We start from the raw sequence: 130,000 nt of genomic DNA, 5'->3' as shown, positions 1-130,000 counted from the left end.
ACTAAAAAGGTCTAATGGTTCTATTGCAATGTTCATGAATGTGTTCTTTTATCTATACCAGCTGTATGCTGAGAGACATTTAGTCCATAAGGTGAAACCTCAGACAGTGAGATTGTAGGACAGAGAGCTCCAGGGTTGTCTATTGATATGCTTCAATAAGTACAGTGCTTTTTCTGCCGTGGAAACATGAAAACTGAACTCAGCCAATGAGTAAGATTGGGCTTCCTTTGTGCTGAATCAGTGTTTCCCTCTGATGAAACCTAATATCGTCTAACACACACACACATGCATGTCTGTACACTCACACATACACTCAGATACACACACCTATACACGCACACACATACTGTACACACACACACTCAGAACCAACCCCAATAGAATGCAGTTTCTCCTGATCTATCCAACAGATCTCTGATCTCATACAGTAGACAGTAGAGTTGGAATAGGGACAACACAACATCACATTCAGTATCTGAGAGATGCAATGACACTGTCAAGTCTTATTCCATATGGAGTGAACTGACGCTCACTTTATTGACATTGAGATGTGGAGAATGACCTCACTTTTCAATGCAATCATTTTGTTTTTAATTATAAATGTTGTTTCTCTCTCTATTTCTGTCTTGTAGCCCTGTTCTTCTTTCATCCTCTTTTTCCTCCCTCCTCCTTTTCCTCCTCCTCTCATTCTGCCTTTTTACATCTCTCTTTTTCTTCTCTCCCTCCTGTCTTCCCCTCTCCCCCTCATCTTCTACTCCTCCTCCTCTGTCTGTCTCTCCATCTGTATATTGTACGCCCCTCTCCCTCCTCTTTACCCTCATCCTTCTTCCTCTCCTCTATCTCCATCTCTGTTCCAACAAGCGCTCACAGACTCACTGAATTTGCAATAAACCTTTCTGGGAAGGGGGTTCCGCTAGCGGAACACCTGGCATACAGCCAGTGAAATTGCAGGGCGCCAAATTCAAACAACAGAAATCTAATAATTAAAATTCCTCAAACATACAAGTATTATACACCATTTTAAAGATAAACTTCTTGTTAATCCAACCACAGTGCCTGATTTCAAAAAGGATTTACGGCTAAAGCACACCATGCGATTGGCCTAGCCACAAAAAACCATACAGCCATTTTCCAAAGAAGGAGAGGTGTCACAAAAGTCAGAAATAGCGTTAAAACTAATCACTAACCTTTGATGATCTTCATCTGGTGGCACTCCCAGGACTCCATGTTAGACAATAAATGTTTGTTTTGTTCAATAAAGTTAATCTTTATGTCCAAAAACCTCATTTGAAATTGGCGTGTTATGCTCAGAAATGCATTGTCTCAAACAAACATCCGGTGAAAATGCAGAGCCACATCAAATTACAGAAATACTCATCATAAAAATTGATATAAGATACAAGTGTTATACATAAAATTAAAGATACACTTCTTGTTAATCCAGCCGCTGTGTCCGCTTTCAAAAAGGCTTTACAGCTAAAGCACACCATGCGATTATGTTAGGTCAGCGCCTAGCCACAAAAACCATACAGCCATTTTCCAACCAAGGAGAGGTGTCACAAAAGTCAGAAATAGCATTAAAATGAATCACTTACCTTTGATGATCTTCATCTGATGGCACTCCCAGGTCTCCATGTTGGACAATAAATGTTTGTTTTGTTCGATAAAGTTCATCTTTATGTGGAAATACCTCCTTTTTGTTCACGCGTTTAGTCTAGTAATCCAAATGCACAAAGCGTGGGCACAAAGTCTAGACGAAAAGTCAAAAAAGTTCCATTTGAGTTCGTAGAAACATGTCAAACGATATTTCTAATCAATCCTTAGGGTGTTTTTATCATAAATATTAATAATGTTTCAACCGGACAAAACTGTTTTCATTAGAAAGGAAAGGGAACGGAGCTCGCGCTCATACGCGTGACTAAACTAAAGACTTTCAGCTAAGCCATCTGCTTAGAGTGGTCTTATTCGCTCCCCTTTCACAATAGAAGCCTGAAACAACTTCTAAAGACTGTTGACATCTAGTGGAAGCGTTAGGAAGTGCAATCTGACCCCACAGACACTGGATATTTGATAGGCATTCACTTGAAAACTACAAACCTCAGAATTCCCACTTCCTGGTTGGATCTTTCTCAGGTTTTTGCCTGCCATATGAGTTCTGTTATACTCACAGACATTATTTTAACAGTTTTGGAAACGTTAGTGTTTCCTATCCAAATCTACTAATTATATGCATATTCTAGCTTCTGGGCCTGAGTAACAGGCAGTTTACTCTGGGCATGCTTTTCATCCAAACTTCCCAATGCTGCCCCCTATCCCTAAAGAGTTTTAATTGCAATTCATCTGATCACTCTTCATAACATTCTGGAGTATATGCAAAATGCCATCATTCAAACTGAGGCAGCAGACATTGTGAAAATTAATATTTGTGTCATTCTCAAAACTTTTGGCCACGACTGTATATTGTGTGTTTTGGATCATTGTCTTGCTGCATGACCCAGCTGCACTTCAGCTTCAGCTCACAGACAGATGGCCTGACATTCTCCTGTAGAATTCTCTGATACAGAGCAGAATTCATGGTTCCTTACTGTGGAATGCAGTGTTTGGTTTTCGCCAGGCATAATGGGACCCAAGTCGTCCAAACAGTTACACATCTGTCCATAGAACATTCTGCCAAGAGTCTTGATGATCATCCAGGTGCTTACAGATGCTTTTTGGCAAACTTGAGTCAACTGTTTGGTCAACATTGGTCCCATTATGTCTGGTCAAAACCAAACACTGCATTCCACAGTAAGAACCTTATAGCAACGGACAAGCATGGTGGTGGTAGTGTGATGGTTTGGGGATGCTTTGCTGCCTCAGGACCTGGATGACTTGCCTTAATAGAAGGAACCATGAATTCTGCTCTGTATCAGATAATTCTACAGGAGAATGTCAGGGCATCCATCTGTGAGCTGAAGCTGAAGCAAAGCTGGGTCATGTAGCAAGATAATGATCCAAAACACACAATCAAGTCTACATGAAAATGCTTAAAAAGCAACACATTTGAAGTTTTAGAATGGCCTAGTCAAAGTCTAGACCTAATCCAAATTGAGATGTTGTGGCAGGACTTGAAATGGCAGTTCATGCTTGTTAAAGCAGTTCTTCATGCAAGTGTGGGCCAAAATTCCTCTGCAGGTATGTGAGGCTGATCAACAACTACAGGAAGCGTTTGGTTGCAGTCGTTGCAGCTAAAGGTGGCAAAACCAGTTATTGAGTGTAAGGGGGAAAAAACAGTTATTGAGTGTAAGGGGGAAAAAACAGTTATTGAGTGTAAGGGGGAAAAAACAGTTATTGAGTGTAAGGGGGAAAAAACAGTTATTGAGTGTAAGGGGGAAAAACCAGTTATTGAGTGTAAGGGGGAAAAACCAGTTATTGAGTGTAAGGGGGAAAAAACAGTTATTGAGTGTAAGGGGAAAAAAACTGTTATTGAGTGTAAGGGGGAAAACCAGTTATTGAGTGTAAGGGGGCAATTATTTTTTCACATGTCGGAATTGGGTGTTGCTTTGTTAAATGAAATAAATGAAATAAGTATATAATTGTTGTGTTATTTGTAAACTCAGGTCCCCTTTATATAATATCAGGTTTTGGTTGAAGATCTGATAACATTCAGTATCAAAAATAGGCAAAAAATAGAGAATATCAGAAAGGAGGCAAATACTTTTACACAGCAGTGTGTGTCTCTCTCCCTCTCTCTCCCCTCTCCCTCCTGTAATCCTCCTCCTCCTCTCTCCCTGATGTTGATAGGAGAGGACAATGTTCTGTACTGGGGTGACAGACCATTCACAGAGAGGTGACAATTAACGTCACAAACACACACACACAAACGTATAAGAACACGAACATACACACACGCATGCCAAGAAGTGACAGTCACATCATGTAGACAAATATAATCACATAGACAAAGACAACAAACCTCACTGTGGTCTCCAGGTGACAAAGACAACAAACCTCACTGTGGTCTCCAGGTGACAAAGACAACAAACCTCACTGTGGTCTCCAGGTGACAAAGACAACAAACCTCACTGTGGTCTCCAGGTGACAAAGACAACAAACCTCACTGTGGTCTCCAGGTGACAAAGACAACAAACCTTACTGTGGTTTACAGGTGACAAAGACAACAAAAACCTAACTGTGGTTTCCAGGTGACAAAGACAACAAAAACCTAACTGTGGTTTCCAGGTGACAAAGTCAACAAACCTCACTGTGGTCTCCAGGTGACAAAGACAACAAACCTCACTGTGGTCTCCAGGTGACAAAGACAACAAACCTCACTGTGGTCTCCAGGTGACAAAGACAACAAACCTCACTGTGGTCTCCAGGTGACAAAGACAACAAACCTCACTGTGGTCTCCAGGTGACAAAGACAACAAACCTCACTGTGGTCTCCAGGTGACAAAGACAACAAACCTCACTGTGGTTTACAGGTGACAAAGACAACAAAAACCTAACTGTGGTTTCCAGGTGACAGACAACAAACCTCACTGTGGTCTCCATGTGACAGACAGCAAACCTCACTGTGGTCTCCAGGTGACAGACAACAAACCTCACTGTGGTCTCCAGGTGACAAAGACAACAAACCTCACTGTGGTCTCCAGGTGACAGACAGCAAACCTCACTGTGGTTTCCAGGTGACAGACAACAAACCTAACTGTGGTCTCCAGGTGACAGACAGCAAACCTCACTGTGGTCTCCAGGTGACAGACAGCAAACCTCACTGTGGTCTCCAGGTGACAAAGACAACAAACCTCACTGTGGTCTCCAGGTGACAAAGACAACAAACCTCACTGTGGTCTCCAGGTGACAAAGACAACAAACCTCACTGTGGTCTCCAGGTGACAAAGACAACAAACCTCACTGTGGTCTCCAGGTGACAAAGGTGAAGAAGTGGAAATCAAAAGCAAAACATGTTAAACTGAAGTGATGTATTTAAACAGAAAATACACAGATTAATTTGCTGACATTTTCATACATCAAAACGTTCCCTTTGTGTGTATCATAAGAAGCCCCACTCGTGACTGGTCGGCAGGTCAGTGATGTCAGCCAATGCTGTCAGGATTTGGAAGTGTTTATCTGATGGAGCTCAGCTGTTCTGAGAGTCGTTACTATGGAGACGTGCTTGGAGGAACAGACTATGACGCTATCTAACAGAAAATGGCCTTTTAAATAAGCTAACCCCAAGACTCTCAATTCATTTTTACTTGATTCCTCACATCCTCTCTGCTCACCTCCTTCTCAAAACACATTGGACAATAATATCTCAGGGGAGGGACCATGGACCTTCTCCTCCAATAAGGTTGAATTAGGAGTCCAACTCTTACCTTTTTATCCTAACCCCTTACCCCTGGACTATAAAGCTAACGCTTCACAAAGAACAACTAGCTGAAGTACATCAACAAGTCTGATGTCACTTCTGTTCTTCCTGCATGGCCAGACCATCTAGTGACAACTAGTGACTACTAGTGACTAAAACTATGTAACAGAAGAGCAGCTGTTCTGTGTTACAGAAGAGAAAATACACAAGAACAAACAGCCCATCCTTAGACACCACATACTTCTGTAATCACACACTGTGACGTGGAATGATGAACGACTGGAGAGTTTATATTAGTTGATGAGAGAATATCGAGCAGTTGAGTTTCTTTCAGTTTGATTAGCGTCATTATCTCTTAATCTAAGCTTCTTTCCCATGTCTCTCTACATTTGTGTTAACAGTGACTTTCTCATGTCTCTCTACAGTTGTGTTAACAACAGTGACTTTCTCATGTCTCTCTACAGTTGTGTTAACAACAGTGACTTTCTCATGTCTCTCTACAGTTGTGTTAACAACAGTGACTTTCTCATGTCTCACTACAGTTGTGTTAACAACAGTGACTTTCCCATGTCTCTCTACAGTTGTGTTAACAACAGTGACTTTCTCATGTATCTCTACAGTTGTGTTAACAACAGTGACTTTCTCATGTATCTCTACAGTTGTGTTAACAACAGTGACTTTCTCATGTCTCTACAGTTGTTAACAACAGCAATTTTCCCATAGAGGGCACTGAGTCTGAGTCATCACTAGGCTAAACAGACACCCACTCTATCAGCGACAGTGCCTTTAGAGAGAGGAGGGAGGGAAGAGAGGGGATAGGCTGAGAGAAGGAAGGTATAGAGTGAGGGGAAGTAGAGAGGGAGGAGAGAGGGAGCGGGAGAGAGGAGGGAGAGAGAAGGAAGGAGAGGGCAGGTAGAGATAGATAGAAGGACTATCCTCTGAGTTGAGAGTCAATTAAATTCAAAACAACTTTATTAGGAAAGGCATATTCAGTTTACAAGTGTAAATATCAACATCAAAACCAGACCTCTCTCCAATATAATACATCCTCCTTTAGACAGCACACTATGAATGGGGTGGTTGAGTAGGTAACCCTCCCCTCAGATTCCATCCACCTCTACCCAGCAGTTCCTCAGTCACATTAATAACAGTGTCTATCTGAGTGAAGTCTGATCTCTCTCGGGAGGCTGGAGATCGATGCGCTGTGATGATTCTAAGATAAGAAAACTCTAGGTGGCTAATCAATGATGCTAACAGCCCAGCCTGCTAAGCCCAGCATGAAACCAACTGGTTCTAGGTGTGTGTGTGTGTGTGTGTGCAGAAACCAAATGGCAATCTCTTAAATCTTGTTTGAAAAACACTCTTCCAATAAGGGTTTTAATTGAAGGTTGACTTTAGGATGTGATATGTTATCCTCATCTGTATTCTCAAAGCTATATAACAACATTACTGCAATGTTGCTCCGGTGAGCATTAAGAACATTATTGCACTTAATGGACTGTTGGGAAACATCACCATCTTGTGGCTGAACATTGACATAGAAAACCTGCCTTCACTACTGCTGATGGTCGATTGTCTGAAAACTACAGGTAATTAACTGCTGCTCGACTTGGACTGAAATAGGTGCCGGTACTCATTTTTGGTGCCGGTACTGTTTATATTTAGGTGCAGGAACTCCACAATACTTTGGAGCTAATATTCTATAAGAGGTACAGGAGCTCAAGTAGAACATTTGAGGTGCCGGTACTCAGCTCAGGTGAACTCCTGCCCAAGTCAAGCACTGCAGGTAACTGCCAAAATAATGGAAACACTTGAGTACACGTGGGATACAAAGTATATTGAAAGCAGGTACTGTACGTCCACACAGGTGAGGTTCCTGAGTTAATTAAGCAATTAACAGCCCATCATGCTTAGGGTCATGTGTAAAAATGCTGAGCAAAACATTATTTTGGCTACCATGGCTATGTCCCCATAGGATGACAATGCCCCCATCCACAGAGCACGAGTTGTCACTGAATGGTTTGGTCACTGAAAGGTTTGGTCACTGAATGGTTTGGTCACTGAATGGTTTGGTCACTGAATGGTTTGACCAGCTTGAAAACGATATAAACCATATGCCATGGCCGTCTCAGTCTCCAGATCTCAACCCAATTGAACACTTATGAGAGATTCTGGAGCGGCGCCTGAGACAGCATTTTCCACCACCATCAATAAAACACTAAATAATGGAATTTCTTGTGGAAGAATGATGTCGCATCCCTCCAATAGAGTTCCAGACACTTGTGGAATCTATGCCAAGATGCATTGAAGCTGTTCTGGCTCGTGGTGGCACAAGGCCCTATTAAAACACTTTATGTTGGTGTTTCTTTCATTTTGGCAGTTACCTGTACATTACTGATGCTGAACTGATTGCTCAATTCAAATCAAAGTTCACTGTCATATTCACAGGATACAGCGTAGTACACAACACAATGAAATGATTTATTGCAAGCTCTCCTTGCAGTTCAACAGCAAAAAAAAGTATTTAACAAAAATATAGTAAGAACCATTAACATGCAGGACAAAAAGTCACTGTTGTAGTAAATCATGTAATAATCTAATTTCAGAGGTTTACTGAACATATGACAGTGCATACAGACCTGGGCTTCCTGTTGTATTTATTGGACTGTTTTCATTCTTCCCAATGTCATGTTATATCAGGAAGAAGAATATGGATCTCGTCCACTAAGATGATATGGTCCACAGAGATAGATGGACAGGTAGGTCTTATTGGATTACATTATGAAGAAGATGACCAGCACTGGCAAACTGTGATTTACTATGTTAACACATGAAATGATAACCTTATCCACAAAATAAATTGGTGCTGATTACAATACTTATTTATGACATTTGTTACTGCATTAATAACTGGAATTGAATAATTACATTATCAATGTAAAATGTTAGTACATGATCTGCTGATTTATGTAATATGTATTACATTATAAATAATTATTACATTATTTGGTCACTATTACATTATCAGTTATTTTAACAGTATTTCAATGTTTGGTATAAACCAGTCAGTCAGTGACATCTACAGGAGTGATGACCAGTGGGGATGAGTTTCTACCAGTGTAATTATTACCAGGGCTGAAGAATGGATAGAGTTTCTCAGTGAAGGTACAGCCAGTGAAAGAGTAGATATGAGACCTGGCCTCTATATTGTAGAAGGAGACCTGACCCTTCTCATAATCCACAAACACCCCCACCTTCTGGGGCTTCTCTTTCAGGTAGAGGGGGACAGGGGGGACAGCACCAGCCCAGTAGTCTCCATTCCTCAGCATCACAGTCCAGTATCCATCCTCAGGGTTCAGGTAAATCGTCCCTTTTCTGTTGATGGACTCTCTGGCCACTCCTAAAGACCAGCCAGTCTTCTCCTTCACCTGCACCTCATGGTAGAATCTCCCTGAGGAGAAGCCCTCCTTTCCCAGGACACAGACAGAGATATCAAACCTCTCTGGGTTGTCAGGGAGATGCTGCCATATGTCTCCACATCTAACTTGTTTCCTGTCTTCAGACAGGATGAGTTTAGGATGTGCTGTATCAGGATCTAGAGTTACATCCACTGTGGAGAGAAACACACACTTTATTAGAATTACAAAATATCACTGGATATATAACATAAGTCTGGGGAACTACATTTTACTGTATAATACATTATTCTCTGACATATGGCTATTTTGCAAAAGGTATGACATCTAATGTAATGTATTCATGTAAGCACTCTAGATAGAGTTGTTGTATAAACCGTGTGCATAAACCTTCTGCTGTCTATCATACACAACAGAAGTAAACATGCAGGACTGTTGAGTCTAACTGCAGAGTAACATACAGGACTGTAGAGTCTAACTGCAGAGTAACATACAGGACTGTTGAGTCTAACTGCAGAGTAACATACAGGACTGTTGAGTCTAACTGCAGAGTAACATACAGGACTGTTGAGTCTAACTGCAGAGTAACATACAGGACTGTTGAGTCTAACTGCAGAGTAACTTACAGGACTGTTGAGTCTAACTGCAGAGTAACATACAGGACTGTTGAGTCTAACTGCAGAGTAACATACAGGACTGTTGAGTCTATCTGCAGAGTAACATACAGGACTGTTGAGTCTAACTGCAGAGTAACATACAGGACTGTTGAGTCTAACATACATGACTGTTGAGTCTAACTGCAGAGTAACATACAGGACTGTTGAGTCTAACTGCAGAGTAACATACAGGACTGTAGAGTCTAACTGCAGAGTAACATACAGGACTGTTGAGTCTAACTGCAGAGTAACATACAGGACTGTTGAGTCTATCTGCAGAGTAACATACAGGACTGTTGAGTCTAACTGCAGAGTAACATACAGGACTGTTGAGTCTAACATACAGGACTGTTGAGTCTAACTGCAGAGTAACATACAGGACTGTTGAGTCTAACTGCAGAGTAACATACAGGACTGTTGAGTCTAACTGCAGAGTAACATACAGGACTGTTGAGTCTAACTGCAGAGTAACATACAGGACTGTTGAGTCTAACTGCAGAGTAACATACAGGACTGTTGAGTCTAACTGCAGAGTAACATACAGGACTGTTGAGTCTAACCGCAGAGTAACATACAGGACTGTTGAGTCTAACTGCAGAGTAACATACAGGACTGTTGAGTCTAACCGCAGAGTAACTTACAGGACTGTTGAGTCTAACTGCAGAGTAACATACAGGACTGTTGAGTCTAACTGCAGAGTAACATACAGGACTGTTGAGTCTAACTGCAGAGTAACATACAGGACTGTTGAGTCTAACTGCAGAGTAACATACAGGACTGTTGTGTCTAACTGCAGAGTAACATACAGGACTGTTGAGTCTAACTGCAGAGTAACATACAGGACTGTTGAGTCTAACTGCAGAGTAACATACAGGACTGTTGAGTCTAACTGCAGAGTAACATACAGGACTGTTGAGTCTAACTGCAGAGTAACATACAGGACTGTTGAGTCTAACTGCAGAGTAACATACAGGACTGTTGAGTCTAACTGCAGAGTAACTTACAGGACTGTTGAGTCTAACTGCAGAGTAACATACAGGACTGTTGAGTCTAACTGCAGAGTAACATACAGGACTGTTGAGTCTAACTGCAGAGTAACATACAGGACTGTTGAGTCTAACTGCAGAGTAACATACAGGACTGTTGAGTCTAACTGCAGAGTAACATACAGGACTGTTGAGTCTAACTGCAGAGTAACATACAGGACTGTTGAGTCTAACTGCAGAGTAACATACAGGACTGTTGAGTCTAACTGCAGAGTAACATACAGGACTGTAGAGTCTAACTGCAGAGTAACATACAGGACTGTTGAGTCTAACTGCAGAGTAACATACAGGACTGTTGAGTCTAACTGCAGAGTAACATACAGGACTGTTGAGTCTAACTGCAGAGTAACATACAGGACTGTTGAGTCTAACTGCAGAGTAACATACAGGACTGTTGAGTCTAACTGCAGAGTAACATACAGGACTGTTGAGTCTAACTGCAGAGTAACATACAGGACTGTTGAGTCTAACTGCAGAGTAACATACAGGACTGTTGAGTCTAACTGCAGAGTAACATACAGGACTGTTGAGTCTAACTGCAGAGTAACATACAGGACTTAGACAATAATTTTCTGATTGTTTCAAGATCAAAAAAATGAAAGGTAACACATTACTTGAAGGGGGTATACATAAGGCATTTATAACATCTTTATGAAACCAGTCATAACACCTCCATGAGTGTTGAACTATCATTCATAAGAACCTGTTAACAATACTATCTAATAACCTAGTACTACCTTAAAGAATCTAAACTGTCACTTTAAGGAGTCATTATTGTCATACTAACCATAGTCCATGGTCATATTCTTCAGGTTTCTTCTCACATACTCAGCCTCTCTCTGTTGCTGTGGGTCTGAGGTGAGAGTAGCTATGATCTTATTCATGTCAGCACTTCTGATGTTCATCAGTTCTTTCTCAAATGTTACCTCTTGTTTTAACACAGCATTCTTCTTATTGAGTTCACGAACATCATGTTTAAGATTAGAGTTCTCCTGCTCCAAGTATAACTTAGAGATGTTCTTCCGATCAGAAATCTCCTCATCAGAATCTTTTTCCTCCTCTTTAACTTCTATTATCTTCCTCTTTTTAGAGACACTCTCTCTCTCCTCCTCCTTAAGAGAAAACATGAAACACACAGTTCAGGTAATATAATACATTCACAGTTCAGTTCATCTCATTCTAATAGTGTTAGAAGTGCTTGTAGATAAGTGTTTGTAGTCATTTCACATAGTGTATTGTTAATGACAGCACCTCTATGACGCTCTCTGTCTGTCCAGCGTTGCCATTGTGGTCTTTGTGTCCCCCGTCTCCAGTGACCTCAGACAGGGTGTGTCGCTGCAGTGCTGGGACAGTGTAGTGGTGCCTGACGTGGCTCTCACAGTAGGAGACAGTGCAGGTCAGACAGGACTTCACCGCTCTGAGCTTCTGTCCAGAGCAGATATCACAGGCCACATCCCCAGGCCCAGCGTAGCCCAGAGCAGGGAGGGCAGGACTGAAGCCTGCCTGCTGGAGCCCCTGGAGCAACCTGGCCAAGGCTGTGTTAGTGTAGAGCACAGGCCGGACTCTGGATCTCTTACTGCACTGGAGACACACATAGTCTCCTGCAGGGTCGGGCTGGGCCCAGTATGTGCTGATGCACTGCTTGCAGTAACTGTGTCCACAGGGAATGGAGACCGGCTCCCTCAGCACCTCTGAACACACAGAGCATCTGAACAGATCCTCAGTCAGCAGACTGACACTGAGAAAGAGATGGGGGGGTGTTAGTACATGGCCTTCCTCCTAAACTCTACCAGACTGCAGTCTTCTAAAGCAGCTGATTTACTCTCTCTGGCCTTAGATCAGACTCCACTCTCTCCTGCTTAGTCCAGAAATTCATACAGAAATATATATCTAGCTGCAGTCACTCTGGACAGGCCTTTATACCACCCCCTCTCACCTTAGATCTGGAAGACAGACTTCTGCTCTGAAGTTGATGTCTTGGCCCATTGACCTGTCACTCTTCATAGACAGACAGCTGGGAGCAGGAGACTCCACTCTCTCCTGCTTGACACTATGTATCAGACAAAATCATACCTTAGATTTAATATAGTGTTCGCGAAGCACAGCGAGCTAGTTTTCCCTTTCTGAATGTCACAACTGTCTTCAAGAATGGACCAAGGCGCAGCAGGTAGATACTCATGTTTTTTAATTTTAAAAAAAGGAGTAAAGTATCCACTGGACAAAAAACAATAAAGACGACAGCAACAGTCTTGCAGGCACATACAACGCAGTGCAAGGACAACTACCCACAACCCCAAAGAAAAACACACACTCCTATATAGGACTCCCAATCAAAGGCAACTCAACACACCTGCCTTCAATTGGGAGTCCAATCACCCACACAACATTTAACAAACACAAACCCTCTGCCACATCCTGACCAAGACTAACACAATTACGCCCTCTGCTGGTCAGGACGTGACAACAGTTCAGGAAGCTGAGCCAAGAGCAGAACATAGCTGGTCCCACAACTGTCAGACATTGGTATATAATGGGTTAAGATAAACAAACATGCATCTTTTATATGTTGCATATATTAGTTAAAGCTGGAACAATGTTCTCACCTTGAGTGAGGGAGATTTACAATTTTGAAGTTGATGTCTTGGCCCATTGACCTGTCACTCTTCATCGTCAGACAGCTGGGAGCAGGAGACTCCACTCTCTCCTGTTCTATACTATGCATCAAATAATGAAGCATCACATTATGACAATTTCAAGGAATATACTCCTTCCTGTTTGACCCTACACATCAAATTGAATATAAAATAAGGCCTAATTCTGTTTCATGTTTTCTTATTATGAAGGCAATATCTGAGACAGTAAGGTGGTTTGTAAATATGATTGTGTATGTAGTTTGTGCTGTAGAGTATTTATCAGAATGAAACTGAGCATTGGTTAGTGTTTATCCCTCAAACATCCCCTCTCTCTGACTCACCTCCTGCTCATGACTCCAGGATCTCCCTCAGGCTCCATACAGTCTGATGTCTCTTTAAGACTCTGGACTGCTCAGACAGATCTCACTCAGAAAACCTAGCCAGTAAACATAAACAGTTATGTCTATATATACAGTACAATATAAGGCTCTATCTATACGTAATTTCACACAGCATTGTATCTTAGTAATCCTGCATTATGTCTCCTTTTATAAAGCACAGTTTTTTATCAACCAAATTTTATGTCACGTTTGGTAATGAACCCTATAGTGGGCTGTAATGTCACGTTTGGTAATGAACCCTATAGTGGGCTGTTATGTCACGTTTGGTAATGAACCCTATAGTGGGCTGTTATGTCACGTTTGGTAATGAACCCTATAGTGGGCTGTAATGTCACGTTTGGTAATGAACCCTATAGTGGGCTGTTATGTCACGTTTGGTAATGAACCCTATAGTGGGCTGTTATGTCACGTTTGGTAATGAACCCTATAGTGGGCTGTAATGTCACGTTTGGTAATGAACCCTATAGTGGGCTGTTATGTCACGTTTGGTAATGAACCCTATAGTGGGCTGTTATGTCACGTTTGGTAATGAACCCTATAGTGGGCTGTTATGTCACGTTTGGTAATGAACCCTATAGTGGGCTGTTATGTCACGTTTGGTAATGAACCCTATAGTGGGCTGTTATGTCACCCTTTATAGAGTATGACATAAGCTCATAGATGACTTGTGAATCATCTATATAGAGCTTAAAGACTTGATGTATGCAATATAAAGCCTTTATAAGTTGTAGTTAGTTTAAAGAGGAACTCTGCCTTCTTACCTGATCTCATAAATCATCTGTTGTAGGGTTATTCAGTAGGCTTCCTGTTCATGTTTTCAATCTCTGCAAAAGAGAAACCATTGTCAAACAGGAATAGGCTGTATGCAGAAGCTGGCTGGCTGCTCAAAGCCAAAGTAAAGTAAATATTTCCAATAATAAATATATATATATAAATATTCCTTTACTTATACAGATACAGTGCCTTCGGAAAGTATTCAGACCCCTTGACTATTTCCACATTACGTTACAGGCTGTAACCTAAAGGCTGTAACCAAAATGTGAAAAAAGTCGAGGAGTCTGAATACTTTCCGAAGGCACTGTAGACCCAGAAATCCATTTTTGTCCTCTCTAGTGGACATCAGTTCTTGGTCTGTATCTCTGAGGCCATACAAGCCACTGTATTAAGTCCTGTTGTCCCTTTGACAGGACATTCTGGGCTTTCAACGATAACACGTGTGGGGGTGTGTGACCTTTATATTCCTGGTTAAAAAAAAAATTATGCATCAAAATTATACATTTCATGGAAATTTGAAAAGAAGTGTGTGTAATTATTAATGATAATTTTTGTGATTTTGATATTTACATTTTTTCTAGTAAGTAAATATCTCAGGAATAGTTCAGTGAGCTGTCAGGACTGTGTAATATTTGTTTCTAAATAAGAGTTTATCAAGAAATTACACCAGGATGCCGCAACTATGTTATTCACCTACTGTCATTTTTTCATATTTGTGCCCTAATAACCACTAAAGAGGACAATTTTGCCCTTACAATAAAATATATATAGCAACATATTTGCCCCCCAAAAATAGGTAATGTTTTCACCTAAATACACATATGTTATGTAAAAAATGTATAAACTGTTGAGAGGCGGTCTTAGGAGATATGGCAAATGTGCCCACTCTGGTTTTGGCACGTGCGCTCTAGCCAACAGCTCGCAGAAAGGGGCCTACAGTGTGGGTAGGCTACCAACGTTATGAAATTATTATAAACACAACATGAGCTGAAATAATAAATCCCAGAAATGTTCCATACACACAAAAGGCGCCTTTCTCTCAAATGCTGTGCACAAATGTGTTTACAGCCTTGTCAGTGAGCATTTCTCCTTTGACAAGATAATCCATCCAACTGACAGGTGTTTTATATCAAGAAGCTGATTAAACAGCATGATCATTACACATGTGCACCTTGTTCTGGGGACAATAGAAGGCCACTTTAAAATGTGCAGCTGTGTCACACAACACTGAGGAGTATTTATGCCTGTAATAAAGCCTTTTTGTGGGGGAAAACTCATTCTGATTGGCTGGGCCTGGCTCCTCAGAAGCCATGGCTTCACCCCTGCGCAGTCATGTGAAATCTATAGATTAGGGCCTAATGAATTTCAATTGACTGATTTCCTTATATGATCTGTTACTCAGTAAAATCTTTGAAATTGTTGCCTGTTACGTTTATATTTTTGTTCAGTATATATCAATATTTGCGCATAAAGGCGTTTCCACCGCAATTTCTCACATTATACATTTTACCTAACGTTACACAAAAAGGTCTCACCATGTCAAATTTGTCTGTCTGAATCTATAAAATTGTATCGGCATTTCATGTTTCTATATATATGAGCCCTCTCGTGACCTTTTTCATGCGTCAGGTGGTTGGATGGAAACCTGGTTATTTAGATCCAAGTTGTAGCGCCTTTAGAAAAATGTCTTTCCCTAGTGAGTATACTGAAACTCCTGAAAACTACAGAATGGAGCCCAAAATGTACTCCACTATGACTGTCATTCATAGCCATTTTACACATATCGGATACAAAAATGATCATTTCAGTAGTACCAGAACTTTATCAGAACAATCAAATACTTGCGTTAGCGGGTTACATAACGTAGGCCTACACTCTATACCTTAACACATGGTGGTTACGGCACATGCATTTCATGAAAGACAATAATAATAAAACAAATTGTTTCTATAAAACTTTAAAACATGAAATAAAACATGAAATTAGATTATTGCATCTTATTTACCAATCTCTGCAAACAATTAGAACAGGAGTATCGAACTGCGTGTCCTCTAAAATGGTGTGTTTAACTTTACTTTTACTTTCAGTTTGACAGTTAAAGAGATGCAATTCTGCGTCCTGCTCTACTCCACACAGTTGACTGGACTGGTAAAGACTGCAGTGTCTTCTACTGACCAGCAGGTAGCACTAATATACAGAGTGTTGTGCACTTTAACTCAGTAAGCCTTTTCTCTCTCTCTCTCTCACACACACACACACACACACACACACACACACACACACACACACACACACACACACACACACACACACACACACACACACACACACACACACACACACACACACACACACACATGAGTGGATTGGTTGGGGATGCATTTTATTGGTCTGATCCCAAACCAATCTCACACTACCTATCATTAGGCCCTTGATGCCAAATGTAGCACTGAAGAGAATAAAGTCACAGCTGTGCTTGATCCAGTGACTCTGCTGTTAAGCACACTATCTCCTGTGCCATAAAGGTCAGGATCTCTTGTCTGCGGACATTACTTCTCCTTCTGGTTTTGAGTGGATAGCTACTCTAGTCTCCAGGCTCCATTTTAAGCTCTGTTGGGGTGTGTTGACTTTCCACCATATTGGAACTGGGCCTCGGAGTGTGTCCTAGTGTGTTGTGGTGCAGGTGATCTCAGAGGGAAAGAGAGAGAGAGGGAAAGAGAGAGAGAGGGGGAGAGAGAGAGAGATTTCTACTTGAGACCAGGAATGAGCAAACATTATAGGATTTGGGGGATTTTTTTTTTACTGATTTGTTCGTAAAACACACACACCTTCCATCTCAGAGAGTAGCTTTGTCTTTCTCTCCAGCCCCGGTATCTCTCAGAGAATAGCCCTGTCTGTCTCTCCAGCCCCGGTATCTCTCAGAGAGTAGCTTTGTCTGTCTTCCCAGCCATGGAATCTCTCAGAGAATAGCCCAGTCTGTCTGTCCAGCCCCGGTATCTCTCAGAGAACAGCCCTGTCTGTCTCTCCAGCCCCGGTATCTCTCAGAGAATAGCCCTGTCTGTCTGTCCAGCCCTGGTATCTCTCAGAGAGTAGCCCTGTCTGTCTCTCCAGCCCCGGTATCTCTCAGAGAATAGCCCTGTCTGTCTGTCCAGCCCTGGTATCTCTCAGAGAGTAGCCCTGTCTGTCTCTCCAGCCCCGGTATCTCTCAGAGAGTAGCTTTGTCTTTCTCTCCAGCTCCGGTATCTCTCAGAGAATAGCCCTGTCTGTCTCTCCAGCCCCGGTATCTCTCAGAGAGTAGCTTTGTCTTTCTCTCCAGCCCCGGTATCTCTCAGAGAATAGCCCTGTCTGTCTGTCTGTCCAGCCCTGGTATCTCTCAGAGAGTAGCCCTGTCTGTCTCTCCAGCCCCGGTATCTCTCAGAGAATAGCCCTGTCTGTCTGTCCAGCCCTGGTATCTCTCAGAGAATAGCCCTGTCTGTCTGTCCAGCCCCGGTATCTCTCAGAGAGTAGCCCTGTCTGTCTCCTCAGCCCCGGTATCTCTCAGAGAATAGCCCTGTCTGTCTGTCTGTCTGTCTGTCCGCCCTGGTATCTCTCAGAGAGTAGCCCTGTCTGTCTCTCCAGCCCCGGTATCTCTCAGAGAATAGCCCTGTCTGTCTGTCCAGCCCTGGTATCTCTCAGAGAATAGCCCTGTCTGTCTCTCCAGCCCCGGTATCTCTCAGAGAATAGCCCTGTCTGTCTGTCCAGCCCTGGTATCTCTCAGAGAATAGCCCTGTCTGTCTCTCCAGCCCCGGTATCTCTCAGAGAATAGCCCTGTCTGTCTGTCCAGCCCTGGTATCTCTCAGAGAATAGCTCTGTCTGTCTCTCCAGCCCCGGTATCTCTCAGAGAATAGCCCTGTCTGTCTCCCCAGCCATGGTATCTCTCAGAGAACAGCCTATAGGAAGCAGCAATGCCATCACTTTTGGCCAGATGTACTCTCGGTCTGTGATGAAGCCAAGGACAGTGTCTCAGTAATCTGAAGCAGTTTCCTCGTCGTCTCCTCTCCTTTATCTACACCAATCTGAAAACACAGGCTAGATGAAAGCAAGGAGGTGCAGATGCAAGGATTTGACATTAGACTATTGAGACACACCCCTTGGAGAGGTTGGTGTGTGTGTGTGTGTGTGTGTGTGTGTGTGTGTGTGTGTGTGTGTCTGGCTCATGCTGTATCCAAGATGCCATCTGCAAACAGATATTCTTAGAGCCTGAGGGTATCATAACAGGATATGATATGGAGAATAATCACGACCAAGTAAGGAATCTTGTAGGGTTTGACCCTGTCTGTGTCACATTGTGTTAGTGTGCGCTCCACTATGTTGGCAAGACAACAAACCACAGGAAAGACGGTTGTTTAATGTTAAGCCATGTTAGGATTTTGAAAGTCATGTACAGCTGACATTAGGATGGTAATTCAAAATATAGGGATAACTTCTAGACAGTAAGGAGTCCTACACTTTACAATAGTAACACATCAGTCTGGTCCTATGGAAGATTCACTGCACATGATGCGTACAGTAAGTAATGCCATCGATTTTGGTAGTGTTTACGTCTGTGTGTGTGGGTGTGTGTGAACATGTTTGTGTGTGTGTGTGTCATGCTCTCTCAGGACAAAAGCAATACTGTGTCATCAGCCATCAGCAGCGCACACACACACACACACACACACACACACACACACACACACACACACACACACACACACACACACACACACACACACACACACACACACACACACACACACACACACACACACACACACACACACTGCCCTGTTTGTTGTCAAGTGTGTCCCTGCTGCTAGCTGGCCCTGTGTGTTAGCGGCTTCCTGTCTTCGTCTCCTCTCTTCGATCTTATCCACAAATCTGAAGAAGAAGAAAAACAGGCGGAAGGAAAGCACCACAACGGATTCATTAGCTTTCACCTACAGATGAAGGATCTTCATTTTGCATTGCAGGAAAGTTTTCCTGCAACAGGGTGATCAAATAAACATCCCACATTTGTATTCAGCTCTGAGTTCTGTGTCACAGTGCAGATGAAGTTCATTTATATTTGAGGAGAGAAGCTGCATCAGAGTATTGAGATGCAGCCCTAAGCCCTCTGACTGCAGGCCTGGCTGTCTGACTCACTAAGCCTCCTCTGCCTGATCTGAAGGAACAATATCCTTTATGTATCACATAGCTACAGTAATACCACCATAGAAACAGAATCGCATTCTTGTTCTGTGAATACTGCTAGTGTATTAGCTATACATCTGTAACAGCACAGAAGAAATGTCTCAACATCGATCAAGTTCAATGCAGATCCATAGATTATATAGATATACAGCTCTTGTTCTATGATGTAGGCCTATTTGTCTACTCTAGGCTATTTGTGCATGATGAAATCATTGTCATCACATATTCTAAGTATTTACATCTAGATAAAGAAATGGGAGCTCTGCACACGGAATATAGTTGCTTCCCAGTGCTTCATTACCACACCCAAAAAGACAATATAGAAAGACAATCTAGTGAAGGTATTTCATTTTTAAAAAGCATCTTACTATACTGAACAAAAAATAGAAACGCAACATGTAAAGTGCTGGTCTTATGTTCCATGAACTGAAATAAAAGATCCCAGAAATGTTGTATATGCACAAAAAGCTTATTTCTCTCAAATTTTGTGAACATATTTGTTTACATACCTGTTAGTGAGCATTTCTCCTTTACCAAGATAATCCATCCACCTGACAGGTGTGGCATATCAAGAAGCTGATTAAAAAGCATGCTTATTACATAGGTGCACCTTGTGCTGGGGACAATAAAAGGCCACTCTAAAATGTGCAGTTGTGTCACACAACACAATAGATGTAATAAGTTGAGGGAGCGTGCAATTGGCATGCTGAATGCAGAAATGTTCACCAGAGCTGTGGTCAGAGAATGTAATGCTAATTTCTCTACCATAAACTGCCTCCAACATTGTATTTGGAAATCTTGCAGTACATCTAACCAGCCTCACAACCGCAGACCACATGTAACCACACCAGCCCAGGACCTCCACATCCGACATCTTCACCTGCGGGATTGTCTGAGACCAGCCACCTGGACAGCTGATGAAACTGTGGGTTTGCACAACCGAATAATTTCTGCACAAACTGTCAGACAATGTCTCAGGGAAGCTCATCTGCGTGCTCGTCGTCCTCACCAGAGTCTTGACATGACTGCAGTTCGGCATCGTAACCGACTTCAGTCGGCAAATGCTCCCCTTTGATGGCCACTGGCACGCTGGAGAAGTGTGCTCTTAATGGATGAATCCCGGTTTCAACTGTATCAGGCAGATGGCAGTATGGAGTCGTGTTGGCAGGCAGTTTGCTGATGTCAACATTGTGAACAGAGTGCCCCATGGCGGTGGGATTATAGTATGTATGGGCAGGCATAAACTACAGACAACAAACACAATTGCATTTTATTGATAGCAATTTGAATGCACAGAGATACCGTGACGAGATCCTGAGGCCCATTTTCGTGCCATTCATCACCTCATGTTTCCACATGATAATGTACGGCCCCATATCGCAAGGATCTGTACACAATTCCTGGAAGCTGAAAATGTCCCAGTTCTTCCATGGCCCACATACTCATCAGACGTCACCCATTGAGCAAGTATGGGATGCTCTGGATCGATGTGTATGACAGTGTGTTCCAGTTCCTGCCAATATTCAGCAACTTTGCACAGCTAATGATGAGGAGTGGGACAACATTCCACAGGTCACAATCAACAGCCTGATCAACTCTATGCGAAGGAGATGTCTTGCTGCATGAGGCAAATGGGGGTCATACCATTTAATGCTTTCCGATCCACATCCCAACCCTTTTGGTATCTGTGACCAACAGATGATTATCTGTATTCCCAGTCATGTGAAATCCATAATTAGGGCCTAATTTATTTATTTCAATTGACTGATGTCCTTATATGAACTGTAAAATCTTTGAAATTGTTGAATGTTGCGTTTATATTTTTGTTCAGTGTACTTGCAATAGACCTTTGCAGGCACTAATGTGCAGTCATGTCATATTCTCCAGAATGCACCAAAAGCCTTCTCTTGTAGGGGGTTGGGATTCCCTAACCACCCGCTGTTATGACAGAAACACAAAGCAAGACATGACAGCGGCTGTTGGAATTGTTTTAACACTGTTAATAATTGACTCTGTTTCGACCAACCGTTTCGACCAGCTCTTATACTGATTGACAGCACATCATCGATATCGAAGCATTTTCCCCAAACCCCACATATCTCTGGAAGATCAATGAACGCCTGCGTATTCGTCACACTGGTGCGTGATCCCCAAACATGGAGCGTCATCAACATAGAAATGATAAACTAGAGCGGGTATATTGTCTCTGACCGAATGGGGACATTTGCCATTAAATATTTTTCTGACATTTTAACATATTTACAGATAAGGTAATTTAATAAGATTAAATATTGCGGCAATTAGAAAATATAACTACATACGCTAGTGTCGTTCACAATCTAGACATTATGTGTCTATGGTCATGCAGTCGTGCTTTCGGATCGCCGTGAACGCGCATGTCAGGTTCGCTGCAGATATTCTTCCTTCAGCGAAGCGCTGCCTGTAAGAATCCCGACGCTGTGTGTTTTGACACTAACAGCGAAGGCAGCCTATTTCACATACATGTACACAACAGGACAACCTGCTATTTGATTCAAACCGACTTCAGTCCACCTCTTCCGCGGCGTTTTAGCGGAAATTCGGAGAAACAAAAAACAAGCCGCTGGCAGACCGACTACAGACGGATGCAATTCCCAGCAGCAGTGGCGAGTTAGATGGAGAAACAGAGGGTGGACGAGTCGCTGTCGTAAATAATTAAATATCCAGACATCTGTTGAAGCTAAAAGAAGGGGAAAATGCATCTCCACCAGGTGCTAACGGGAGCTGTGAACCCCGGTGACTGCTGCTATTCTGTGGGGAGCGTCAACGACATTCCTTTCACCGTAGGTTTTATTTTGATATTGAATTGATCTGACGCTATTTGGGAGACGATGATTAGCTACCTAGCTGTCAGCGATAGCATCCTTGCTAACAAACCAGCGCTAGATAGCATCTTGGCTAGACAGAGCGCTAACAAGATTCACAGAGTCGTCTGCATGAAGTGCACGGATATATTCACGGGTAACGTTGAGTCAGGTCTGTGAGGCTGCCAATCCACCACATCATTCATTCGCCCTGACATTAACGGTCGGCATTAGCCAGCTAACAGTGGGTGTTCAAGGTTATCCTACGGTGTTCGCAGAGGATATAGAGCCAGAGCTAACGTTCTGTTTATTTGCTTTGGTCCTAAGACGGAAAGCCTGTAAAATGACCTTTATGATGCTGCGTGTTAAAAGGGTCGACAGGGGAATTCCTTTGATGTTTTTACGCAATCTCATATATAACATCGCACATCGATAATAATTCAGTTTTCTTTCCAGCATCCAAACAATACATTGAATGATATGATTGAAACGCCACACCTATCCCGGGGCTAGGGCTTGGTGTGGGGGTGTGTGTGTGTGTTGTGAACGAGACTAGCTAACATTGGCGTCAGTGTGTTTCATGTATCATTAGCTCGAGCGGCTGTCAAGCTAGCATCAGCTGTGCAGGCGGTGACGTAGACAGCTAGCTGGCATCCTTTCAGAGCAAAGAGGTTGCGTGTTATTCTGCATGCATCATATCGCATTTACTATCCATCTGAATAATATGATAGTCGTTTGGAAATATAGTAGTTAGTCAGTGTGCATTTTCTCATTTGATGTTGGTCACCATCAACCCCCCCCCCCATGTTCATAGGACCCCCTTACAAACAGGCCCTCCAAATGAAATCAATAGTTCCTTATTTTGTTCATTAAACAGACAAGACACACCAACCCGATCAGTCAACACACACATTTTATAGTAAGAATATAGTGGAATAAAATACAAAAAAAGTGATATTTTGAAACAGAACCCAAGCCCATGCTTTTTTCATCTGCGTTTCATATTTTTCCTACCATCGCTCCTTTGTTCGGGAGCAGGCGTAGGGTCTTAACTTAGTCATAATGTTGATAGAAAATAATAGCAATCCTATTTTGATGTGAGTCCGTGTTCATATTTGACAACCTCTGCAGGCTTTTGGAGTTGCCTATACCGGATCGATCAAAATACTAGCCCTACTGTTGATTTAGGCTACATTATAAAGCGGGTGCTTCGAGCCCTGAATGCTGATTGGCTGACAGCCGTATACCACGGGTATGACAAAACATATTTTTTTTTTACTGCTCTGATTAAGTTGGGGGTTTGTGGAATATGGCCAATATACCACGGCTAAGGGCTGTAGAATAAGCTTAGTGCCTCAGCATTATGCATATACAGTACTAAGCCGTAGGCAGAACTTTACCTCAATCATGACTAGGTCAGTTGGCGGAAATAAAACCATAGGCTTTGTTGCCTGCAGTACCTTTCATATTAAGAAAAGTAGACAAAAAGTTGTCTGGATGCTAAAGTTAGTGTAAAAACGTCTTGGTTTGAAAGGTGTATTAGTGTCCTGTCTGACTATCCTGGTTTGCTGCCAGCCTGACAGAGTGGAAGTTACTTTGGTCTATTGATTAATACATGAGTGATGTTTGCATTCTTTGTCTTGAAATTCCTTTTTTTAGCCTGTGTCTGTTTGTGTAATAGATTGCCTATCCCTCTGTGAGTGAGTGAGTGAGTATATGGAATTATCCTCTGTATGACTGTGTAACAGAGTAGCAGGCTATCTGAAGTAATAATGATATGATCATAGAAATCCCATTAGAAGTGGGCCTATTATATGGATATGATGATCTGTAAGAATTTACCATCTGCTGACAGTAGCCTGAATGGCTTTTGGCCTTAGCTCTCACACACAGCTAGCTTAACAGTAAAGTATATCTGATACTAGCCCACACACAGCTAGCTTAACAGTGAAGTCTATCTGATACTAGCCCACACACAGCTAGCTTAACAGTGAAGTATATCTGATACTAGCCTACACACAGCTAGCTTAACAGTGAAGTCTATCTGATACTAGCCTACACACAGCTAGCCTAACAGTGAAGTCTATCTGATTGTAGTCTACACACAGCTAGTCTAACAGTGAAGTCTATCTGATACTAGCCTACATACAGCTAGCCTAACAGTGAAGTCTATCTGATACTAGCCTACACACAGCTAGCTTAACATTGAAGTCTAGCTATCTGACTCTATCCCACACACAGCTAGCCGAACAGTGAAGTCTAGCTATCTGACTCTATCCCACACACAGCTAGCCTAACAGTGAAGTCTAGCTATCTGACTCTAGCCCACACATAGTTAGCTTAACTTTGAAGTCTATTTGCTACTAGCCTACACACAGCTAGTCTAACAGTGAAGTCTATCTCATACTAACCTACATACAGCTAGCCTAACAGTGAAGTCTAGCTATCTGACTCTAGCCCACACATAGTTAGCTTAACTTTGAAGTCTATTTGCTACTAGCCTACACACAGCTAGTCTAACAGTGAAGTCTATCTCATACTAGCCTACATACAGCTAGCTTAACAGTGAAGTCTATCTGATACTAGCCTACACACAGCTAGCTTAACAGTGACGTCTATCTGATACTAGCCTACACACAGCTAGCCTAACAGTGAAGTCTATCTGATACTGGCCTACACACAGCTAGCCTAACAGTGAAGTCTATCTGATACTAGCCTACATACAGCTAGCTTAACAGTGAAGTCTATCTGATACTAGCCTACACACAGCTAGCCTAACAGTGAAGTCTATCTGATACTAGCCTACACACAGCTAGCCTAACAGTGAAGTCTATCTGATACTAGCCTACATACAGCTAGCTTAACAGTGAAGTCTATCTGATACTAGCCTACACACAGCTAGCCTAACAGTGAAGTCTATCTGATACTAGCCTACACACAGCTAGCTTAACAGTGAAGTCTATCTGATACTAGCCTACATACAGCTAGCTTAACAGTAAAGTCTATCTGATACTAGCCTACACACACTGAGCTGCAGCATCTCAGAGCTGACGAGAGGGAACAGCCTAAGCAGGATTTGAACCAGTAACCCCTGCCAGGGTAAGCTGTTCACAAGCTGCTGCGCCACAAAGCGCCAGACCCCCTGTCAGTACGGTAGTACACTCACATACTGTAGTTATATGGGGAGGCTACAGTACGTGTAGTGGTACAGTCTCAGGGTGTGTTATTAGGTCGGCTTTCACTGTCTCCTATGGGTGATATCTTGGCCCTCCAGGAAATTAGCTTTAAAACTGCTATATTTTCTGTAAGCCTCATGACAAAATGTGTAGAATAGCATTATAAAACTGCAATTGTTTCTCTCTGCACCATGGCAAGAATGTGTTGAAATGCAGGAAGGGGAGCGGAGGTTAGTGCCCCGGAGGTCAGTGCTATATGCGGTACACGAGTTTCAAGTTTGGGGAAGCAAATTTTAACCTAAAAATTCTCCTTTAATAATAAAGCATTCCATGCATCACATTTGCAGACTTATGTAAAGAAGCCTATTATTCCTAATGTGATGAGTAGATTGGATAGTCATGATTTAGGCTAATAATATAACTCTTTTCACAAAATAGACCGTTCAGTGGGCTTTAGGCTATATCAGATACATCTGTTCTCCTTTCTTTGCACAGGAAAAATGTGGCCTTTTATAAACACATTTTGTGCAGTTCTACTAAACTTTATATGACTGGAGACATTAGGATCATCTTTTTTAATACGACAAAAAGTACAGGGTAGCATACTCTGCTGACCGACAAATCAGATCAATAAAAACAAGGTCGTCTCATCCATATAATAGGCCTACGAGAAGGTGGAGACCCAAATAGCCTACAATATGACATCCATCTAACCTGGAGGAGGAAATGATTGTCCAAAAACTCACTTTGATGTGGCACTGACTGACCCAACAATGATAAAGAGTGAATATTCCCACTCACCGGGGATCTGGCCGATGCTCTCCGCTGGTGTCAATAAGATAGGCTATACTGTTCGCTCAATCAAGTTGAGAATTTTCATAACTGTAAAAGATTTGTCTTTTCTGTCTTCTCTTGACAGCAATAGCCATTTTCTTTCCAAACTGTTTCCCCCTGATTGTATTTTGAGAGAGATGAGAACCTCATCACAGCAGCTGCTTGTGGTATGTAATGTTGGCCTCTGTGTGAAACTTGCTCTAGAGGGAAAATACTAAACACTTTCATGTCACTCTCACACACATGGTTGGCGCTCAGGGCGTTCTCTATATTCAGACTTCTAAATGTTATTAATAATAGCGTACAGTGTAGTGATTTTTGAACCAGCTGCTTCTAGTATGTGGTGAAACAACCATGGGAATGGAACCTAAGCTAGAGGCTACTTGCTTTGGGACATAGGCTAGCATAACATGGAAAACATGGTAACAGTTTATTGTAGGCACATTCATAAAGCCTTTAGAACAGCCACATGAGACATTTGCTTTACGAATGCATTGGCCTAACAAAATGGTGCATTTTGATGCCATGTGGTGGAGAGATACAGGCGCTGGAAATGGGGGTGTGAGCATGTGGGTCTGAGCAGGTGTGATGCAGTTGATCTTTGTGTGATGTTGTCGTTTGTACGTGTATGTTTTGTTTAAAATAATACAATTCCATCTTACACAAAATCATGAATGCATTGGCCTATACTACTACAGCTGAAAGCATAGGCCTAACGACTACTATTGTGTTCCATTGGGTTCCATCCCTGAGGGCTGGTGGCTCAGTGTCTGTCCGCGTCCACAATGGCACCCTATTCCCTATATAGTGCACTACTTTTGACCAGAGCTCCATGGGATCTGGTCATGCACTAAAAGTAGTGTACTATATAGGGAAAAAGTAGTGCACAATAGGCCGTTTATGCATCCCTCAGAGATGTCAGGGTCCATTTCAGGGGAAAGAAACCTCCAGAACCACACTAGGTCTTTACACTACACCGCTTTACACCACTCCAGCCAACGCTTGGCAATGCGCATGGTGATCTTAGGCTTGTGTGCGGCTGCTCAGCCAACGAAACCCATTTCATGCAGCTCCAGACTAACAGTTATTGTGCTGACGTTGCTTCCAGAGGCAGTTTGGAACTCGGTAGTGAAGTGATTTTTACAACCTAGGACAGACGATTTGTACACGCTACGTACTTCAGCACTTGGCCGTCCTGTTCTGTGAGTTTGTGTAGCCTAACACTTTGCGGCTGAGCCATTGCTCCTAGATGTTTCCACTTCACAATAACAACACTTACAGTGGACTGGGGCAGCTCTAGCAGGGCAGAAATTTGACGAACTGACTTGTTGGAAAGGTGGTATCCTATGACGGTGCCACATTGAAGGTCACTGAGCTCTTCAGGTGCGGACCATTCTACTGTCAATGTTTGTCTATGGAGATTGCATGGCTGTGTGCTCGACGGGTGTGGCTGAAATATCCAAATCCACTAATTTGAAGGGTTGTCCAAATATACTAAAAGTATCTTATTTATCCAATACAACAATACAATCCTCAGCTGGTTGTTGCTGGAGTAAAACAAGTGCTTTTACAAGCCCATTCATTGCGCAACAATTGCAATCACGTGTTAAAAATACTTTTGGTGCATGATTTAAAGAGCTACCATTTTTATTTCTCAACTAGTAATTGAAGTGTGCCTCCCATTCACCATTCAAGTTCAGGAAACAGGCTGTCAGCACGTCACCCACCACTTTACAATGTCAGCTGGGGGCAGTATGCATTTTTACAACATACTTCATTGTTTGAAACAAGAATGATTTATTTCATATTATGAAGCACGTCTTACCTTGCTTCAAAGTAGCCTATAGGCAAAATCCCACCATGGAAACATGGAGGCAATTATTTCATGAAGACTTCATAGGCGGCTTGGGAATTTGAAGTTCAGGCAAACTACAATTTATCCTACCATTTCTACTGTTCTGCGTGTCAGTTATGATTTTCATATGCGCATTTTCATGGAACAGTTTCATTTCGATAATAACTTTTCCTTTCTCAATGATTGGCGTGTGGTTAATCGTAACTTTTAGATGTTTATCATTTTTATTAAGTCAACTAAGGAGAGATCACCAGCCTCAGCAGGCCAGGTACTTCTATGCGTGCCCAGGCGCGCCCGCTCCCCCTCAACATTATCAGGACAGAGAAACTAGACACATGCTCGTTGCTCAAACGGAGCACTCCAAACCAATAACAATGAAAACATGTATGATGGTTATGAAATAAACTAAAACTTGTTACTGACAAGTATAGCAGGTTGTGAATTCTGGAACAACCTTTTCACTGTGAGAATGGTGAATTATTGTAGTTAATACATACATTAACATAAATGTAATGTAATCAAATGACAGGGATTAAAGGGACATTTACTACTGGTGACAAATGTAATGGGGAATTGATAAAAAAATATCTAAGGGCAAACAATTCACCCAATGAAACAATGAATGCGCAGGAATTTGCGGGTGTCGGCTGAGCCATTCTGGAGAGACTGGCCTGTATCTTCACCACACACCCCTCCCTTCTTCCTGTCTCAACATAAAACATTACACTCAAGACCCATTATCTTATTTTAGATGTGTGTTACTGACAGCCGCGACTCAATAATCAGCTAGGCCTATTGCCGAGCGCGCTACCCAAATTGCGTGCGTAGGCCTACTAGCTTGTGATGTGAAACAATCCACAGCAATTTTTTTAAAGACGCTAATGATCCTTGATTCCTCTGTGGCTAAGTCAGGCTTTCTGGGGAAGTATTGTGAATGATTTGATTTATTTCTGTATAGACAGGAGTAATTATATAATGTTTGCACATTTCCATTTACTTCCCTATTGGACCCACCATTATGCCATTTCTCTCCTGGAACAATTTTAATCATAATATGATTACAATTGTAATCATATTAGCAACCCATCCTAGTTGTTGCATGTTTAGAGTCTGTTCTGTGTAGAATAGTGTTTCCCCAGGTGCTCTGTTTAGAATGGTGTTTCCCCAGGTGCTCTGTTTAGAATGGTTTTTCCCCAGGTGCTCTGTTTAGAATGGTGTTTCCCCAGGTGCTCTGTTTAGAATGGTGTTTCCCCAGGTGCTCTGTTTAGAATGGTGTTTCCCCAGGTGCTCTGTTTAGAATGGTGTTTCCCCAGGTGCTCTGTTTAGAATGGTGTTTCCCCAGGTGCTCTGTTTAGAATGGTGTTTCCCCAGGTGCTCTGTTTAGAATGGTGTTTCCCCAGGTGCTCTGTTTAGAATGGTGTTTTCCCAGGTGCTCTGTTTAGAATGGTGTTTCCCCAGGTGCTCTGTTTAGAATGGTGTTTCCCCAGGTGCTCTGTTTAGAATGGTGTTTCCCCAGGTGCTCTGTTTAGAATGGTGTTTCCCCAGGTGCTCTGTTTAGAATGGTTTTTCCCCAGGTGCTCTGTTTAGAATGGTGTTTCCCCAGGTGCTCTGTTTAGAATGGTGTTTTCCCAGATGCTCTGTTTAGAATGGTGTTTCCCCAGGTGCTCTGTTTAGAATGGTGTTTCCCCAGGTGCTCTGTTTAGAATGGTTTTTCCCCAGGTGCTCTGTTTAGAATGGTGTTTTCCCAGGTGCTCTGTTTAGAATGGTGTTTCCCCAGGTGCTCTGTTTAGAATGGTGTTTTACCAGGTGCTCTGTTTAGAATGGTGTTTTACCAGGTGCTCTGTTTAGAATGGTGTTTCCCCAGGTGCTCTGTTTAGAATGGTGTTTCCCCAGGTGCTCTGTTTAGAATGGTGTTTTACCAGGTGCTCTGTTTAGAATGGTGTTTTACCAGGTGCTCTGTTTAGAATGGTGTTTCCCCAGGTGCTCTGTTTAGAATGGTGTTTTACCAGGTGCTCTGTTTAGAATGGTGTTTTACCAGGTGCTCTGTTTAGAATGGTGTTTTCCCAGGTGCTCTGTTTAGAATGGTGTTTTCCCAGGTGCTCTGTTTAGAATGGTGTTTCCCCAGGTGCTCTGTTTAGAATGGTGTTTTACCAGGTGCTCTGTTTAGAATGGTGTTTTCACGCAAATTGCATTTAGGCAAATGTTTGAAAATGACATTTTATTGGCTGCCTCATTACATGAGTTGCATGTTCTGTTAAGATGCATAAATTACCATAATCTGTGACTCCTGTCATTGTGATCACCGTGGGTGAACGCCCAGTGGGTTATGCACACAATGCATATGGGTCCAGTAAATCAAACTATTCCTTGTCACGTTGTCCGTTGCCACATTTTACACACACACACACACACACACACACACACACACACACACACACACACACACACACACACACACACACACACACACACACACACGCCTGCCTGCCTGCCTTTTGACAAGAGCCTTCAAAGGCCATTTGGTATGCAGCCTATTTTCCCTCACAAAGCCAGTGTTTAGGTGGTCTAACATAAACCTGCCTCACACATAGCTGACTGCACTGCCAGACCAGTCAGAGTTGGCAACACGACATGACCCAGGCATCAGGGACAATGCAGGGAGTATGAATTAGGTCTATTATATGTAACATGAGAAGAGATGTTGGCTGAAGACTGAACTCTTTTCATCAGGTTAATATTCATATAATAGAGAGGGAGACTGAGTTCACAATACCAGCCCCCCCACACACACACACACACCACGCAAACACAGACACAAACACACCACGCAAACACAGACACAAACACACCACGCAAACACAGACACAAACACACCACGCAGACACAAACACACCACGCAGACACAAACACACCACGCAGACACAAACACACCACGCAAACACAGACACAAACACACCACGCAAACACAGACACAAACACACCACGCAGACACAAACACACCACGCAAACACAGACACAAACACACCACGCAGACACAAACACACCACGCAGACACAAACACACCACGCAGACACAAACACACCACGCAGACACAAACACACCACGCAGACACAAACACACCACGCAGACACAAACACACCACGCAGACAAACACACCACGCAGACACAAACACACCACGCAGACACAAACACACCACGCAGACACAAACACACCACGCAGACACAAACACACCACGCAGACACAAACACACCACGCAGACACAAACACACCACGCAGACACAAACACACCACGCAGACACAGACACAAACACACCACGCAGACACAGACACAAACACACCACGCAGACACAGACACAAACACACCACGCAGACACAGACACAAACACACCACGCAGACACAAACACACCACGCAAACACAGACACAAACACACCACGCAAACACAGACACAAACACACAACGCAGACACAGACACAAACACACCACGCAAACACAGACACACCACGCAAACACAGACACACCAGCAGACACAAACACACCACGCAGACACAAACACACCACGCAGACACAAACACACCACGCAGACACAAACACACCACGCAGACACAAACACACCACGCAGACACAGACACACCACGCAGACACAGACACACCACGCAAACACAGACACACCACGCAAACACAGACACACCACGCAAACACAGACACACCACGCAAACACAGACACACCACGCAAACACAGACACACCACGCAAACACAGACACACCACGCAAACACAGACACAAACACACCACGCAAACACAGACACACCACGCAAACACAGACACAAACACACCACGCAGACACAAACACACCACGCAGACACAAACACACCACGCAGACACAAACACACCACGCAGACACAAACACACCACGCAGACACAAACACACCACGCAGACACAAACACACCACGCAGACACAAACACACCACGCAGACACAAACACACCACGCAGACACAGACACAAACACACCACGCAGACACAGACACAAACACACCACGCAAACACAGACACACCACGCAAACACAGACACAAACACACCACGCAAACACAGACACAAACACACCACGCCAACACAGACACAAACACACCACGCAAACACAGACACAAACACACCACGCAAACACAGACACAAACACACCACGCAAACACAGACACAAACACACCACGCAGACACAAACACACCACGCAGACACAAACACACCACGCAGACACAAACACACCACGCAGACACAAACACACCACGCAGACACAAACACACCACGCAGACACAAACACACCACGCAGACACAAACACACCACGCAGACACAAACACACCACGCAGACACAAACACACCACGCAGACACAGACACACCACGCAGACACAAACACACCACGCAAACACAGACACAAACACACCACGCAAACACAGACACAAACACACCACGCAAACACAGACACAAACACACCACGCAAACACAGACACAAACACACCACACAGACACAGACACACCACGCAAACACAGACACAAACACACCACGCAAACACAGACACAAACACACCACGCAAACACAGACACAAACACACCACGCAGACGCAAACACACCACGCAAACACAGACACAAACACACCACGCCAACACAGACACAAACACACCACGCCAACACAGACACAAACACACCACGCAAACACAGACACAAACACACCACGCAAACACAGACACAAACACACCACGCAAACACAGACACAAACACACCACGCAAACACAGACACAAACACACCACGCAAACAGACACAAACACACCACGCAAACACAGACACAAACACACCACGCAGACACAAACACACCACGCAAACGCAGACACAAACACACCACGCAAACACAGACACAAACACACCACGCAGACACAGACACAAACACACCACGCAAACACAGACACAAACACACCACGCAAACACAGACACAAACACACCACGCAAACACACACCACGCAAACACACACCACGCAAACACACACCACGCAAACACACACCACGCAAACACACACCACGCAAACACACACCACGCAAACACACACCACGCAAACACACACGACACAAACACACCACGCAAACACAGACACAAACACACCACGCAAACACACACCACGCAAACACACACCACGCAAACACACACCACGCAAACACACACCACGCAAACACACACCACGCAAACACACACCACACACCACGCAAACACAGACACAAACACACCCACACCACGCAAATACACACACACACAAAGAAAACACTATACGCAGACACACACACACTTACACAAGATACACACAGACCATACACAGCTGTCACCTACAGAACAACCCAGTAAGGTAGGGCCCCTGACGTTTATAACCCGAGGCCCTTTAACATATTATTGATGTAGGAATGTACCATTGGCAGCAGTTGGATTGACCCTCTGTTGGATGTGAAGATGTTAAATGGTGGTTGAATAATGGAGGACGTCTGGCTCCATCTTGGAGAGTAACATAGTTCACCCTGACCAGGGCTCTAGGCTGCCCTTCTTCACAAGCAGCACGTGAGCTGCTTGTGAAGAATGTAGGCGCACACAAAGAAATGTAGGAGCACAATGTAAAATATTTGAGACATTAAAGCTAGAATCTTACGTTTTCTAGGTGCACTGGTGCTCTTAAATATATATTTCAGGTTGCACAGTAAAATAAATAGGCGCATATGTGAGTAAAATGCTTGTACTGTAGAGCCCTGCTGTGTGTGGGGGTGGGTGGGCGTGTTCACAGGCCCACGGTCGGGCGGGCGGGCGGGCGGGCGGGCGGGCAGGCAGGCAGGCAGGCAGAGGCGAGGTGAGAGGTGCTTGGACAGACGTGATGAGCTGAGCGGTTGTTTCTGCTGTATCAGGTTCATGTAGATCGATGACACACACACACACACACACACACACACACACACACACACACACACACACACACACACACACACACACACACCTTACTGTGTACAGGTACAGAACAGTGGTCTCTCAGTCATGCACACCTCATCTCTCCCTCATTTTTTCTCCCTCTCTCTCTTACACATGCATTATCTCTTCTCCTTTACTTCCTCTTTCTCCTCAACCTCTCTCTCTCTCTCTTCGGTCTTTATCTTTCTCCCTCTACTCTCCTCTTTTTTCTCTCACATACATTCTCCCTCTCTCTTCAGCCTCTCTCTCCTCCCTCTCTCTACAACCTCTCTCCTTCCTCTCTACAACCTCTCTCTCCTCCCTCTCTCTACAACATCTCTCTCCCTCTCTCTCCTCCCTCTCTCTACATCCTCTCTCTCCTCCCTCTCTCTACAACCTCTCTCTCCCTCCTCTCTCCTTCCTCTCTACAACCTCTCTCCTCCCTCTCTCTACAACCTCTCTCTCCCTCCTCTCTCCTTCCTCTCTACAACCTCTCTCTCCTCCCTCTCTCTACAACCTTGTTCTCTCCCTCCTCTCTCCTCCTTCTCTCCTCCCTCCTCTCTCCTCCCTCTCTACAACCTCTCTCTCCCTCTTCTCTCCTCCCTCTCTACAACCTTTCTCTCTCCCTCCTCTCTCCTCCCTCTCTCTACAGCCTCTCTCTCCCTTCCCTCTCCTCCCTCTCGCTTCAGCCTCTCTCTCTCCCTGCTCTCTCCTCCCTCTACAACCTCTCTCTCTCCTCCCTCCCTCTCTCTCTCCCTCCTCTCTCCTCCCTCTCTCTACAACCTCTCTCCCTCTTCTCTTCTCCCTCTCCCTTCAGCCTCTCTACAGCCTCTTTCTCTCCTCCCTCCTCCCTCTCTCTACAGCCTCTTTCTCCTCCTCTCTTCCATTTCTCTACAACCTCTATCCTCTCTCTCTCTGCAACCTCTCTCTCCCTCCTCTCTCCTCTCACTCTCTTCAGTCTCTCTCCCTCCTCCCTCTCTCTACAACCTCTCTCCCTCCTCTCTCTCTTCAGTCTCTCTCCCTCCTCCCTCTCTACAACCTCTCTCTCCTCCTCTCTTCCATTTCTCTACAACCTCTCTCCTCTCTCTACAACCTCTCTCTCTCTCCTCTCTCTCTTCAGTCTCTCTCTCCCTCCTCCCTCTGTCTACAACCTCTCTCTCCCTCCTCTCTCCTCCCTCTCTCTTCAGCCTCTTCGTTCCAGAGTCACAGTGTTGTAAACACCTCTCAGGTCTCACATCCTCTGAAATGTTTCTCAACACACCTCTCTTTTCACGTGAACAACGCTGCATCTTTCCATGGAACCAGAACACCAGCAGCTGACTAGACTGTGTAGACCTGGAAACATGGGACCTGTTCTAAGAGAACTCATCATTACCTAACCACTAGCCTGAATAAAACATGGAGACTTAGGATGCGTCTCAAATGGCACCCTATTCCCTTGCATCCCTATAGACCCTGGTCAAAAGTAGTGCACTATATAGGGAATAGGGTGCCATTTGGGGAGACACACTTTTCTAAGCATGGTGTAGAGAGTGATGTGATGGAGGTACAGCTGCTGTACTGTAGCCTCTCTGTCTCTCTCTCTGTTGGACTACAGTGCAGTTCACCAGACAGTCTCAGTAGGTATATTTACCTATCAGGAGGAGTGGACTGTATATGTAGCCTGGTCCCAGATCTGTTTGACTACAGTGCAGTTCACCAGACAGTCTCAGTAGGTATATTTACCTATCAGGAGGAGTGGACTGTATATGTAGCCTGGTCCCAGATCTGTTTGACTACAGTGCAGTTCACCAGACAGTCTCAGTAGGTATATTTACCTATCAGGAGGAGTGGACTGTATATGTAGCCTGGTCCCAGATCTGTTTGACTACAGTGCAGTTCACCAGACAGTCTCAGTAGGTATATTTACCTATCAGGAGGAGTGGGCTGTATATGTAGCCTGGTCCCAGATCTGTTTGTGCTGTCCTTTCAGCTCTACTGGTCATTGCTCCCAAGTGGTGCAGCGGTCTAAGGCACTGTATCTCAGTGGTAGAGGCATCACTGCAGACCCTGGTTTGATGTTGGATTGACTGAATTGTCTCTGTGTGTGTGTCTCCCCTCTCCCAGGCCTATGGTTCAGGCTGTGATATAGTGATCTTGGCCAGTGATTTTGAGTGTGTTCAGATCATCCCTGGAGCTCAAAATGGCAACATCCAGGTGGGCTGTGTCGAGTGCTCCCACCAGCTGGGCAGGGTAAGACCACACACACACACACACACACACACACACACACACACACACACACACACACACACACACTAGTAGTTACAGTAATGTTGTGATGACAAATGCAGTTCTGTTCTTCTCCTTGCTCTCTTCTGTCTCCTCCTCCTCTCCTCCCTCCTCCCTCCTCCTCTCCTCCCTCCCTCCTCTCCTCCCCCCTCTCTCCTCCTCTCCTCCCTCTCCCCTCCTCCCTCTCCCCTCCCCCTCCCTCTCCCCCTCCATCTCCCCTCCTCCCTCTCCCCCCTCCTCTCCCCCCTCCTCTCCCTCCTCCTCTCCCCCTCCTCTTCTCCCTCCTCTCCCCCCTCATCCCTCCTCTCCTCCTCTCCTCCCTCCTCCCTCCTCCTCCTCCCCCTCCTCTCCTCTCCCCCTCCTCTCCTCTCCTCTCTCCCTCCTCCCTCCTCTCCTCCCTCCTCTCCCCCTCCTCCCCTCCTCCCTCTTCCTCTCCCTCTCCTCTCCCCCTCCCCTCATCCCTCCTCCTCTCCCCCTCCCCTCATCCCTCCTCCTCTCCTCTCCCCCTCCTCTCCCTCCTCCTCTCCCCCTCCTCTCCCTCCTCCTCTCCTCCCTCCTCTCCTCCCTCCTCCCTCCTCCTCCTCTCCCCCTCCTCTCCCCTCCTCTCCTCTCCCCTCCTCTCCTCTCCCCTCCTCTCCCTCCTCTCCTCTCCTCCCCCTCCTCTCCTCCCTCCTCTCCTCCTCTCCTCCCTCCTCCCCTCCCTCTTCCTCTCCCCTCCCTCTTCCTCTCCCCCTCCTCTCCTCTCCCCTCCTCTCCTCTCCCCCTCCCCTCATCCCTCCTCCTCTCCCCTCCTCTCCCCCTCCCCTCATCCTTCCTCCTCTCCTCCCTCCTCTCCTCCCTCCTCTCCCCCTCCTCCCTCCCTCCTCCCCTCCCTCCTCCTCTCCTCCCTCCTCTCCCCCTCCTCCCCTCCCTCCTCTCCTCCTCTCCTCTCCTCTCCTCCTCCCTCCTCTCCTCCTCCTCTCCTTTGGGAATGACTGCACCATAACCCCTGGTGTGTAAAACTACTGATTCATGTTGGGATATTGAACGTTAATCTGTTTGTTTAGATTGCAGCGTCCTATGGGAACACAGTGTGTATCTTTGAACCATTCGCTACCAACCCAAACAAACGCCACAAGGTAAGCAGAGAGGCATTGACATTTTATGCTGAATAAACTGCCTTGTGTATGTGAGAGAGAGAGCATGCCTAGTGTGTGTGTGTGTGTGTGTGTGTGTGTGTGTGTGAGAGAGAGCATGCCTATGTGTGTGTGTGTGTGTGTGTGTGTGTGTGTAATGCTGCATTGAGAGTTCCACTGTGTTTTAACTGCTTCATTACTGTTCTGCTGTGTGATTTTATCAGCCCTGAATATTCTGTTCAAGTTGTGAGTTGTGTGTGGCTGTAAATGACTGTATTAACAGAGGCTGGAGCCTGAGCATGTAGCTTATTATAGCTGCATGTCTGTGCATGTGTTGAATAACTATCTCTCTCCCTCTCTCTCTCTCGCCCCTCTCTCTCTCCCCTCTCTCTCTCTCCCCTCTCTCTCTCTCTCCTCTCTCTCTCTCACCCCTCTCTCTCTCTCTCTCCCCTCGCTCTCTCACACCTCTCTCTCTCTCGCCTCCCCCCCTCTCTCTCTCTCTCTCGCCCCTCTCTCTCGCCCCTCTCTCTCGCCCCTCTCTCTCGTCCCTCTCTCTCTCGCCCCTCATTCTCTCTTTCCACTCTATATTGTCTCCTCCTGTGTCCCTCTCCCTACACCTCTTTCTGTCTCTGCCATTAACAGCAGCTTAACTACCAGTGGCAAAAGACAGGACAGTTCTTCCTTAATGCTATCACCTATAACCTGGGCTGGGACCCACAAGGTAACGCCTCCTAACTAACTGTTGTGTGAGTGTCTGCGTGTACAGTTAGTATCTGTTTGTAACTGTGACATATATCCTCAAATTTTATTTGTCACATGCGCCGAATACAACAGGTGTAGACCTTACAGTGAAATTCTTACTTGCAAGTCCTTAACCAACAATGCAGTTTACAGAAAAATAAGAGTAAAGAAAATATTTACAAAATAAAGTCAAAATAAATAATAATGAGAAGGCCATATACAGGGGTTACCGGTACCAAGTGAATGTGCAGGGAACAGGTAACCATGTAGCCATTTAACCATGTGTATGTGTCCTGTAGGGAAGCGTATTCTGGCAGCTACAGAGCGCCTGCAGCTGTGGGCCCCTCCGTCAGCACACACACTGATAGAGGAGGAGGATGGACCCATGACCGATGACAAACCTGCCCTCAACGACTGGAAGTGTGTCTGGCAGTGCATGTGAGTGACAGGAGCTGAGTGTGGTGCTTTTCAAGTGTTTAGTAGACATCAGGCCTGTAGACCGTTACAGCTCTTTAAAGGTAGTCAGCAATATGACGTAGTTGACACATCAGGCCTGTAGACCGTTACAGCTCTTTAAAGGTAGTCAGCAATATGACGTAGTTGACACATCAGGCCTGTAGACCGTTACAGCTCTTTAAAGGTAGTCAGCAATATGACGTAGTTGACACATCAGGCCTGTAGACCGTTACAGCTCTTTAAAGGTAGTCAGCAATATGACGTAGTTGACACATCAGGCCTGTAGACCGTTACAGCTCTTTAAAGGTAGTCAGCAATATGACGTAGTTGACACATCAGGCCTGTAGACCGTTACAGCTCTTTAAAGGTAGTCAGCAATATGACGTAGTTGACACATCAGGTCTGTAGACCGTTACAGCTCTTTAAAGGTAGTCAGCAATATGACTTAGATGCAGAACGTAAACGGCATAGTGGGTAAATACAGAAATCACTCCGCCATTTCCTGGTCGCTAAAATTCGAATAGTTTGCCTAAATTCAGTTTGTGACAAAAAAAGCAAGTATAGTGTAGAGTCATTGTACCATCTAAACAGCTGTGAAATATATTTTCCATAACCAAAGATATTCTATTTTCAGCTGTTTGAAGCTGGTGTACAGAACCGAAACTAAAATACGCAAAAACAAAAGTTAAGGACAGGAAGCATATAGCGCATATAGAACAGATCTACCATTTCTTAGACTTGCTTTCAATGAGAATTACATATCTATAACTCATATTTCTATGTTAATTTAGTGGACTTATCCAAAAAGTTACATATTGCAGCTTTAAAGGTAGACTCAGCGAAATGATGTAGATGCAGAAAGTAAACGGCATAATGGGTACATTTCTGCAGTGACTGCGCGTGGCAATGTCGTTTTACTGAGTCTACCTTTAAAACAGGGAGATGTTTGACACAAACAGCGATAAGCAGCTGATACTGACTCAGCATGTTGGTGTGTGACTGTCCTGGAATGGGGAAGTGAGAGTGTGAAAGCGTTTCCCAACACGTAATGTTAGTCAGTCAGTCAGTCAGTCAGTCTACTGAAAGCACGCAGTCAGAGTTCCTAGTCTGTGATTGGTATTTGTGTTCTCTGTACTCCTCTCCAAGGGATCTACAACTGTCTCACTGTCTTTATCCTTTTAACTCGGTCTCATTGTCATTCAAATGTCCAGGTAACTGTCAAAATAAAACAAACACCTGAGTAAATGAGGGATACAAAGTCAATTGAAAGCAGGTGCTTCCACACAGGTGTGGTTCCTGAGTTAATTAAGCAATTAACAGCCCATCATGCTTAGGGTCATGTGTAAAAATGCTGAGCAGGACATTATTATGGCTACCATGGCTATGTCCCCATAGGATGACAATGCCCCCATCCACAGAGCACGAGTTGTCACTGAATGGTTTGGTCACTGAAAGGTTTGGTCACTGAATGGTTTGGTCACTGAATGGTTTGGTCACTGAATGGTTTGGTCACTGAATGGTTTGGTCACTGAATGGTTTGGTCACTGAAAGGTTTGGTCACTGAATGGTTTGGTCACTGAATGGTTTGGTCACTGAATGGTTTGGTCACTGAATGGTTTGGTCACTGAATGGTTTGGTCACTGAATGGTTTGGTCACTGAATGGTTTGGTCACTGAATGGTTTGGTCACTGAATGGTTTGGTCACTGAATGGTTTGGTCACTGAATGGTTTGGTCACTGAATGGTTTGGTCACTGAATGGTTTGGTCACTGAATGGTTTGGTCACTGAATGGTTTGGTCACTGAATGGTTTGACCAGCTTGACAACGATATAAACCATATGCCATGGCCGTCTCAGTCTCCAGATCTCAACCCAATTGAACACTTATGGGAGATTCTGGAGCGGCGCCTGAGACAGCATTTTCCACCACCATCAATAAAACACAAAACTATGGAATTGTACATAAACAAACTTTCAGTATTAAAATCAAGTCATGTATTGAAAAAGTGTAAAATGGGGAAGCACCTTTTTGAAGTAAAGACTGTAAACATGATGTTCCTCGAAGAAGTGAGTGGTGTTTGCTGTTTTACTGAGTTTCCCATAGAGAAGTGAAAGCAGCTGAACTGTCGCTCTCTATCTCTCTGTCTATCTCTCTGTCTATCTCTATTTCTCTCTCTATCTCTATTTCTCTGTCTATCTCTCTGTCTATCTCTCTGTCTATCTCTATTTCTCTCTCTATCGCTATTTCTCTCTCTATCTCTATTTCTCTCTCTATCTCTATCTCTCTGTCTATCTCTATTTCTCTCTCTATCTCTATTTCTCTCTCTATCTCTATTTCTCTCTCTATCTCTATTTCTCTCTGTCTATCTCTCTGTCTATCTCTCTGTCTATCTCTCTGTCTATCTCTCTGTCTATCTCTCTGTCTATCTCTCTGTCTATCTCTCTGTCTCTATTTCTCTCTCTCTGTCTATCTCTCTCTCTATCTCTATTTCTCTCTCTGTCTCTATTTCTCTCTCTATCTCTATTTCTCTCTCTCTCTGTCTATTTCTCTCTGTCTATTTCTCTCTGTCTCTCTCTCCAGGACTGCAATGTCTGTTCACATCACCAAGTGGTCTCCTGATGGGGAATACTTTGCAACAGCCGGCAAGGTACACTCACTCGAAAGCTGACATTTTACAGGCCATATCTTGTTTCCATATACTGTCAATATCCCAATCATGTCATAAATGTTTTCTACTTCCTCATGTTGATTCTCCTGTAACACCTGTAGAGTAATAAACACATAGTAATGTGGCATCTAGACTTTGTGATAGCTTATTCAGGATCAAGTGTAGCCATTGTGCTTGGTACTGCACTAACCATTGTGTGTGTGTGTGTCTGTCTCACCTGTGTGTTTCTCTGTCCAGGATGACTGTCTGTTGAAGGTGTGGTACCCCACCACTGGGTGGCGCTCTGCTGTGGTGCTCCCAGACCTCCCAGATAAGAAAGGCCCTCAGGTCCACTTCTCCTTCATATACCTGGCCCACCCCCGCTCTGTCACCGGCCTGTCCTGGAGGAAGACCAGCAAATACATGCCCAAGTCAGAACACACACACACACACACACACAAAGGACCAAACACACAAATGCACGCGGACACACATTTTAAATGGGGGGGAAAAAAATAAGTCAAGCTGATTGTATATTCTAACCTGTTGTATAGATTCCATACTAATGGAAAGATTTGGGCTGTACTAAACTGTCAATCACCAATATAAAATGATGTTTTGTGTCTCTCTCTCTCTTCCACCCACCCCTCCCTCTTGCTCCCCCCTCCCTCTTTGCTCTCCAGGGGTAGTGTGTGTAATGTGTTGTTGACGTCATGTGAGGACGGTGTGTGTAGGTTGTGGTCTGAGACGGTCCTGCCAGAGGACAGTATCCTGGGTGGTCAGATCACTGACAACACATACAGTTCCAGCCTGCCAGGCCTGGGGGGCAAGGACAAGATTCAACACGCCCTGGAGGTAGAGACAACACAGTACAGGCACACACACACACACACACACACACGCGCAAACTCACACGCAAACTCACACGCAAACTCACACGCAAACACACACGCAAACTCACGCACACACACACACACACACACACACACACACGCAAACTCACACACACACACACACACACACACACACACACACACACACACACACACACAAAATGTATTCTTCATACAAACGTTGTAGTTGTCATTTTGAATGTACACTTTATTAGTTAGTCATTTTGAATGTACACTTTATTAGTTAGTCATTTTGAATGTACACTTTATTAGTTAGTCATTTTGAATGTACACTTTATTAGTTAGTCATTTTGAATGTACACTTTATTAGTTAGTCATTTTGAATGTACACTTTATTAGTCAGTCATTTTGAATGTACACTTTATTAGTTAGTCATTTTGAATGTACACTTTATTAGTCAGTCATTTTGAATGTACACTTTATTAGTTAGTCATTTTAAAAAGGCACAGAGATGTAGAACAGATTGATATTGTTGGATTCTAGCTTGAAATATACTTATTCATGTTAGCATACGAGAACTTACTTTATGTGTATAGTGAATGTATATGTATAATGAATGTATATGTTGGGGTCAGTGGAAGGTGGATAAGAACTAGGTGTATGGAAAGTTACTGAGTGAGACAAGAGGGGGAGGCAGGAAATGTAAATTCTGTCTAACATGTTATTGTTAAATCTCATGGATCCTATGGAGGGAGGCAAAGGGTAACAGTCTGGTTTCAGTCACTGATAAGGTAGGACAGCCGTGGAGGAGTGAGGAATTTGACCCGAGGTCAGATGATGTGACAAGGAACAGTCCTATTACACACAATGACTACAACAATAAGAGGAACCAATTAAGTTCCTGACTTGCAACAGATATGGATTGGCTGTCTAGATGTCAAGGAGTTGACTCCTCCTAGTAGGAGGGTATAAATATATGGGCTTGGTAAACATGTCTTTGTCTTTGCAGCTGTTTGACCCAGTGGCAGAATAAACTTCTTTTGAGATTTTCCTAGTGATTCGTTTGAGTTTGTACTCTGTTTAGAACCTAACAGTATGAAGGGCTTCAATAACATGATGCTTCTCTTCTCTCTTCCTGTCCCACCCCCTGCCCTGTCATTGGTCCTCCCCGTGCCTGTCCTGTCCTCTCATTGGTCAGTCGATGAGCCACCTGAAGCACCTACGTCGTGGTCGTCGGAGGTCGTCTGCCCTGGTGTCTCACACTGAGCTGCTGCCGTCTCAGATGGGGACCCACGAGACACACACACACCGCCACATCTCTCACCACGCTAACGCTCTCTGTCACTTCCACATCTCTGCCAGCATCAACCCTGCCACGGGTACGTAGCACACACACACATCACACACACATCACACACTGCATCAGACATACATATACAGTTGAAGTGGGAAGTTTACATACACTTAGGTTGGAGTCATTAAAACTCGTTTTTCAACCATTCCACAAATTTCTTGTTAACAAATTATAGTTTTGGCAAGTCGGTCAGGACATCTACTTTGTGCATGACACAAATAATTTTTCCAACAATTGTTTACAGACAGATTATTTCACTTAGAATTCACTGTATGACAATTCCAGTAGGTCAGACGTTTACATACACTAAGTTGACTGTGCCTTTAAACGGCTTGGAAAATTCCAGAAAATGATGTCATGGCTTTAGAAGCTTCTGATAGGCTAATTGACATCATTTGAGTCAATTGGAGGTCTACCTGTGGATGTATTTCAAGGTCTACCTTCAATCTCAGTGCCTCTTTGCTTGACATCATGGGAAAATCAAAAGAAATCAGCCAAGACCTCAGAAAAAAATTGTAGACCTCCACAAGTCTGGTTCATCATTGGGAGCAATTTCCAAACACCTGAAGGTACCACGTTCATCTGTATAAACAATAGTACGTAAATATAAACACCATGGGACTACGCAGTCGTCATAGCGGTCAGGAAGGAGACGCGTTCTGTCTCCTAGAGATGAACGTACTTTGGTGCAAAAAGTGCAAATCAATCCCAGAACAACAGCAAAGGACCTTGTGACGATGAGGAAAAAGCCACTGCTCCAAAACCGCCATAAAAAAGCCAGACTACGGTTTGCAGCTGCCCATGGGGACAAAGGTTGTACTTTTTGGAGAAATGTCCTCTGGTCTGATGAAACAAAAATAGAACTGTTTGGCCATAATGACCATCGTTATGTTAGGAGGAAAAAGGGGGAGGCTTGCAAGCCGAAGAACACCATCCCAACCGTGAAGCATGGGGGTGGCAGCATCATGTTGTGGGGGTGCTTTGCTGCAGGAAGGACTGGTGCACTTCACAAACTAGATGGCATCATGAGGAAGGAAAATGATGTGGATATATTGAAGCAACATCTCAAGACATCAGTCAGGAAGTTAAAGCTTGGTCGCAAATGGGTCTTCCAAATGGACAACGACCCCAAGCATACTTCCAAAGTTGTGGCAAAATGGCTTAAGGACAACAAAGTCAAGGTATTGGAGTGGCCATCACAAAGCCCTGACCTCAATCCTATTGAACATTTGTGGGCAGAACTGAAAACGTGTTTGGGAGCAAGGAGGCCTACAAACCTGACTCAGTTACACCAGCTCTGTCAGGAGGAATGGGCCAAATTTCATCCAACTTATTGTGGGAAGCTTGTGGAAGGCTACCCAAAACGTTTGACCCAAGTTAACCAATTTAAAGGCAATGCTACCAAATACTAATTGAGTGTATGTGAACTTCTGACCCACTGGGAATGTGATGAAAGAAATAAAAGCTGAAATAATTAATTCTCTCTACTGTTATTCTGACATTTCACATTCTTAAAATAAAGTTGTGATCCTAACTGACCTAAGACAGGGAATGTTTACTAGGGTTAAATGTCAGGAATTGTGAAAAACTGAGTTTAAATGTATTTGGCTAAGGTGTATGTAAACTTCCGACTTCAACAGTACATACAGCTGAACATACACACAGCATCAGACATACATATACATACAGCCACACACACACACACACACACACACAGCATCAGACATACATATACATACAGCCACACACACACACACACAGCATCAGACATACATATACATACAGCCACACACACACACACACACACAGCATCAGACATACATATACATACAGCCACACACACACACAGCATCAGACATACATATACATACAGCCACACACACACACACACACACACACACACACACACACACACACACACACACACACTGCCTCAGACATACATATACATACAGCTACACACACACACACACACTGCATCAGACATACAGCTGCACACACATCACACACACACACACACACACACACACACACACACACACACACACACACACACACACACACACACACACACACACACTGCCTCAGACATACACACACTGCCTCAGACATACATATACATACAGCTGCACACACACACTGCCTCAGACATACATATACATACAGCTGCACACACACACACACACACACACACTGCCTCAGACATACATATACATACAGCTGCCCACACACACACACACACACACACACACACACACACACACACACACACACACACACACACACTGCCTCAGACATACATATACATACAGCTGCACACACAATCTCTCCGCCTCAGACACACACACTGAACTAGCAACATCAGCCTTAGCTTGTGCCGATGTTCCTCCCACATGCAGTAATATCCTGTACCCGCCCCTTTTCTCTCTCTATCCCCCAGACATCCCAGCGGTGCTAGCGGAGTCTGCCGTGTTTACCCCGGAGGACGGGAGTGGAGGAGGAGGGTTTGTGGTCCACTGGCTCAACAACAAGGACCTGTCCTTCACCACCTCCATGGACCTGTTTATGCTGCAGCTCCGCAAGCTCTCAGAACAGCAGCTGGACCAAGCCACCGACGACGCCCTCGACCAGAACGGCTCCCCCATTAAGTTTGACTTTGGTACGCTCTGTTTCAGAAACCCTCAGATCTACATGCTGTTGTTGTGAGATATATATATATATATATATATAAACTAGTTCTGAGTAGCTGACCCAGTACAAAACCGTTGTAGAGTTGTGAAATACATCTGGGTAATATCAGTCTGTTCCAAGGTATTCTATACACACTGACATATCATACTCTGTCCGTGTCTAACTCCCACCCTCCTTCTCTCTCTCCAGACCTAGATGAGATGTCAGAGAAGGGTTCATCAGAGCATGGTGAGGAGGGTGAGGGTGGTGAGGGCAGTACCAAGGCGTCGTCCCCAGGCTCCAGTAGCTCGGTGCCCCTGCCCTCCATGTTGCTGGAGAGGAAGATGGAGGCGTTAACTCTGGAGTGGAATAAGAGTCCTGACATGCTGTTTACCATCCACCCCACCGACGGGTCCTTCCTGGTCTGGCACGTCAAATACCTGGACGAGTACATCCAGGGGATCTTCAGACAGGTGCAGGTAAGAGGAGACTGCACATGAATCAACACACGCACGGACATGAAGAGAAACACATATTGTACATGGACACACACCTACCAGCATTATCCCCACACAAGAGGAAGCAGAATTCTGCTCCAATTGGACTATTCTCTCTCTCCCCTCCCTCTCTCCATCCCTTTTTCTCCAGGTGTCGTTCTCGTCCCGTATCCCGGTGGCGTTCCCTACAGGCGACGCCAACTCCCTGAGTAAGAACATTCTGATGTACGCCTGCTCCTTCTCCAACGTGGATATCTCCAACGCCGGGGAGGAGCAGGGGAGAAGGGCCCGCCGTTTGCCCCGTTCTGCCTCTGCTGGGCTGGGTTCCTCAGCCCTCAGCCTCTCTCTGGGCCAAGCTCCAGGCATCGGCCCCGCTGTCATGATGGTGTCCAAACATGTGGACGGGTCTCTCAATCAGGTGAGAGGGAGTGGCAGACTGTGACTGTGTCCCAAACCCACCTATTCCCTATGTAGTGCACTAATTTTGACCAGGGCTCATAAGAGTATTGAGGTCCTTACATTCATGCTTAAAAGACAAACTACAACCATATAAAGTAAGACTTGTGTGTAGACATTTTGTGACTCAAAGTTTTCCTTTCAATCCGTTTCCCTCTCTAGTGGGCGGTGACGTTCGCCGAGCGCTCGGCGTTCTCCAACGTTCTAACCGTGTCTCATACGTTCCGTTACTGCGGTCACCGGTTCCACCTCAACGACCAGGCGTGTCACACCGTCCTCCCCCTACTGCTGACCTCCTCCCACCACAACGCTCTCCTCACCCCCCCCTCCGCCCCCGGCAGCATCGACCTCGACCAGCCACCCACACACACACCTCCCCCCAGAGGACGGCGCAGGTAGGGAGGGAGGGAGGGAGGGAGGGAGGGAGGGAGGGTGTGTGTGTGTGTGTGTGTGTGTGTGTGTGTCTGTGTGTCATATGCGGAAGCCATGAGGACCCTCTAGGACCCTCAATGTCTAGAAAATGTGTGTGTGTGTGTGTGTGTTTACAAAATGTTCACTCGAGTGTGTATCAGAAATACGTGTGTGTGTATATGTGCGTGTGTGTGTGCATGCCTGCAAGCGTGTGTGTGTAATATAATCTCGTGTGTGTGACAAACACATTTTTTATACAAACTCATTATCCAGAGAGACTTATAGTAGTGAATGCATACTTTTTCGTACTGGTCGCCCGTGGGAATTGAACCCACAACCCTAGTGTTGTAAGCGCCATGCGCTGCCAACTGAGCCACACACTGTGACAAACTCTGTGTGTGTGATCCCCCAGGAAGCAGCTGCGTAACGCGGCCACCAGGACCTTCCATGACCCGAACGCCATCTACAGTGAGCTGATTCTGTGGAGGGTGGACCACATAGGACCCCTGTCCTGCACTGGAGGGGTGTCAGAGCTGGCCCGCATCAACTCCCTACACACATCAGCCTTCTCCAATGTAGCATGGCTGCCTACCCTGGTACCCAGCTCTGTGCTAGGTTAGACACACACACACACACACACACACACACACACACACACACACACACACACACACACACACACACACACATACTCTGCAATACAGAAGCCATTTCTAGTGTGCTCTGAAGTGTATTGTTGAAGGATGTATATAATGTATAACAGTTGTCCATGTGTGTATCACATGTTCAGACAAGGTACTGGTGAAGTACTCCATGATTGTCAAGGGGTGGTTTGGCGACACCTGTAGGGCTTCAAGTTGAAGTTGCAATTTTATTGGGCGTATATAGTAACTACATGCAGAACCTTAGTCAGAGCGCTCACATTTAAAACAGCATCTCTCCCCTCTATCTCCAGGTACGTACTGTAACAGTTCCAGTGCGTGCTTCGTAGCGTCAGACGGTAACAACTTGCGTCTCTACCAGGCTGTGGTGGACGCCAGGAAACTACTGGACGAACTGTCAGACCCTGAGACCTCAGTAAGTAAACACAGAGACAGACTCACAGACACGTACAGATGCCCTCAGTCAGATTAACAGTGAAATCCTGAGACCTCAGTAAGTAAACACAGAGACAGACACACAGACACGTACAGATGTCCTCAGTCAGATTAACAGTGAAATCCTGAGACCTCAGTAAGTAAACACAGAGACAGACTCACAGACACGTACAGATGTCCTCAGTCAGATTAACAGTGAAATCCTGAGACCTCAGTAAGTAAACACAGAGACAGACAGACAGACACACAGACACGTACAGATGCCCTCAGTCAGATTAACAGTGAAATCCTGAGACCTCCGTAAGTAAACACAGAGACAGACTCACAGACACGTACAGATGTCCTCAGTCAGATTAACAGTGAAATCCTGAGACCTCAGTAAGTAAACACAGAGACAGACTCACAGACACGTACAGATGTCCTCAGTCAGATTAACAGTGAAATCCTGAGACCTCAGTAAGTAAACACAGAGACAGACTCACAGACACGTACAGATGTCCTCAGTCAGATTAACAGTGAAATCCTGAGACTGAAGGGACTGGAACTTTAAAGCTTCAAGGTAGCTGGTTAAAGACTCTGTTAACCTCCCTCCCTCCCTCCCTCCCTCCCTCCCTCCCTCCCTCCCTCCCTCCCTCCCTCCCTCCCTCCCTCCCTCCCTCCCTCCCTCCCTCCCTCCCCCCTCTCTCTATGTCTCTCTCCATAGAAACTAGTAGGAGAGGTATTTAACATAGTGAGCCAGCAGTCGACGGCCAGACCAGGCTGCATCATAGAACTAGATGTCATCACTAACCAGGTAAGAAATACCTATCTGACTGTCTCTTGTGCCGAATACAACAGGTGTTGACCTTACCGTGAAATGCTTACTTACAGGCCCTTAACCACACCTGTCTTTCTATCTAAGCAGTAAGTCAAGAGACCATGCTATATCATTAATCTAGTCACAGGTAAATGGTGGTGCTCTGTGCACAGAGGAAGTATTTTACCTTACATATATATGGTAGCTTATCAAAATGTAATTTGTTTTTCAATTGTTTGTGGGTCTTTGTAATCTGAGGGAAATACGTCCATCTCTCTCCTTCTCCCTCCCTCTGACCCTCTATCTCTCTCAATTCAATTCAAATCAAATGGCTTTATTGGCATGGGAAACACATGTTAACATTGAAAAAGCAAGTGAAGTAGATAATATACAAAAGTGAAATAAACAATAAAAATGAACAGTAAACATTACACTCACAGAAGTTCTCTCTTTCTCTCTATAGTGTGGATCGACCACCCAGCTCCTTCATGTCTTCCAGGAGGACTTTATTTTGGGGTATACACCTCAGGAGGACCCAGAGCTCTACACTACATCCTACCCTTCTACCGAGGGTACGGGAGGTTGGAGGGAGGGAGGGAGAGAGAGAGAAAGGCAGGGAGGGATGAAGAATTGAGGGTGCGAAAGGATGGACAGAAGAATGGATGGATGGATGAATTATGAATTGTTTAATGTATGAATGACATGATTAGCCTCAGGAGGACCCAGAGCTCTACACACTGACCTTCCTTCAACTCAGGATGGGATGGACAGGCGGATGGATGGATGGATGGATGGATTGATGAATGAGTGGATGACTGAACTGAAGAACTTGTAAAAAAGTTGTTGTGTTTCTCTCTCCTCTCCAGAGTACCACCCTACTCCGTTCTCTGAGAAGTTCTTCCTGGTTGTCATAGAGAAGGACCTGAACATGAACTCTGTGCTGCAGATGTGGCACCTGCACCTACAGTCCGTGCAGGCCTGTGTGGGTGAGTACCTAACCTAACCACAACCTAACCTAGGCCTGTGTGGGTGAGTACCTAACCTAGGCCTGTGTGGGTGAGTACCTAACCTAACCACAACCTAACCTAGGCCTGTGTGGGTGAGTACCTAACCTAACCACAACCTAACCTAGGCCTGTGTGGGTGAGTACCTAACCACAACCCAACCTAACCTAGGCCTGTGTGGGTGGGTGAGTACCTAACCACAACCCAACCTAACCTAGGCCTGTGTGGGTGAGTACCTAACCTAACCACAACCTAACCTAGGCCTGTGTGGGTGAGTACCTAACCACAACCCAACCTAACCTAGGCCTGTGTGGGTGAGTACCTAACCTAACCACAACCCTGACCCAACCTAACCACAACCTAACCGAACCTAGGCCTGTGTGGGTGAGTACCTAACCACAACCCAACCTAACCTAGACCTGTGTGGGTGAGTACCTAACCACAACCCAACCTAACCTAGACCTGTGTGGGTGAGTACCTAACCACAACCCCGACCCAACCTAACCACAACCTAACCTAGGCCTGTGTGGGTGATATAATACAGTACAGTATAATAGAGTACAGTAGGCCCCAGTATAATAGAGTACAGAAGGCCCCAGTATAATAGAGTACAGAAGGCCCCAGTATAGTAGAGTACAGTAGACCCCAGTATAATAGAGTACAGTAGACCCCAGTATAATAGAGTACAGTAGACCCCAGTATAATAGAGTACAGTAGACCCCAGTATAATAGAGTACAGTAGACCCCAGTATAATAGAGTACAGAAGGTCCCAGTATAGTAGAGTACAGAAGGCCCCAGTATAGTAGAGTACAGTAGACCCCAGCATAGTAGAGTACAGTAGACCCCAGCATAGTAGAGTACAGTAGACCCCAGCATAGTAGAGTACAGTAGACCCCAGCATAGTAGAGTACAGTAGACCCCAGCATAGTAGAGTACAGTAGACCCCAGCATAGTAGAGTACAGTAGACCCCAGCATAGTAGAGTACAGTAGACCCCAGCATAGTAGAGTACAGTAGACCCCAGCATAGTAGAGTACAGTAGACCCCAGCATAGTAGAGTACAGTAGACCCCAGCATAGTAGAGTACAGTAGACCCCAGCATAGTAGAGTACAGTAGACCCCAGCATAGTAGAGTACAGTAGACCCCAGCATAGTAGAGTACAGTAGACCCCAGCATAGTAGAGTACAGTAGACCCCAGCATAGTAGAGTACAGTAGACCCCAGCATAGTAGAGTACAGTAGACCCCAGCATAGTAGAGTACAGTAGACCCCAGCATAGTACAGTGCGGCGGTCCCCGGCATAGCGGAGTAGTACGGCGGTCCCCGGCATAGCGGAGTAGTACGGCGGTCTCCGGCATAGCGGAGTAGTACGGCGGTCTCCGGCATAACGGTGTAGTACGGCGGACTGCGGCATAGCGGAGTAGTACTGCGGCATAGCGGAGTAGTGCTGCGGCATAGCGGAGTAGTACTGCGGCATAGCGGAGTAGTACGGCGGATTGCGGCATAGCGGAGTAGTACGGCGGACTGCGGCATAGCGGAGTAGTACGGCGGATTGCGGCATAGCGGAGTAGTACAGCGGATTGCGGCATAGCGGAGTAGTACGGCGGATTGCGGCATAGCGGAGTAGTACAGTGGATTAGTATACACATTGAGGCCTGTGTAGTTTGTATATGGATTTTGTTGAAGATAACGTTTTTTCTCGGTTTGTTTAGATGACTATATGAACAATAAAGTTTTCTCTCTGTCTCTCTCTGTGTTCAGATGATCCGGTCCCAGAGAGGTCGTACCAGTCTCAGCTGACGATCCCATTCCAACAGAGTACAGCTGACACATCCTCCTCCCCTCTCTCCCGCTCAGCCTCCACAGCTAACCTGCAGTCAGCCAGCAAACTGATCCTCAGCTCCAAGCTGGTCTGTAGCCACCGCCTGGACCTGCCTGTTGGGGTGGAGGTGACCAGGGCTACGCCCTCCGCAGGTACGGATGGATATGCACGCGCGCACACACACACACACACACACACCCTCCACAGGTAGACTAATAACTTTACTTTTACATATTTGTAAAAACAGTCAAAATGTAATATATTCCAAAGTAAAAGTTTTAAAACCAACAGCACATCATAGAAAATTGAAACGCCTCCCAAGTCAGGGACTGGATCCTAACAATTTAATATGGCATTGTCCTCCATGTCTCTGTCTTCAAGTCATCTGAGTTAGTCTGATTCTTTTGTAACAGTTATTCTATACTCTCTCTCTCTCCGTCTCTCTCCCTCTCTCTCCAGGTCACCTGAGTTCGTCGTCCATCTACCCTGTGTGTCTGGCCCCCTACCTGATCGTCACCGCCTGCTCTGACTCCCGCGTCCGGTTCTGGCGCTGCTCTGTGGAGGGGGAGAGCAGGGTCTATCACTGGGAGCCCTGGGCTCTACTCAACGAGGAGGAGGATAACAACAGTGCTGTTTGTGTCCCGGGACGTCCTGTAGCCGTGTCCTGTTCCTACACTGGACGACTGGCTGTGTCCTTCAAACAGCCCCGGCCTGGACACATCCCGGGACAGGTAGGAGAGGACTTTTACTGTACGCTCCACTCAAGTTAATGGCTCATTGGATTAGTGCATATTCTGTTTAAGTGCAGTGTAGTTCACCTGTCTGAATTCAAGCACATTGCTTTTAATTTCTGGCCCTGAGGAATGTAAAAAAATACAGTTTAATCTTTATCAGTCATTTTGTTGAAGGTTTTACCTGAAGTGGTTGTGGTTCTGTGTCTAGATATGGTTTTGGATGAGAACATCTGATGACTAAAATGTACAATACTTCATTGTTCATTTTCCCTCAGACATTTAGTATTTTTGCATTTAACCTGACTGTTTAATGAAATGTGTACCTTCCTCCTTCCCTCCCTCTCTCCAGAGCCATGGTCCAGCAGGGGACTTCTCCATGCACGTGTCCATCTTTGAGTGTGAGTCTACGGGGGGGTCTGAGTGGGTGTTGGAGCAGACCCTCCACCTGGATGACTTCACTAGGCCCTCCTCTACCCTGGACCCTGGAGTCAGTGTAGACTCCAACCTCTTTGTCTACAGCAGGTACTGGTGGGGTGTGTGTGAGTGTGTGTGTGTGTGTGTGTCTGTAAGTGTGTGCATGTGTCTAAAATGACTAACCCCCTCTCTCTCTGTAGGTCTGACCTGTACATGAGTCGCGACCACCACTCTCCCAACATCAAACACTACGTCCACCTGGACTGGCTGTCCAAAGAGGACGGGTCTCATATCCTCACGGTGGGGGTGGGATCCAATATCCTCATGTACGGTCGCATCTCGGGCGTGGTCAACGAACAGACCGCAAGCAAGGACGGGGTGGCGATCATCACCCTACCTCTAGGGGGCAGCATCAAACAGGTACATGCTCACACACACACACCCAACCCAAAGTCAGGATCAAACTGGTATACGCTCACACACACACACCCAACCCATAGTCAGGATCAAACTGGTACACGCTCACACACACACCCAACCCATAGTCAGGATCAAACTGGTACACGCTCACACACACACCCAACCCATAGTCAGGATCAAACTGGTACACGCTCACACACACACCCAACCCAAAGTCAGCATCAAACAGGTACACGCTCACACACACACCCAACCCATAGTCAGGATCAAACTGGTACACGCTCACACACACACCCAACCCATAGTCAGGATCAAACTGGTACACGCTCACACACACACACACACCCAACCCATAGTCAGGATCAAACTGGTACACGCTCACACACACACCCAACCCATAGTCAGGATCAAACAGGTACATGCTCACACACACACCCAACCCAAAGTCAGCATCAAACAGGTACACGCTCACACACACACACACCCCCCAAAGTCAGGATCAAACTGGTACACGCTCACACACACACACCACAAAGTCAGCATCAAACAGGTACACGCTCACACACACACCCAACCCAAAGTCGGCATCAAACAGGTACACGCTCACACACACACACCACAAAGTCAGCATCAAACAGGTACACGCTCACACACACACCCAACCCAAAGTCGGCATCAAACAGGTACACGCTCACACACACACCCAACCCAAAGTCAGCATCAAACAGGTACACGCTCACACACACACCCAACCCAAAGTCGGCATCAAACAGGTACACGCTCACACACACACCCAACCCAAAGTCGGCATCAAACAGGTACACGCTCACACACACACCCAACCCAAAGTCAGCATCAAACTGGTACTTTCGTAACCTACACTACCTTGTATTCTTCACACATTTAGTCTACTGTGTATTGCTGGTACATCTGCTGTTTGTTAGCATGTGGTTCTGTCTGTATGTGTTGTCTATGCTGCTAAATGACTTGCCTCTTTGAGGACATTCAAGTTTTCAAGTGTGCGTCCCAAATGGTTGCCTGGCTAGTCAGACTCCTTGCTTCAGGCCAAACGCCACGCCCACGGATGTTAGTTTCTTCTCCACAATGAGTCTGGATCTGAGTCCCTGCCTGACCCGTCACCGAATGGGGCAGTGATTGGTCCAGAAACCCATTGGTATTCCATCAGAGTGTGTAAAGCACTGGTTTGAAAATGTGTCATTGGCTTTGATACTCTGATTGGTTAGCCACTCGTGCCCATCCTCACAACAAACAACTTCAATGTTGTCAGTCTCAGACTAAAGTACTGCATGTAGTGAACGAGAATTTAGGGTGAGACTACTCTCTGGCTACCCAAATGGCACCCTATTCCCTAATTGGTGCACTACTTTTGACCAGAGCCTAATGACTGCACTATAAAGCGTCTGGATAATAAACATTATTATTATTATTATTATTATTATAATCATCATTATTATTACCCCCCCTGCATCCCTAACCTAACCTAATCTAATGTGAAACAGGGTATCCGTTCACGCTGGATCCTGCTGCGCACTGTGGACCTGCTCTCCTCTGTAGACGGCACCCCCTCCCTGCCCGTGTCCCTGTCCTGGGTGAGGGACGGCATCCTGGTGGTGGGGATGGACTGTGAGATGCACGTGTACGCCCAGTGGCGCCAGGACCGCAAGCCCGTCGAGGCCGATGGGGACAGCCTCTCCTCTGAAGATAACATCGCCGGGGGGATTGGAGGGGGCGGGGGGCAGACGGACACCGCTGCAACCACGGGGGGATCCTCGTCGGCGTTCAAGGGGCGCGCCCGGTCCAAGAGTGTGTTTGAGGGCAACGTGGCAATCGACGAGGCTCTCCAGGCGCCGGCGGGACTGCAGGAGGGGGGTCTATTCGAGGCAGCCCACTCCCTGTCCCCCACCCTGCCTCAGTACCATCCAACACAGCTGCTGGAGCTCATGGACCTGGGGAAGGTCCGCCGCGCCAAGGTGGGTCTGACTGACTGACTGGTCTGGGTGGATGGGTGTCTGGCTGGGTTTGGCTGGGTGTGTTGGTGGATGGATGAATAGATGGCTGGTTGGCTATCTGTCTGGGTGGATGGGTGGGGTGGATGAATGTCTGGTTGGCTGTCGGTCTGTCTGGTGGGTCTGGGTGGATGGGTGGGGTGGATGAATGTCTGGTTGGCTGTCTGTCTGGGTGGATGGGTGGGGTGGATGAATGTCTGGTTGGCTGTCTGTCTGATTGGTGGGTGGGCTTGCATGGCTGGCTGGCTGGCTGTTCGTCCAACTGCCTGTCCACTTTATAAATGTTTGCAACTCAAGATACATTTATTGAAGTGACCAGACAGCTTCTTGAGAAGTCATAGAATGTCATGATGATGATGACAACAACATGACTACTGTGATTATGATGATGATGGCAATGATGCCGTCGATGACTATATTAATGTCTCTGCCACGGATGAGGAAGATGAGGAAGATGGTTATTCTTCTTCTTCAGGCCATCCTGTCCCACCTGGTGAAGTGTATCGCTGGGGAGGTGGCTGTGGTGAGGGACGTGGAGGCAGGTGAGGGTGGAACCAGACGCCACCTGTCCCGGACAATCAGTGTGAGCGGCAGTACGGCTAAAGACACCATCGTGGCCGGTCGCGACGGGGGACGAGATTACACAGAAATCAACTCCATTCCCCCTCTACCCCTCTACGCTCTGCTCTCTGCTGACCTGGACACCTCCTATAAGGGAGGAGAGGAGGGGGCGAAGGGAGGGAAGGTGGCCGAGGTAGAGGGGGCGAGGAAGACAGGAGGAGATCAGTACACAGACCTGTTCCAGGTAAGAGGATTCAGGTTTGAGCTGGATGTTTCAGTGACACATAGAATCGTAGTTCCTAAGTGTGTAGATGCTCAACAGATTCTTCAAAAACGTGTTGGTTTATTTTCTGTTGTATAATGTTGATATTCTGTTACCTAAAGACAAGCTATGCAGTAAATGTTTGTTGGAACCATATGACCCCTCCATGTGTTAACCTCTGGGTCCAGATGTAATCTTGTTCTCTGTTATACCCAAATCAATAATCAATCAACCAGTCAATCATCTAGTCGTTGTATGGCTCCCTCCCTCAGTTGCAGGCGGTGACGACAGATGACTTTGTGAGCTTCGCTACAGAGAAAGTAGAGAAGAAGTCTAGATTCATCAACCTGTCTCAGTACGGACCCACCTACTTCGGACCAGAACACGCACAGGTAACAACAACAACATTTATTTACTTACCAGCTTGTGGATGGTTTAGATGTTATTGTCTGGTTTAATTGTTTGTCAAGTAAATATATCGCCTCTGTGATTAATACAGTCATTTGTCTCTGCTAATCTGTCTCCCTCTCTCCATCCTTCCCTCGCTCTCTCCCTCCTCCCTCCCTCTCTCCATCCTTCCCTCGCTCTCTCCCTCCTCCCTCCCTCTCTCCATCCTTCCCTCGCTCTCTCCCTCCTCCCTCCCTCTCTCCCTCCCTCCTCCCTCCCTCTCTCCCTCCTCCCTCCCTCCAGGTGTTATCTAGTCAGCTGATGCATTCCAGTCTTCCAGGTCTGACCAGGTTGGAACAGATGTTTCTGGTGGCTCTAGCTGATACTGTAGCTACCACCAGTTCAGAGGTCAGCAGCTCCACTGACAAACAGTACACAGGTCAGTCTCAGAGAGAGGGAGGGTGTCTTTACCTGACCATGGTCTATTAGGCAAAACAAATAGAAATATAATGTCATTAGTCTAGTCAGAGTTGTTCCCTGATTACGTGTTCTTAATGGTTGATATAAACACACACACTGACAGTTATCTTTGTCTTTTCACCTCCTGTATCAGTCTGGTATAGATGTTATTTAGTCTTTAAGGGGGAAGTGAGAAAGAGACCTTAGCAGGTTGTTCCTCTGTTAAGTAAGCAGAGGGAGAGGAAGAAGGAGAGGGAGAGATTGAGAGGGGGTAGGGAGAGAGATTGAGAAGGAGAGGGCGAGAAAGAAGGAGAGGGAGAGATTGAGAAGGGAGAGGGAGGGAGAGAAGGTTAAAAGGTTCATGGACTAAGACACAGGACTATGGGGCACATTGAACTACCATGCTACCATGAACAAGTAGTGCACTATATAGGAAATAGGGTAGCATTTAGGGAGGAGGACCAGGCACATAGAGTGGAAGACATTTAAAGGTCTGATTCCTAAATCAGTGTTTTCATCTCTTTGTATGGATGGGTAGAGGGGGGTGGCGAGATCCCTCTCCATCGGGTGTGTTTCATTTGTATTGTTAGGTTCTACATGAACCTAGTAAAACTCACAGACGATTAGTAAAGCTTAAACTAAGTTACCCCATACAGCTGCATAAGACAAAGACATATTTCCACCAGTGGTAGTGTATATACCCCAGTTTGGGTGGAGTCTCCTCCTTCCCTCTAAACATGACAACTTCCTGCCTAGTAATAAAGATAAGTGATACAGGCCACAAACTGTTCCTTCTCCCTTAAGGTGACCTGGCCTTGACCCACTTCCTCACTACTCCACAGCTCCACCATTATTTTACATTTACATTTGAGTCATTTAGCAGACGCTCTTATCCAGAGCGACTTACAGTAGTGAATACATACATTTCATACATGTTTTTTTTTTTTTTTTTTCTGTGCTGGCCCCCCGTGGGAATCGAACCCACAACCCTGGTGTTGCAAACACCATGCTCTACCAACTGAGCTACAGGGAAGGCCAATTATCAGTGACTACAGTCATGTGACTGCCTCTCCTCTACTCAGCACCTCCCAAAACCCCCTGGCTCCTATCCATCCTTCCTTGACCCCACCATATACATTCCTCCTACAGATACCCATTCACTTCTGGTGTAGAAACCAGACTATGGCACTCCTCATGTTTTTAGTATAACTGATGATTAGCAATATTTCAACTTTATAAATCCGAAGCCATCAGTATGGATGGGTAGAAGGGGACAGAGAGATCCCTCAACCCTCTCCATCTGGTGTGGAGTCTTAGGAGGAAGCTGCTCTCTCCCAAATGAATGGGAAAGACCGGCACCATCTGATTCCATCAGATCAGTGTGTGTGAGTTAATGTGCTACACTAACCCATGTGCTAATAATGTGTTTCTGTCTAGGTGGTGAGGCCCTGGATGAGTGTGGGTTGAGGTACCTGTTAGCCATGCGTCTACACACCTGTCTCCTCACCTCTCTACCCCCACTGTACCGCATGCAGTTGCTGCACCAAGGTATGGTACACACAAACACACACACACTCCTGCTTCACAATCTGTCTTTCTGAGCTGTGACGGAGAGGGTTGTAGAGAGTCTTATTGGTACATTATACTGAGACATTGATCTGGTATTGGATATGTAGGAGGACTTGCAGTGGATATGTTGTCTCTCTCTGGGCCCTGTTCCTCCCAGGTCCAGATATGTTGTCTCTCTCTGGGCCCTGTTCCTCCCAGGCCCAGATATGTTGTCTCTCTCTGGGCCCTGTTCCTCCCAGGTCCAGATATGTTGTCTCTCTCTGGGTCCTGTTCCTCCCAGGTCCAGATATGTTGTCTCTCTCTGGGCCCTGTTCTCTCCCAGGTCCAGATATGTTGTCTATCTCTGGGCCCTGTTCCTCCCAGGTCCAGATGTGTTGTCTCTCTCTGGGTCCTGTTCCTCCCAGGTCCAGATATGTTGTCTCTCTCTGGGCCCTGTTCTCTCCCAGGTCCAGATATGTTGTATATCTCTGGGCCCTGTTCTCTCCCAGGTCCAGATGTGTTGTATATCTCTGGGCCCTGTTCCTCCCAGGTCCAGATGTGTTGTCTCTCTCTGGGTCCTGTTCCTCCCAGGTCCAGATATGTTGTCTCTCTCTGGGCCCTGTTCTCTCCCAGGTCCAGATATGTTGTCTCTCTCTGGGCCCTGTTCTCTCCCAGGTCCAGATATGTTGTCTCTCTCTGGGTCCTGTTCTCTCCCAGGTCCAGATATGTTGTCTCTCTCTGGGTCCTGTTCCCTCCCAGGTCCAGATATGTTGTCTCTCTCTGGGCCCTGTTCTCTCCCAGGTCCAGATATGTTGTCTCTCTCTGGGCCCTGTTCCTCCCAGGTCCAGATGTGTTGTCTCTCTCTGGGCCCTGTTCTCTCCCAGGTCCAGATGTGTTGTCTCTCTCTGGGCCCTGTTCTCTCCCAGGTCCAGATATGTTGTCTCTCTCTGGGTCCTGTTCTCTCCCAGGTCCAGATATGTTGTCTCTCTCTGGGTCCTGTTCCCTCCCAGGTCCAGATATGTTGTCTCTCTCTGGGCCCTGTTCTCTCCCAGGTCCAGATATGTTGTCTCTCTCTGGGCCCTGTTCCTCCCAGGTCCAGATGTGTTGTCTCTCTCTGGGCCCTGTTCTCTCCCAGGTCCAGATGTGTTGTCTCTCTCTGGGCCCTGTTCTCTCCCAGGTCCAGATGTGTTGTCTCTCTCTGGGCCCTGTTCCTCCCAGGTCCAGATATGTTGTCTCTCTCTGGGCCCTGTTCCTTCCAGGTCCAGATATGTTGTCTCTCTCTGGGTCCTGTTCCTCCCAGGTCCAGATATGTTGTCTCTCTCTGGGTCCTGTTCCTCCCAGGTCCAGATATGTTGTCTCTCTCTGGGCCCTGTTCCCTCCCAGGTCCAGATATGTTGTCTCTCTCTGGGCCCTGTTCCTCCCAGGTCCAGATATGTTGTCTCTCTCTGGGTCCTGTTCCTCCCAGGTCCAGATGTGTTGTCTCTCTCTGGGCCCTGTTCCCTCCCAGGTCCAGATGTGTTGTCTCTCTCTGGGCCCTGTTCCTCCCAGGTCCAGATATGTTGTCTCTCTCTGGGTCCTGTTCCCTCCCAGGTCCAGATATGTTGTCTCTCTCTGGGTCCTGTTCCTCCCAGGTCCAGATATGTTGTCTCTCTCTGGGTCCTGTTCCTCCCAGGTCCAGATATGTTGTCTCTCTCTGGGTCCTGTTCCTCCCAGGTCCAGATATGTTGTCTCTCTCTAGGTCCTGTTCCCTCCCAGGTCCAGATATGTTGTCTCTCTCTGGGTCCTGTTCCTCCCAGGTCCAGATATGTTGTCTCTCTCTGGGCCCTGTTCCCTCCCAGGTCCAGATATGTTGTCTCTCTCTGGGTCCTGTTCCCTCCCAGGTCCAGATGTGTTGTCTCTCTCTGGGTCCTGTTCCTCCCAGGTCCAGATATGTTGTCTCTCTCTGGGTCCTGTTCCCTCCCAGGTCCAGATATGTTGTCTTTCTCTGGGCCCTGTTCTCTCCCAGGTCCAGATGTGTTGTCTCTCTCTGGGCCCTGTTCTCTCCCAGGTCCAGATATGTTGTCTCTCTCTGGGTCCTGTTCTCTCCCAGGTCCAGATATGTTGTCTCTCTCTGGGTCCTGTTCCCTCCCAGGTCCAGATATGTTGTCTCTCTCTGGGCCCTGTTCTCTCCCAGGTCCAGATATGTTGTCTCTCTCTGGGCCCTGTTCCTCCCAGGTCCAGATGTGTTGTCTCTCTCTGGGCCCTGTTCTCTCCCAGGTCCAGATGTGTTGTCTCTCTCTGGGCCCTGTTCTCTCCCAGGTCCAGATGTGTTGTCTCTCTCTGGGCCCTGTTCCTCCCAGGTCCAGATATGTTGTCTCTCTCTGGGCCCTGTTCCTTCCAGGTCCAGATATGTTGTCTCTCTCTGGGTCCTGTTCCTCCCAGGTCCAGATATGTTGTCTCTCTCTGGGTCCTGTTCCTCCCAGGTCCAGATATGTTGTCTCTCTCTGGGCCCTGTTCCCTCCCAGGTCCAGATATGTTGTCTCTCTCTGGGCCCTGTTCCTCCCAGGTCCAGATATGTTGTCTCTCTCTGGGTCCTGTTCCTCCCAGGTCCAGATGTGTTGTCTCTCTCTGGGCCCTGTTCCCTCCCAGGTCCAGATGTGTTGTCTCTCTCTGGGCCCTGTTCCTCCCAGGTCCAGATATGTTGTCTCTCTCTGGGTCCTGTTCCCTCCCAGGTCCAGATATGTTGTCTCTCTCTGGGTCCTGTTCCTCCCAGGTCCAGATATGTTGTCTCTCTCTGGGTCCTGTTCCTCCCAGGTCCAGATATGTTGTCTCTCTCTGGGTCCTGTTCCTCCCAGGTCCAGATATGTTGTCTCTCTCTAGGTCCTGTTCCCTCCCAGGTCCAGATATGTTGTCTCTCTCTGGGTCCTGTTCCTCCCAGGTCCAGATATGTTGTCTCTCTCTGGGTCCTGTTCCTCCCAGGTCCAGATATGTTGTCTCTCTCTGGGCCCTGTTCCCTCCCAGGTCCAGATATGTTGTCTCTCTCTGGGTCCTGTTCCCTCCCAGGTCCAGATGTGTTGTCTCTCTCTGGGTCCTGTTCCTCCCAGGTCCAGATATGTTGTCTCTCTCTGGGTCCTGTTCCCTCCCAGGTCCAGATATGTTGTCTCTCTCTGGGCCCTGTTCCCTCCCAGGTCCAGATGTGTTGTCTCTCTCTGGGCCCTGTTCCCTCCCAGGTCCAGATATGTTGTCTCTCTCTGGGTCCTGTTCCCTCCCAGGTCCAGATGTGTTGTCTCTCTCTGGGCCCTGTTCCCTCCCAGGTCCAGATATGTTGTCTCTCTCTGGGTCCTGTTCCCTCCCAGGTCCAGATATGTTGTCTCTCTCTGAGTCCTGTTCCCTCCCAGGTCCAGATATGTTGTCTCTCTCTGGGCCCTGTTCCTCCCAGGTCCAGATGTGTTGTCTCTCTCTGGGCCCTGTTCCCTCCCTTTTTGTATGTTTTACTAAAGCACGCAACAGTCAACAATCAAGCACTGAAGCAAAGGAACCTTTTCTCTCCTCTCTGAACACAGTCACCTGTCTCCCTCCAGGTCTGTCTACGTGTCACTTTGCGTGGGCGTTCCACTCGGAGGCTGAGGAGGAGATGTTGAATATGATCCCGGCCATGCAGAGAGGAGACCCTCAGTGGTCTGAGCTACGGGCTGTAGGGGTGGGCTGGTGGATACGCAACATCAATACCCTACGCAGGATGGTGGAGAAGGTAGGGGACGGTGGAGAAGGTAGGGGACGGTGGAGAAGGTAGGGGACGGTGGAGAAGGTAGGGGACGGTGGAGAAGGTAGGGGACGGTGGAGAAGGTAGGGGATGGTGTGGTGTGGCCTGAACTCCTATCATTGATTGATTGGTTGGTCTTCATGGTTTGATTGGTTGATCTGTGTGTAGGTGGGTAAAGCAGCGTTCCAGAAGAACAACGATCCTTTAGATGCAGCTCTGTTCTACCTGGCCATGAAGAAGAAGGCTGTTCTCTGGGGCCTGTTCAGGTAACACACCTGAAACACACCTGGACCTCTAGCCTGATCCCAAATCAGTTTGTGTTGTCTCACCTTTTTGTTTAGTTATTCACCTTTCCTGGACTTTTCTTTAAAATCCACATTTTATGTTTATCCATGTGTCAGAACGCAATTACATGAGTCATGTACGTAGGTAAATAATGTATATTATATTCTCCTCCTCTCCTCTTCCTCCTCTCCTCTAGGTCTCAGCGTGATGAGAAGATGACGGTATTCTTTAAGAATAACTTCAGTGAGGACCGCTGGCGTAAAGCAGCTCTGAAGAACGCTTTCTCTCTGCTGGGGAAACAGCGCTTTGAACAGGCTGCTGCCTTCTTCCTGCTGGCTGGCTCCCTGAAAGATGCCGTCGAGGTCCGGAAGACACACACACACACACACACACACACACACACACACACACACACACACACACACACAGTCTGTTCCTAGTTTAGACCTACTTCAGCTGCACCTGTATTGTGTCTGTTGTTGTGACATCATCCTCGCCATGGAAACCTGGCACAGACCAATGTTTATGGAAGTTAACTAGGAGGTGTGTCAATGACGTGAGACTCTACAGCTGTGTGTGTGAATGCTCTAGTCTAAACCTGAAAGATAAGGTTGTGGGGCTGGTTAGCTGCGTAAATGTTGGGGTTACTTTACCTTGGGCTGAGGGTGCAACAGCACAGTCTCAACATGCTGATAGCAGGACACTGCCTAGAGGGGGAATGGGTTCCTACTGTAAGTGTTTGGGGATAGTTTACCAGACAGTTGGTTCAAAAGGGCATCATTGAGGAGAACACTAGATCACACGTGCATCATTTTAGTCTGTCTTAGCCATGAGTCTTACTGTTTAGTCAGTTTTAGCAAACAGTCTAAACCTTGAACCTTGATTTGCCGTTGAACAGCGTTTTTAGTCCAGCAGGAGACAGACCCTGAATACATCTATGGTTGTCAGGTTTCTTAGTAAGTCTATGTTATAAACCCTGCACATGCAGAACCTGCTTGACGTGTGGACAGTGCCTGGTGTGGCTTCTCAGAACTCCATCTACCCTACTCTAACTGTCCTCTCCTCTACTAGGACTTTATATTCCTTATGGAACACAGGCCAACTCTAACTGTCCTCTACTCTAACTGTCACTTACTTGCTAGGCCTTTACAGTGGCTTGCGAAAGTATTCACCCCCCTTGGCATTTTTCCTATTTTGTTGCCTTACAACCTGTAATTAAAATAGATTTGGGGGGGGGGTGTTATCATTTGATTTACACAACATGCCTACCATTGTGAAACAAACAAGAAATAAGACAAACATTTTTTTAACTTGAGCGTGCATAACTATTCACCCCCGCAAAGTCAATACTTTGTAAAGCCACCTTTTGCAGCAATTACAGCTGCAAGTCTCTTGGCATATGTCTTTGACTAGGCCATTCCAAGACATTTAAATGTTTCCCCTTAAACCACTCGAGTGTTGCTTTAGCAGTATACTTAGGGCCAATGTCCTGCTGGAAGGTGAACCTCCGTCCCAGTCTCAAATCTCTGGAATACTGAAACAGGTTTCCCTTCAAGAATTTCTATGTATTTAGCGCCATCCAGCATTCCTTCAATTCCGACCAGTTTCCCAGTCCCTGCCTATGAAGAACATCCTAACAGCATGATGCTGCCACCACCATGCTTCACTGTGGGGATGGTGTCTCAGGGTGATGAGAGGTGTTGGGTTTGTGCCAGACATAGCATTTTCCTTGATAGCCAAAAAGCTCAATTGTAGTCTCATCTGACCAGAATACCTTCTTCCATATGTTTGGGGAGTCTCCCACAAGCCTTTGGGCGAACACCAAACATGTTTGCTTATTTTTTTCTTTAAGCATTGGCTTTTTTCTGGCCTGGCCTCTCTTCCGTAAAGCCCAGCTCTGTGGCGTGTACAGCTTAGTGGTCCTATGGACAGATACTCCAATCTCTGCGGTGGAGCTTTGCAGCTCCTTCAGGGTTATCTTTTGTCTCTTTGTTGCCTCTCTGATTAATGCCCTCCTTGCCTGGTCTGTGAGTTTTGGTGGGCGGCCCTCTCTTGGCAGGTTTGTTGTGGTGCCATTTTCTTCAAACATTTGAATAATGGATTTAATGGTGCTCTGTGGGATGCTCAAAGTTTCTGATATTTTTTTATAACCCAACCCCGATCTGTACTTCTCCACAACTTTGTCCCTGACCTGTTTGGAGAGCTCTTTGGTCTTCATGGTGCTGCTTGCTTGTTGGTGCCCCTTGCTTAGTTGTATTGCAGACTCTGGGGCCTCTCTGAACAGGTGTGTAAATATATATATATATACTGAGATCATGTGACAGATCATGTGACACTTAGATTGCACACAGGTGGACTTTATTTAACTAATTGTGTGACTTCTGAAGGTAATTGGTTGCACCAGATCGTATTTAGGGCTTCATAGAAAAGGGGGTGAAAACATATGCACACACCACTTTTCAGTTTTTTTTTTTTTTACATTTTGAAACAAGTCATTTTTTTTTCATTTCACTTCACAAATGTCCATTACATGAAATTCGAATAAAAATCAATTTAAATACATTTTGTAATGCAACAAAATAGGAAAAATGTCAAGGGGGGGATGAATACTTTTGCAAGGCACTGTATATTCCTTATGGAACACAGGTCAACTTTAACTGTCCTCTACTCTAATTGTACTGTCCTCTTTCTCCTCTACTCTAACTGTCCTCTACTCTAACTGGACACTCCTCTACTCTAACTGTACTGTCCTCTTTCTCCTCTACTCTAACTGTCCTCTACTCTAACTGGACTGTCCTCTACTCTAACTGTACTGTCTTCTTTCTCCTCTCCTCTAACTGTCCCTCTCCTCTAGGTGTGCTTGGAGAAGATGGAGGATATCCAGTTGGCCATGGTAGTAGCCAGGCTGTACGAGGCTGACTATGAGAGCAGTTCCACCTGCCAAGCCATCCTGTATGAGAAGGTTTTGGGCTGCCAGAGGGATGGGTCGGGGTACCACTGCACCAAACTACACCCGGACCCATTCCTACGCAGCATAGCCTTCTGGATCATGAAGGACTACACCAAGGCCCTGGACACGCTGCTAGAGTGCATCCCCAAAGAGGATGATGAGAACCCAGGTGAGTAGCATGGTGGTAGATCACACCCTCAGAGAGGACAGGGATGTTTCAGCTGAAAGCTGATGCTATATTCTAACTGGATTGATTTGCATTGACCTCTATCTACCTCTTACTTTCTCCCTCCCCTCCTTTCTCCCTCTCCCTCCCTCCCCTCCTTTCTCCCTCTCCCTCCCTCCCCCTTCTCTCCCCCTCCCTCCCCCTTCTCTCCCCCTCCCTCCCCCTTCTCTCCCCCTCCCTCCCCTCCTCTCTCCCCCTCCCTCCCCCTTCTCTCCCCCTCCCTCCCCCTTCTCTCCCCTTCTCTCCCCCTCTCTCCCTCCCCTTCTCTCCCCCCTCCCTCTCTCTCCCTCTCTCCCCCTCCCTCCCCTCCTCTCCCCCTCCCTCCCTCCCCCTCTCTCCCCCTCCCTCCCCCCTCTCTCCCTCCCCCTCTCTCCCCTCCCTCCCCCCCTCTCTCCCACTCTCTCCCCCTCCCTCCCCCTCTCTCCCCCTCCCTCCCCTCTCTCCCCCTCCCTCCCCTCTCTCCCTCCCCTCTTCTCTCCCTCCCCTCCTCTCTCCCCCTCCCTCCCCTCCTCTCTCCCTCTCTCCCTCCCCTCCTCTCTCCCTCTCTCCCTCCCCTCCTCTCCCTCCCCCCTCTTTCCCCCTCCCTCACCTCCCCTCTCCCTCTCTCTCCCCCTCCCTCCCCTCCTCTCTCCCTCCCCTCCTCTCTCCCCCTCCCTCCCCTCCTCTCCCCCTCCCTATCCTCCTCTCTCCCTCCTTTTTCCCCTCTCTAACCCCCCCTAGATGTGATGGTGAAGTCGTGTAACCCAGTGGTATTTAGTTTCTATAACTACCTGAGGACACACCCCCTGATCATCCGCCGCCACTACGCGTCCCCTGAGGGTGCTGTGACATCATCACTGGGCCTCACCTCGGAGAAGAGCAGCGTCGACGAGATCAACCTCATCGAACGCAAACTCTTCTTCACCACCGCCAACGCACACTTCAAGGTCTTTGATTTGCTTTAATCAATCATTTAATAACACAATTCAACCATACGTGGATACAATGCATTTAGAAGCATCGAAGATAACACAAAGTTGACAACTTTAAAAACGATATTGTATTATACCTGTACAGTCGTGGCCAAAAGTTTTGAGAATGACACAAATATTAATTTTCACAAAGTGTGCTGCCTCAGTTTGTATGATGGCAATTTGCATATATTCCAGAATGTTATGAAGAGTGATCAGATAAATTGCAATTAATTGCAAAGTCCCTCTTTGCCATGCAAATGAACTGAATCCCCCAAAAACATTTCCACTGCATTTTAGCCCTGCAACAAAAGGACCAGCTGACATCATGTCAGTGATTCTCTCATTAACACAGGTGTGAGTGTTGACGAGGACAAGGCTGGAGATCACTCTGTCATGCTGACTGAGTTCGAATAACAGACTGGAAGCTTCAAAAGGAGGGTGGTGCTTGGAATCATTGTTCTTCCTCTGTCAACCAAGGTTACCTGCAAGGAAACACGTGCTGTCATCATTGCTTTACACAAAAAGGGCTTCACAGGCAAGGATATTGCTGCCAGTAAGATTGCACCTAAATCAACCATTTATCGGATCATCAAGGAGAGCGGTTCAATTGTTGTGAAGAAGGTTTCAGGGCGCCCAAGAAAGTCCAGCAAGTAGAGGTCGACCGATTAATCAGGGCCGATTTCAAGTTTTCATAACAATCGGTAATCGATATTTTTGGCCAGCGTTTTATTTGTATTTTTTATTTTTTTTACACCTTTATTTAACTAGGCAAGTCATATTAAGAACACATCCTTATTTTCAATGACGGCCTAGGAACGGGGGTTAACTGCCTTGTTCAGGGGGGAATTGGGGATTCGTTTTTGCAACCTTCTGGTTACTAGTCCAACGCTCTAACCACCTGCTTTACATTGCACTCCACGAGGAGCCTGCATGGCAGGCTGACTACCTGTTACGCGAGGGCAGCAAGAAACCAAGGTAAGTTGCTAGCTAGCATTAAACTTATCTTATAAAAAACGATCAATCTTAACATAATCACTAGTTAGCTACACATGGTTGATGATATTACTAGTTTATCTAACGTGTCCTGCGTTACATATAATCGATGCGGTGCCTGTTAATTTCTCATCGAATCACAGCCTACTTCGACAAACGGGTGATGATTTAACAAGCGCATTTCCGAAAAAAAGCAGTGTCGTTGCACCAATGTACCTAACCATAAACATCAATGCCTTTCTTTAAAATCAATACACAAGTATATATTTTTAAACCTGCATATTTAGTTAATATTGCCTGCTAACATGAATTCGTGTCACTTCTCTAGCGTTCCGTGCAAGCAGTCAGGGTATATACAGCCGTTTGGGCCGCCTGGCTCATTGCAAACTGTATGAAGTCCATTTATTCCTAACAAAGGCCGTAATTAATTTGCCAGAATTGTACATAATTATGACATAACATTGAAGGTTGTGCAATGTAACAGGAATATTTAGACTTAGGGTTGCCACCCGTTAGATAAGATACGGAACGGTTCCGTATTTCACTGAAATAATAAACATTTCGTTTTCGAAATTATAGTTTCCGGATTCGACCATATTAATGACCAAAGGCTCGTATTTCTGTGTGTTATTATGTTAATGATTTGATATTTGATAGAGCAGTCTGACTGAGCGATGGTAGGCAGCAGCAGGCTCATAAGCATTCATTCAAACAGCATCTTCGTGCGTTTTGCCAGCAGCTCTTTGCAATTCTTCAAGCATTGCGCTGTTTATAACTTCAAGGCTATCAACTCCCAAGATTAGGCTGGTGTAACCGATGTGAAATGGCTAGCTAGTTAGCGGGTGCGCGCTAATAGCGTTTCAAACGTCACTCGCTCTGAGACTTGGAGTAGTTGTTCCCCTTGCTCTGCATGGGTAACGCTGCTTCGAGGGTGGCTGTTGTCGATGTGTTCCTGGTTTGAGCCCAGGTAGGAGCGAGGAGAGGGACGGAAGCTATACTGTTACACTGGCAATACTGAAGTGCCTATAAGAACATCCAATAGTCAAAGGTATATGAAATACAAATCGTATAGAGAGAAATAGTCCTATAATAACTACAACCTAAAACTTCTTACCTGGGAATATTGAAGACTCATGTTAAAAGGAACCACCAGCTTTCATATGTTCTCATGTTCTGAGCAAGGAACTTAAACGTTAGCTTTTTTACATGGCACATATTGCACTTATACTTTCTTCTCCAACACTTTGTTTTTGCATTATTTAAACCAATTGAACATGTTTCATTATTTATTTGAGGCTAAATTGATAGTATTTATGTATTATATTAAGTTAAAATAAGTGTTCATTCAGTATTGTTGTAATTGTCCTTATTACAAATAAATAAAAATTGTCCGATTTAATCGGTATCGGCTTGTTTTGGTCGTCCAATAATCGGTATCGACGTTGAATTTTTTTTTTTTTTAAATCATGATCGGTCGACCTCTACCAGCAAGCGCCAGGACCATATCCTAAAGTTGATTCAGCTGCGGGATCGGGGCACCACCAGTACAGAGCTTGCTCAGGAATGGCAGCAGGCAGGTGTGAGTGCATCTGCACGCACAGTGAGGCGAAGACTTTTGGAGGATGGCCTGGTGTCAAGAAGGGCAGCAAAGAAGCCACTTCTCTCCAGGAAAAACATCAGGGACAGACTGATATTCTGCAAAAGGTACATGGATTGGACCGCTGAGGACTGGGGTAAAGTCATTTTCTCTGATGAATCCCCTTTCCGATTGTTTGGGGCATCCGGAAAAAAGCTTGTCCGGAGAAGACAAGGTGAGCGCTACCATCAGTCCTGTGTTACGCCAACAGTAAAGCATCCTGAGACCATTCATGTGTGGGGTTGCTTCTCAGCCAAGGGAGTGGGTTCACTCACAATTTTGCCTAAGAACACAGCCATGAATAAAGAATGGTACCAACACATCCTCCGAGAGCAACTTCTCCCAACCATCCAGGAACAGTTTGGTGACGAACAATGCCTTTTCCAGAATGATGGAGCACCTTTCAATAAGGCAAAAGTGATAACTAAGTGGCTCGGGGAACAAAACATCGATATTTTGGGTCCATGGCCAGGAAACTCCCCAGACCTTAATCCCATTGAGAACTTGTGGTCAATTCTCAAGAGGCGGGTGGACAAACAAAAACCCACAAATTCTGACAAACTTCAAGCATTGATTATGCAAGAATGGGCTCCCATCAGTCAGGATGTGGCCCAGAAGTTAATTGACAGGATGCCAGGGTGGATTGCAGAGGTCTTGAAAAAGAAGGGTCAACACTGCAAATATTGACTCTTTGCATCAACTTCATGTAATTGTCAATAAAAGCCTTTGACACTTATGAAATGCTTGTAATTATACTTCACTATTCCATAGTAACATCTGACAAAAATATCTAAAGACACTGAAGCAGCAAACCTTGTGAAATTTTAATTTGTGTCATTCTCAAAACCTTTGGCCATGACTGTAATATAGTACTTATTATAAGGTGTAATGTGGCACGGCATTAAAAACAGTAACATTGTATACTAACAGTATTTTAAGATTAGTATCATTTTTTATCTCACCTTTAATAAATAAAGGATACGTTAATTAATCTAAAAGTAATGTTACTAATAAGGAGATATGTTGGGGTTAAGGTCCTGCTATAGACTAGTGTCCTGTCCAGGGGGTGTACTGTACATCAAGCTGCCTCACCATACAGAAACAGGAGATAGACTAGTGTCCTGTCCAGGGGGTGTACTGTACATCAAGCTGCCTCACCATACAGAAACAGGAGATAGACTAGTGTCCTGTCCAGGGGGTGTACTGTACATCCAGCTGCCTCACCATACAGAAACAGGAGATAGACTAGTGTCCTGTCCAGGGGGTGTACTGTACATCCAGCTGCCTCACCATACAGAAACAGGAGATAGACTAGTGTCCTGTCCAGGGGGTGTACTGTACATCCAGCTGCCTCACCATACAGAAACAGGAGATAGACTAGTGTCCTGTCCAGGGGGTGTACTGTACATCCAGCTGCCTCACCATACAGAAACAGGAGATAGACTAGTGTCCTGTCCAGGGGGTGTACTGTACATCCAGCTGCCTCACCATACAGAAACAGGAGATAGACTAGTGTCCTGTCCAGGGGGTGTACTGTACATCCAGCTGCCTCACCATACAGAAACAGGAGATAGACTAGTGTCCTGTCCAGGGGGTGTACTGTACATCCAGCTGCCTGACCATACAGAAACAGGAGGCTCCTGCCATGTGAGCTGTTTTGGGCCTGCACAAGCCAAGGCTACTTACTAATTTTACTAATAGTGTTATTCTGTTCTCTAATAAAGGTGGGCTGTCCAGTGCTTGCCCTGGAGGTGCTCTCTAAGATCCCCAAGGTGACCAAGAAGTCAGTCTCCTCGTCCCCCCTAAGTAAAGGCTCTTCCATGGCCAATGTCAGCTCTAGCCTGCCCCTGGAGAATGGGAACCAGGGGGCCCTGGACTGGGCCTCTCCTGCCCCAGTTAAGGCCAATCCTGCCTGGGGTACAGAGGAGAGCTCAGCCACACTGGACTGGAGCCAGCCTCTGGTCAAAGTGGAAGACGATGGACTGCAGCTAGACTGGGGAGATGATAAGAACGATGAAGATGATGCTGATGGTGGTCTGACAATGAAGAAGACTGATGTGGAGACCAAAGCTGACGAGGGGTCTGGGGGGGTGAGACCACCTGGGCTGCAGAGAGAGGACTCTCAGGTAGGGCTGGCGACATCATCAATATAACCACTAGTCAGTATAACCACTAGTCAGCATAACCACTAGTCAGTATAACCACTAGTCAGCATAACCACTAGTCAGCATAACCACTAGTCAGCATAACCACTAGTCAGCATAACCACTAGTCAGCATAACCACTAGTCAGCATAACCCCTAGTCAGTATAACCCCTAGTCAGTATAACCACTAGTCAGCATAACCACTAGTCAGCATAACCACTAGTCAGCATAACCACTAGTCAGCATAACCACTAGTCAGTATAACCACTAGTCAGCATAACCACTAGTCAGTATAACCACTAGTCAGCATAACCACTAGTCAGCATAACCACTAGTCAGTATAACCACTAGTCAGTATAACCACTAGTCAGTATAACCACTAGTCAGCATAACCACTAGTCAGTATAACCACTAGTCAGTATAACCACTAGTCAGTATAATTGACTGTTGAGATTACTTTAAAAGAAAACCAAGTTGATACATAAGCTTTGTGATAGTGGAAAAAGTAGTGTTGTGTTTTCCTTGTCTGTTAATAACGTATCATCCAAAAAGATAATTTCATTTTTTTAACAAGATAAAGAATTTTCTTGTTTATTGAAAATATCTAATGTATCAGTCTAATTAAAAATGTGATTTTTTTCTGTAAGAATATTGTATAGGTATGATACTGTTAATATAGAGTTATTAAGCCAGTAGTTAAGTGCTAGACATTTCCAGAACCATCTCTGCTCTCAGGGTGAGTCTGAGGTGGACGTGATCGCAGAGCAGCTGAAGTTCCGAGCGTGTCTGAAGATTCTGATGACAGAGCTCAGGACGCTAGCTACAGGCTATGAGGTGGACGGAGGGAAGCTGCGCTTTCAGCTCTACAGCTGGTTAGAGAAGGAGATAGGAGCCATGCACCGCATCTGTAACTACAAGGTACACACACACACACACACACACACACACACACACACACACACACACACACACACACACACACACACACACACACACACACACACTTCATCTGCCACTACAAGGTGCATACACACTGCATCTGCAACAACAAGGTACACACACACACTTCATCTGCCATTACAAGGTACACACACACTGTATCTGCAACAACAAGGTACACACACACAAAAACATCATCTGCCACTACAAGTAACACACACACACACACACACACACACACACACACACACACACACACACACACTTCATCTGCCACTACAAGGTACACACACACACACACACACTTCATCTGCCACTACAAGGTACACACACTTCATCTGCCACTACAGGGTACACACACACACACACACACACACACACACACACACACACACTTCATCTGCCACTACAAGGTACACACACACACACACACACACACACACACACACACACTTCATCTGCCACTACAAGGTACACACACACACACACACACTTCATCTGCCACTACAAGGTACACACACACACACACACACACACACACACTTCATCTGCCACTACAAGGTACACACACACACTTCATCTGCCACTACAAGGTACACACACACACTTCATCTGCCACTACAAGGTACACACAGCTCCCCTTAAAGGACACTGCGGGTTGCAGATTTACGCTAACTTTCCCAAAATGTCAGGTTACTTCCTGAATTGACTATATTGAAATGTAATTCAAATCAAATCAAATCAGATTTATTTATATAGCCCTTCTTACATCAGCTGATATCACAAAGTGCTGTACAGAAACCCAGCCTAAAACCCCAAACAGCAAGCAATGCAGGTGTAGAAGCACGGTGGCTAGGAAAAACTCCCTAGAAAGGCCAAAACCTAGAGAGGAACCAGGCTATGAGGGGTGGCCAGTCCTCTTCTGGCTGTGCCGGGTGGAGATTATAACAGCACATGGCCTAGATGTTCAAATGTTCATAAATGACCAGCATTGTCAAATAATAATAATCATAGTAGTTGTCGAGGGTGCAACAAGTCAGTAACACAAGAGTAAGTGTCAGTTGGCTTTTTCATAGCCGATCTTTGAGAGTATCTCTACCGCTCCTGCTGTCTCTAGAGAGTTGAAAACAGCAGGTCTGGGACAGGTAGCACGTCCGGTGAATAGGTCAGGGTTCCAGCAGGTCTGGGACAACAGGTCTGGGACAGGTAGCACGTCCGGTGAACAGGTCAGGGTTCCATAGCTGCAGGCAGAACAGTTGGAACTGGAGCAGCAGCACGGCCAGGTGAACTGGGGACAGCAAGGAGTCATCAAGCCAGGTAGTCCTGAGGCATGGTCCTAGGGCACAGGTCCTCCGAGAGAGAGAGAGAAAGAAAGAAAGAAAGAAAGAAAGAAAGAAAGAAAGAAAGAAAGAAAGAAAGAAAGAAAGAAAGAAAGAAAAAGAGAGAATTAGAGAGAGCATATTTAAATTCACACAGGACACCGGAAAAGACAAGAGAAATACTCCAGATGTGACAGACGTACCCTAGCCCCCTGACACATAAACTACTGCAGCATAAATACTGGGGCTGAGACCGGAGGGGTCAGGAGACACTGTGGCCCCATCCGATGAAACCCCCGGACAGGGCCAAACAGGTAGGATATAACCCCACCCACTTTGCCAAAGCACAGCCTCCACACCACTGTTTTGGAGGGGTTGTAATTGGGTTGTAATTGTTTTGGGTTGTAATTGGGTTGTAACTGATTTGGAGGGGTTGTAATTGACCCCAACCATGTCACCTACTAGATCCTAATCACCATGTCTCATCAGATATACTGTACCAGAACTGGATGGAGTTGAATTAAACAGTATTTACTGTAACTGTTACTGCTACTGTACCATAACAGCTTCAAGATCAAACCCTCTGTCCTCTTCTCTTCTTCAGGTGGCGGGGAAGGAGGAGAGCCAGGAGCTGGAGAGATGGGAGGATGGAGGAGGAGTAGAGGACGTGTTTGAGGAGTCCCTGGGGGGTGGCGGGGGTACGGAGGCGGGGGCGTATGAGCGCCACCAGCTGGGGCGTAGGCGTCTTGCAGCCAAGCAGCTTCATGCTGAGAGGAGGAAGGCGTGGCTGAGGAAGAACCAGGCTCTGCTCCGGGTATTCCTGTCCTACTGCAGCCTGCATGGAGCCAAGGGAGGGGGGGTCACCTCGGTACGCATGGAGCTCATCTTCCTGCTGCAAGAGAGCCAACAGGTAGGTGCTGAAGAAACACACACACAGGTCAGACACACTCTCTGTCAGTCTCTGTCAGTCTCTCTCTGTCTCTCTCTCTCTCTCTGTCTCTCTTTCTGTCTCTCTCTCTTTCTGTCTCTCTCTCTTTCTGTCTCTCTCTCTCTCTGTCTCTCTCTCTTTCTGTCTCTCTCTCTCTTTCTGTCTCTCTCTCTCTCTCTTTCTGTCTCTCTCTCTCTCTCTCTCTCGCTCTCACGCTCTCTCTCTCTCTCTCTCTCTGTCTCTGTCTCTCTCTCTGTCTCTCTCTCTGTCTCTCTCTCTGTCTCTCTCTCTGTCTCTCTCTCTGTCTCTCTCTCTGTCTCTGTCTCTGTCTCTCTCTGTCTCTCTCTGTCTCTCTCTCTCTCTGTCTCTCTCTCCGTATCACCTCTCTGATATATTCTTGCTCTTGTCTTCCTCTTGTCTCTCCTTGTTGTTATTGTCCCCTGTCCTCCCCTCCTCCAGGAGACTACAGTGAAGCAGCTCCAGTCCCCCTGCCCCTCCCCACCACCCTCCCCCTCCTCTCAGCCAGTATCGCCACCACCAAGACGGTGATCTCCAACCCTGTCCTCCACCTCAGCAACCACATCCATGACATCCTTCACACCATCACACAGATGGAGCTGCCTCCACACCCTGAACTCATGGACGACAGGGTATGTATGGGTCTGTTAGTATGACAGCCTGGGGGTTCAAACTAAACACACATTTAAAACATACACTACAGAAATGACTGTCACAAGGAGACTTCATTGGAAGTTAAATCCCCACACAGCAGACCTTCTTTCATAATCTCATGTTGGCAATTCATAGAGAAATGGTTTGTTCCTCCATGAGTGAGATGAGTGTAGTTTGTCTCTCTCACCTCTCCAGGTGAATCTCCTGCACACCCTGGCTGCCTCTCTGTCTGCCTGCATCTATCAAGCCCTGTGTGACAGCCATAGCTACAGGTACACACACACACACACACACACGTACACACACATTTTGATGACCTATAGTTTGAGTTCATACTGTCATTTCCTGTTGAGATGAATTGTCATGACTGTCTGATCCCGACCTTGGTTCTTTCCCATGGTACCTTGCAGCAGCCAGGCAGAGGCCAATCAGTTTACAGGGATGGTGTACCAGGGTCTGCTGCTGAGTGAGAGGAGACGGCTACGCACCGAGAGCATCGAGGAGCACGCTACACCCACCTCTGCTCCCGCGCAGTGGCCAGGTACCCACACAGCTCTGCCCCTGCGCAGTGGCCAGGTACCCACACAGCTCTGCCCCCGCGCAGTGGCCAGGTACCCACACAGCTCTGCCCCGCGCAGTGGCCAGGTACCCACACAGCTCTGCCCCGCGCAGTGGCCAGGTACACAAACAGCTCTGCTCCGTTCAGTGGCCAGGTACACACACAGCTCTGCCCCCGCGCAGTGGCCAGGTACACACACAGCTCTGCTCCGCGCAGTGGCCAGGTACACACACACAGCTCTGCCCCCGCACAGTGGCCAGGTACACACACAGCTCTGCCCCCGCGCAGTGGCCAGGTACACACACAGCTCTGCCCCCGCGCAGTGGCCAGGTACCCACACAGCTCTGCTCTGCTCAGTGGCCAGGTACACACACAGCTCTGCTCCGCTCAGTGGCCAGGTACACACACAGCTCTGCTCCGTTCAGTGGCCAGGTACACACACAGCTCTGCCCCCGCTCAGTGGCCAGGTACACACACAGCTCTGCTCCGCGCAGTGGCCAGGTACACACACAGCTCTGCCCCGCGCAGTGGCCAGGTACACACACAGCTCTGCCAGTCACAGTAAATGAATGTCAATCTAACCATCGTCTGAGCAGACAGCTGAATGGACAACATGACTGCTATGTTTGCTGAATCTGTCAAGAGGTTGGGAAAGAGGGAAGGGGAGGGAGGACAGAGAGAGGACAAACATTGTTGAATTGAGAGAACAGACAGAGAGAGAGGGGACTGACAGAGAGAGAGACAGAGATGACTGACAGAAACAGAGAGGACAGAGATGACTAACAGCGAGAGAGAAACAGATGGTACTGAGTAATAGCAGCTCTGTAGCCTGTGGGGAATAAAACAGAAGGAGACGCAGGGATGGATGGATGTGTCACGCCATCTCTCCACTGTTAATATGTAGCAGGAATCTTATTACAGCACAAGTCTGTGGTTCTGTAGTACATATTCCTAATAATATCATCAGATCAATCTAATGTGGTTCTGTAATACATAACTCCTAATAATATCATTAGATCAGTCTAATGTGGTTCTGTAATACATACCTCCTAATAATATCATCAGATCAGTCTAATGTGGTTCTGTAATACATACCTCCTAATAATATCATCAGATCAGTCTAATGTGGTTCTGTAATACATAACTCCTAATAATATCATTAGATCACTCTATTGTGGTTCTGTAGTACATATTCCTAATAATATCATCAGATCAGTCTAATGTGGTTCTGTAGTACATATTCCTAATAATATCATTAGATCAGTCTAATGTGGTTCTGTAATACATAACTCCTAATAATATCATTAGATCAGTCTAATGTGGTTCTGTAATACATATTCCTAATAATATCATTAGATCAGCCTAATGTGGTTCTGTAATACATACCTCCTAATAATATCATCAGATCAGTCTAATGTGGTTCTGTAATACATAACTCCTAATAATATCATCAGATCAGTCTAATGTGGTTCTGTAATACATAACTCCTAATAATATCATTAGATCAGTCTAATGTGGTTCTGTAGTACATAACTCCTAATAATATCATTAGATCAGTCTAATGTGGTTCTGTAGTACATACCTCCTAATAATATCATCAGATCAGTCTAATGTGGTTCTGTAATACATAACTCCTAATAAAGCCTTCATTTTACCTATCAGTAGTGTGTTCTGTATAAATGTAATTATATGAAATGTATTATATGAATATGTCTGTCTATTTCCCCCCCTCCTCTAGGTGTGTCCTCTCTGATTGCTCTGGTTCAGTCAGCCCAGGGCGAGGATCAGCCCAAGCTCAACGTGTTGCTGTGTGAGGCTGTGGTGGCAGTTTACCTGTCCCTGCTCATCCACGGGCTGGGCATGCACGCTGGCAACGAGCTGTTCCGCCTCGCTGCTCACCCCCTCAGCAACAAGATGTGGGCGGCTGTGTTTGGGGGTGGGGCTAAAATCATCATCAAACCCAAACGGAACGTCGAGATCACTCCAGGTAACTTAGTAGACCCCTCGGCTTGTCACCCCAGACCTCCTCTCTACCTCTCTCCTCCTCTCTACCTCTCTCTGTCTCTCTACCTCTCTCTTTCTCGTTCTCTTTCTCTCTACCTCTCTCGTTCTCTCTACCTCTCTCCTCTACCCTTTCGTTTATCCTTTGTGTTCTGTCCTCTGTTTTCTGTCTCCCCTCATCTCTCCTCTCTGTCCCCTGTTGTAACATTCTACTTAACCTTTAACCTTTACCTCTCTCATTCTCCCCCCCCTCCCTTGTTTCACCCCCCTTTTTTACTCATGCCTGAGGCTGTGAAATCAGACGCAAGCCCCTCCCTCCCATGACTAGCCAGGCATAATAACTCCTCCTCCCCTCTCCCCACCCCCTCCTCCCTGTAACAGTTGACATTGAGGCAGGTAGGCCTGAGCAGGGTCCTCCCCCCAGCCCCAGTGTCACCCAGCCCCTCCACACTGATTCAGGGGACACAGCAGCACCTAGCTGTGAGTAACAGAGCTCCAGTGGGTTTGCAGTGCTGGGTGCAGTGATAAACTACAGTGCTGGGTGCAGTGATAAACTACAGTGCTGGGTGCAGTGATAAACTACAGTGCTGGGTGCAGTGATAAACTACAGTGCTGGGTGCAGTGATAAACTACAGTGCTGGGTGCAGTGATAAACTACAGTGCTGCTGTATTGCAGTGCAGTAAATGCCACTAATGTGGTTTTCCCACTCTGTCTGTTCCTCACAAAGTTAGCTAGTGTTTTCTGCAGGGATACTATTCATTGGAAGTTCATGGTTCTCTGAACGGACAGAAAGAGATCTGTCTGTCTCTGTTATTGTGTGCTGTGGTCTCATCTCATTGTATCGTGCACCTGAGTGTGTGTGTGTTTGTGCAGGTGTGTTTGCATGTTTTCCATCTCATCTCATTGTGTCATCTCTATCTGTCTGTCACCATAGCAGCAGCAGGTAAAGATAGAACGGACTCGTCATCATCAGTGACCTCTGAACCTGACTCAGGGACTAAGGCTAAACCAGGTACTCACTGTGTTTCAGGTCTGGGTTAACTAATGGTGCATTTCCACATAACACGATAATTCGTATAGCCATGCTTGTTTTGTCCTCATGTGGGTGCTAGCAAGCAGACTAGGCATCAACAGCCAATCCAGCAGGGGTGGAAGCTTGAGTGAACTTCGTTTGGTCAATAGCGTTGGTATATCGCGGAGTACTTGCATAAATTTCTGCTTTCTCCAACTTTGTTCCCGCCGTATTCATGCTCGCATCGCCCAACCGTCCCCCGCCCACTTCACTTCCCTCCATTGAAAATGAATGGGGCACCGTTGTTTCATCGCCCCCATCGTGTTATGTGGAAATGCACTGTAAGGTTTAACCAGGTACTCACTGTGCTTCAGGCCTGGGTTAACTAAAGCTAAACCAGATACACTCACTGGGCTATAGGTCTGCCTTAACTAAGGCTAAACCAGATACACTAACTGGGCTACAGGTCTGCCTTAACTAAGGCTAAACCAGATACACTAACTGGGCTACAGGTCTGCCTTAACTAAGGCTAAACCAGGTACACTCACTGGGCTACAGGTCTGCCTTAACTAAGGGTAAACCAGGTACACTAACTGGGCTACAGGTCTGCCTTAACTAAGGGTAAACCAGGTACACCAACTGGGCTATAGGTCTGCCTTAGCTAAGGCTAAACCAGGTACACTCACTGGGCTACAGGTCTGCCTTAACTAAGGCTAAACCAGGTACACTGACTGGGCTACAGGTCTGCCTTAACTAAGGGTAAACCAGGTACACTCACTGGGCTACAGGTCTGCCTTAACTAAGGCTAAACCAGGTACACCAACTGGGCTACAGGTCTGCCTTAGCTAAGGCTAAACCAGGTACACTAACTGGGCTATAGGTCTGCCTTAACTAAGGGTAAACCAGGTACACTAACTGGGCTACAGGTCTGCCTTAACTAAGGGTAAACCAGGTACACTAACTGGGCTACAGGTCTGCCTTAACTAAGGGTAAACCAGGTACACTAACTGGGCTATAGGTCTGCCTTAACTAAGGCTAAACCAGGTACACTCACTGGGCTACAGGTCTGCCTTAACTAAGGGTAAACCAGGTACACCAACTGGGCTATAGGTCTGCCTTAGCTAAGGCTAAACCAGGTACACTAACTGGGCTATAGGTCTGCCTTAACTAAGGGTAAACCAGGTACACTAACTGGGCTATAGGTCTGCCTTAGCTAAGGCTAAACCAGGTACACTAACTGGGCTATAGGTCTGCCTTAACTAAGGGTAAACCAGGTACACTAACTGGGCTATAGGTCTGCCTTAACTAAGGCTAAACCAGGTACACCAACTGGGCTATAGGTCTGCCTTAACTAAGGGTAAACCAGGTACACTAACTGGGCTACAGGTCTGCCTTAACTAAGGGTAAACCAGGTACACTCACTGGGCTATAGGTCTGCCTTAACTAAGGGTAAACCAGGTACACTAACTGGGCTACAGGTCTGCCTTAACTAAGGCTAAACCAGGTACACTCACTGGGCTACAGGTCTGCCTTAACTAAGGGTAAACCAGGTACACTCACTGGGCTATAGGTCTGCCTTAACTAAGGGTAAACCAGGTACACCAACTGGGCTACAGGTCTGCCTTAACTAAGGCTAAACCAAATACACTAACTGGGCTATAGGTCTGCCTTAACTAAGGGCTAAACCAGATACACTAACTGGGCTACAGGTCTGCCTTAACTAAGGCTAAACCAGGTACACTAACTGGGCTATATAATAATGTCTGGAACAGAATTAATGGTTCCTATGTGTTTGATTCTATTCCATTATTTCCACTCCAGCCATTATTATGAGCCGTCCTCCCCTCACCAGCCTCCACTGCCTGGGTGATCTAGTGTGGATCAGTAGTAGCCGTGATGGTTTACTATAGTAACCGTGTTGTTCCTCCATTGGTATGTTAGTTACTAGCATGTTATTGTGGTGTCGTAGTTAGGTGCCCGAAATAGTTTGTGTGCTTGATGAAAGCAACACAACTGTAATTCAACATATTTATTATTACTTATTAGATGTGATGGTAGACAAACTAATTCTGAACATCAGTTCTTCTGAATACGGTTTTGGAAACAACCTGTTGTGATCAGACATTATTAGCAGATTGTGTCAAATAAATCAATATGCTTTTGTGTTCAAATTTAGACTTGATAACTTTTCTTTGAAGTCAAGTGTTCTTTCAGGATGTGGGTGAAAGGGAGAGGAGAGGAGGAAAAGAGGCTGGAAGAGGATGTGGAGAGGAGAGAACAGAGGAAAGGAGAGGAGGAAAAGAGGCTGGAAGAGGATGTGGAGAGGAGAGAACAGAGGAAAGGAGAGGAGGAAAAGAGGCTGGTGGGGGAGGATGTGGCGAGGAGAGAACAGAGGAGAGGAGGGGAGAGAAGGGTGGAGGAGAAGAGTTGAGAGAAGAATGCTTTATTTCAAAATGCCAAGTTGTCGATAAGAATCAGCTCTGTAAAAAGTACCGCTACCTTGTCTGCCACACACACAGACCCCCCCCCCTCTGGAGAGCTGAGATATAAGAGTCCTTGGTCTCTCTCTGTTGTATACCAGGTCACAAGCCATGCAGATTATACTCAAGGACTCAGAAGCCTTTCAACCAGCAGACAGACGTTGATTAGAATATTATTAGAAACCTCTGGCCATATAACCATTCATAACCGTTCATAACCATTCATAACCATTCTCCTTGTCTTGTCTCATCATGATATTGTATTATGAGTTATTGTGATCACCTTGACCTTATTGTGTCTCGTAGTCTGATGTGTGTGTGTTGTACGTGTGTGTGTGTGTCTTGTGTGCGTCTTACACGCTGTTGTCTTCGTTTGTCTCTCGTCTCAGTGGTTCCAGAGATAGTCACCCAGGATAACGGTCCAGGTTTGTGTTAAAACGTGTGTCTGTCGTGTCCGCTCTCCTCTGTGTGTGTTTCTGTCTCTCTCCATGTCTTGAGCCCAGAGTTTACCATAACCATGTGACCTGACCAGGAAGACGCTGGGCCCTAACGCTAACACAGATGCTGTGCAGGGTTGCTGGAGTCAATAATCAGTTCAGTCAATTCAGTTTGTTTCCTGAATTGAAATGGAATTGAGCCTAAACCCTGGTGCTGTGCCTTCCTCCTATACCCCCAAACCTCTCCTGGGCTCTACTAGGTGATGAAGACGATGATGAGTGATCAACTCCTCTTCATCTCTTACAAGGCAGCAGTCATGTAAAAATGTTTCTATAAAAAAAAGAAAACATATGTACTAACAATCTCTCTCCCACACCCACCATCCCCTCCCCTAGCCGTGCCAGCCCCTCCCCCGGCAGAGGATGTGGACAGACTCAGACGAAGGTTTAATATGAGGATGCTGGTTCCTGGTCGTCCAGTAAAGGAAGTCCCTGCCACCCCCCCTCCCGTCCCTGCAGAGAGACCCGCCTACAGGGAGAAGTTCATTCCTCCAGAGCTCAGCATGTGGGACTACTTTGTGGCCAAAGTAAGGCGTGATGCTGCTCCGCACAACATCACTGTATACATACGCTCACTGACAAACCATTTGTTGGTACATACAGTCATTAAAACCTAAAAATAGACACAAAACAAATAAGCTCTCCTCTCTCAACCCCCCCCCCCAGCCCTTCCTGCCCCTGTCAGACAGTGGAGCTCTGTATGACTCAGATGAGAGCGGAGCGGAGGATGACGATGACGATGATGATGATGCCTTCCTCTCTGACACACAGATGACTGAACACTCTGACCCCAACTCATACAGGTGTGTCATTGTTGTGCCTTTTCCTATTTGACATCTAAGTAGAGTTCAGCTGTGGACAGCCCTTTGTGTTGGGCTGTGGTACACTGATTGTTCAGAGTATTTTCTTCTAAGATTCAACACCCTGCTATGTTACCTGTAATGTCATGGTATGCTCTCTCTCTCTCTCTCTCTCTCTCTCTCTCTCTCTCTCTCTCTCTCTCTCTATCTCTCTCTTCTCTCTATTCTCTCTCTGCGTGCTGGGAGTGTTTGGTGCATGCTGGGAATTGTATGAGCAAGGGAGTGCGTGTGTAGAGTTAGATATTCAGAACTTTCTTTCGGTTTTCTTTCTTGGTGGCATTCTTTGTTTTCTTCTGTGCATGATTAAGGTTATCATTTTTTGGTGGTGGAATGAAGTATTTCGTTTTTCGTATCGAAATTACCCTGATTTTGGCGGGGATGGCTGCCCGAATGGGGATGCCGTCCCTGTCACTTCGGCACGGCTTTAGGTGTGTTACTGAAGCTACTGTCATGGTGGAGGAGTTTCTGGTCGCCGTAGGAGAGAAGGTAGGATATGAGAATGTTGCTTATGCGTCACGGATGAATAAAGCGGTGGTGGTTTTTCTTAAAGAAGAGCGTCTTGTTGATCGTATGGTTGAGCAAGGCGTACTTCTTAAAGGAATGTTTATTCAAGTTACGCCACTTTTTTCTCCGTCAACAAAGGTAACGATTTCAAATGTACCGCCGTTTATTCCCAATGAGCTATTGGAGCGCGAGTTATTGCGCTTTGGGAAGTTTGCAAGTTCAATTAAGGTTGTCCCGTTGGGTTGCAAACACCCGGCGTTGAAACAGGTTATGTCGTTTCGGCGACAGGTGTTTATGTTTTTGGACTCACCGGAGCAGACTTTGGAGTTATCGTTTAAAGTCAAGTATGACAATAGACTGTATATGGCTTATGCTAGTACGGGTAGTGAACAGTGTTTTGAGTGTGGGGATGTTGGTCATAAGCGACATGCTTGCCCGAAAAGGGAGAAGGCAGAGGCAGGGGCGCAGGTGGTCCTCGTAACGCCTGGGCCCACTGATGTAGGGAGAGGTGGTCCTCGTAACGCCTGGGCCCACTGATGTAGGGAGAGGTGGTCCTCGTAACGCCTGGGCCCACTGATGTAGGGAGAGGTGGTCCTCGTAACGCCTGGGCCCACTGATGTAGGGAGAGGTGGTCCTCGTAACGCCTGGGCCCACTGATGTAGGGAGAGGTGGTCCTCGTAACGCCTGGGCCCACTGATGTAGGGAGAGGTGGGCCTCGTAACGCCTGGGCCCACTGATTTAGGGAGAGGTGGGCCGACAGTGGTTGAACAGCCACAAGCATCTGTTGCTGAGGAACAAGTTATCCGTGTTGAGGGCACGGAGTTGCAACTTGTGTTAGAGGGAAATGTTTTGCAGCAGAAAAATATTGTTGTAGAAGGTAAGGATGGATCTGAAGAGCCAGTTCCTCAGACTGGTGAGGAGGTGCCCAGTATGAGTGCTGGGGTACAGAATGGGGTTCATGTGGAGCTAGGCTACCAGGTAGTGGAGGAGATGCCCACTACGAGTGCTGGGGTACAGGAGGAGCTAATCTTCCAGGTAGTGGAGGAGATGCCTGGTACGAGTGATGGGGTGCAAGTGGGGAGTATTGAGAGGGATGTGGTAGAGGGGAGTCAGGGGTCTGTGGCCTCAGTTGAGGAAGATCAGGAGAAGGATATGGATACCTCTTTTGATATGATAGCAGCTGGTAAGGACTAAATTTATGATCTAGAAGAGGTAAATCGGTTTCTGGATCAGACTTTTGGGAAATCTGTCAAATTGGCAGATTATTTTGATGTTGATAAGTTTGTGAGGTCAGCTGTGATGTTACAGAAGACAGTGGGGTTAGACCAGTTAAGTGAGAAGAAGCAGTTTCGCTTGAGGAAATGTGTTACTGCTGTCACAGCAGCAAAAGCTGGTGGGAAACGTGGTCAGGGTAAGAGAAAATGTAAACAATGATGTTGATCATGCTTCATAGGGTGTCTTCTTTTTTCTCTTTGGTGTCTCTGTGGATTCTTCTGCTTTTCCTTTCTCCTTTCTCTATGGAGGTACTAAGGGGAGGTTCTCTCAATATTAATGGTGGAAGGGACAGGAATGAGAGGGCTTGGGTATTAGAAGTAATAAAACAGAAAAGGCTTAATGTAGTTTTTCTACAGGAGACTCATAGTGATGAGGAAAATGAGGTTGACTGGGGTATGTGGTGGGAGGGGCAGCATATACTCAGTCATGGTACTAATTTCAGTGCTGGGGTAGCCATTTTGTTTCCCTCAGGCTTAGGGGTGACTGTGGTATCTACAATCGAGATTGTCAAGGGTCGGGTTTTATTGGTCAAGGTGGATGTTGTTGTTTTTTGTTAATGTTTATGCTCCTAATGAGGGTACAGAGCATATTGTTGGTTTTGATAAAATAAAGAAAACCTTAAGACAGTGTGACCAAGAGGGGTGTATGGTTTTAGGGGGGGACTGAAACTGTACAGTGGATTTTACTGTTGATCACACCGCTGAAGAACCTCATCTGCGGTCAGCTACCTGCCTGTCTGGTCTACTAACTGAGTTTGAGCTTTCTGATGTGTGGAGAGTCAGGAACGCAAAGGTTAGGCAGTACACATGGCTAAAAGTTAATGAAGGTCGTGTCAGTGCAGCAAGGTTAGACAGGTTGTATCTATCTGATCAATACTGTAGTAGGGTTGGAAGGTTAGACAGGTTGTATGTATCTGATCACTACTGTAGTAGGGTTGGAAGGTTAGACAGGTTGTATGTATCTGATCACTACTGTAGTAGGGTTGGAAGGTTAGACAGGTTGTATGTATCTGACCACTACTGTAGTAGGGTTGGAAGGTTAGACAGGTTGTATGTATCTGATCACTACTGTAGTAGGGTTGGAAGGTTAGACAGGTTGTATGTATCTGATCACTACTGTAGTAGGGTTGGAAGGTTAGACAGGTTGTATGTATCTGATCTCTACTGTAGTAGGGTTGGAAGGTTAGACAGGTTCTATGTATCTGATCACTACTGTAGTAGGGTTGGAAGGTTAGACAGGTTGTATGTATCTGATCACTACTGTAGTAGGGTTGGAAGGTTAGACAGGTTGTATGTATCTGATCACTACTGTAGTAGGGTTGGAAGGTTAGACAGGTTGTATGTATCTGATCACTACTGTAGTAGGGGTTGGAAGGTTAGACAGGTTGTATGTATCTGATCACTACTGTAGTGGGGTTGGAAGGTTAGACAGGTTGTATGTATCTGATCACTACTGTAGTAGGGTTGGAAGGTTAGACAGGTTGTATGTATCTGATCACTACTGTAGTAGGGTTGGAAGGTTAGACAGGTTGTATGTATCTGATCACTACTGTAGTAGGGTTGGAAGGTTAGACAGGTTGTATGTATCTGATCACTACTGTAGTAGGGTTGGAAGGTCAGACAGGTTGTATGTATCTGATCTCTACTGTAGTAGGGTTGGAGGTTAGACAGGTTGTATGTATCTGATCTCTACTGTAGTAGGGTTGGAAGGTTAGACAGGTTGTATGTATCTGATCACTACTGTAGTAGGGTTGGAAGGTTAGACAGGTTGTATGTATCTGATCACTACTGTAGTAGGGTTGGAAGGTTAGACAGGTTGTATGTATCTGATCAATACTGTAGTAGGGTTGGAAGGTTAGACAGGTTGTATGTATCTGATCTCTACTGTAGTAGGGTTGGAAGGTTAGACAGGTTGTATGTATCTGATCACTACTGTAGTAGGGTTGGACGGTTAGACAGGTTGTATGTATCTGATCACTACTGTAGTAGGGTTGGAAGGTTAGACAGGTTGTATGTATCTGATCACTACTGTAGTAGGGTTGGAAGGTTAGACAGGTTGTATGTATCTGATCACTACTGTAGTAGGGTTGGAAGGTTAGACAGGTTGTATGTATCTGATCACTACTGTAGTAGGGTTGGACGGTTAGACAGGTTGTATGTATCTGATCACTACTGTAGTAGGGTTGGAAGGTTAGACAGGTTGTATGTATCTGATCACTACTGTAGTAGGGTTGGAAGGTTAGACAGGTTGTATGTATCTGATCACTACTGTAGTAGGGTTGGAAGGTTAGACAGGTTGTATGTATCTGATCACTACTGTAGTAGGGTTGGAAGGTTAGACAGGTTGTATGTATCTGATCACTACTGTAGTAGGGTTGGAAGGTTAGACAGGTTGTATGTATCTGATCACTACTGTAGTAGGGTTGGAAGGTTAGACAGGTTGTATGTATCTGATCACTACTGTAGTAGGGTTGGACGGTTAGACAGGTTGTATGTATCTGATCTCTACTGTAGTAGGGTTGGAAGGTTAGACAGGTTGTATGTATCTGATCACTACTGTAGTAGGGTTGGAAGGTCAGACAGGTTGTATGTATCTGATCACTACTGTAGTAGGGTTGGAAGGTCAGACAGGTTGTATGTATCTGATCACTACTGTAGTAGGGTTGGAAGGTCAGACAGGTTGTATGTATCTGATCACTACTGTAGTAGGGTTGGAAGGTGTGATACTATTCCTGTGGGTTTCTCTGATCACCATATTGTTACTGTTGATATTCACTTGTCCTGTCCACGAAGGTCATCACCTTACTGGTATTTTAATGTTAAATTGTTACGTGATGTCATGTTTTGTGAAAGGTTTTTGTTGTTTTGGGAAAAATGGAGGGTTACAAAAGGGAATTTTGAGTCCTTGAGACAATGGTGGGAGGTTGGGAAGGCCCAAATACGATTAATTTGTCAACAGTATACTGCTCTGTCTCGAATTGAAGTCAAAGAGACTATCAAGGCCCTTGAACAGGACATCAAATCTATTGAATTGAAGCTGCTCACTCAGAACGACCATGGAATAGTCATGAACTTACAGGACGAGACATTAACTGAGGTTGTTTCTGCATGAAAGAGTGAAGGGTGCCTTGATTAGGTCTCGTTTCGCTTCCCTCAAGGATATGGATGCTCCTAGCGCTTTTTTTTAACCTAGGACAGTCGACATTACAACGTAAACAGATGGTCTGCCTTCGTCTCCCTGATGGGAAGGTGACCACGGATGACAGTGAAATGCGTCAACATGCCGTGGATTTCTACTCTGCCCTCTATAAGGCGGAGGATTGTGACTCTCTGTGTACTGAACTGTTGCTACACGGTCTTCCTCAATTGGGACCTGAGCAGAGAGCTGCTTTGGACTCTGACATTACTCTGCAGGAGATGTCCACAGCAGTCATGCAGCTCTCATCAGGCCGAGCCCCTGGCATCGATGGTTTACCATCTGAGTATTATAAGCACTTTTGGGGGTCTATTGGGGAGGATTTTTATGAAGTGGTGTGTGAATCTTTTCATGAGGGTTCTCTTCCTGTATCCTGTCAGCGTGCGGTGCTTTCACTGTTGCCAAAAAAGGGGGATTTGGCTCTCATAAAAAATTGGAGACCTGTTGCTTTGCTGTGTGCAGAATATAAAATTGTTTCTAAATGTCTCTCAAACAGGTTGAAAGAGTATCTGGGATTGTTGGTCCACAAGGACCAGTCCTACTGTGTACCTGACCGCTCTATTGTTGACAACTTGTTTCTAATAAGAGATGTTTTAGACATTTGTAAACTGTCTGATGTAAATGAGAGTTTACTTTCTTTGGATCAGGAGAAGGCTTTTGATCGTGTGGACCACCAGTACTTGTTTTAAACAATGAAAGCCTTTGGGTTTGGGGATGATTTTTTTGTCTTGGATGAATTTACTCTATGCTGGGTCCTCGTGTATGGTGAAGGTGGGGGGTGGTTTGAGTTGCCCCATCCCTTTCCAAGGAGGCATTAGGCAGGGATGCCCAATTTCAGGGCAGTTATATAGTCTGGCGATTGAAGCAATGATTTGTTTTTAAGAGCGAGGCTTACTGGTTTCTCTGTGCCAGGTGTAATGAAGGGTCCCATGATAGCACTGTCTGCGTATGCAGATGACGTGACAGTTTTTATTACAGGGGCTGAGGATGTTAAGGTTCTTTCAAACGCTCTAAAGGTGTATGAGGGGGCCTCCTCAGCTAGAGTCAATTGGCGAAAGAGTGAAGCGCTGTGGGCAGGTCAGCTTCAGATGGGGTCTGCTCCACGGTTACCAGGGGGGCTTCAGTGGGGCAGAGATGGGATGAAGACTTTGGGGGGTTTTCTAGGCTCTGATGTCTTTCAGAAAAAGAACTGGGAGGGTGTAGTGGAGAAAGTGTGTGCCAGACTGTCAAGATGGAAATGGGTGCTGCCCCGGCTGTCTTATAGGGGAAGGGTACTGGTAGCTAATAATCTTGCTGCCTCTACCCTGTGGCACAGACTAATGATTTTGCAGCCACCAAAGGGTCTGATACAAGAGCTTCAGAGGACCCTTGTCAATTTCTTCTGGTCTGGACAACACTGGATTAAAGCTGCAGCCCTGTACCTGCCACTACACGAGGGTGGGCAAGGCTTGGTGGATATTTCCTCTAGGATCATGGCTTTCCGGCTTCAAGCAGCCCAGAGGCTGTTGTACAGAGACGGTTCTAGCTGGGTCGACACAGCCTACACAGTGATGAGGAGAGCGGGCTGTTTGGGCTTAGACAAGCACCTTTTCCTCTTAAAGCTGGAGGGCGTGATTTGCCTGGCCTGACTCCATTTTATGATTCTGTTAAGCAGGCTTGGAGAGTTTTTGTCAAGTCCCGTAAGGCCTGCACGCCACCAGGGATGTGGCTTTTTGAAGAGCCTCTTTTTCACAACACTGCCATCCAGTCCCGTGTTCTGGGTTCGGCTAGCCTACGTTCATGCCTGTTAGGCGTGGGGTGTACTAAACTGGGTCATCTGATGCGGAACAGGAATAGATCGTTGGAGGAGCTGGGAGAAAGAGCGGGGATCCGATCATCTCGCCTACTGAGGAAGGTCGTCGCTGAGGTCTCTGACTTCTTGCCAGTACTTCATCTGCAGTATGTGACTGACATTTCCAATTCTGATCGGTGGAAGGAGGGTCTGGATGATGTGTTCCCTGCACTGATTGTTAGTGCTGCGGCGGGGTCATTCGAGGAGGACGTGGGGATGCTGCTTTCCTTCGACACCCCGGAGCTGGGGGAGTTCAAGGAGGTGGGAAAGAAGGCCATGTACAGAGTATGTGTAAAGGTGTCCCATGCCTCTTCCCGGAAGGGGTAAAATCGACGAGGTGGGCGGGTGTGCTTGTTCCAGGTGTCTCTCCAAAAGGCTGTTGGCGATCACTATACAAACTGCCTATTGATAAGAGGACGGCTGACCTCCAATGGAGGATAATACATGGAGCCATAGCCACCAACATGCATCTGGTACACCTGGACCCTACTGTTGGGGAAGGGTGTCCATTTTGTGCTGAGACTGAAACTCTGACACATCTGTTTTTACAATGTCCCAGGTTGGTCAGGATGATTGACATGATCACCAATTGGTTCTCAATGTTGGGAGAGGTTTTCTCTTCCCAACTGTATATATTTGGGCCAAAGTACAGGTTCAGTCAAAAAGGTGTAGTTGTGTTGCTTAATTTTGTGTTAGGGGCAGCAAAAATAGCGATATGGAAGACCCGAAAGAACAGTATTCGGGGACAGGGGTCTGTGGATGTGGTGGGAATGCTGGAGGGAATGTTGGCAGCGAGACTAAGGGTTGAGTTTGCCTATTATAAACTGGTCAACAATATTGATATGTTTATGAGTATATGGGGTATTCAGAGGCTGTTGTGTTTAGTTACTGTGGAGGAGGAATTGGAGTTGTGTTTTTAATTCATGTGTAACTGTGGTTTTGTATGAGTATTCATTGTGTGGTGGGCTCCCAGACCCAATAAAGATTATTTCAAGCTCCTCTCTCTTCTCTCTCCTCTCTCTCCTCTCTCTCTTCTCTCTCTCCTCTCTTCTCTCTCTCCTCTCTTCTCTCTCTCCTCTCTCTCTCTTCTCTCTCCTCTCTCTCCTCTCTCTCCTCTCTCTCCTCTCTTCTCTCTCTCCTCTCTCTCTCTCTCTGCCTCTCTGTATGTAGTTGGTCTCTGATCCGTCTGGTCATGGTGAAACTGGCTCTACATAATGTCAAGACCTTCCTTCCTCTCACTGGACTGGACTTCACAGGTACACACAAACACACACACTAGGGTTGAATGGCAGGAAACCGTTTACCGGGATTTACCGCCCAAAACCACTCCCTTTTCCCAGGATAAATAACTGCGAGAAACCGGTAAATGATAATAAATTATTTATATGAACAGCAAGGCGTGAAATGGAAATGTTAAATTATATGTGATGTCTAAATCTGTCTTCTCTAATGCCTGTGCATAATGAATCATCAACACTCAGGGTGGGGACAGACAGCCCATCTCAGGGTGGGGACAATCTCAGGGTGGGGACAGACAGTCCATCTCAGGGTGGGGACAGACAGCCCATCTCAGGGTGGGGACAGACAGCCCATCTCAGGGTGGGGACAGACAGCCCATCTCAGGGTGGGGCCAGACACCCCATCTCAGGGAGGGGCCAGAGAGCCCACCTCAGGGTGGACCACAGTTCACAGTGCATGTCGACCTATCATCTCATCATGGTAACTTGTTTTCTTGTGACAGGAAGGCCTGCATTTTCTGCAGTATAGTCTATATTACAGTAATATAAAACCAAGTGTTGTCTAATATACCCAACTCCATCTGGCTTTCAGGGGTCACCTTATTTTTTAATTGTAAAGATATATATTTTTGATTGTAGCTGCAGAGTTTTAAAACAGCCTGTCACTCGAATATCGTTGCTTTAAATGAGTGCCCGCGCAGTCTCTCTCTCTCTCCATCAACTCCATTCAAATTGCATCCAAAATAAATCATCCTGTTCTAGATTGATATACAGCCCTATATATAGATGTCCTAGCCTACCTCTTTCAGGTAATACATTCAATGCAGTATTAGTCTTATATTTAGCTAATTAATGATGGGTTATGCATAATAAGCTTGTAATTTCTAGCCTCTTGTCTCTTGCTCAATACGCACACACCTGTGCTCCGCTGGCCTCTCTCCTTAAAAAACGCTCCTTAGCTCTTGGAGTCCCATGCAGGAAAAGCTACACTAGAACAGCTTGCTGGACATTATTATATTTTAGCATTTCTTATACCAATAGACTATTAGAAGAGGGACACAAGCTCTTGTTTGCTGAATGTTAAATACAGCAGCCAATAGAACTCACAGGTAGTTTGAAAGAAGAGCGAACTCGCGATGGTGGTAGGTTATATTTATTCAGACCCATAACCATTCAATCTTCATGAAGAGAAGTGAAAGCCTTCTGCATCTCATTCTGGTCCTATATTATTCAAGGATGTCATTAGAATGATGACGATAAGAACAACAAAACGTATTTCATTTAACTGTTGAAAGAGAGGAAGGAATGAAGCAACAATAGAGAAAGAGGAGGTAGGCTAATAAAATTAGGGGGAAGATTATGAAAGGCCAGCCTACTAATTATACAAATTCTATTCAATTTCAGAATTAATATCTAATTTGCTAGCCTATAGTTGTAACTTTGTAGGCTGCATGTGCTGCACTAGAATCACATGATCTCTCCCTGCTTTATCATGGTTTGAACGAGGTGAGTAATTCCAGGTCATTTATAGCATAATACAATGCAGTACAGTAATACAGTCCACACTCAAAAAGATTAGCCTGCTGGAGCTAGTTTCATTTATTTACCCAAGAGAGCATATAGCTAGCTACGTCTATGGGCTTTTATGTTTTTCTGTCGTGTGTAATGTGCAGTGGCCTATATCATATATGTATTGGATAAGGGCACCATCATTTGGGCTTTTTTGGGCTTGGGCTCATTAAATGTCTTTAATATAGGGCTCATCAGGCGCAGGTAGCATCAGGGTTGAATTTTGGATCAAAGCTCTAATCACATCCAGACAGGCCTATTTCTATACTTTCTAATTCTCTTGAATGACACTTCCAGTTTTGCCGAGATATTCCGGGTACCCCAGGAGAAAAGTGAATTATTCTGGGGATGGAACAATTGTAATATACCGGGAAAATATTCAACCCTAACACACACACACACACACACACACACACACACACACACGTTAGAGCGGCGCAACCAAAACAGTTTTTCTTTCTGTTATCGTCCTCTCCTCCCTCCATCAGACCTGCCGGTGACGTCTCCTCTGGGGAATGCTGTACTGAAGACACTAGAGAACTGGGAGACCATACTCCAGGAGAGGATGAACAAGTTTGATGGTCCTCCTCCCAACTACATCAACACCTACCCCACTGACCTCAGCTCAGGAGGGGGGCCCGCCATACTGAGACACAAGGCCATGCTGGAGCCTGACAACACACCTTTCAAGTGGGTATTGTTCACACACACAGATACATAGACTACACACACACACACACACACACACAGATACATAGACTACACACACACACACACAGATACATAGACTACACACACACACACACACACACACACACACACACAGATACATAGACTACACACACACACACACACACACAGATACATAGACTAGACACACACACACACACAGATACATAGACTACACACAGATACATAGACTACACACACACACACAGATACATAGACTACACACACACACACACACACAGATACATAGACTACACACACACACATATACATAGACTACACACACACACAGATACATAGACTACACACAGATACATAGACTACACACACACACACAGATACAGACTACACACACACACACAGATACATAGACTACACACACACACACAGATACATAGACTACACACACACACACACACAGATACATAGACTACACACACACACACACACAGATACATAGACTACACACACACACACACACAGATACATAAACTAACACACACACACACACACACACACAGATACATAAACTACACACACACACACACACAGATACATAGACTACACACACACACACACAGATACATAGACTACACACACACACACACAGATACATAGACTACACACACACACAGACACATAGACTACACACACACACAGACACATAGACTACACACACACACAGACACATAGACTACACACACACACAGACACATAGACTACACACACACACACAGATACATAGACTACACACACACACACAGACACATAGACTACACACACACACAGACACATAGACTACACACACACAGACACATAGACTACACACACACAGACACATAGACTACACACACACAGACACATAGACTACACACACACAGATACATAGACTACACACACACAGATACATAGACTACACACACACACATATACATAGACTACACACACACACAGATACATAGACTACACACAGATACATAGACTACACACACAGATACATAGACTACACACACAGATACATAGACTACACACACACACACAGATACAGACTACACACACACACACACACACACACAGATACATAGACTACACACACACACACACAGATACATAGACTACACACACACACACAGATACATAAACTACACACACACACACACACACAGATACATAAACTACACACACACACACACACACAGATATATAGACTACACACACACACACAGAGATACATAGACTAACACACACACACACACAGATACATAGACTACACACACACACACACACACACACAGATACATAGACTACACACACACACACACAGATACATAGACTACACACACACACACAGACACATAGACTACACACACACACACACAGACACAACACACACACACACACAGACACATAGACTACACACACACACACAGATACATAGACTACAGACAGACAGACAGACAGACTCATGTTCTCACATGTTTCTGTATGTGTGTCTCGTGTTCCAGGAATAAGAACCACATTTCGTTCCCTGCGAGGCGTCTCTGGCACTACCTGGTGAAACAGGAAGTTCTTCAGGAGACTCTGATTCGCTATATCTTCACTAAGAAGAGGAAGCAGAGCGAGGTAACGAGCTAAACTGGACCCCTGGTACAATCTGTCTGTCCCTCCACTTCCCCTACACCTACATAATGTCTGGTCTCATACACCAGGCATCCTTTATTTACCTGGTTATTACTTACACATTAAACAAGTCAAATGGTCATTATATGTTTCAAGGTGGATTCAGAAAGGTGTCATTATATCACCTAACTTGTTAATGATTCATTAAGTGGATTCAGAAAGGTGTCATTATATCACCTAACTTGTTAATGATTCATTAAGTGGATTCAGAAAGGTGTCATTATATCACCTAACTTGTTAATGATTCATTAAGTGGATTCAGAACGGTGTCATTATATCACCTAACTTGTTAATGATTCAGAATGGTGTCATTATATCACCTAACTTGTTAATGATTCATTAAGTGGATTCAGAAAGGTGTCATTATATCACCTAACTTGTTAATGATTCATTAAGTGGATTCAGAAAGGTGTCATTATATCACCTAACTTGTTAATGATTCATTAAGTGGATTCAGAACGGTGTCATTATATCACCTAACTTGTTAATGATTCATTAAGTGGATTCAGAACGGTGTCATTATATCACCTAACTTGTTAATGATTCAGAACGGTGTCATTATATCACCTAACTTGTTAATGATTCATTAAGTGGATTCAGAACGGTGTCATTATATCACCTAACTTGTTAATGATTCATTAAGTGGATTCAGAAAGGTGTCATATCACCTAACTTGTTAATGATTCATTAAGTGGATTCAGAACGGTGTCATTATATCACCTAACTTGTTAATGATTCAGAACGGTGTCATTATATCACCTAACTTGTTAATGATTCATTAAGTGGATTCAGAAAGGTGTCATATCACCTAACTTGTTAATGAGTACATAGCAGGTAACTACTGAGAACCAGGTTTAACATAGTGTTACCTCCTCCAGTACAGCCTCTCCTACAACATGCACCATGTCAGACAGATCATCTGTCTGGATGTTTCCTTAGTCATCTTCACCACAATAGTTCTTCAAAACCCCACATTCTATTGATGTATATTTTATAGATCCTATATTTTGAGTAAGGTCCATAATTATTTTGTACATTATGGCCTAGTTAATTTAACTTCTGAATGGTAGTGTATATCTCACACACACACACACACACACACACACAGACTTTTATTGTTATTATTATGGTTTTGATGGCCTTGTATTGTGTAATCAAGAACAGAGGATTCTGTGATGTCTGCACACCATCACTACTATCATCACTTCTATTATTAGTATTATTATTACTAAAATGTTCATTATCATGTCTGCAGACATCCACTAACACAGACACACATCTTATACTAACACAACACTAAATTAGAACCACATCCATAGATCCTGCTTTGTTGAGATTTGAGTAGAAAGTTAAAGATGTGATTTCAAACTAAAGAGGAACCTTATACCTGACTTCCAGTAACTAGACTCTTTAAGGTGTGTTTCTTTTGACTTGGGCGTTGAGACCGGGCCCCACCCTCCCCTCCACCCACTGTCATTGCATTGAGAGAGACGTCTCCTACCTCCCCAGCACTCCACTCTGTTACCATGTGATAGGACATTGTTTGGGTTAGGAGAAGCCTTTGCCTCATCCACATATTGACACATTGACTGTGTGTGTGGCTGCGTGTATCTACCATCCAGACAACCCTTTCATTTTTGTTTTCTTCATTTTGTGTTTTGTTTGTTTTGTGCATGTGTGTTGTGTTGTGTAGTGTGTTGAAGGCTTTATGGATCTCCTCAGCCCAAACTGTGTATCTGGAGCTCTCAGGTTCAACAAGGTAGTATCAAGGTGTCTGTCTGTACAGTGTGAACTGGTACCTGCTCAGGGCTGTGAAAGTCTCTCTTCTAATCACCGCTTGGCATGCTACACCTCACCATTACTACTCACTAACCCAACATGACTAGGGTTTTCCAGAGCTACACCTCACCATTACTACTCACTAACCCAACACGACTAGGGTTTTCCAGAGCTACACCTCACCATTACTACTCACTAACCCAACACGACTAGGGTTTTCCAGAGCTACACCTCACCATTAATACTCACTACCCCAACACGACTAGGGTTTTCCAGAGCTACACCTCACCATTAGTACTCACTACCCCAACACGACTAGGGTTTTCCAGAGCTACATCTCACCATTACTACTCACTACCCCAACACGACTAGGGTTTTCCAGAGCTTCACCTCACCATTACTACTCACTACCCCAACACGACTAGGGTTTTCCAGAGCTACACCTCACCATTACTACTCACTACCCCAACACGACTAGGGTTTTCCAGAGCTACACCTCACCATTACTACTCACTAACCCAACACGACTAGGGTTTTCCAGAGCTTCACCTCACCATTACTACTCACTAACCCAACACGACTAGGGTTTTCCAGAGCTACACCTCACCATTACTACTCACTAACCCAACACGACTAGGGTTTTCCAGAGCTTCACCTCACCATTACTACTCACTAACCCAACACGACTAGGGTTTTCCAGAGCTTCACCTCACCATTACTACTCACTAACCCAACACGACTAGGGTTTTCCAGAGCTACACCTCACCAATACTACTCACTAACCCAACACGACTAGGGTTTTCCAGAGCTTCACCTCACCATTACTACTCACTACCCCAACACGACTAGGGTTTTCCAGAGCTACACCTCACCAATACTACTCACTAACCCAACACGACTAGGGTTTTCCAGAGCTTCACCTCACCATTACTACTCACTAACCCAACACGACTAGGGTTTTCCAGAGCTACACCTCACCATTACTACTCACTAACCCAACACGACTAGGGTTTTCCAGAGCTTCACCTCACCATTACTACTCACTACCCCAACACGACTAGGGTTTTCCAGAGCTACACCTCACCATTACTACTCACTAACCCAACACGACTAGGGTTTTCCAGAGCTACACCTCACCAATACTACTCACTAACCCAACACGACTAGGGTTTTCCAGAGCTTCACCTCACCATTACTACTCACTAACCCAACACGACTAGGGTTTTCCAGAGCTACACCTCACCATTACTACTCACTAACCCAACACTTCCAGGGTTTTCCAGAGCTACACCTCACCATTACTACTCACTAACCCAACACGACTAGGGTTTTCCAGAGCTTCACCTCACCATTACTACTCACTACCCCAACACGACTAGGGTTTTCCAGAGCTTCACCTCACCATTACTACTCACTAACCCAACACGACTAGGGTTTTCCAGAGCTACACCTCACCATTACTACTCACTAACCCAACACGACTAGGGTTTTCCAGAGCTTCACCTCACCATTACTACTCACTACCCCAACACGACTAGGGTTTTCCAGAGCTACACCTCACCATTACTACTCACTAACCCAACACGACTAGGGTTTTCCAGAGCTACACCTCACCATTACTACTCACTAACCCAACACGACTAGGGTTTTCCAGAGCTACACCTCACCATTACTACTCACTAACCCAACACGACTAGGGTTTTCCAGAGCTTCACCTCACCATTACTACTCATTAACCCAACACGACTAGGGTTTTACAGAGCTTCACCTCACCATTACTACTCACTAACCCAACACGACTAGGGTTTTACAGAGCTACACCTCACCATTACTACTCACTACCCCAACACGACTAGGGTTTTCCAGAGCTACACCTCACCATTACTACTCACTAACCCAACACGACTAGGGTTTTCCAGAGCTACACCTCACCATTACTACTCACTACCCCAACACGACTAGGGTTTTCTAGAGCTACACCTCACCATTACTACTCACTAACCCAACACGACTAGGGTTTTCCAGAGCTACACCTCACCATTACTACTCACTAACCCAACACGACTAGGGTTTTCCAGAGCTACACCTCACCATTACTACTCACTAACCCAACACGACTAGGGTTTTCCAGAGCTTCACCTCACCATTACTACTCACTAACCCAACACGACTAGGGTTTTCCAGAGCTACACCTCACCATTACTACTCACTACCCCAACACGACTAGGGTTTTCCAGAGCTACACCTCACCATTAGTACTCACTACCCCAACACGACTAGGGTTTTCCAGAGCTTCACCTCACCATTACTACTCACTACCCCAACACGACTAGGGTTTTCCAGAGCTACACCTCACCATTACTACTCACTAACCCAACACTTCCAGGGTTTTCCAGAGCTACACCTCACCATTACTACTCACTACCCCAACACGACTAGGGTTTTCCAGAGCTACACCTCACCATTACTACTCACTAACCCAACACGACTAGGGTTTTCCAGAGCTTCACCTCACCATTACTACTCACTAACCCAACACGACTAGGGTTTTCCAGAGCTTCACCTCACCATTACTACTCACTAACCCAACACGACTAGGGTTTTCCAGAGCTACACCTCACCATTACTACTCACTAACCCAACACGACTAGGGTTTTCCAGAGCTACACCTCACCATTACTACTCACTAACCCAACACGACTAGGGTTTTCCAGAGCTTCACCTCACCATTACTACTCACTAACCCAACACGACTAGGGTTTTCCAGAGCTTCACCTCACCATTACTACTCACTAACCCAACACGACTAGGGTTTTCCAGAGCTACACCTCACCATTACTACTCACTACCCCAACACGACTAGGGTTTTCCAGAGCTACACCTCACCATTACTACTCACTACCCCAACACGACTAGGGTTTTCCAGAGCTACACCTCACCATTACTACTCACTAACCCAACACGACTAGGGTTTTCCAGAGCTACACCTCACCATTACTACTCACTAACCCAACACGACTAGGGTTTTCCAGAGCTTCACCTCACCATTACTACTCACTAACCCAACACGACTAGGGTTTTCCAGAGCTTCACCTCACCATTACTACTCACTAACCCAACACTACCAGGGTTTTCCAGAGCTTCACATCACCATTACTACTCACTAACCCAACACGACTAGGGTTTTCCAGAGCTACACCTCACCATTACTACTCACTAACCCAACACGACTAGGGTTTTCCAGAGCTTCACCTCACCATTACTACTCACTAACCCAACACGACTAGGGTTTTCCAGAGCTACACCTCACCATTAGTACTCACTACCCCAACACGACTAGGGTTTTCCAGAGCTTCACCTCACCATTACTACTCACTACCCCAACACGACTAGGGTTTTCCAGAGCTACACCTCACCATTACTACTCACTAACCCAACACGTCCAGGGTTTTCCAGAGCTACACCTCACCATTACTACTCACTACCCCAACACGACTAGGGTTTTCCAGAGCTACACCTCACCATTACTACTCACTAACCCAACACGACTAGGGTTTTCCAGAGCTACACCTCACCATTACTACTCACTAACCCAACACGACTAGGGTTTTCCAGAGCTACACCTCACCATTACTACTCACTAACCCAACACTACTAGGGTTTTCCAGAGCTTCACCTCACCATTACTACTCACTAACCCAACACGACTAGGGTTTTCCAGAGCTTCACCTCACCATTACTACTCACTAACCCAACACGACTAGGGTTTTCCAGAGCTTCACCTCACCATTAGTACTCACTAACCCAACACGACTAGGGTTTTCCAGAGCTTCACCTCACCATTACTACTCACTAACCCAACACGACTAGGGTTTTCCAGAGCTACACCTCACCATTACTACTCACTAACCCAACACGACTAGGGTTTTCCAGAGCTTCACCTCACCATTACTACTCACTAACCCAACACTACCAGGGTTTTCCAGAGCTTCACATCACCATTACTACTCACTAACCCAACACGACTAGGGTTTTCCAGAAGTCACGTTTGTAAGATTCCTGGAATCAGGAAGGAATAAGAATCTGTAATCCTTTAACCAGGATTTCTGAAAAACGTAAGAATCTGTTGAAAGTTAGTAGAATTGTTTAACCTTACCTACTACCTAACCTCACTGTCACTAACCCACTACCTCATCACATCACTTCACCCTACTGACTGTCACTAACCCAGTACCTCATCACCTCACTGTCACTAACCCACTACCTCATCACATCACCTCACCCACTGTCTGTCACTAACCCACTACCTCATCACATCACCTCACCCCATTGTCTGTCACTAACCCACTACCTCATCACATCACCCCACTGACACGGTCTGTCACTAACCCACTACATTTACATTTACGTCATTTAGCAGACGCTCTTATCCAGAGCGACTTACAAATGACCTCATCACCTCACTGTCACTAACCCACTACCTCATCACATCACCTCACCCCACTGACATGGTCTGTCAATAACCCACTACCTCATCACATCACCTCACCCCACTGACACGGTCTGTCAATAACCCACTACCTCATCACATCACCTCACCCAACTGACACGGTCTGTCAATAACCCACTACCTCATCACCTCACTGTCACTAACCCACTACCTCATCACATCACCTCACTGACACTGTCTGTCTCTACCCCCACTAACACACTGACACTGTCTGTCTCTACCCCCACTAACACACTGACACTGTCTGTCTCTACCCCCACTAACACATTGACACGGTCTGTCTCTACCCCCACTAACACACTGACACGGTCTGTCTCTACCCCCACTAACACACTGGCACGGTCTGTCTCTACCCCCACTAACACACTGACACGGTCTGTCTCTACCCCCACTAACACACTGACACGCTCTGTCTCTACCCCCACCAACACACTGACACGCTCTGTCTCTACCCCCACTAACACACTGACACGGTCTGTCTCTACCCCCACTAACACACTGACACGGTCTGTCTCTACCCCCACTAACACACTGACACGGTCTGTCTCTACCCCCACTAACACACGGTCTGTCTCTACCCCCACTAACACACTGACACGGTCTGTCTCTACCCCCACTAACACACGGTCTGTCTCTACCCCCACTAACACACTGACACGGTCTGTCTCTACCCCCACTAACACACGGTCTGTCTCTACCCCCACTAACACAACACGGTCTGTCTCTACCCCCCACTAACCCACACGGTCTGTCTCTACCCCCACTAACACGACACGGTCTGTCTCTACCCCCCACTAACACACGGTCTGTCTCTACCCCCCACTAACCACACGGTCTGTCTCTACCCCCCACTAAAACACACGGTCTGTCTCTACCCCCCACTAACACACGGTCTGTCTCTACCCCCACTAACACACGGTCTGTCTCTACCCCCACTAACACACGGTCTGTCTCTACCCCCACTAACACTGACACGGTCTGTCTCTACCCCCCACTAACACACGGTCTGTCTCTACCCCCCACTAACACGACACGGTCTGTCTCTACCCCCACTAACACACGGTCTGTCTCTACCCCCACTAACACACGGTCTGTCTCTACCCCCACTAACACACGGTCTGTCTCTACCCCCACTAACACACGGTCTGTCTCTACCCCCACTAACACACGGTCTGTCTCTGTCTGATCATTCCTTCTGTAGCTGGGCCTAAAGTCTTTCATTCGTCTGCTGCTGGACCCATTCTTCCTCTTCATCTCTTCCTAAATACTATCATCCCCCTCTGTAATAATGACTTATTCCTGCTCCTCTTCCAGCTCTGACAGAGAGGTGTCACGTGGACCTAACCTGCATGTTCTCACTGAGTGCTCACTGTCTCACTGTGGTGTGTCGCTGTGTGTCAGTGTAGGGGTGTTGTGATGGTGTGTGGCTGTGTGTGTATGTAACAGGTGTGTATGCTAAGATATTGTGTGTCTGTGTACAGTATGTATGTACCAGGTGTACTAAATGATGGCGGGTGCTGTGATAATGTGTTCCAGGTGGAGGGAGACTTAGGCTACCCAGGAAGGAATGCTAAGATCATCCACAAGGAGTCTGACATCATCATGGCCTTCGCCATCAACAGGGTGAGAGACATCTGCAGTGCACACACACATATATGGGCGCACATGTACACACAAACACACACACACTCAAAGCTTTCCCATTTGATGTAGTTTGACATTCAGGTGCCATGTTCGTCAGGTTTTACAGGTCGACACCATAGAGAGAAATGAGTAGAGTGGATTCCATTAGACTGGCCAATAAGGCCACCAGTTAACATATAACAGTCTAAGCCCTGTCTAATTTTATACTTTTTTTTACATTTATTTAATCCCTTATTTTTGTTTCTAAACAGTCTCCATATATACTTCCATAAATGATTTTAAACGGGTACTGGGGGCCTTTAGACTGGACTTGTGAGACCTGTGGACGTCCTAGAGCAGAACAGCCCATATATACGTGTTCCTGAGAGTCTCACCTTTACACAGATCAGTGTTTAGCCCAAACTGTTGGGACCCTACAGACAGAAGTTGGCAGATCGGCAGAATCGGCTTCAGACCAGTCCCAAGACGCTTGTGGGGTCGTAGAGCAAAACGGAGAACACCATCATGTTCCTGAGAGTCTCCTCCGTAAAGGGATTTTTAGGCCAAACCGTTCCGTCGCTACAGACGATTTTGTGAGAGTACCGATTTTCGTATGTCTCATGGTCTGACAAACACTGCTCTAGCTCTGTCACCTTTCACCCCAAATTCAGAATTGTTACATAGGCGGATGCGGTGGATTGAGGCACATCCAGTGCAAAAAAAAAGATATCTCTAACTTAAACTGATGGATTTTTGTATTATGCTAAATAGATTTCCACATGGGCGTGGACATCGGCCTTAGGGTGTTAACACACAGTACACCACATCTAAATGTTTCTTTACATTGGAATGTCTCTTCTACTCATTCAGATTATCTGTTATACATTTACTGGCCTCTCTTCTCTCCCCCCTCGTCCCCTCCTCCCCTCTTCTCTCCCTCTCTCCCTTATCCCCTCCTCCCCTCTTCTCTCCATTATCCCCTCCTCCCCTCTCTTCTCTCCCTCCCTCCCCCCTCTCTCCTCCCCCTCCAGGCTAACACCAATGAGATAGTGCTGGCGTCCACTCACGATGTGCAGGAGGTTGATGTGTCCACTCTGTTAGCTGCTCAGCCCTACACCTGGATAGGAGAGGACTTTGACAAGGAGTCACACAGGTCAGTACACTGTTAAAACACACACACACACACACACACACACACACATATATATATATATATATATATATATATATATATATATATATATATATACATATATATACATATACATACATTGTGTTGGACTTCTTTCTCTCCTCAGTTCTGATGACGTGGACTACCGTTCTTCCCACACTAACGTTGCCCAGGCCTCCTCTACCCCGTCCCACTTCAACCCCAAAGACATGGCAGCCTCTGCCTCCATGCCCTGGCTGGGGAGTGGGCAGACCAGCATGGGAGCTAGTGTGGTACGACACACAAACATCCTCCACTCACTCACTCACTCACTCACTCACTCACTCACTCACTCACTCACTCACTCACTCACACATACACACAAAACATTCTACACACACAAAACATCCTCCACACACTCACACACACACAGATGCATAGTATACACACACACACACATACTGTGTGTGTGTGTGTGTGTGTGTGTGTGTGTGTGTGTGTGTGTATATACACTACTGTTCAAAAGTTTGGGGTCACTTAAACATTTCCTTGTTTTTGAAAGAAAAGCAAATTTTTTGTCCATTAAAATTACATCAAATTGATCAGTAATACAGTGTAGACTTTGTTAATGTTGTAAATTATTATTGTAGCTGGAAACGGCTGATTTTTAATGGAATATCTATGTAGGCGTACAAAGACCCATTATCAGCAACCATCACCCCTGTGTTCCAATGGCACGTTGTGTTAGTTTATAATTTGAAAATACTAATTGATCATTAGAAAACCCTTTTGCAATTGTTAGCACAGCTGAAATCCCGGAGTCCCCTCTTCACGTTGAGACTGGGGTTTTGCAGGTACTATTTAATGAAGCTTCCAGTTGAGGACTTGTGAGGCGTCTGTTTCTCAAAATAGACACTCTAACGTACTTGTCCTCTTGCTCAGTTGTGCCCCGGGGCCTCCCAGTCCTCTTTCTATTCTGGTTAGAGCCAGTTTGCGCGGTTGTGTGAACGGAGTAGTACACAGCGTTGTATGAGATCTTCAGTTTCTTGGCAATTTCTCACATGGAATAGCCTTCATTTCTCAGAACACGAACAGCATGATGAGTTGCTGAATAAAGTTATTTGTTTCTGGACATTTTTAGCCTGTAATCGAGCCCACAAATGCTGATGCTCTAGATACTCAACTAGTCTAAAGAAGGCCAGTTTTATTGCTTCTTTAATCAGAACTACAGTTTTCAGCTGTGCTAACACAATTGCAAAAGAGTTTTCTAATGATCAATTAGCCTTTTAAAATGATAAACTTGGATTAGCTAACACAACATGCCATTGGAACAGAGGGGTGATGGTTGCTGATAATGGGCCTCTGTACGCCTACATAGATATTCCATAAATAATCTGCTGTTTCCAGCTACAGTAGTCATTTACAACATTAACAATGTCTACACTGTATTTCTGATCAATTTGATGTTATTTTAATGGGCAAAAAAATTTGCTTTTCTTTTAAAAACAAGGACATTTCTAAGTGACCCCAAACTTTTGACATTTCAGTTGAATGCATTCAGTTGTACAACTGACTAGGTACAGTATCTCCTTTCCCACTTTCCATTTACTTGGAACTTGTCAGTGCAGTGTAGTCCAGTGAGAGAGGTAGTAGTCTGTACTGACCTGTAGAGGGGCACAGTACTCAGGAGTGAAACCTCCATCCCAGCCTGTCTGGCTCACAGCTCACCACTCTAAACTCAAGGTCCTGTCTGTTTATTATGAAAACCCCCTCCCTATTGTCTCTCCCCACACTGCTCTGGTGTCATAGGAAATATGTGCAGCAGTACCTAGCAGAACTCAACAGAGTACTGTAAGACGGTACGGTTTAAAGCAAGCAGACAAACGTTCTTCTTTTAATGTTAGACGTCATTGTCTCACCCTATTCCTCGCTCGCTGTGTCCGAACTGAGGCCCACTAGCTGGACCTAGTCAGTCCAGTGAATATTGACACTGGTTATCTATCTCAGGCCAAACAGACAGAGAGTTGAGGACTAAACAGGCTGGTAGATGAGTCTATGTTACCAGAGATAGGCAGTGTGTGTGTTTGTATGAGAGAGATGGGACAGTATCAACACACAGATACCCAGCTCTCACAGCGTCTCCTCGGCTGCCCAAGGTACAGGCCTGCGTCACCGCATCACCCACTTCTCAAATATGTCCCCATTCAAGTGATAATCCTTCATGCTACAGTCAATATGGAGTACTGGTGCCTTGTACCAGAAGTATAAATATGTCCTAGTCTAGGTGGTGAGTCTTGGTAAGGCCAGACTGCATGGAAAGACAGTGTCGTTGACTTATACTGTATGTGTAAAATAGGTCCCAGTTGAGATGATGAATCCCCTTTAGAGTGAAAGGTTGTAGAGTAGTTTTAATGAACTAAAAGAAAGACCTGCACACTGCTCTGGCCAGTATCACTTCAGTTTATGAAGCCAACGTATCGGCCTGGTGGCCTTCATCAGAGCTGTTTCAGTTCAGAGAAATGTCCTAGTTGAGTACTGAACTCCGTAGTGTAGGGCATCACTGTGTATTGGCTGAATGTTTTAAAGACTGAGGTTTCAAATCAAGTTTGATGTATTAGGTTATTTGAATGTTGTTTTTCAGATTATGAAGAGGAACCTGAACAATGTGAAGAGAATGACCTCCCACCCCATATTCCAGTACTGTAGGTATCATCTAATGTGTACAATACCATATACCACTACTAGGTTCTATACAGTACCATATACCACTACTAGGTTCTATACAGTATACCACTACTAGGTTCTATACAGTACCATATACCACTACTAGTTTATATACAATACCATATACCACTACTAGGTTCTATACAATACCATATACCACTACTAGGTTCTATACAGTACCATATACCACTACTAGGTTCTATACAGTATACCACTACTAGGTTCTATACAGTACCATATACCACCACTAGGTTATATACAATACCATATACCACCACTAGGTTATATACAATACCATATACCACTACTAGGTTCTATACAGTACCATATACCACTACTAGGTTCTATACAGTATACCACTACTAGGTTCTATACAGTATACCACTACTAGGTTCTATACAGTACCATATACCACTACTAGGTTCTATACAGTATACCACTACTAGGTTCTATACAGTACCATATACCACTACTAGGTTATATACAATACCATATACCACTACTAGGTTCTATACGGTACCATATACCACTACTAGGTTCTATACAGTACCATATACCACTACTAGGTTCTATACAGTATACCACTACTAGGTTCTATACAGTACCATATACCACCACTAGGTTCTATACAATACCATATACCACTACTAGGTTCTATACAGTACCATATACCACTACTAGGTTCTATACAGTATACCACTACTAGGTTCTATACAGTATACCACTACTAGGTTATATACAGTACCATATACCACCACTAGGTTATATACAGTACCATATACCACCACTAGGTTATATACAGTACCATATACCACCACTAGGTTATATACAGTATACCACTACTAGGTTCTATACAATACCATATACCACTACTAGGTTCTATACAGTACCATATACCACTACTAGGTTCTATACAGTACCATATACCACTACTAGGTTCTATACAGTACCATATACCACTACTAGGTTCTATACAGTATACCACTACTAGGTTCTATACAATACCATATACCATATACCACTACTAGGTTATATACAGTACCATATACCACTACTAGGTTCTATACAATACCATATACCACTAGTAGGTTCTATACAGTACCATATACCACTACTAGGTTCTATACAGTATACCACTACTAGGTTCTATACAGTATACCACTACTAGGTTATATACAGTATACCACTACTAGGTTCTATACAATACCATATACCACTACTAGGTTATATACAGTATACCACTACTAAGTTATATACAGTATACCACTACTAGGTTATATACAGTATACCACTACTAGGTTCTATACACTACCATATACCACTACTAGGTTCTATACAGTATACCACTACTAGGTTCTATACAGTATACCACTACTAGGTTCTATACAATACCATATACCACTACTAGGTTCTATACAATACCATATACCACTACTAGGTTCTATACAGTACCATATACCACTACTAGGTTCTATACAGTATACCACTACTAGGTTCTATACAGTATACCACTACTAGGTTATATACAGTATATACCACTACTAGGTTATATACAGTATACCACTACTAGGTTATATACAGCATACCACTACTAGGTTATATACAGCATACCACTACTAGGTTATATACAGCATACCACTACTAGGTTATATACAGTATACCACTACTAGGTTATATACAGTATACCACTACTAGGTTGTATACAGTATACCACTACTAGGTTGTATACAGTATACCACTACTAGGTTGTATACAGTATACCACTACTAGGTTGTATACAGTATACCATATACCACTACTAGGTTCTATACAGTATACCACTACTAGGTTCTATATGGTACCATATACCACTACTAGGTTCTATACGGTATACCACTACTAGGTTGGATACAGTATACCACTACTAGGTTCTATATGGTACCATATACCACTACTAGGTTGTATACAGTATACCACTACTAGGTTGTATACAGTATACCACTACTAGGTTCTATACGGTACCATATACAACTACTAGTTTATATACGGTACCATATACCACTACTAGTTTATATACAGTATACCACTACTAGGTTAAATACAGTATACCACTACTAGTTTATATACAGTATACCACTACTAGGTTATATACAGTATACCACTACTAGTTTATATACAGTATACCACTACTAGTTTGTATACCACTACTAGGTTAAATACAGTATACCACTACTAGGTTAAATACAGTATACCACTACTAGGTTAAATACAGTATACCACTACTAGGTTAAATACAGTATACCACTACTAGGTTATATACAGTCTACCACTACTATGTTATATACAGTATGTGTACTATACAGCATACTGACGGCCTGTACACAACTCTGTTTGAATGGCTGGTCTGTTCCTTGAAATAGGGGAATTTCAAACATTTCCTAATGTTTCTGTGTGTGTGTTAGATATGACTGGGGCTCAGGACGGCAGTGTCCGTATGTTTGAGTGGAACAGGCCACAGCAACTCATCTGCTTCAGACAGGCAGGCAACGCCAGAGTCACACGCCTCTACTTCAACTCACAGGGAAACAAGGTCCACACACACACACACACACACACACACACACACACACACACACACACACACACACACAACAATACTATTTTTCATCCTCATTATTATGATTGTGCTGATCTCTCTGTCTGCCTCTCTCTGTCTGTCTGCCTCTCTCTCTCTGTCTGTCTGCCTCTCTCTCTCTGTCTGTCTGCCTCTCTCTGTCTGTCTGTCTGCCTCTCTCTCTCTGTCTGTCTGCCTCTCTCTCTCTGTCTGTCTGCCTCTCTCTCTCTGTCTGTCTGCCTCTCTCTCTCTGTCTGTCTGCCTCTCTCTCTCTGTCTGTCTGCCTCTCTCTCTCTGTCTGTCTGCCTCTCTCTCTCTGTCTGTCTGCCTCTCTCTCTCTGTCTGTCTGCCTCTCTCTCTCTGTCTGTCTGTCTGTCTGTCTGTCTGTCTGTGTCTCTGTCTGTCTGTCGCTGTCTGTCTGTCTCTCGCCGTCTGTCTCTCGCCGTCTGTCTCTCGCTGTCTGTCTGTCTCTCGCTGTCTCTATCTCTGTCTGTGTCTCTATTTCTGTCTGTGTCTCTATTTCTGTCTGTGTCTCTATTTCTGTCTCTCTGTGTCTCTGTCTGTCTCTCCAGTGTGGTGTATCAGATGGAGAAGGCTTCCTCAGTCTGTGGCAGGTCAACCAGACCTCCTCCAACCCCAAGCCCTACGTGGTACGTAACACACACACACACACACACACACACACACACACACACACACACACACACACACACACACACACACACACACACACACACTGATGCTTGAAGGATTAGGGATGGGGATTTTACAGAGGGTAAGAGAGTGGGCGTGCGTGAGTGATAGAGCGATTGGGAGTAATTCATTACCACTCTGTCTGCTTGGCTGAGGCTAACACAGCCTTCTATCTCCCTTCCTCTCTCTCCCCATCTCTCTTTTCTTTCTCTCCCTCTCTGTTCTTCCCCCCTCTCTCTGTCTCGCTCTCTCTCTTTTGCTCTCTCTTTTGCTCTCTCTTTTGCTCTCTCTTTCGCTCTTTCTTTCTCTCTCCCTGTCTCTCTCTCGGTCTGTCTCTCTCTCTCTCTCTCTCTCTCTCTCTCTCTCTCTCTCTCTCTCTGTCTCTCTGTAGAGTTGGCAGTGCCACTCTAAGACCTGTGGTGATTTTGCCTTCATCACTTCCTCCAGCCTCATCGCAACGGCAGGACAGTCCAACGACAGCAGGTCAGTATCAACATTACATATCATAACTACACCAGTCTTAGTACTGTCATAACAGTAACTCCAATGACTGAAACCTTTTTCTCCTTTTCTCCTCCAGAAATGTATGCCTGTGGGACACTCTTGTTTCACCTAGTAACACCATGGTGCATGGTAAGATTTGGTTGTCATTTCAGTCCACCAGGAATGAACATGCAAAGTTACCACAGTAGATAAAACAAGTCAAATGAAGTAGTTAGATGCCACAATTGTGTCTCCATTACATGAAAGATTAGGTGACCGGTCAAATCTTGACTTGATCAAGCAAAGGAGAGGAGAGTGGGGTTAGGACATTTTTTACATTCAGCATCACTCCATCAAGGGAAATATAGACTTCTTTTTAACAAAAATATTTAAGCAATAAGGCATGAGAACTCTGGGAGTATTGTGTGATAACTCCAGACTAAGGACTGTTCTTAGGCCAGAGGTGAAGAATGTAGCTAGCAGAGGTTCAATGATAACTCCAGACTAAGGACTGTTCTTAGGCCAGAGGTGAAGAATGTAGCTAGCAGAGGTTCAATGATAACTCCAGACTAAGGACTGTTCTTAGGCCAGAGGTGAAGAATGTAGCTAGCAGAGGTTCAATGATAACTCCAGACTAAGGACTGTTCTTAGGCCAGAGGTGAAGAATGTAGCTAGCAGAGGTTCAATGATAACTCCAGACTAAGGACTGTTCTTAGGCCAGAGGTGAAGAATGTAGCTAGCAGAGGTTCAATGATGACGAGAGACAAGAACTTCAATAAATAATGATTTAATAAATCAGTTATAAATAGGCAACAAGAACTGGATGTTTGTATTTGTATTTATTAAGGATCCCCATTAGTTCCTGCCAAGTCAGCAGCTACTCTTCCTGTGGTCCATTAGTTCCTGCCAAGGCAGCAGCTACTCTTCCTGGGGTCCATTAGTTCCTGCCAAGGCAGCAGCTACTCTTCCTGGGGTCCATTAGTTCCTGCCAAGGCAGCAGCTACTCTTCCTGGGGTCCGTTAGTTCCTGCAAAGGCAGCAGCTACTCTTCCTGGGGTCCGTTAGTTCCTGCCAAGGCAGCAGCTACTCTTCCTGGGGTCCAGTAACATTAAGGCAGTTGTTGTGTATCCCTGGAAATAATCAGAATTCATGGAAACATTACAGTTTTGAAAACATAGTTTGGTCAAAAAAAGTGGTCTTACCCTGTTTATGGGGTAAGTTGAGCTGCCTACACATTTCTGTGCCTATTTAAACTATGTCTGTCTTTATTTTCTGATCACAATTCATCACAATGTCTTGTTTGTCTTTTAATCATTTTAAGCATCTGTTAACACAGGCTTAACACCTACACCTTTGTACTTGTTTTAACACATTTAACATAGGCCCTGGTGTTACCTAATATCCCAGCGATACTACCTCACGCTACACCTGGAAATAAAACACTTCATTTTGCTCAACTTGCCATTGGCTCAACCGTTGGCTCATCTTATCCCATTGGCTCAACCGTTGGCTCATCTTATCCCATTGGCTCAACCGTTGGCTCATCTTATCCCATTGGCTCAACCGTTGGCTCATCTTATCCCATGGCTCAACCGTTGGCTCATCTTATCCCATGGCTCAACCGTTGGCTCAACTTATCCCGTTGGCTCAACCGTTGGCTCAACTTATCCCATGGCTCAACGGTTGGCTCAACTTATCCCATTGGCTCAACCGTTGGCTCAACTTATCCCATTGGCTCAACCGTTGGCTCAACTTATCCCATGGCTCAACCGTTGGCTCAACTTATCCCATTGGCTCAACCGTTGGCTCAACTTATCCCATTGGCTCAACCGTTGGCTCAACTTATCCCATTGGCTCAACCGTTGGCTCATCTTATCCCATGGCTCAACCGTTGGCTCAACTTATCCCATTGGCTCAACCGTTGGCTCATCTTATCCCATTGGCTCAACCGTTGGCTCAACTTATCCCATGGCTCTAACGTTGGCTCAACTTATCCCATGGCTCTAACGTTGGCTCAACTTATCCCATGGCTCAACCGTTGGCTCATCTTATCCCATGGCTCAACCGTTGGCTCAACTTATCCCATGGCTCAACCGTTGGCTCAACTTATTCCATGGCTCAACCGTTGGCTCAACTTATCCCATGGCTCAACCGTTGGCTCAACTTATCCCATTGGCTCAACCGTTGGCTCAACTTATCCCATGGCTCAACCGTTGGCTCAACTTATCCCATGGCCATTTGCTCATCTTACCCAAGGCAAACATTTTTACTATATTAGCCCACAGAAATCCAAGGATGCACTTTCATGCTAGGTTTAGGACCTCATCCTGAAGCTTATAGAGAGCCCAACTGATGTATAGAACAATCTTTAAATGATCTATAGATACAAGCATCATGAAACCTCTAACACAATTCATTCATTTGACTTAGTGAAAATCAGTTTTTTTTCACCTTGCTTACCACTTTTTCACAGACTCCATGAAATGATGTCCTCTTCCTAAATGTTTGGTCAAATTATACATTTTGTGTATGGCTTCCTAGAAACAAGGGCTGGTTCAACTTACCGTTTGGTTCAACTTACCCCACTCTCCCCTGTATTAGTGTTGTCACTCATAACTCATAGTTAGAATATCATCTGTGTCTCTCCAGCCTTCCCGTGCCATGAGAACGGTGCGACGGTGTTGCAGTACGCTCCCAAGCAGCAGCTGTTGATCTCAGGAGGCAGGAAGGGCTTTGTGTGTGTGTTTGACATCCGACAGAGACAGCTGCTACACACCTTCCAGGCCCACGACTCAGCCGTCAAAGCCCTGGCACTCGACGCCTCCGAAGACTTCTTCGTAACCGGCTCAGCTGAGGGGAACATGAAGGTGATTTTCCTTATTACTTTTTAATGAGGAAAATGGTATTAGAATCTTCCTGAATTTAAATGGAATTGTTCCCAACCCTGTCAACCATGAATCTGTGCTCTCTAGCTGTTTTTCAATGACCAAATGTGTGTAAAAATGTATTTAAGTCACAGGATTGATCTGTGAAAGACATCATGTAATTCCATTAATGTTATTGATCATTGCCTTTCTCTTGACCTCTCTCTTTCACTCCCCCTCTCCTTCTCCTCCAGGTGTGGAAGCTGGCAGGCCATGGCCTCATGCACTCGTTTAGCACAGAGCATGCCAAGCAGTCCATCTTCCGGAACATCGGAGCGGGCGTCATGCAGGTGGAGACCCGCCCCGGCAACCGCATATTCACCTGCGGCGCCGACGGAACCCTCAAGATGAGGGTTCTACCCGACCGCTACAACATCCCCTCTAGCATCTTCGACATTCTGTAGACCCCAAACCACTTCCTGTACTATCTGTAGAGAGGTCATCTGATTGGTTAGTGGTTGAACGTTGAAACGATAACCAAACTTTCACTAGAATATTCAACATCTTGTAGAAACGTAAATACCTGAAAGTGGTATGTCTGAATGGCGGTGGATAGGAAGGAGTAAGGTTGAAAGATTAACCAAACTTTCTTTCACTAGTATAACATTGTGTAGAGAGCCTAGACTTGTGTGAGAGAGACGAAGAGAGATCGGGGTAAAGGTTTACAGATAGATCACTAAGTATATTACACTACTGGATAGGCTGGTTGAGAGGGCTCTAATGGTATGAGTGACGTAGAGGTGAAATGTTGAGAGATGACCAAGGTTTCAGCAGCTTTGAGAGAGCGACAGAGAGTGTACGGTACGGTATGACTTTACCTAGCGGAAATCGTATCAGAAAAGTTCAATTGAGCTGTGAATATTTTTTTTCTTTCCCAAAGCCTAAAAGCGTGTATTAAAACGTAAAAGCAACAGGTTCCATACTTGATTTTAACAGTTAGATTTCCTGTCGTTTTAAAAGCGGCTGCTGGACGTTTACGAGTGTATCAGTCCATATGAAAGCTATGCATGACTTCCTGTTCTGGTTTTAAGCGGTGCAATCTCACGGTTTATTGATATGATAGTGCTCTGTACAAGTGCTCAAAACTCTTAAAGTGTCTATCTGTTGTCATTTTGTGCCCATAAGCTGAACAAGTCTCTTAGCGTCTACATTTAACCAGCACTGTGGTTCCTTTAGTCAGTCAGTCAGTGGTCTGGTGTGACTCTAAAGTTGTTGGATCTGCATTTTGTTGAAATGGTTTTATCCTCTTCATTCCCTGGCTAATCTCACTGTTAATGACAAAGTTTAATGGCACATTATCCCCATAGTGACCCCATCCCATAACACTGGCTGCCCAGTGACTCGCTAGCCTACTCCATCGATAGATCTGTTGATTGATTGATCCTAGCTATGTGATCACCTCTCTGTATCTGCTGTCTGCCTGCCGTCAAAAGCCTGTTTGTGCGGCAGCAGTGGCCTCCCTGCTAGAACGTTGTTTGGAAGATGGTGTGTTTTGATCCTGTGACTGTGTGTAGTCTATGTCTCATCTGTCTGTTCCACTGAACCCCCCCCTCCATGGGGTCTGTTATGTTCTGTATGGTTCTGTTATGTTCTGTATGGTTCTGTTATGTTCTGTATGGTTCTGTTATGTTCTGTATGGTTCTGTTTTTGCACAAACATTTTGTTGTTGTTGAACTATTTACTTATTTGTTTTTGGTTGGTTGTTTCTTTGCAGGCTGTTGTGATTTGTGTTGGACTTTTTGCCTTTTACGTTAGGAATGTAAGGGGTTAATACTGTATTTTACTGGGACATAGTGCAACATGGCATAGGTTTGTGTTTGGTGATACTACTGTACTGTATTGTTTTTACAAACCTTATTGAATAGATATTTGCACTCAAATCTGGGGACACTAAAAGTTTATTTCAAAACGAATAGGCTATGAGAAGAACAAAGAAACTACTGTTACATACAAATGAATGTCTGGCTGTATTTGGCCTAGTAGTAAAAAGTGAAATAGTTTTAATATATAAATATATCAAATACCACAGCAGCTTGTACAAACATGAAAGCGTTTTACTTAATTTTTTGTTTTGTATCATACCGGCTGGATTAGTTGTATCTTTTGTTAAATGTTTGTATTGTTTTTATTATTAAACAGATTTGTGTTTCCTTCCCTCCCTCTGGGTACCACGTCTGATCTCTGACATCTATGTTTGCATATTCTACCTTCTGTCGTGTGTATAATGCTAGTACTTATGAAGCCTTATAATGCCTTATAAACATTCATAGGTCACCTTATAGATGCAGTCATAGAGTACCATTAAAAACATCACAGTGAAGCAATAACATGCAAGGCGCCTTACAAAAAGGTACCGAGCCTTGTTTTGCTTTATGGTACATTCTTCATAATGCTCTATAACATCTATAAGGGGATATTCATGTCTATATAAGATATTAACACTTCATAATGCTCTATAACATCTATAAGGGGATATTCATGTCTATATAAGATATTAACACTTCATAATGCTCTATAACATCTATAAGGGGATATTCATGTCTATATAAGATATTAACACTTCATAATGCTCTATAACATCTATAAGGGGATATTCATGTCTATATAAGATATTAACACTTCATAATGCTCTATAACATCTATAAGGGGATATTCATGTCTATATAAGATATTAACACTTCATAATGCTCTATAACATCTATAAGGGGATATTCATGTCTATATAAGATATTAACACTTCATAACAAGGTGCTTTAGGTAAAGTGTTGTTCAGGTATGTACAGTATATATCTAAAGCTCACTATGGTGAGGCTATGACTAGAGAACTAGAGAGAGTCCAGAGAGAGACAGGAATATATAGCAGGCTGTTCTACCGTGGTCAAAGTTCTACCTTTGTAAGTTGAATAAATCATTTTTATTTCATCAGGTTGATTTTATGCTTGTTTCTGTATTTTCTCTCTCTAGGCATGATAATCAGTAGAGACCATGCAGCGGAAAATATCATTGTCGGGAATAAACATATGTACAGATTTTCAATATAGGTATTTTTAAAACATTTTGCTCTCTGTAAGGGATGCTGGTCATGGTAGGATTCAAGTAAATATGGAAACTAATTTCTGATACATATTTTGTCATGCAGTCACAGGGAAAGTCTAAGGGTTTTACAGCTATAAATAGTAGTTACTCCACAAAAAGCCAGGTTTCCAGGGTAGACCTTAAAAAAGACTTACATTTTCCAAATAAATATAATATACAAGTGAGAGACATAAAAACAATATATAACAAGTCAAACGGTTAGTGAGAATCCTTACAAAAAGATAATTCCACGATCTCATATGGAAAACAGTACAGCAATTATTTTACTGTTTAAACCATCGCCACAATACAATATAGACAATAACAATTATATTATAATGATCTACTTCCTACTCTGATAAGCCCTTATTCAGTTAACCTCTACATTGGAAAAGGTACAGTGTGTGGGTCTTTGGAAGCTGTAATCCAATTTAAATAAATATTTTAACAGCACTCACAAAGAGGGTGTTTTATCCCAGCCAGCAGTCCCAAAAAGCCATTAGAAAAGAGTCCTTGTTGAGATGGCATAAAACTAAAGAGAAGCCGTACATATTCTAAATAAAAAATAACCATCATATTCACGAGTGCTGTTCATCTTAATTAAGCACTTGAAAAAGCTGGCCATCTTTAATCAGAATACCATTAAAATACCATCCGAATACTGTCAAAATACTGGAAAAATGCCATCAAAACACCCTCAGAATACCATTAAAACATCCTCAGAATACCATAAAAACACTATCAGAATTCCGTCAAAACACTGTCTCAGTCATCAGAGATGAAGCGCACCATATACAGCTTCACGTAGCTCTGATCCCACACATACAGGTGTCTGTCATTGGGGCTATAGGACAGCATGGCCAGCACCCCACCAGGGGACCTCAGGTCAAAGGCCACGTTGACCGGTTTCCCCTTCAGGAGGTCAAAGGCGAAGGTCACACAGGTGTCCTTGGTGTCGGTGACGTAGAGCACGCCACAGGCCACGAAGGCGTTGCCGGCCTTGGTCCTGGGGTAGGTGGTGTTGATGTATGATGTGACGGAGAAGCTCTTCAGGTCCAGCTGGGCCACCATAATGCTGTCGTCTAGACTGGAGGCAAAGATCAGCCACAGGCCGTTCTCATCCGCTGCAAGCTTGAAGTAGGTCTTGGAGTTGTATAGAAGGTAGGACAGGTTGTGGTACAGAGCATTGTCGATGGCCAGGGTGTGGAGACGCTTGGACTGCAGGTCGAACCTGGGGGATGGATGGAGAGATGGAGGGTGTAAGAAATAAACAATGTACATTTCTACATTTACCTTTGCTTTCAGTTTGCTTTCCTTAGGAACTGTGCACCACAGTCACACCAGCAGAAGAAAATAACAGTCACAGGATCAGGATCACACACAGCCAGTGACATCACAAAGACACAATATTTTAATTGCACAAGGAGACTTTAATTGCACAAGGCCAAAAAGTTTCACATTGATTTCCCTCTGACAACTATCCATTGTTCTCAGACAAGTATCTAGTGCGGTAGGAGCTAAGGGATCAATTAGATTCAAGCAGGATAACTACCATCCCTTCTTTGTAGGTGCCAAACTATGGTTCTTTACCTGGCCAGGTTGGAGGTACCAAACTATGGTTCTTTACCTGGCCAGGTTGGAGGTGCCAAACTATGGTTCTTTACCTGGCCAGGTTGGAGGTGCCAAACTATGGTTCTTTACCTGGCCAGGTTGGAGGTACCAAACTATGGTTCTTTACCTGGCCAGGTTGGAGGTACCAAACTATGGTTCTTTACCTGGCCAGGTTGGAGGTACCAAACTATGGTTCTTTACCTGGCCAGGTTGGAGGTACCAAACTATGGTTCTTTACCTGGCCAGGTTGGAGGTACCAAACTGTGGTTCTTTACCTGGCCAGGTTGGAGGTACCAAACTAACTGGGGTCTTTACCTGGCCATGTTGGAGGTACCAAACTATGGTTCTTTACCTGCCCATGTTGGAGGTACCAAACTATGGTTCTTTACCTGGCCAGGTTGGAGGTACCAAACTATGGTTCTTTACCTGGCCAGGTTGGAGGTACCAAACTGTGGTTCTTTACCTGGCCAGGTTGGAGGTACCAAACTGTGGTTCTTTACCTGGCCATGTTGGAGGTACCAAACTATGGTTCTTTACCTGGCCAGGTTGGAGGTACCAAACTATGGTTCTTTACCTGGCCAGGTTGGTGGTTCCGGCGATGTGATAGTAGAAGGATCCGTTATGAACAGCATGGCCACACCCCTGGTAGAACTTCCTGCCGTCGATGACCTCACAGGTGGCATTCTGGAATGAGGTGATGCTCTTATACTCCTTCACCGTGCGACCTGGAGACAGATAATCAAAAAGACATTTGATTGGTTGTTGTGTGTAGGAGGTACCCGAGAAGTGCTAAAGATAACGTGATTGGCTGTTGTCTGCGTTTGGCTGGTACCAGAGAAATGCTAAAGACATTTGATTGGCTGTTGTGTGAGTTTGGGAGCTACCAGAGAAGTGTTCGGCCACCCAGATGCGTTTGTCGTTCAGCACAGCCGTGTCTTTCATCCACGTTCCGAACGTACTCTCCATCTTAGACACGTTACGGGGGTTGATCAGTGACTTGATGATGCACTCTGGGGGACAGAAGATAAAACATTTATTGTTTAATTGATTGCTAGATTGATTGGTTTGCTTATTCAGTCATATTCAGGTTTTGTCTGAGGGTTTTCACAAATCCTTGAAGTCATTCAAGTCATTGTACCGTTTTTCTTATTTAGTGGTATCTCTTGTAACTTCCCAGTCTCTTTGGTGGACAGAGTCCCATCATTTGGTACAGCATGTGACGGATCTGAAATAGTCAATGATAATCAATGAAAGAAGTGATGATGTTAGAATCAATAGGAGAGTTGGAAGTGGGTAGGGGAACTGTAGGATAGATAGTAACAGGCTGACCCACCCAGGGTCTGGGCAGTATGGATGGGGGGGGGTAGATACGGGAGTTGGGTAGGATAAGTAGCAGTGTGCAGGGTAGTTACTCACCCAGGGTCTGGGCAGCGTGGATGGGAAGATTGGCCCGGTGGCTCCTGTTTCTGGGGGGCGCCCTGGGGTCCTTGTGGGCCAGGAGGTCCAGGAGGGCCAATGGGGCCTGGAGTACCAGGAGGACCAGCCGGACCTGGGGGGCCTAGATAGACCCAAAAGACAAGGATTTTCACAATCACGTTGTATTTCAGGTAGAGCTGTCCAAGCATAAACTGGATCGACTGGTCATGAAATAGGATAGGGCTTGCCCACTCTAATGTTGCAACATATTCAGGTACCTTAAGTGTTGTGCTAAGACCACATTCATTTTCAGTTCTAATGAAGATCTGTTAAGATTTTGCAATAAAGGTATGTGCTGAACCATTTGAGTGTACACTGGTGACGGTACAGCAACTCTCATCATGCACTGTAGGAGTCATAGTGATGTTGTAATTGTGAGGTATCTAATATAGACAGTGGACATTGTCATTTCTGTCCGTTCTTACCCTCCAAGATGACATCATTGGACGATTGTGTATTTTCCCCTGCAGGTCCTGGGTCTCCTCTATCTCCTTTCTCTCCCGGCTCACCTTTCTCACCTGTGAAAGAACACGGTTACCGGTTTTCATATGTGCAGGTGATTTACAAATCCTAACTTGAGACATGGAATGGAACAGGAATTCATAAAGGCCTGACCCAAAAATAAACCCTAGCTTCATAAGATTCTCAAAGACCACAATCAAATGAGTCAAGCTTGTGTAATGTGCAAGACGTGGGTTCTTTTAACTGACCTAATGTTAAGAAAAGAATTCCCACAATGTGAACTAGACATGGGCCGACTAAATCATCGCTTCCAGTCTGTAAATTCCAAGGATTCGTCAAGTCAAAGCCATTCCAGTAAACCATGAACCATTCCATTCACTTCTCCCGGGCTGCTAAAATAGGGCTCTGGTCAAAAGTAGTGCACTATATAGGAAATAGGGTGTGAATCATGTCCTTCCCTCCTGAGGAACGCACCAGTGGGCTGATGGGAGAATGAGGTTTACAGCCCATTCAAGAGCAGCCCAAAACCACAGAGTCATGAATAACATTAGTCTACTGTGGGACAGAAGAGCAGTTTCCTTTCTTCCTCCGTTTCCGGTTCTATGGTGTTTGAATGGAGAGAAACCGAAGCCCACCACAGTGGAGAACATGATTCAGCATTGTGACACATCACATATCTCTGGATAGATCTGAATGGCTGTCCAATGACAGTTGGAATTAAGAATAGGCGAAAGGAAGTGTTATGTATGTGAAGATCTGTGTGGGTGTGGCATATGTGTGCACTATGGGGTAATTGCGTGCAAGCGTAGGTGTGTGAGTGTGTGCATGTGTATGTCTGAATATATGTGTGTGTGTCTCTGCGGATGTGTGTGTGTTTCTACACTGTGTTTGTGTGTGTGTGTGTGTGTGCGTGCGTGCGTGCGTGCGTGGTGTGTGTGTGTGCGTGCGTGCGTGCGTGCGTGTGTGTGTGTGTGTGTGTGTGTGTGTGCGTGCGTGCGTGCGTGCGTGTGTGTGTGTGTGTGTGTGTGTGTGTGTGTGTGTGTGTGTGTGTGTGTGTGTGTGTGTGTGTGTGTGTGTGTGTGTGTGTGTGTGTGTTAGGGTGCATGTTATTGACCCTGAGGAGATCTGCTCTACCCTTTCTATATGTTCTATTATCTCTCTCTTTTCAGTCACAGAACCAGAGAGAGCCCCAGGTAACAATACATAATGGACACATCAGATGATGGACAGATAGATACAATGAGGCAGAAAATAGAGAGTAAGAACGATTCTCTCTGTTACTGTAAAAGGGTCTTTCACTCCGTACCTCTCTTCCCTCGTTTTCCATCAGTCCCAGGCAGTCCATCTAGTCCTGGGATGCCATCAGTGCCATTGTGCCCAGGCAGACCATGCAGGCCAGGTAGCCCTGCCATACATACATTACAACCACAGTACTTTACATGGTCAGGCAGACCTATCGTATACAAACACATTACAACCACAGTACTTTACATGGTCAGGCAGACCTATCATAAATACATTACAACCACAGTACTTTACATGGTCAGGCAGACCTATCTTATACAAACACATTACAACCATGCAGGAGTAATATCTGAAGTACAGATGCATATCCGTGGGCAAAACATTTAATAAATACACAATCTTAAGCAATATCCCAGAGATGCTCTGGAAGAGTCCATACTTAACATTATGTGTGGGTCCAGGTTGTTGTCTGTCATTTTGCCATGGTTACACCAAGTTACTGGGATATGCTTATGGGTCACTCTAGCAAAAAGCTGTGGTACGGCTAAAAAGGGTTTGAGTGATGGCTGAGATGATCAATATGAATCATTAAAGTGTTTAATCAGTTGATAACTTACCAGGGGGTCCAGGAGGGCCGGGTGGTCCTACAACACAACATAGAGAGATCAGGGGATGATAACACACAGCACCTTAACTGGTGAGAATGTTGGAAAGTGTGTGAAACTCCACTTGAATTCACTTCAGAGTTACAGTAGGGAAAGAAGAGTGTGAATTAGTATTACTGTTCTTGTCATTATTGGGACATACCAGCTATGCAGACTCCCTTGGTGCTGTTACAGATATCCAACAACACTTTGACCTGGAATCAAACAAACAAATAAACCCCTTTTATTTAGGAAGAGAAGAAACGAGATGCATACAGCATGTCTTCAAATTTTAGCATGTATGAACATTTCAGTAGAATACAATAGAATGAAATAAATGAAACTATATAAAAATGACATAAGACTTCAACACAGTTTTGTCTTTAACAAGAGTCATGAATCTAGTCTGTTAAGAGTCTGTTCATTGTTTTTCTATGACTGTTTGTTCTAGCTGTAAAACACAGCTTTTTCTCTTTCAAACGGATCATGTATATAAATGCCAGTGCTTACGTCTGAGATGCTCACTACATACCTCAGCACACACACACACACACACACACACACACACACACACACACACACACACACACACACACACACACACACACACACACACACACACACACACACACACACACACGCACACATATACAAAGAGAGACATGGAGTAGCCTAGCTTACCGGCACCATAGAATAGGTCATCATCATCATCATGTCGTCCTGTATCTCAGTCTTCTGGAAGCCCTTTGTCTTCCTGTGTTTGTGGTTCAGCTCATGTCTCATCTTCTTCCCCATCTCCTTCCCCTTCTCCTTCCCCATCTCCATCTCCTTCCCCATCTCCTTGTCCATCTCCTTGTCCATCTTTTCCCTCAACCCGTTGTGTAACTCCTCTCTCAACTCAGGGTGTACCTCCTCTCCTGTGTCCAGCCCACCTCGCCCCGTTTCCTGCCCCTGATGTAGCCCCTGGGTCACCTCCTGCCCCTGATGTAGCCCCTGGGTCACCTCCTGCTCCTGATGTAGCCCCTGGGTCACCTCCTGCCCCTGATGTAGCCCCTGGGTCACCTCCTGCAGGAGTTCCTGCCTCTCCTGATGGTTCAGCTCCCTCAGCTCTAGCCTCAGCTCCTCCTTTAACTCCTGTCGTAGCTCCCTCTCCAGCTCACGACTCCTCTTGTTACGGGAGTACTGGTACTCCCCCTGCTCCCTCTGCTCCTTCCCCAGACCCCTTTCACCTCCTTCTGCACCTCCTCCACGCAGCCCTGCAAGCCACCCTGGGCCTAAGATAAGATCAGAAATACCTGTACTTGATTAATCCCTGAGGGGTAATTGTTTTATCAATCATTGCATCGTCAGGGAAACCCAGAACTAGTGTCAGCAATTCATCTATGTAATGTATGTCTGTCCACGACAGATTCATCATTACAGTATGTACACACAGCCACAAAGACAAACAGACAACGATCAACAATAAAAGTAGTGAAAACATAGCAATATAAAAAGAGCAGCACCTCCTCTTAGCTCCGCCAGCCTCCCTGCGCCTCCTGCTGCTACACCTCCTCGGAGCACCTCCTGGAAGAACTCCACCACGGAGCTCTGTTCCACCTCCTCCAGCCTGGCCTCGGTGAGCTCCACACGGCTCCACAGCTGGTTCTGTTGCACTAGGAGCACCAGGAGAGCCACAGTGTTGACCAGTGCCAAGGCACACGTCCCGTAGATAATCACCCGCAGGGGGACAGACAGACTGGGGCGTGAGGGGAGCATCTCACACCCTCCAATCCCTCCTCCACCTCCTCTCTTCCGGGAGTCAGCGACTAGCTTCAGCATTCAGAACCGGATAATATGGTTAGAGACAGTCCAAGAAGTATATCTTCTCCAACAGAATCCAAAAACACAAAGGGAGTAAGTGGAAGATTAGTCCCAGGTCTAGTCTAGTGGGCTAGAGCAGAATCCAAGAAATACCCTTTCTTCTAAAGAGGGAGACTACAATTCCAATAGAATCCAAGAGGACAGAAGTGTATATGTCTACTCCAGACCATCGATAATGTACGTCTGAGTGAGAAATCAGGTCCAATTCCAATCCAACAGAACAGATGATGTATCTGTAGTCCCAAAGTCTAGACTGCGTCTGTATGTCGAGTTCAGTCTGAAGAAGAATCTGGTCCTAGTGTTCCAAATAGAATCAAAGAGGTCCCGAAGGAAAGATGTCCTGATCTCTAGGTCTGATCTGAAGAGACTTGGTGGTCTCACTGAGGACAGAATGGTACTCCTCGTTGTGTTGAGTGTGTGTCAGTTGAGGGGAGTCAGGGTTATGTGTGTGTGTGCACACAGTAGATTAGAGGTTGTGTGTGTGTGGGAAAGTGTGTGTGTATGTGCGTGTGTAGGGGTGGGCATTACACAATCCTCTGGGCTTGTCTGGGAAGGGAAGAAACCCCTCGTCTGTTCAGTCACCTGATTTATATTCCACACAACCCATTCTAGAGCAACCACAGTGGGCTGGGGCTGACATCACACACACACACACACACACACACACACACACACACACACACACACACACACACACACACACACACACACACACACACACACACACACACACACACACAAAAAAAACACACACACACACACACACACACACACACACACACACACACACACACACACACACACACACACACACACACACACACACACACACACACACACACACACACACACACACACAGATACACACATACAGATACACATATACACATACGCACACACACAAACACACACACACATACATACACACACACACACACACACACACACACACACACACACACACACACACACACACACACACACACACACAAACATACACACACATACACACACACTAAGAGGATCCTGAGGCTATAACTCTTTGTTACTGTACTCTTCATATGCACTCTTCCCTCTACCCCTGTACAACGATGTCTTTGCTACAAAACCATCCATCATGTAGATACTCATCTCAAATGGATTTATACACAATTGAGGTTTTGGGGTCTACAAGTCATTACATCACATCAACACACTAGTGAACAAGCCATTCAAGCCATTTCAATCAAGTCTGTACACAAATGTGTTCACATATACAATGCTGTAGTACTTTGGTAGAGGAATTGAATTATACTCCATGTAACATCACAAAATCGTAGTTATTTTAAAGATGAAAAGATCTAAAACAACAAGTCTAAAAAGGGAAATGTCACAAATCAAGAAAAAACTATCTTGGAAATAACTGGAGGTCTTTAGACATCAACACAAATCAATGTCTGAGCGAGAGCAAGAGAGAGACAGAGACAGAGAGAGAGACAGAGAGAGAGACAGAGAGACAGAGAGACAGAGAGAGACAGAGACAGAGAGACAGACAGACAGAGAGAGAGAGACAGAGAGAGACAGAGAGAGAGAGACAGACAGAGAGACAGAGCGAGAGAGACGGAGAGAGAGACAGAGAGAGAGACAGAGAGAGAGACAGAGAGACAGAGGGAGAGAGAGAGAGAGAGAGACAGACAGAGAGAGAGAGAGACAGAGAGACAGAGAGACAGAGAGACAGAGACAGAGAGAGAGAGAGAGAGAGAATGAGGATGAGCATGGTTTTCCAGTACATTAGGTGCTCTGCTCCCTTCCACATTTACACATCCTTCGCTCCCATCTCTCCCCTATATGCCCTCAAGGCTCTCTACACCGCTCTGTAACTGTAACAGTGACCCATTGAGAGAGAGAGAGAGAGAGAGACAGAGAGAGAGAGAGAGAGAGAGAGAGAGAGAGAGGAAGAGACAGAGAGAGAGAGAGAGACAGAGAGAGAGACAGAAAGAGACAGAGAGAGACAGAGACAGAGAGAGAGAGAATCACCACTATGCCATGATGAGGATGAGCATGGTTTTCCAGTACATTAGCTGCTCTGCCCCCTTCCACATTTACACATCCTTCGCTCCCATCTCTCCCCTATATGCCCTCAAGGCTCTCTACACCGCTCTGTAACTGTAACAGTGACCCATTTCTGTAATTGCATTTGACCAGAAAAGTGTAATTTCTTCAGTATGTAACATTTAATCAGAAAAACAACCTGACATCTCTCTCCTCTGAGCGTTGGAGAGTTTATGAATCACTCCAGAGAAGTGTTGACCTGAAAACTCAGTTGATTTGGGTGTCATTGAAACACAGCAATTGTTTTTACAATATGCATATCATGAAATATCAGAAAAACATATGTGAAAACATTTTCACTCAATTCGTTGATTGTGCAATTTGGTGCTTGATTGAATAGACCCCCAAAGACCCAGTAATTATTAGGTAAGTATTGTGTAATAACCATTTCACCATTACTACTGTATTTAAGTGAAGAGTACTGAAACCGACCCACCTCTTGTGCCAAACAAATGTCAGCACATGTTGAAACGTGAGTACAGATTCCAACACCTTCACAGACACACATATGCATGCACACACTAATTTGCACACACACACACACACACACACACACACACACACACACACACACACACACACACACACACACACACACACACACACACACACACACACACACACACACACACACACACGCGCACACACACACACACACACTCACACAGGAGTTCTGATTGACACAGACAGTAAACCTGAGTCTATGTGAGGTTTGGTATTACAGTAAGACCTTCCACTCTGCTCTGTTCACCCAGACTCCTCCCCTGGGGCTGTAGGTCAGTGGCAGGCAGAGGAGAGGAGAGGAGAGGAGAGGAGAGGAGAGGAGAGGAGAGGAGAGGAGAGGAGAGGAGAGGAGAGGAGAGGAGAGGAGAGGAGAGGAGAGGAGAGGAGAGGAGAGGAGAGGAGAGGGAGACAGAGAGACAGAGAGACAGAGAGACAGAGAGAGACAGAGAGACAGAGAGAGGAGAGGAGAGGGAGAGGAGAGGGAATATCTGCAATGGGCTACAGTAAATGAGAGCGAACCCGGGTAAAAAAAATATATATATATATATATATAATTTTGAATACTTTATCTGGGCTTGATTGAGTTTGCCTGGCACAATGGAACCAATGGAATAGTCCAAAAATATACCAGGCAGGCTTACGCAAACGCTCAAAGTATCTGAAAGATTTCAAATAGTATATGAACCCAGGTTTGGAGGGGAGTACAGTAGAATGCAAAGTAAGTGGAACATGGGGTATATCCACTCTACTGCATACAGACACACACACACACACACACACACACACACACCTCCTCGCAGTCAACCAGCTCTGGGTTCAACCTCTATCCCCCTTACAGAGTGATCACACCCTGGGAGATACACTGCTTCCCAAGTGTTTGCTTTCGGAAAGTATTCAGGCCCCTTGACGTTTTACACATTTTATTACGTTACAGCCTTACTCTAAAATCGTTTTTTTATATGTTTTTATTATAAAAAATGGAAAACTTAAATATCACATTTGCATAAGTATTCAGACCCTTTACTCAGTACTTTGTTGAATCACCTTCGGCAGCGATTACAGCCTCGAGTCTTATTGGGTATGACGCTAGAAGCTTTGCACACCTGTATTTAGGGAGTTTCTCCCCATTCCTCTCTGCAGATCCTCTCAAGCTTTGTCAGGTTGGATAGGGAGCGTTGCTGTTCAGGTCTCTCCAGAGATGTTCGATCGGGTTCACGTCCGGGCTCTGGCTGGACCACTCAAGGACATTCAGAGACTTGTCCCGAAGCCACTCCTGCATTGTCTTGCCTGCTTAGGGTCGCTGTACTGTTGGAAGGTGAACCTTGGCCTCAGACTGAGGTCCTGAGCTCTCTGGAGTAGGTTTTCATCAAGGATCTCTCTGCACTTTGGTCCGTTCATCTTTCCCTCAGTCCTGACTAGTGTCCCAGTCCCTGACACTGAAAACATCCTCACAGCAAGATGCTGCCACGACCATGCTTCACCGTAGGGATGGTGCAAGGTTTACTCCAGATGTGATGCTTGGCATTCTGGCCAAAGAGTTCAATTTTGGTTTCATCAGACCAGAGAATCTTGTTTTTCATGGTCTGAGAGTCCTTTAGGCAAACTCCAAGTGGGCTGTCATGTGCCTTTTAGTAAAGAGTGGCTTCCGTCTGGCCACTCTACCATAAAGGCCTGATTGGTGGAGTGCTGCAGAAAGAGTTGTCCTGAAAGGTTCTCCCATCTCCACAGAGGAACTCTAGAGCTCTGTCAGAGTGACCATCGGGTTCTTGGTCACCTCCCTGACCAAGGCCCTTCTCCCCCGATTGCTCAGTTTGGCCAGGCGGCCGGCTCTTGGAAGAGTCTTGGTGGTTCCAAACTTCTTCCATTTAAGAATGATGGAGGCCACTGTGTTCTTTGGGACCTTCAATGCTGCAGACATGTTTTGGTTCCCTTCCCCAGATCTGTGCCTCGACACAATCCTGTCTCAGAGCTTTATGGACAATTCCTTCAACCTCATGGCTTGGTTTTTGCTCTGACATACACTGTCAACTGTTGAACCTTATATAGACAGGTGTGTGCCTTTCCAAATCATGTCAAATCAATTGAATTTACCACAGGTGGACTTCAATGAAGTTGTAGAAACATCTCAAGGATGATTAATGGAAACAGGATGCACCTGAGTTCAGTTTCGAGTCTCATAGCAAAGGGTCTGAATAGTTAAGTAAATAAGGTATTTCTATTGTTTATGCAAAAACTTTGTCATTATAGGGTATTGTATGTGGGTTGATGAGGAAATGAATTAATATAATCCAAAATCAAATCAAGTCAAATGTTATTGGTCACACACACGTGTTTACCAGATCTTATTGCGAGCGTAGCGAAATGCTTGTGCTTCTAGTTCCGACAGCGCAGTAATATCTATCATGTAATCTAACAATTCCACAACAACTACCTAATACACACAAATCTAAGTAAAGGAATGGAATAAGAATATATAAATATGTGGATGAGCAATGTCAGAGTGGCATGGGCTAGGATGCAATAGGTAGTATAGAATACAGTATTTACATATGAAATGAGTAATGCAAGATATGTAAACATTTTAAAGTGACATTATTAAAGTGACTAGTGTTCCATTTATTAAAGTGGCCAATGATTTCAAGTCTGTATGTAGGCAGCAGCCTCTCTGTGCTAGTGATGGCTCTTTAGTCTGATGGCCTTGAGATAGAAGCTTTTTTTCAGTCTCTCGGTCCCAGCTTTGATGCACCTGTACTGACCTCACCTTCTGGATGATAGCGGGGTGAACAGGCAGTGGCTCAGGTTGTTGTAGTCCTTGATGATCTTTTTGGCATTCCTGTGACATCGGGTGCAGTAAGTGTCCTGGAGGGCAGGAAATTTGCCCCCGGTGATGCGTTGTGCAGACCGCACCACAATCTGGAGAGCCCTGCGGTTGTGGCTGGTGTAGTTTCCGTACCAGGCAGTGATACAGCCCGACAGGATGCTCTCAGTTGTGCATCTGTACAATTTTGTGAGGGTTTTAGGTGACAAGCCAAATTTCTTCAGTCTCCTGAGATTGAAGAGGCGCTGTTGAGCCTTCTTCACCACACTGTCTGTGTGGATGGTCCGTTTCAGTTTGTCCGTGATGTGTACGCCGAAGAACTTAAAACTTTCCACCT

General features: G+C 45.4%; 3 protein-coding genes across 5 annotated transcripts; 1 reads left to right on the top strand and 2 right to left on the bottom strand.

The window, feature by feature from the left end:
• Window positions 1-7,813: 7,813 nt before the first annotated feature.
• LOC106587314 (E3 ubiquitin-protein ligase TRIM39) lies at window positions 7,814-16,418 on the bottom strand. Of its 3 annotated transcripts, none has more exons than XM_014175582.2 (8): window positions 16,285-16,418; window positions 14,267-14,329; window positions 13,446-13,540; window positions 13,075-13,185; window positions 12,408-12,521; window positions 11,723-12,209; window positions 11,259-11,583; window positions 7,814-8,963 (listed from the first exon to the last, which is right to left on the bottom strand). In XM_014175582.2, exons 3-8 carry the CDS (start codon window positions 13,481-13,483, stop codon window positions 8,419-8,421), a joined length of 1,620 nt encoding a protein of 539 aa, XP_014031057.1. In that variant the 5' UTR covers window positions 13,484-13,540; window positions 14,267-14,329; window positions 16,285-16,418; the 3' UTR covers window positions 7,814-8,418. The 3 variants fall into 3 exon arrangements, with proteins under 3 accessions (XP_014031057.1, XP_014031059.1, XP_014031058.1); XM_014175584.2 differs by having other exon boundaries at window positions 12,408-12,511; window positions 13,176-13,185; XM_014175583.2 differs by having other exon boundaries at window positions 13,075-13,180.
• Window positions 16,419-21,884: 5,466 nt separating this feature from the next.
• Window positions 21,885-116,032, top strand: LOC100286620 (dmX-like protein 2). The gene is given in 57 exon segments (XM_045708286.1): window positions 21,885-22,312; window positions 36,281-36,406; window positions 37,492-37,563; window positions 38,203-38,281; window positions 38,601-38,739; window positions 41,338-41,404; window positions 41,663-41,835; window positions 42,088-42,259; window positions 43,457-43,637; window positions 46,053-46,271; window positions 46,493-46,761; window positions 46,931-47,197; window positions 47,398-47,630; window positions 48,059-48,261; window positions 48,602-48,723; window positions 49,447-49,536; window positions 50,003-50,111; window positions 50,406-50,525; window positions 52,305-52,517; window positions 52,825-53,096; window positions 53,449-53,621; window positions 53,714-53,933; window positions 55,454-55,924; window positions 56,436-56,765; window positions 57,056-57,175; window positions 57,474-57,609; window positions 59,067-59,177; window positions 62,738-62,907; window positions 63,088-63,185; window positions 63,401-63,566; window positions 66,059-66,323; window positions 67,101-67,306; window positions 71,687-72,088; window positions 72,843-73,025; window positions 74,970-75,275; window positions 75,753-75,774; window positions 75,777-75,943; window positions 76,161-76,237; window positions 76,376-76,506; window positions 78,263-78,511; window positions 79,461-79,538; window positions 82,852-83,042; window positions 83,182-83,318; window positions 91,351-91,436; window positions 93,476-93,677; window positions 95,222-95,339; window positions 97,090-97,155; window positions 103,222-103,308; window positions 104,340-104,461; window positions 104,607-104,751; window positions 107,100-107,160; window positions 109,624-109,751; window positions 110,348-110,425; window positions 110,860-110,951; window positions 111,049-111,101; window positions 113,600-113,817; window positions 114,069-116,032. Coding segments are annotated over 57 exon segments (9,288 nt in total). The 5' UTR covers window positions 21,885-22,225; the 3' UTR covers window positions 114,279-116,032.
• Window positions 115,755-124,684, bottom strand: LOC106587315 (gliomedin). Its single transcript, XM_014175589.2, is given in 12 exon segments — window positions 115,755-118,180; window positions 119,135-119,285; window positions 119,445-119,570; window positions 119,699-119,785; window positions 119,977-120,043; window positions 120,045-120,118; window positions 120,462-120,554; window positions 121,805-121,903; window positions 122,361-122,387; window positions 122,551-122,602; window positions 123,069-123,661; window positions 123,893-124,684. Coding segments are annotated over 12 exon segments (2,151 nt in total). The 5' UTR covers window positions 124,209-124,684; the 3' UTR covers window positions 115,755-117,714.
• Window positions 124,685-130,000: the final 5,316 nt, after the last annotated feature.

Source organism: Salmo salar, chromosome ssa26 (assembly GCF_905237065.1).
Source record: "Salmo salar chromosome ssa26, Ssal_v3.1, whole genome shotgun sequence".
In the NCBI taxonomy this organism is placed as follows: Eukaryota; Metazoa; Chordata; class Actinopteri; order Salmoniformes; family Salmonidae; genus Salmo; species Salmo salar.
This window is presented reverse-complemented; position numbering and strand designations above follow the sequence as displayed.

Excerpts from the sequence above, each read along its gene's own strand:
- LOC106587314 (XM_014175582.2), bottom strand. The coding sequence starts at position 13,483 with ATGGAGCCTGAGGGAGATCCTGGAGTCATGAGCAGGAG. Across the intron at positions 11,584-11,722 it reads AGACAGAGAGCGTCATAGAG|GAGGAGGAGAGAGAGAGTGT; the intron begins GTGCTGTCATTA and ends TTTTCTCTTAAG. Across the intron at positions 8,964-11,258 it reads GAATATGACCATGGACTATG|TGGATGTAACTCTAGATCCT; the intron begins GTTAGTATGACA and ends TTCTCTCCACAG.